Source organism: Enoplosus armatus, chromosome 6 (genome assembly GCF_043641665.1).
Source record: "Enoplosus armatus isolate fEnoArm2 chromosome 6, fEnoArm2.hap1, whole genome shotgun sequence".
Taxonomy (NCBI): Eukaryota; Metazoa; Chordata; class Actinopteri; order Centrarchiformes; family Enoplosidae; genus Enoplosus; species Enoplosus armatus.
Window position 1 is genome coordinate 14,726,236 of NC_092185.1, and position 144,179 is coordinate 14,870,414.

General features: G+C 40.8%; 5 protein-coding genes across 6 annotated transcripts in view; 2 read left to right on the forward strand and 3 right to left on the reverse strand.

The window, feature by feature from the left end:
* Positions 1-14,363, forward strand: part of LOC139286466 (PDZ domain-containing RING finger protein 4-like) — a 44,818-nt gene extending 30,455 nt beyond the window's left edge. The window contains exons 3-8 of the mRNA XM_070907269.1: positions 1-47; positions 6,785-6,883; positions 9,193-9,255; positions 10,852-10,953; positions 11,771-11,913; positions 12,890-14,363. The exon at positions 1-47 is cut by the window's left edge and continues 56 nt beyond it. Coding sequence (XP_070763370.1) covers positions 1-47; positions 6,785-6,883; positions 9,193-9,255; positions 10,852-10,953; positions 11,771-11,913; positions 12,890-14,363 — 1,928 coding nt within the window. The remainder of the gene's footprint in view (positions 48-6,784; positions 6,884-9,192; positions 9,256-10,851; positions 10,954-11,770; positions 11,914-12,889) is intronic.
* Positions 14,364-52,721: 38,358 nt separating this feature from the next.
* LOC139286585 (glucoside xylosyltransferase 1-like) lies at positions 52,722-61,610 on the reverse strand. The gene is made up of 8 exons (XM_070907444.1): positions 61,393-61,610; positions 60,659-60,751; positions 59,641-59,824; positions 58,921-59,052; positions 58,575-58,826; positions 57,769-57,892; positions 57,396-57,568; positions 52,722-53,878 (listed from the first exon to the last, which is right to left on the reverse strand). The coding sequence occupies exons 1-8, from the start codon at positions 61,608-61,610 to the stop codon at positions 53,741-53,743; spliced, it is 1,314 nt and encodes a 437-aa protein (XP_070763545.1). The 3' UTR covers positions 52,722-53,740.
* Positions 61,611-62,625: 1,015 nt separating this feature from the next.
* Positions 62,626-65,225, reverse strand: LOC139286662 (YY1-associated factor 2-like). Of its 2 annotated transcripts, XM_070907549.1 has the most exons (4): positions 65,116-65,225; positions 64,680-64,805; positions 63,647-63,799; positions 62,626-63,493 (listed from the first exon to the last, which is right to left on the reverse strand). In XM_070907549.1, the coding sequence occupies exons 1-4, from the start codon at positions 65,139-65,141 to the stop codon at positions 63,253-63,255; spliced, it is 546 nt and encodes a 181-aa protein (XP_070763650.1). In that variant the 5' UTR covers positions 65,142-65,225; the 3' UTR covers positions 62,626-63,252. The 2 variants fall into 2 exon arrangements, with proteins under 2 accessions (XP_070763650.1, XP_070763651.1); XM_070907550.1 differs by lacking the exon at positions 64,680-64,805 and having other exon boundaries at positions 65,116-65,141.
* Positions 65,226-66,366: 1,141 nt separating this feature from the next.
* LOC139286468 (periphilin-1) lies at positions 66,367-83,917 on the forward strand. Its single transcript, XM_070907271.1, has 10 exons — positions 66,367-66,495; positions 66,814-66,876; positions 67,593-67,666; positions 68,010-68,240; positions 68,688-68,749; positions 71,747-71,809; positions 72,377-72,546; positions 75,701-75,777; positions 76,802-76,936; positions 82,994-83,917. Coding segments are annotated over exons 2-10 (1,035 nt in total). The 5' UTR covers positions 66,367-66,495; positions 66,814-66,875; the 3' UTR covers positions 83,216-83,917.
* A 77-nt stretch (positions 83,918-83,994) lies between these two features.
* On the reverse strand, positions 83,995-109,216 carry prickle1a (prickle homolog 1a). The gene is made up of 8 exons (XM_070907270.1): positions 109,101-109,216; positions 90,867-91,070; positions 88,893-89,006; positions 87,921-88,058; positions 87,007-87,210; positions 86,593-86,779; positions 85,626-86,495; positions 83,995-85,508 (listed from the first exon to the last, which is right to left on the reverse strand). The coding sequence occupies exons 2-8, from the start codon at positions 91,053-91,055 to the stop codon at positions 84,643-84,645; spliced, it is 2,568 nt and encodes an 855-aa protein (XP_070763371.1). The 5' UTR covers positions 91,056-91,070; positions 109,101-109,216; the 3' UTR covers positions 83,995-84,642.
* Between the last annotated feature and the right edge of the window lie 34,963 nt (positions 109,217-144,179).

A 144,179-nucleotide genomic window follows, 5' to 3' on the forward strand; every position in this document is an offset into this window, starting at 1 on the left:
CCCCTGTTCCAGCTGATGGAGAGAGGACAGAGGAGTTTGAGTATGAGGTAGGCATTGCACTTGACATCACTGCTTATTAGAGCCTGACGGATTAATTGGCATGGCTTATGTTATTGTCTAATTTAAACTTATCGCTGATATATATTTGTACATACGTTGGCAGATAAGTAACAAGAAACTGCAGTACAGAAACATGGGTATTCCAAAACTATTCCTTTAAATAACCAAATTTAAAGGCAAGCATACCCACACAGTATTTTACTCCATGAATGATAACGATGTAAGGTTACCTAAACAGGCGCAGCAAAACTAAGGCCCTAAGAAGAGAGTCACGGAGGTGTAAATCAACTAAGGCTGCAACGATTAATCAATTCATTGATTGAAAGAAAATGAATTGCTAACCATTTTGATAATCGATTAATGGTTTCAGTCATTTTCAAGCTTCTTAAATGTAATGTCATTTATAATAGTAAATGAAGAGTCTTTGGGTTTTGGACTGTTGGTTTGACAAAAGAAGTAATTTAAAGACGTCACTTTGGTCTCTGGGAAATTGTGATGAGGATTTTTTTATAATTTCTTGACATTTTATAGGCTAATCGATTAATCGATCGGTAGTTGCAGCCCTAAAATCAACTGCAGTTCGTACACGTCCACACAGTCCAGAGAAGAGGTCTAACCAGGTAACATAAATGAAAACATCTGTGTGAATGGACAGATCCTTATCAAAGGTTCATGTTATGTGTTTAGGTTAAAAAATGCATATCGGACCATATATTGTAATCAGATTCTTTAAACTCTCAGTTATCGACGTGGATATTGGCTTCAGAAGCTCAGTACCAGTAGAGCTTTATGGCCAACAAACCAGTTAAGTGCTAAAGTGCTGAAAGTGCTGAAAATTTAGCACAGAGTTGCACCCATATGTACAAACACACATCTGACCTCTCCAACACATAGACTCACATTCCCTCAACACTTCATATTTAATGATGCTTAACAATTGGCGGAAGGGCGCGAACACTAATTGACTCCACAGGCAGATCCCAGGGGGACAGTAGTGACAGATGATCAGCCACATTGCAGACAGCTTTAAAAATCCCCTGCTTCCATTGGCAATGATGACATGCCTCCATGTTTTAGCTTGCTTTTTCTACATGGCAAAAAGTTGAAAACCTCCAACAGTGACGGTGTTATCTGAGATTTGCTAATTGTTTTCACAACTCTGGAAGAAAAACTCTGACTCTGAGCTCGATCAAACCCAATTAAAGTGAGGTGTGTGTTTGTGTGGCGGGTGTGAGTAAGAAAAAAAAAAAGATGGAAACACATTTCTTTGCTTCTGCATCCTTACTGGAGTGTAAGTAACAGGCGCAGTTGGATAGGTGATGTTTCTAAGGCTGTTGATCTCTGACACATTCATACAGATGCACTGATTCGACTGTGACGGGAAGAGATAAACAGACTCTTTCTCCACTCTGCGCTTTGGTCCAATATTCTTTATTTCCGAGTCATTGAGGTGCGAGCATATTGAGCATATTGCCAGCGAGGGCTCTGGCTGGTCTGATGTATGATGATTGCTCACCCCTACCTCCTCTTATTTTTTTCATTTGAATTTGTCCTGAATGCTTCCACCCACTGAGCTTGAGCTGTTTCTACGCATCCTAAATAGATCTGTGCGCCCGCTTGGATCGCAGAGGCCCCAGTGTCAAATCGGAGCAAATATAATATATTAAAGCCTCTCTTTATGCCTCATTGCTATTAACAAATTCTATTACACTGTGTATGCTTTGTAGCCTGCACCATTTTTTTTATTTCATGCATGGGGAGCTAGATACGGTGCTAATGCAGCTCCACTTACTGTATGTCAACTGAAAACGCTGTGAGGGGGATGTAGGCGAAAGCTGAAAAGCCACTTTCAGAGTCGACCTGATCCCTCACTCCCTGCTGAAGGAGAGGAAAGAGAAGGCAGGAAAGACATTTCTTTAAATTACCTTTTGTTAGATGAAAAAGCACAGTGGGGGAGAGCAGTTTGCCATCACATCACAGAGAAACCATCTAAATCTAATTCACCTTTCTAATACACCAGGACATTGATGTTTCTGTTGGGGTAATCAACATGCGAGTGTCCCGGAGTACAGTGGTTGAAGAGGTGGAGAGGTGCCAGATGCCAAGGAAGTACACATTCTTAGTGTACTTTATGTTTCAAAGCTGGTTAATGGGAAAACACTGAATTTTCATTTTCCTGGCCTTAGTACTTAATAGATATGTGGCCACAGATACACCACACACTGCTCGTCCCCATCCGATCCAAAGACTGTGTTCAGTGAAACATCAAGACATCAAAAGACTGTTTTTACACCTGTAGAGATATTTTCATCCACCTTAGAGCCTACATCATTGATAATCAGTGTGTTTCCATCCACCTAAAGCTCACCCTCAGCTCTACAGGGCGTTTTAGTCTTTCAACTCATTGTTTTGGTTTTACAGCCCGCAGCTGTAGAGGGCATTCAGACGAAAAACAGCCCTGCTTTAAAACCAAGAAGGCCGGTTGAGTAACACCAAAACACTGTTTATTATGCTGAGAGAGGATTTTTTTACGAGGTAAACAGTAGAAATACAGCGTTCACGTAACACTGTAGTTGTAAGGAATCTGATCTTGCTCGTATTTGATTGGCTTTGCTGGATGATTTTGCGTTGCATTGCGGCAAAAGTTGAGCCAGGTGCAGGACGACCCTGCACTTTTTTGCCAGAGCCCGATGTGTTTGCACCCCTGCTGTGTCTTCAGACTGCCAACCACGTCAGGCAACTGTTATCAGTGAAACAGGTTTGATAAACCCACTGTATGCTCAAGCCCCAAACAGCAGACAAAGTTAGCAACTAGCTGGTGTACAGTCATGAATGTGTAACCAGGTTACTGATTTGTTTTCTGTGGCAAAATGATTTCTGTAAATGAGAGAAGGTATCTGTAATTGGAGTAAAAGATTTGAGAAACCCATATAATACAGCTTGTTTTTTTTTGTCATAAACATAAATGGGTTAAGTGGGTTTTTACAAGAGCATATATCCATGACAGACAGCAGACAGGGACAGTATCAATGGCCTATCTCTGTAGCGAGATGAAAGGAAGCTCCAAATTTGCATCTAAAGTAATTAGATACAAGTGAAAAACAGACCCTGAAATAAAGAATAGCAGCTTCTGCACATCTATAAAGGTCAATTTCCACAGTTGAACAATCGACTACCTGTGAAAGTCAGACACATTCTCAAATTGAGAAATCTGATTACTGACCGGTTTTACAGCAACCAAGTTATTACAGTTCATGTCCAATTTCCTACTATATTCCCAGTAACCTTTAATTCTGAATATGTACTAGGAATAGGAACTGATAGTCGAATTTCACCATAACGTTCTCCACTGCATGTCCCTCCCTCCACTATGTCTCCCTCTCAGTTCATGTACTATCTCAAAAACCTTCAGGGAACGAGGATTTGAGTGAAAATATATACAGTATACTATACTGTAGCTCAGCTAATTTAATTGGTCATTCTGTAGGAAAGGCGAGGGAGAATTTCTCTGCCACCCCTATGGTTAAAAGTGAACAAATCCTGGACTCAGTACAGGAGCCTATAATGTCTCTGTCCTCTCACCTCTCACAAATTCTGCCTTACAGCTAGAATTTCACACAGAAACATCATACATTTCCTAGCATCCCTTGATGTGTATGTGGCCACAACACTATGTTAGTAACCATTCCTTCTATTAGTTTCGGAAACTTCTGAAGACGCAAAGCACTTCAAGCCCAGAGATAGTCTTTTCTCTCTTCCTGCCAGTGGTAGCCATCAATGCATTTATGACTGCTTTTTCAATTACTGGTAATCAAAGGCGCGATTATTATGACAGCACCCAATGTGCTTTGATGGTGGGCGGCAATCTTCCCCATAATCACGCCATCGCAGTCATTAATTTACTGTCAGCCCTCGTCCCTGTGCCACGCCGCAATCCCCTGCCTGAGAGAGGCAGAGAGCTCGCCTGGAAAATGGAGGGGGAAAAAAATCAAAAGGCAAGGAGAGATTGGAGAATGCTTGTTTGATGGAGAGGAGAGATAACCTCCTTTTACTGAGGCATCTGAGTGTGAGTGGATGTTTTTGTCTACACAATATTGTCTTAAAAACAAGAGAGCAAAAGAGCATCTGGTAAAGAAAAAAGGGTCCCATACGTTGTATGTGTGATGTACATAGTTAAACACACACACACACTGGTTTGATGTTTCATCCAACATGCAGTAATTGTAGCAATCTATTTTCTCTGATCATTTAGCCACGGGTCTCCTGCACTATATCTAGCCATTAATTAGTCAGAAGTAACTTAAGGCTTGTTTCACAGAGCCAGATAGGGATGATGTAGTACCTGCTCACACCTCTGCTTTGCCTCAGTCTCAGCAATTAATTTGTGTGGTTTATTTTTAGACACGTCTCCGAGACATTGCCAGTGATTTCAATATTTCCCACAGATATCCCACACCTTCTCACATCATATTAGCATGCAAGATGTGCACTGTTGCCGTAGCTCCCATTACCTCCATGACTGCTTCGTTGCATCAGGAGATGTGCCGCTTTAATAATATCACTACCTACAATAATGGTGGAAGCTCATTAGTAACATTTTTAATATAGCTAATGACTGATTTTTGCAGCTCACTTTGTTCAGGTAGTCGGTACCAAAAGCTTCTTCCCTCTTTCACATTGTATCCTTACATATCAGCCGGGATTTGAAGTTGTCGTCGCTTCTGAGACAGTCAATTAAAGATCTGAGCTCCCCGTCAGGTGGAGGCTGTCGAGAAAGATAAAACGACAAAGCTCGGATGATGTCGTTTTTCTTCTGCTCTTTTTCTCTGTGTCTGTGTGTGCTCTGCTGAGTACACTTATGTGTGTAAGCATAGGGATTGTACAGGGATGCAGGAATTACTTTTTTGTTTTTGTGTTTGAGCGTGTATGTGTGTGTGTGTGGGAGTGTGTGTAGCCCAGCAGCAGCAGACCCCCGACCCTCTGTCAATGTGTGAGAAAAGCAGAGGTAAGAGAAGTGTAGGAAGAAATCAGTGACAGGGGAGAAAGAGAAAATGGGAATTGAGCCTAAAGATGTGTTTGTGTGTGTGTGTGAGGAAGTGGGGGGTCATAAACCGCTTAGGAGGGGTAGCCAGAGGCACCAGGTGGCAGCTCTCTGGCAGCGGTATTGGCCTTTTCCCCTCATCTCATCCCACCTTGGTCAGACTTCACCCCCCCGCCACGTCTGACACATGTAACCAGCCAACCCACACTTGTCACAGAGGAAATGAATCTCTCTGTTTCTGTGCGAGTCCCCTCTGAGCCCCACCAGAGCCCCCACCAGAGCCTCGTTTCTCTCTGCCCCCTCCATCCTCCTCTCCACTCAACCATCTCACTCCTGCTGCTGAGAGTTGGTGTGTTTCTGCTCTAATGAAGACTTTGGGAGGAGAGGCCATTTCACACTTGATTCCCTCCAACACCCTTGATATGTTTCAGCATTTGGAGATGGAGAACAGGCTTGTGCTGTTTGGTGTTTGGCGGCACCTCTGTTGTGGGAAACAGAGTACAAAGTGCGAGCAAAGTGGCTTATGTACATTAACTGTCTGCAAGCTTGGGAGAAATTGGAAGTTTGGTTCCATATTCACAACACACTTTAGATATTATATGACGGGGGAGGGGGGGACTGTGCCACTCACTCAAGTTCTAGCTGTGGTTAATCAAATCTCACTTTCTGTGTGTTTGTATTTATGAACTTGACGCCAGGGTACTTTGCTTCCAAGAGTTCCAAGAGGCTCGTGGGAAATTTGACGACCACTGATTTGTAAGTCAATAGTTTGTTGATCTCTCCCCAAGGGAAGATGAGGAATATTTTAGTGCTGCAGCAGATATGTATATCTGGTAGCATTAGCATAATTATAGTTTATTTATAGTTTAATATTCTATAACTTGGCAATGGCTTGAAAGAAAAACACTTGAGGTCCTCTGACATTTATCAAAGCCCCACCGATCAAACTCTGCAAGCTGAGAATGTCTTTCATGATCAAACACTTTCAGACTCAAAAACCTCAGACGAGAGCTGGCAATCCAGACTCAATAACAAGTAAGAGTTTTGCGTTGAAACTTGAAGAATATTGTTATTTGATCTTCAGTGGAGCAGAAACTTGGTGTTTGTGTAGCCATTGTTATGCATCAAGATTTTAGTTTTACGGTAGGTGTACAGATTTTCTTTGGAGTCAGCAGACCAGTTTCTATTTCTTCTTTAAAGGTTACAGAATATTTCTTACTCTTCTGGAGCTTTCAGTCGTATCACTCGATCTTTCTCAGCAGATGGAGTTTGTGCAGTAGTCGTGGATGTAAATTTATTTTCTGAGCACTTCAAGGTCCCCAGAGGATCCCTCCCAATAAGTTTGGTGATTCCCTGACCTTTCCACCATGAGGTGACATTGAGTGAAATGTCTCGGCAACTATTGGATGGATTGCCATTGAATTTCATCCAGACATTCATTCACCCTTCAGTACCAATGGAACTAATGACATCCCCATCAGCCTCAGTTGTACTTTGTTTAGAGCTTATTAGCAAATGTTGGCATGCTTACACTCTAAATGAAGATGTTGAACATGGTAATCTTTATACCTGCTAGCACTGTCATTGTTAACATGCAGACGATAGCATTTAGCTCAAAGCAACGTTGGTTGGCTGTAAACTCTTGTTTTTACACTTTCTGTATTTTCCCTCTTGTCTGCACAGGAAGTGGAATTGTGTCGACTCAACAGCCAAGAGAAGTTGGGGCTAACTCTGTGCTACAGAACAGATGAAGAGGAGGATGTGGCCATCTATGTTAGTGAGGTGAGTAGGTAGCTTTCCCTTCAAGATGATAGACTTAAATGACTTGATTTGAAAGGGTTTATTTCCGTCATACAATACAATATAATATATCCTTAATATAATGTATCTTGCATCTTCCATCTTGGTTTGCCACGAGGAAGCACTAACTTTTCACCGTGAAGTTTTTCCATTCGGGAAGTCTCTTAACACAGAATTGGAACTCTTTTATCTTTCCCCGCTCTGCTTTGCACCTGGAGGTACTGTAAGAAAACATGCAACATACAGATATCCACCTCCTGCTAGCTTTTTTTGCCAGCCGCCACAGTTAGGACTGCTAGCTGTTTGAAAAATGAAAATATTAATACTCTTGGGGCAAAAGCTATATGCATATTCTACAGATTCTTTGTATTTCAGTTCTTTGAAGTTTCACATTTACATATCATACACTGTTGTAGAAGCAGACAATCAATATGGCCAGATCTGAGTGCCTCAGTAAAATGCCTAAACAACTGAGGAAGCCAGATTTCCAAGACTAAATCAATTGTGACATTTAATATTCATCTTTCAATTTATGATTTACTTTAGTATTCATGTGAGCAAAGCAGGTTTCTCTATTGGGTATAGTAATTTTAAAATTGAACCCCTTCATCAGCCACAAGTGACATTATTGAACAGTTTGGCAATGCTCTAACTGCATGATTACACTGTCAGTTACCAACATGAAATGAGTGCCAAGACAGGAAAAAACTACAAAAAAACAACCAAAAACAACACTTTCAGGTCTTGTCTATGTTGTTTATTTCAGTACAGCTGACATCACATGTTAGCAAAAAGACTTGTTGGAAGCATAGAAAATACTGTTCTCCATTCTGCTCAACTTTCTCTCCAATTCGTTTGAAGTTGACTCGGACCCTGCAAGGTGTTCGCATTTGGAGCTGAGCGGAATATAAATCACTGTGGTCTGTGGCTCCTGGCAGCATCTTTAAGTGTTGCTTTGCAAAAAAAAAAGTAGAGCTAAAAGGTGTGCTGCATTTAGATGAGGTGGCTGAATGTCACTGTATACAGGATGAGTTAGAGGAGGCGTTACATGCTCTGATCTTGCATAAGTAGTGAGAACACATCAACGTGAAATTAAGAACAATGCAAGGTCATTTTAAAACGAGCTCAATTTCCCAACTTTGTACCGCATGATGAATGGCCACATTGTTTTTTAATTTGTGTTATTTAAATGTATTTCCATTTGTTTCCATTGTGTCTCACAGTACATTGGTTAAATAATTCAGAAGAACAAGAGCAGTACAATTTCTATAGTCTACCGGTCCATCCATTTTCTACACCTGTTTAATTCTATTCAGGGGCACAGGAGGCTGGAGTCTATCCCAGCATGCATAGGGTCCATCCTGGACAGGTCGCCAGTCTATGGCAGGGCCACAGATGCACTTGTTCACACTATTGTGAAATAAAGGGTTTTCAATGGAACGGTTTTCTTCCACCTCTTATTTTATGTTTCCCAGATCCATTTTCTTCCCACCGTCAACAAACAAAAAGCAAACTCCACATAGAAAGGACCAAAGCTGAGAGTCAAACCCAAGACCTTCTTGCTATGTGGCAAAACTGTAACACAACCATTCCACCACTGAAAATGATATCTTCAACAATTAATAGATTTCAGTTTTCAATTGTAGGTTATTCAGGGTTTGGGTGCTCTCCTCATAACTGCAGAAAGATTACCTTCAATTTGCTCTGTTCCCTCCAGTCCTACCCCCATTCCTATCTAGTGACCTCCCTCCCAGTTTAATGAGTGCTCCTCTGTGTAGGAGTGGCCTATCATGAAGATGGAGTGCCACAGCACCTCACCATCTCCAGAGATCCCCCCTGATAGGAGAGAGTGAAACGAATGGCCCCAGACACCGATTGATTGGCCGATGAAAGAGTGTCCTGCCCCCTTGTTCACTGGCATTAGTTACAGGCGGAGCAGGTGCATCATGCATTGAGGTTGAGTTACAGGCTGTAAATGCTATATGCAGAGGCTTGTGCTATATAAACCTGCCAGGATATAACAACTGAGGCGGGTACAATTGAGGACTTAAATGATAAAGGTGATAACTCAGTTTGTTGCGGCTTTTGCTCAGGGCTAAACTGATTTTGAAAACTGACCAGGCAGCTGCAGGAAAGCCATTTAACATCTAAGGTCTTCCCATGGCAGCAGCCTATTGTGTGTTGCTCACATTGTTGATAATAGTCTAGACATGTCTAGGCACTCCTTGACTGTCTTGAATGAAGATTGAAAGTGTTTTAGAGGCATTGTTTTGTTCCCTCTACCTTCACAGATCAGTCCAAACAGCATCGCTGCCAGAGATGGACGCATCCGAGAGGGGGATCGAATTTTACAGGTACAGTAGGACACTCTCTCTCACCGGCTCCCTGTACACAAACTCTCATTAGATTCAACATAAAAACCTGCTTTTATTTTGTCGCATTCAACCACTGTCTCCCAGCATGAGAGCCCATTCATTTTTAATGGCAGCACATTAAAGGGGGAACTGCCCCCCTGGCTGTTTTAGTTACAGACTCAGCACCAACAGGGGTTTTTAAGAGTTCTGGTTCAGGATGGCGCTGTGCCGCAGCTCACTGTTTCCTGTGGGATAGCTGAAAGGCTATGACTGTTATTAGCCCCTAGCTTCATCTTCAGGCTTGGGATTCAGAGGAATTCTGCGACCAACATGAAGAGGCAGTTGTTAGGGCTGAGGGTGGATAGTGTTGCCTCTGTGGGTAATTGTTGATTTTGTGTAGGTGAGTCAGAGCCTCTAAGTTCAATGGTAACTTGATTTATTTTGGCCACTTGAGGGCAGCGAAACAATCTTAAAACAACATTATATTATTACCTTATTAAATTGTTCAGGCAAACAATGGCCTTTTTATGCACATTCAGTAGACACAGCAATATAAGCTTTGATTTTAAGCAGCTTCCTAGCCACTTGATGAATGTGAGTCCAATATTCCCCTTCCTTTTAAGTCTTTTTTGGTCAATATCAGGCTGGTTGCTAATTTTGTCTGCAGTTTATTGTCCACTGCAAATAGTTCTGTACTGCTGCTGGGAACTCGCTGAGAGCAAAGTTTGCAGGCCCAGAAAACCAAAACAACAAGCTAAAAGAGACTCAAAATCTCGGGAGAGATGGGGGAACAGCAGAGTTGGGTGATAATACTCTGTAGATTCCATGAGATTACACATAGTCATTGGTACATTGTTAATTTGAAAAATATTAATAAGCGCACAGGAAGAGGTAATTTTTTATGCCACAAATGGCAATGGAAATGTTATTTTAACACATTTTGACACAGATGAACTGAGAGGCACACAGTAGTATTCTATGCAGAAAAAATATTCTAATAAGTAACATAGTGCATTCTGAGAGTGGAAATGGGGGAAAAAGTCAAGGGAGGAATAAATTGTCCGCGAAAGCAATTATTAGATGCGGGGGGGCGGATGCATAAGCACTGTTGGTCTAATTGTCTACTGGTGTCTACTACCATGTGTTGTGTGACTGATTTAAGCTGGGGGGGGGGGGGGCAGACCAGTACTCTGGCACTATTATCCACCAGTGACAGGGCCATTACTCTGCCTGCAAAAAGATGGACGCCCCCTGTCAGTGGCCAGTTAATTGTACAGCTAGATGTATGTACGCTGCCGGATACTTTGGTGAACACAACAGCTCCGTCGGCCCACGGCCACTGTCCCATTCATAATCACTGCTGGGTCCTGCCTCATATTAGGGAGCAGCTCAGAGTGTTTACAATTTCCCCGGGAAAGAAGACATTATTGTGCGGTGCCACTTTTATTGTGGTACTTTGTTTTTGTTACAGGCTTTTGTATTGAGAGGCCTCAGTGTATGTATTTGCCTGTGTTCAAATGTTTGCATTTGTGAATACAATACATGTTTGCTTGCTTGTGTCTGAGTGTGGTAATCATGTTTGTTTGTCATCTTCAGATTAATGGCCAAGATGTACAAGACAGAGAGGAAGCTATGGCTGCGCTCTCCAATGACGAGAGTAGGAACGTCGTGCTGCTGGTTGCCAGACCTGAGATGCAGGTTAGAAATGACCACACACTTACACACTGTATCTTTCAGCCACTGCCTAAAACACCTACCATTGCCTAACATGGGTAAAGGAAGTATGCTATTCACAAATTGCAGCCCTGAAGGTCTGTCATTTACAGTATATTTGCTCAGAGTAAACCTTAGCAGTCTGGGGTAGCCAACCCTCCCCCTCCCCATGGCCACAACCACTTCTAGTGGAAGCCACCACTGAGACACCTCATCATGTTTTATTTTTATGTAGCGCCACTGTAATTGACTTCCAACGGTAAGCCATAAAAGCTAATGGCATGCTAATGTGGAGTGAGTTCAGGCCCAAGGCCGATGGCGAATAAGTGAAAGGACTCTGCCGCAGTGCAGATGAGCCAGGAGCAATAGTAGACTGTGTAATTAAATGTGTCTCTCAGTAGTAAATCTGAAGTCTTCAGATATGGATCCCATTTGATTCACATCGAGCAGACAAACAGATGATGTATGGTGTGGAGCGAGTAGGTCAAAGGTGGCACTCTTATGTCCATTAAATTGTATTAGCTTGATTTTAAGATTAGAATGCATGTTTTAAAGATGAGGGGAGGCATTTTGTTGGTTAAGAAATAGGGAACTGCATGTCAGTCAAACACTGGTGTTTTTTTTTTCCAGGAATCCCATTTGGAACACCCAACTATTTGTTTTTATACTCTGTCGCCACAAGCTTTAGGCCTTGACAAATAACACTCACCCCTTTCTCTCTCTCTCTCTCTCTCTCTCTCTCTCTCTCTCTCTCCCTCTCTCTCTCTCTCTCCATATGCTTCCCTTCTTCATTCACCCTTAGCTGGAGGAGGCCTGGCTGGATGATGAGCACAGTGAGTTCCTGGAGCAGCTGAAGATGGAAATGTTGGAAGAGCAGCGGAGAGAGGAGATGGAATTGGCTGCCTTACAGGAGGAGGAGCAGGAGAATGAACAGGTCAGACAGCAGCAAAACATAAGCTTTGTGTAACTGGATTAGCAAATCAATGACAAAGCTTTGTTATATGGATTTAAGAAACTCTGGAAAGCCTGTTTCTTTTTATTTGCTCTGTTCAATAAGAATAAAGCCCCTAAAAACTAGTGAACCAAAAAGCAATAGATTTAAGTTAACCTTCCCCCTGATTGACAGACTGCAGTACCCTAGGTGTTATGAACATCACACTGACCAATAATTGCTTTGATTGTATTAGGTCATTATTCACAGTCAATATTAACCAGATCAGGCTGGTGGCAAAGATAGAATCAAACTCTTGATTGACTTTCTTAGCAAAACAGTGAAAACAAACATTGCCCTTTGAAATATGAATAGAAAATAATGATTCTGAATATTTATGGAAGGGGAGCGTTGAACCATTTTATATTCCAAACATTAGTAATCATAATTTAAAATTCTGTTTTGTTTGGAGGATAGCATGCTACAAAAATCCATATAAATGGAACTTCAAAGACATGGCAGGGAGGAAACAATCCCTGAAGTAACAGAGCTGTATAACAGAGTTACGCACAACAGCACATGTAATCCTTCAGGAGAATGCAGAATAGGGTTGCACTTCCTGAACTCTTAACAAAAAGTCACCAGAACTACAGTATTTGTTTTCTGTCCTCATTCCACAAAAAGGAAGGTAAAATAGAAAACACCAGCGTACCTTTCAAAGCTCATTACCATATGTAACATTTGTAAATATTTTTAATCACTTAAAACATATTTGCATCTCACAAATAAGTTTTAAACATATTTACATTAACATAAACATTACAAGTTTCCAGTAAGTGCCATGGAAAAGTACAGATAAAAATAATCCTTATGTGGATCATTAAAAGAAAGTGTATTACAAGTTTGCATGTTTCATAAGTCCTATCAACCATTCTATCCATAAAGGCTTCAGGCTTCAGGCTGGTTTTGTTCATCTTATTCATTTCAGAGAGCAGAAGACGACAAGCCCACCTGCTCCACTCTCCCTCATCATAAGGACAGTGTACTGAGTATAAAAGACAGAATGGAGAGCTCAGAGCATAATGTCCTGGCACACATCCAGAGACGTCTGTCCCAGTGCCTGAGAGACAGTCGGGACACACATCATACTGCAGGCTCCACGCGGCTGGAGGACAAAGAGGATGAGGACGATGATGATACGGAGGGTGATCGTTTCCAGCAGCTCTTGGAGCTGAAGTGTCAGATACGTAACAGCGGTGAGTACGACCTGTTCTACAGCCGCCGCAGCACCATTGAGTGCAGCATGGGTGAGCAGGGCGGTGTAGAGCATGAGCTGCGAATGCTCAACGAGGAGCTGCGCAGCATCGAGCTTGAATGTCAGAACATCATGCAAGCTCATAACCTTCGTAAAGGCCAGCAGTCTCCCTCCACGGGCCACTCTGCACCCTCAACCAAAAACCAAAACGTCCATCGGGGTGAGCCCACAACGGGTAAGCTGGCCGACATTAATGAGAGGCTGGAGAAATCGGACAAGGACAGCTCCAGTGCCTATAACACAGCAGAGAGTTCACGGAGCACCCCTCTGGCAATGGACCGCTCCCCGGAGCACTCACTCCAGAGGAGGATGGTTAGTCTCACCAACCAGAGGAACCTTAGCAGTGGCCTTGCCACTGGCCCCTCTCTTAGCCCAAGCCCAATCCCACCATGCCGTGCTCCAGTACCAGGCAAAAGCAGCAGCCATGGCCACAGTAATCCTTCTGAGTCGAACCAGACACCTCAGGCTGAGGAGGAGAGCGGCGGGAAATTAAAGCCACATGCTTCCCAGATTCCTTACTTCTCTCCATCGTACAGTTCCCAGCAGAGGCAGGTCAACATCCCAGCTCATGCCCGCCACTACCAGAGCTACATGCAGCTGATCCAGCAGCGCTCAGCTGTAGAGTACGCTCAGAGCCAGCTCAGCCTCCTCAGTGTCTGCAAAGAGCCTCAGAGGCCCATTAATGAGCCCAACATGGAGTGGAAGGTCAAGATCCGCAGCGACGGCACGCGCTACATCACCAAGAGGCCTGTGAGAGACAAGATCCTGAGGGAGCGAGCCCTCAAGATTAAAGAAGAGCGTAGTGGGGGAATGACCACAGATGATGATGCAATGAGTGAAATGAAGATGGGGAGGTACTGGAGTAAAGAGGAAAGGAAGCAGCACCTGGTCAGAGCAAAAGAGCAGAGGAAAAGACGAGAGTTCATGCAGCGGAGTCGGCTGGAAAGCTTGAAGGAAAACCCTCAGAGCAGCAGCGAGGGTCGCAAGGAAGTCAGCATTATAGAGCTCAGCCACAAGAAGATGATGAAGAAACGCAACAAGAAGATCCTGGACAACTGGATGACCATCCAGGAGCTGATGACTCATGGTACTAAGGCCCCTGAGGAAGCCAAGGTGCACAACGCCTTCCTATCGGTCACTACTGTATAAAAAACAAAAAACACACATTCTACCCCATGCGGTATAATATACTTGCCTCGTTCAATGTGGCGTTTTTATGAGGACAATAGGAATATTTTTCACACTTTGTAACCCAAAAAGCATTTTGTAAAGAATTTATCAGTGGTGTCATGGCATTTTCTTCATGTTTTTCAGTATTGTTTTTCACATCACTCTGTGGGAAAGACATTTTTTCTACGAAATTATGACTATATAATTATTTTATTACTTCGCTCTAAACATGTTTATCTTTTCAATTCTATTTTCATATTTATGTTGTAACCATATAACTCAAAATAGTTGTATGAGCATCTTCAGAAAAGTCAAGTATTTTCATTTGTGTATTATGTACACTTGCAACACACAATGAATCAGTGGGTCTCCTGCCTTTCACTAACTTTTTTTATTGTGCTTTAATAAACTTATCTACTTATCCTTTAAAACTGAAATCAATAACTCCCTCAGTGTTGTCGAGAGGTAATTGAAATTGTGTTTCAGACTATTATGCATAGACTTGGACTAGAAGTCCAAACTAGTCGCAAAGTCTGATAGTCAACATACAGGTATCATAAAAAATATTATAGCTTAAATATGTTTTTAAGCTAGGTACAAAATCTAAAATTTCAGCTTTAAAAGGGACATAAATATCACACATTCCAATCACAGTACTGTATAACTACAGCAAGAATGTCTTCAATCCCTAAAATGTAATGAATTTGAAATAAATCCAATGACCTGAAGGGAAAAAATCCCCTTAAAACTCATGAAGTCTCTAAATGTCATATCTTTTTTTTGAGGGGGGGGGGGGGGGTCTGGTCAAGAAATAACTTTTGCTAATATCATTTTTATCATCAGCAATTTTATAAAAGCATCTTTTAAAAGTTCAATACCTCATGTTACAGTGAAACTCTTCATGTGTTGATTCTGTAATTTGTGAACTTGAGCCACTTTTCTTACAAAAGCTACAAACACTTAGGAAGCTGCTACACTGACAGGTTTAGAGATGTTTTTGGTGTCCCAGTCCAAAATGTTCTGACTCACTGCCAGTGCTGCAGCTTGGTTTGTATGGTTTGCAACTTTGGGTAAAAATATTTTGTATTCAGTTTTATTTTTGCTTAATATTTTTTTCTACATATTCAACAACAGATGGACCTGCTCATAGATTTTACATACCAGTATTTTTACATCATTTTTACTCTTCACATACACCTTTACTCAGCCTTAACAGCCAAAACTGAATCAATGATGTGTTTGTGTGGCAAACTGATTTCATACTCGAACAAACTGTCTCTGGATATCTCTGTGCAACAGAGAGGTGTTATTCAGCCTTATTCATACATTGTATAATTTGAGTTTTTAGTAACTGAAAAAATTCATAGATATTGTATAGTTGTTACTAAATTATGTTTGCAGTCACATTAACTTGTGTTAGGATGATTGCCACTGAGCAGGACTCAGAACACAGCATATTAGATCATTGAAAAACTAAACTGGTGAAATGAATGGGTTGCAATTTATCAACAGACTTTATAGTTCAGTTACATGTACAGTATACTCATTCCAAATGCCTCATTTTTAACTGAAATATTGTAAATTTGAAATTTTAAAATCAATCCCTGTATTTGTTTTGAGTCAATGTCAATGGTCTAATTTCGAGTAATGCGTAGTTGGCACATTTGTAGCCGGGTAAAATGTGTGATAATGGTGAGCTTTGCAAAAGAAAAGATAATAAATTATTGTTTTTTGGTAAAACAATGCACTGGATCATGTTTTTTTTATTCAGACATTTGTGGAAGAACCGAAATCTGATGCTACTTTGAATTTGGTGCCAGGTGCTTAAACTGTGTAGTAAAAGTCTTAGCTGGTGAAAACAGATGAACCTTGAACATAAAACTTACATGATATTAAGGCTGTAATTAAATAAAGTTATTTTAAGTTTAAGTCTTAGTTGCTATACAAAATTTGTTTTTACTCTTCTGTGAATGTGGTTGGTGTGAACAGTGTGAAAGTGAGCAACAGCAACAATCTGTGCTGTTCTTTTAGTTCTTCTGTGATGATACTGAGAGAAAATGGATAAAGAAAAGAGGCAGAGGCCGTTGGAAAATTTTGACCAGTCTAGTCCGTGAAACAGAATTACTTGTTCACTGAACACACGCTCACCCCCTATATCTCCTCAGGAGTGACACACTTTTTTTCTGCCCACTGTGGATATGTTAAGTGATTAAACAGAAGGAGATTTCAATTAAAATCACCTTCCACTTGGATGGCTTTGTGTTCATTAAAATGTACCAACCACTTAATCATTGCTATGGTCTTGTCATATGCAGGGGAGAGCTACTGGGATACTCAGGTACTCAGGTCTCAGTATTATCTAAAGTTGTCAGTGTGCTGTAGCTGAAATTGGAGTGTCACGGATACACTACTGCCTGAAGACTGTTCTGTATTTCTGTGTTTCCATTTAACTGAAAACTTGTTCTATTTTAAGAAACTGGTAAAATATAAAAAAACAACTCTTACATTATTATACACGCTTTCTTTTGAGTAGAAATTGTTCTTGGTTACCCCGTAGGCATTATGTCTATGTTTTTGTTGCCAAGCACTCTGTCTTTTATTTTCACTGTTTGGAAATATGAAAATATTAAAAGACTGACAAAAGAAACCAAACACTTAATGTGTGCAAACTGTCAAGTGAAGAACTCCATCCAACTCCTTGCAAGACAAAAAGGCCATTGTTCAGACTGTGTATTACTATGAAAGCCCTTCCTATTGGCATACTCTACTTAATTTACATACAGTGCTGTTTTACAATGCCAAGGTATCACATTTAGTGTGAGTCTGAGGTTGTACTCCATGGTCAATGACTCCCATTTCCATTATAGTCTGTGGCACTTAAAAGCATCTCCATTCATACAGCGGCCAAACATTAACATCCAAGTCGGTATTGAAAAGTAGACTCCTGCCATCACCAGAGCAAATTTGCTGTTCCCTCATTTGTTAATTTTCTCAGTCTGTATAGACAGAGACCATTAAAATGCCAATGAAAAGCCACAGAAGAAGAAGTGGGGCGAGTTGCACCAACTGACGCCAGAAGTAGAGTGCTCGCTAGCTAATTAAGTTCATCCCTGAGCCCCTCAAAGACCCAGTCAGGTGTAATTAAAATGGAGCCTGTGACAGCCATGGCATTTGTCAGAGCTACCCAGCAGTTCAAATACCAGTACTGACAGAAATGTCAAACAGATAGCAGTGGCTCATCTCCTCTTCAGCGCTACACACACACACACACACACACACACAAATACACCCCCCCCCCCCCCCACACACACACACACACACAGCCTTTGTCTGTGTTATGAATGTTTACTGATAACCTTTAGGATTCCCTGAACAGCAAAAACTACAAATTCTCTATCATTATTCATCCAGGGAGGCCCATATATATTGACATACAGATCCACTTGACACCCGATGGTGCAATCTACTTCATAGTGCCTCCTCTCCCTCCTAATCTGAGAGGCTTGTAACAAACTGGTAATTGCCTCGGATCATGCGTCTCTCGATGTCACTTTAGAAATTGATGGTAGCTTTGATCTTTGATATCATAACTGCTGTGTTGTGGTAATTGGCCCTATCATGCCAGATGTAGCAGTGTGTATGCGGATGGTATGGCCAGACTGCTACTGTTGAGCCAGCTGTTCTGAATTTATATGCCTTAATCAAGCAGAAGACAATAGTGAGTCCGCTGAAAGAGGATTATAGTGCGTGGAATCACTTAACACCTCCTCTGAAATTCTTAATACTGACAATGTGTATTCTAAATAAAATTGGAAGAAATGTTTAATGAACTCCATATTCTTTTCTCTCCATATTAACATAACCTGGTGAAGAGTCTATAGCCATGCTAGCTGCTCTGTAAGGCTGGCACAGCTGTGCTTTGAGCCAAATGCTAACATCAGCATGCTAACATGTTCAAAATGACAATACTAAAACATGCTGATGTGTTAGCATGCTAACATTTGCTAATTAGCACAACAAAACAGCTAAAAAGTACAGCTAAGGATGATGGGGAATGTCATTCGTTTTGCAGGTATTTGGTAAAAAAAAACCACCAAAGTATTGGACAAATTAAAACGTTGACCTGATGATGGCGCTAGATGAAAAGTCAGGTTTTCAATTGATCCTGACTGTCAATCTAACACATCATAACCAGAAATGTCAACCTCTTGGTGACGCTAGAGGAAAAGTCAGGAGATCACCAAAGTCACAAGTCACAATTTCAGTCTGGACCAAAGTGTGGGACCAACCAACTTAACATCAGGCCGACATTGTCATCTATACGGCAATGACGCTAGCATGGCTAAAAAGGACAATCCATACCAGTATTTTTACATCAGGACACAATAAAACGCTCAATGGTGATGTTTTTGATCAGATATTCTGTCTTTACATTTACCTTGAACTTGATTCTGATTGATGCCTACATCAGTTGGTCAAACAGTTTGTGGGCCTCAGCGAAAACTGTACTTTCAGTTGTGATGAAATAAACAAGTTTGTTTCACATTCAGTTCACTCTTCATTTCCAGCATCACAACACCATGCAGAAACCCTGGTTTAAAGCCAGGTGTTTACAGCCAACTGTGAATATAATAGGAACGTTACACAAGTTAATAGTTTGAAGGATTAGTTGAAAAGTCTAATCTTCTGTTGTCTCACTATTTGCTTCATCACAGCTCTGTGTATTCAAACTCTCTGCTGGATATGTTTGTGTGTCATTATTGGCAGAGATCTTTTATTGCTTCAGTGAACCATTTGGACTTTTTTTTCCCTTTCCCACCCCCTGTTTTATGTGTCATTTGTTGTTTCATTTTCACCCCAACCAAGTGCATTAGGGGACCTATTAAGCAAAAATGTGTGAATATTTCAGAGCATAATTAGAGCTCTAATTACAATTCATTATTCATAAAATGGGTGAACCAAACTGCAATGCATACTGCAAAGGTCTCAAACATGTACTATTTGGATTGCAATTACAATATGTATAATACTCCCTAAAACATACTGTAATACTATAGCCCTAAACAGAGATATGCTGGTATATTATTTATAGACACATAATGCAGATTTTAAGAGCTAGGTAATAACCGCTGGTGGAAACATAATCTCTCTGCAACATTCAACTCACACTATTACTCAAATTATACAACAGGTTAACTCCAGTGTTTTCAAACAACCAAACAAAAATATAGCAAGGCTTCAAACTACTTTCATTTCACTAACTCATCTTTAACCAGGGATCAACGCAAGTCCTCAAATGCCTATCAGAGTTCTTAGATAGTAGTATTTAGTCAAAACCCAAATTCAGATACTCCAAAACATAAAAAAATTAGAAAAATCCTGCATGAATTACGCCTCCCCAGCCTTGAAGTAGTAAACTGAAAGTCTCTCACCCTGGTGTTTTCACTAACCTCCAAGGTGAAAATGATTGACATGTGTGGTCAACCATGCAAACTCTATGCTGTATACAAATGTAACACTTGGCCCTTTGTACATCCATCGTCTCTATGTATCCCATTAACATTCTTATAAAGTTTCTGTTTTTCTTATTCATGAGCTGTGGGTCAGAGTCCGTATCCAATAGAAATTACTAATATGATTCTGAGTCTGTGATTGCCTCGCTGAGCTTGAGAATTAATAAATAATGTCAGGCAGTCAGTGCATAGGGTCTGTTTCACATGTATTGCACAATGTAAACATTGATCCCCACCCCCTTCCCATGTTATTTCAGTGTCAGCATAGTTGCAGAGAAGAGGACTCTTTCATTAGTCATGGTGAGCTCATCAGTTACTGTTTCATATTCATGTGTATTACACTATGTAGTCCTGTCATGAATGAATTTCATAACTGGACCTGTCTTCACATTGATTTAATTGGTTCCTAGTGCGCTTCCTAATGAAATCGGAGCTTGTAGAGTATGAAGTGAACTTATATCTCTGCACTTCTGCCATTATAAGAGTTGATACAGTGCAGCGTCAAGCGGTAGGAGATTTCGCTTGCTCAGTTGCATTCTGGGTAGCGGGACACTCTGAGTAATGAGAATCTTGCCAGGAGGCCCTGCTGGCCAGAGCTCAGCTCTTCACTGCTTCTAGGCTTTGCCACAGGCGAGTCTCACTGGGCGCGATCCACAGTGCATCTGCAGTGAGCGAGCCAGTGAGTAATGACCTCAGTGTGATGTAGACGGTGCCTCTTTTGGATCATCCACATATTGCAAATTAGTCAGCTTTTGTTGCATTGACTAACTTTACACATTTACAACTTCCCAGATGGCAGTGAGAGGAAACTGTTTTAAGATTTAAATCTACACCAATCACATAACATGACATCAGTTTTTGCACACTGATTTTTACCAACCCAACCGGTGTGTGATTCTTTTTTTTTAAACAAAGGACAGGGTTAATTTCACTGACACATTTACAAGGAGTGGTGTGCTCTTCTCCACACTAGCCCCACTTTGTGATTAAGGCTAAGTGAGTTCATTTTTTACAGAGAGAAGAAATCAAACCCACTGCAGCTTGATTTGAATGTTTTTATGATTAAGAATGAATTTTGTCTTCAGGAAAGGCTATTATTGTCCATTATTATATATTATTGTACCTGTTTACAAATGTGAAAAGTGATAGCCTGATATGATTTTCTAATGTGGAAATGGTAATGACCCCATCTCACGTGGTGCTTAGTTTGGAGATCAACTGGGAAAATGGCACACATCAGAGCCTTTTCTTAATTAACCACTTAAATCATTCTTAACTTCACTCATTCATACATGCACCTTTCTCCTCCATTATGATGTGCATTTACTATTTTATCATATAAAATCCTAAAGTGTCATTGACGACTACACAAGAAAAAGCTGGTGTCAACTCCTGTAGATGATGATCTGCATTGCCTTTGAAGTAAACTGAACAAGGTGTGCTGCTGTCCACAGGAGGCTGGTGAACAACAGAGGGATTAAGTGAATGCAAAAGGGAGGCTGATGCAGTTGACTGCACAGCAGAGTCTTTCTCACAGTGACTGACCTTGAGGCTGGAGTGCACCATTATACTTTATTACAGTAGGTTACAGACGTCTGTGCAGGCTTAATGATTCATGGCTACTGATTTCATAGAGCTTTGCAGACCATTTGACAGTGCTGAATTTTTTAATGAAAAAAGACTACGACGGAGGAGTGGCTATAGCCACTGAGGATAACTGCTTTTGTTTCAAATGGCCTTTGGTGTCAAAAAGTTAAGTTAGATGTGACTTCATTTAGTCAGCTGAGAAACACCACCACCTTACAATGGCACACACACACACACACACACACACACACACACACACACACACACACACACACACACACACACACACACACTCACTGACAGAATGGGTCAGAATCCCATATCACAGCATGATATAACTATATCGCTGCCCTCTCTTGGCCCTGTCTTTACTTTCTTCTCTCCATTAGTAGAAAGAAAAGTCGATACTATTAAGATACCCCTCCTACATTTAAGAGAAGGTCACATTTTGAGGGGATGTGGAGCTACATATACATCACAGATAGGCTGCTGCTGAAATGCTGCCATTAGTTTAAATACCAACCCTTGCAGTCTCACTAATAGCGCAGATTCAAAAAGTGGAGCAGTAGAATATTCACTGAAAGCCACATACACCACAAAATGTGCCGACGCTCCCAATGGCAAACAGGCTATACATCACTGTCACCTCGATCCTCCTTTTTTTGAATATCCTATCTGCATGGCACACTGGTTGTAGAGGATTTGTCACTGGGTGGCTACAGTATGCATGGACTCCAACAGCTAGATGAGTTAGATGTGACTTTGCCGATAATTCTGTGTATCTGTTAAACTAGGTTAAGGGAGACACAAGTCATACATTTGATTTAGATCATTATATTATGTTACAATGAAAAATGAGGTAACACGCGTGAGAGATTCCAAGTTTTGTTTGTGCATGAATAATATGCTTTTTGGGATTTCAATCTTTTTTTGGATGCAATATGTAAATTGAATCGTCGGATGTTCATATATGCTGCTGCAGTGTTTCTGTTTTTGCTCAGAGAATAATAATCTAGGATACCCTTGAGCTCAAAACTCCTCGGGTGTGCCCTCTGCTCTTTAGGCACCTGGGGATATGAGCACAGAGAGAACAAAGACATCTCATAAAGTATGTAAAGTTATGAGCATCACTGTTGTGCTGCAGTGCAATCAATTAAAGTTGCTTCTGGAGGGCAGTATTAGTCATGTTTTAAGGAGATTGGTGTACACAGCCATTACAGAGCAGGTATTTTCATTATATTAAGTGCATGTGCATGTGTGAGGACAGCATTTTTAGGAAACAGGAATATTTCGCATATAGAAGTACTGAGAGTACATGTTGTTGCAAAGACAGTTTTCTAATTAAATGAGTGACTACACACAATGATGTGTGACCATATAGGGAGAGTGCTGAAGTAGAGATGTCTGTCTACAATGCAGAGTTGCCTTTTCTTTTCAGTATCAGGGCAACGTATCAGGGCATTAGTGGATGCTGTGTTCAATTAAATAAAAATTGAAGCCGTCAAGATTTATTGAAGAGTCTGCCAGCTTGACCTAACTTACATTTGTAACTACATTAGCAAGCTGAGTTACCCAAATGTTTAGTTAATGTTAGTCCTGCCCCACCATCTCCATCAGGTTATTTTCTCTAATGTTTTTATTCAAAATAAACAGACATTTAAATAAAAATTCTGATAATGTGTGGACAAATAGGTGAATAGGAGCAGGAACATTGCAAGGCAGCCAAGCTGTCTTCAAATATTGTATCTGCTGATACTGCATGATTTGATAATTGAGAATGAGAACATCATCATTGTATTTATTCAATGGCTACATAAAGTTTAATGTATCTCGAGGAATGATTTAAAACATCTAGTGACGGTAACTATTTTAAGATATCCTGAATGATGTAAGCAGTCCTGTCGCAAGACATTTCAATGAAATGCAACATCACATTTAATCTTTATAGGCACTGAAGTGATTAAGTCCAGCCAAAGAAGAGGTACTATCAATTTTATCAGAAAAAAAGAGAGAAGCATTTTGGATTTTTTCTCGAAAGTTTAACTCTGGGGGGCATGAATGAGGACTTTACAGTGGCGTAGGTATCTCATTGCTGAGAGAATAGAGCCTGGAATGTACTATTGATTCTGTTAAATGGACATTTGTGTTAAGGCTGTTTCTTGTATACTGCCAGCATTTGTTTTTAAATATGAACATCTGTATCAATGAAACTGGAAATGTCAAGCCGCACTACAGTACATCAGTTTAACCTCTGTTATTGTCACCATCTTCAATGGTTGTCACATTTGAAAGCTCATAAAAAATATCTTAGAAATCAGTAATCAGGCAGAATTATTGTATCATTTCCTTTTTTGAAGACCTCATTCTTGGATTCTAGGAAAATTAGCAGTTGTGCTCAACATGATTGTCCTATTCTGTAGATTAAATTAGATTAGATTCCTTTAGCTTTGATCTCCTTTCACCAGGTTTCTCATTCAAAACAAGTTCCTCACCACCTCTCCACTAACTCACTTTGATTTATATCAGACCATAGGAAATAATTTTCTTTTGGCAGACAAATCAGTAACCAGTAAGAGATAAATGGCTACCAGTAGAGACTGAGTTGGCAAGTGACATTTAAGGCACAGGCATGGGCCATTATCAAATCTGATCCGATACTTCTTGGTTAGACTGCTTTTGGTCTTTCATGGTGGTGCTCAACTTAAAGAATACTATAAAGGTCTTATGTTTAAAAGTGTGTTCAGATAACACGAACACACATAGACGCAGGTAAATTTTAGGCAGTACAACCTGAGGTGAGGACGGGTCTTTGCAAGTTCAAAATTGGTTTAATTCAAGGTGTTAGTGGCATTATTTCAAAAATGTATACAGTTATGTATTAAAAGTGTAATACAATGAACACAACAAGAGGGCATTCACAAAAACAGCCGCATTTTCTCTTCCTGTTTTCAACATCATGAGATGATTCCTGTCCCACCTTTAGAAATGTACCCATAGTCACAGTCCCAACCTACTTTAAGGGTTATCAGTTCTTTATGTATTCTGTTTGTGTGCTCTTTTTTAAAAGATGAATCATACTCTCTTTCTGTTCATATTATAAGCACAATGTATGACTACTACTGTACTGGGTTCTAAAATCTGAGCACTTTGTTGTTTAAAGCAAAATACAGCAATTTTGTTTTATTTTTTGCCAAGCACCACTCAACATTGGAAAGTGGGTGTACCATCACAGACTTTATGGTACAGATTGGCTTTGTTAGCTGTCCTATTATTATTAAAAAAGCATACTGTATTGTAGTGTGCATATGAATGGTAGCCCTCTCTAATATTCTCTCTTATTCTATTGCATAGTGCATTGCTCCTCGCTCACACATGCTCACCTCATATTACTATGAAAAAGGTCTTGTAGGCATATTGTAAATTAGATTCCATTCAACAGTGGAAGCTGAATAGCTTGGCTAATATTTCTTTTGATGATCAGAAAGGACCTGAGCCATTCATGTGTGGTCATATTGTTGGACTAATGCATTGCATTAATTCTATCAATGATCAACAGGGCTCAATATTTCTTTCAAATATGAATATCCTGTTTAATTTCCTATCTTTGGTGGTTTTTGATGAGACTCAGTGCACACAAAGAATTTCAGCACATAAAGGTATTGTTAAAGATTTTAGTAAGATAAACATATTGACGTTGATATAACAAATTTAAGAAATATGAAATGAATAAATAAGATATTAAATGAATATAAGATATAATAAATGTACAGATGTTTGCAGTATATAAATCTACAATTAAAAGAATGTAGGCTATGCAAGGTGCATTACTGGTTTTCCATGTTTGATGTTTAACTTAAATGCAGGTACAGGACATTTTTGTAAATGTGCTGATGACGATTTAAAGATGTACCATAATAGGTGCATAATGGGCCATCATCAGAGCAGAGGCATAATTTTGATCCATCACAAAAGGTAATAAAATAGTATGATAGTTTGGGGTACAAACAGTCCTCTCTCACGTGGACATTATCTTTGCAAGAAAAGCACAGGTGTTTCTAATAACATTAATAATGGCTTGATTGCATTACATTCAGCAGTGAGGCAGAATGCACATTAGGAGGTTCCTTAGCAATGGAACTCCTAAATGGAATGTAGCCATTGTTACTGGTAACGAGGTGTAACGGTACACAAAATTCATGATTCAGTTTTGGGGTCAAGGTTTGGTTTTCGGGAGAAGGAAAAATATATTTTTAGAAAATAATATTTTTGTCATTTATTTTGAAAAATGTAAGCATTCAACAGTGGCTCATTGTCATAATTCTTACAGTAAGAGTTAAGGCACTCAAATACTGGCATATTGTCAATGAAAATAAATAAATAACAAAAATGAATTAATTAATACAATTGTCAGTAATGTTCCATCATAAGATTCTGACTCTGACTTCCGATCGCATATCCGCAGTGATAAACACTCCTGTAGCATTAGTTATTACTTTGACACGAATCTGCAGTGAGTCCTGATCCACGCAAATATGATAGATCTGTGCTGTACTCATCGAGAAGCTTTTTGTCCTATTTAAGTAACACTAGCTCCAGGCTCTGCAGCTGAGGCGACCTCTCGCTCTCTTTACCTACAGTTAATACGGATAAACTGTCCGGTAACCAATAGTTATCCTACACCTTCCAACCAATCAGAATCCAGAATTTTAAGTGGCCATGAGAATTACCCCTCACTTCCATTTTTGTTATGCAATAATTTTACTGTTCTCTATAATTACTTAAATACTTACAGAGTAATTTATTTCTATATGCCTCTCAATCACAAAATTGTTATCTTTTGTTACTTATAATTGTCACTTATTCCCTGACCTCTTGTCTTCTTCCTTTGTACTGTAGGTGCTGTTATGCATTTTATTGGAACCCTTATCTATGAGTAAGTCACAAGGTAATCTATGAGCTGTAATCTACAAACATAAAGTTGTCAAATATACACTAGAGTTTATGATAGACTAACAGCCTTATCAGTGAAACCTTGTGATGTGAAAATCTGAAACAAAACGATGTAGATATGCACATCTCAGGCTATTCCCAAAGGGGCGAGTGGATGTAATGAAAGCAATATGTTGATAAACAGGTGTGATAAGGCCTATGCAGCATACATTAATAAGACATTATTCGGCTTCTACAGACAGGCATTAGTAGACAACTTGACGTCCACCTGTGTCTTTTAAGAGAATGATGGAAATTGTTACATCTCATGCTCCATTCACTCTAATGCTGGCTATTAATCTCCTGCAGGCCTTCAAACTATTGCTATCTTGCATACACAAAAAAGGTCAAATTGGAAACATGTACACTAATGCAAATTTTATTTTCTTTGTATTATACAAATTCAGAGATTCTTAATCTCAGACAGAATGCTTAACCAATGTTAAGAACCGAGCTTTTTCCTTTTGTTGATTGTGAAGTCAGAGGTGATAACAGAGGCAATTCTGTTGGTTAGGATATACTAAAGGGAAGCTATCAAACAACACATTTCCTGTTAAAGGGAAGCTATCAAACAACACATTTCCTGTTAATCATTGGAGCTTCTTGTACAGTGCAGTAATGCTTCAAACTCTGGCATATCACATCTACAGTATGCTGCTGCATTGCTGTATGCATTATGGGATTCATAGTGTGGTGAAATAAAATGCATTTAGCAAATAAAAACCAATGAATTCTATCTTCCATAACAACAACCTTGTAACAACAGGAACATGGTGGGTGATGAACATTTCTTGCAAAGCTGAATGACCTTCGGCTACACTGAGATGGAGCCTGACATAACTGTGTATCACCACCCGTCACAAGCTATTTACATTTGGCTTCATGCTCAAATGCCAGGGATGCTATGCGACCATAACGGCTTACATTTCACCAGGCCCTGTCACAGGGAATTGCCACATCTGCGAAAGAGGCAATTATTTTTCTATGTTGACTGTTTAGCCAGTTATGCGGATACAGAATGTCAAAGACACATCCTGTCCCCTAAGGTGGGTAAAAACAAACATGTTACCCCCAGCTCTTCCATGACACCTTTTGGGCTTTGCTTAAACAAATGCATTGTCTGTTTTAGAGATAAAACTGGTCTGAGATGTCTATCAGCAGTGACTTCTCAGCCTTCTATTTTTTTGGGGGGGGGGGGGGGGGGGTAGAGAGTAGAAGCTGATGCGTCTGTCAGAGCTAAATGAGGGGGAAAAAACTTGCAAATTAAATTCACCTGTCAATCCACATCTGTTTGATCCTGTCTCACTGTCAGTCTACATCAAGATTCCTCACCACAACATTATTTGAAGACTATGAAAAGGGGCACGCCAACGTGTTGGTCTGCTTTCAGCCGGCTGTAAATGGCAAAGAAAGATTTATTTCCTTTTTTTGAAAGGATACAAAATTTGCGATTGCCACCAAACGGTTCTCTGAATTGTATGATAGCTTATTATAAACATAGTGCAATGTCTTTAATGGCATACAAGTCATTCCTGAACTCCAGCTGCCCCCTCCCATGTCTTCCAGGCTCCTCAGATGTTGCTGCCTTGCCTTGCTTGCTTCGTTTGGCAAACCTAGTGTCCCATTTGATTCAGATTTTGGCAGTGAGGTTTACAAAAACAATATAATTCTTTGTATCCTACATTAATAATTATTTCATACTCTCTCCCTTCACGGCACAGTCACAATCTCCCTCATTATATAGTGAGAATGACAACCGGCACGTACTTTCAATACACGGGCACCCCAGTTTTGTCGATATAAAGTCAACCACGTCGTGAGTAGCGAGATCCCTCCTTGCGGTCTTTGATGGAAGGCCATAAAATATTAATTTCACAACAGCTGTCTGGGGCTCTCCGTTATTTGACGTGGGCTGTCAGCCTTCTAATAATCTTCCTGGGTTTTGTCTCATTTGTGTGTCCCCATCGAGGTGCCTGTAATCTCCTTCATTATTAATCTCAGAGCAGAAATGTCATGCCGGCAGCCTCGGCGAACACTCGGCATCATTTAATTCTTGTTTACCAGCCTTCCTCTTTTGCCCCAGTGAAGCCGCCTGCTACTGCCACAGCCGCATGCTTTCCCCTGAAGAATAGTCTTTTCATTCTGTCAGGAGACAGAGAATTTGCATTGAGATCTATAGTCTTCTTCCTGCCACACGCCCCTCTTATCATTCCCCTAATGGATCACAACAGCCATTGTGCCTCGCATCTGTGTGTGTGTGTGAGCGTGTGTGTGGGCTTGTGTGTGGCAACTGTTTCTGTGAAGATACCTTCAGAGCCCCTTGAGGAAATTTTCTAAGCTGATTTTACCCTCTTGTTGCATGTCCTACTTCCTGCCCTGCCCCCCCACCCCTTTCCAGATCCCCAGACTCCCGCAGCTTTAATGTGACATCACAGGGTTGTGTACCTGGCCGGGACCCCCAGTTGGAGTGAATACAGATGGAGCTTGGCTGTTAGTCTGTGGTTTTTGTGTGATTTATCTGGGTATTCTAGGCTGAGCAAAACAGGAGCAGAAGGTGACTGGTGGAGATATAAGGTTTAAACAAGGAATGATACAGTGTGCTGCTGGATTTGAGCCTAAAATTGACACATTTGATTGAAGTTTTAGCCTCCATTAAAAGAAAATTCATATATTTCCACATATCTTACGTTTTATTACCACTTGGATGTTGATGTAGTTGTCAGTCATATTTAAAGGTACACTAATCAATATTAACAATGGCTCAAATGGCTATGTGTAATGTGAAAGGGGTTGGGAAACAGACAAAGTGACAAACCTGCAGAGAATTTTGACCCGACCCTTAATTTTCAATCAGCTCTATGAAGCATTTCAGCTCATCGTTTTGGTTTTACAATCTGCAACTTTGTTTTGCTGCACTCTCACTACTCTCAATGACCTGAGCTGTTTTTAGTGAAAACTCCCACTGTATGCTACCTGACCAGCACCAAGCAGCAGTTTGACAACAACAGTTAGTGACTAACTAGTAAACATAGTAAAGCGTCTTTACTACAGAGCCAAATATTATTCTCAGGAGATTGATACAAGGAGAGTGAATATTGGACTTACATTTTGTTAGGAGGCCACAAACACTGCTTCAAATGAATGCTAATGTTGCTACGTGTCTGCTGGATGTGTAAATAGGTAATTGTTTGCCAACACATTTGCCATATTAACTTTATATGATGACAATATGTCAATGTTGTGTTTACAGCTTGTCCCACTCCCAGTGCAAGTGGTATAAAAAAAATACTGCTATTAAACAGTGAATACACTACGATAATGCAACATTTCAGTAACTGAACTTTGTTAACCAAAAATCTAATACCACATTACTTTTGTTTCTCTTTGCTCAATTGAAGTGTACAGTGCATCCGGAAAGTATTCACAGCGCTTCACTTTTTCCACATTTTGTTATGTTGCAGCCTTATACCAAAATGGATTAAATTCATTTTTTTCCTCAAAATTCTACACACAACACCCCATAATGACAACGTGAAAAAAGTTTTTGAGATTTTTGCAAATTTATTAAAAATAAAAAACCTGAGAAATCACATGTACATAAGTATTCACAGCCTTTGCTCAATACTTTGTTGATGCACCTTTGGCAGCAATTACAGCCTCAAGTCTTTTTGAATATGATGCCACAAGCTTGGCACACCTATCTTTGGGCAGTTTCACCCATTCCTCTTTGCAGCACCTCTCAAGCTCCATCAGGTTGGATGGGAAGCGTCGGTGCACAGCCATTTTCAGATCTCTCCAGAGATGTTCAATCGGATTCAAGTCTGGGCTCTGGCTGGGCCACTCAAGGACATTCACAGAGTTGTCCTGAAGCCACTCCTTTGATATCTTGGCTGTGTGCTTAGGGTCGTTGTCCTGCTGAAAGATAAACCGTCGCCCCAGTCTGAGGTCAAGAGCGCTCTGGAGCAGGTTTTCATCCAGGATGTCTCTGTACTTTGCTGCATTCATCTTTCCCTCTATCCTGACTAGTCTCCCAGTTCCTGCTGCTGAAAAACATCCCCACAGCATGATGCTGCCACCACCATGCTTCACTGTAGGGATGGTATTGGCCTGGTGATGAGCGGTGCCTGGTTTCCTCCAAACGTGACGCCTGGCATTCACACCAAAGAGTTCAATCTTTGTCTCATCAGACCAGAGAATTTTGTTTCTCATGGTCTGAGAGTCCTTCAGGTGCCTTTTGGCAAACTCCAGGCAGGCTGCTATGTGCCTTTTACTAAGGAGTGGCTTCCGTCTGGCCACTCTACCATACAGGCCTGATTGGTGGATTGCTGCAGAGATGGTTGTCCTTCTGGAAGGTTCTCCTCTCTCCACAGAGGAACTCTGGAGCTCTGACAGAGTGACCATCGGGTTCTTGGTCACCTCCCTGACTAAGGCCCTTCTCCCCCGATTACTCAGTTTAGATGGCCGGCCAGCTCTAGGAAGAGTCCTGGTGGTTCCGAACTTCTTCCACTTACGGATGATGGAGGCCACTGTGCTCATTGGGACCTTCAAAGCAGCAGAAATTTTTCTGTAACCTTCCCCAGATTTGTGCCTCGAGACAATCCTGTCTCGGAGGTCTACAGACAATTCCTTTGACTTCATGCTTGGTTTGTGCTCTGACATGCACTGTCAACTGTGGGACCTTATATAGACAGGTGTGTGCCTTTCCAAATCATGTCCAATCAACTGAATTTACCACAGGTGGACTCCAATTAAGCTGCAGAAACATCTCAAGGATGATCAGTGGAAACAGGATGCACCTGAGCTCAATTTTGAGCTTCATGGCAAAGGCTGTGAATACTTATGTACATGTGATTTCTTAGTTTTTTATTTTTAATAAATTTGCAAAAATTTCAAAAAAACTTTTTTCACATTGTCATTATGGGGTGTTGTGTGTAGAATTTTGAGGAAAAAAATTAATTTAATCCATTTTGGAATAAGGGTGTAACATAACAAAATGTGGAAAAAGTGAAGCGCCGTGAATACTTTCCGGATGCACTGTATTAGATAAATGGCCACTGCAATCTACAATATATGTAGCTCATTGTGTTTTTCTTCTTCTTTTCAAGATTGTCTCACAGCCTATAGGCCCATGCATTTTCTAACTACAACAGCTACCTACAGTTTCAAAGATCTATTCATTTATTTATCTTTCTTATGTGCGCACACCATCACCGCTAGAAATAATTAACTGTTATCATGCTTCTCCACAACCACAAACATTAGCTCTTATTGACCACAATTAGCTCGTTTCCTTGTTTGTCACCATTCGGCTGCAGAGAAAACTACTGCCTCATTCTGCCCATCAAAATCCAATTACGTGCTAGCTGTAGCTGTATGTTTTGCCTAAAATCGGCTTTAGAATGGCAACACAGGTGGTATGAACCCAGATTTAGGACTGACCAGCAAGGCTGTCTGGAGGTCCTGGAGGGGCTGAAATCTGAGGTTGAGCATGTCTCTGAGAGTACATATATATGTACCACAGAGGCCTTGGCAGTTCAGTGGGTCTGTATATTAGCACTCACCAGCTGTTCTTTCGTATATGCCAACTCCTCTTTTGTTTGCTGACAGGCTCATTGGCAGCTGCATGTGGGATGAGGAAAGGCACCTGTCAGAATTATACAGGGGGCCTCAGCAGCTCCACAAACAACCTCACAACAGATGGAGAATGCTGGAAAATGTGGCCTGTGTGTATCGAATCTCTTATTTTGAAATGTATTCTGCACACACAGCATCGGCACATGCCACATGGATCTGGGAAATTAAGTTTGCACGGTGGGTCAAAGTGATCATGGACATGAGGTTGATCTTTACAGTCAAGTATTTGTTTTTACTCACACACTCACACAATCAGTATACTGATTCTACTGTGAGACGTTCAAGAATCTCCCCCACATTACTTTGTTTTAATAGCGTGCCTATAGCACTGGACACGTTCAACAAAAAATCTACTTGTCTTTTCTGTCTGAGCATAAAAGTGTGATGCCACTCTTGCCCAAACAAATACACTCCTGTCATCCTGTATCCCTGAAACGTTGTGATATGAGCAGAAAAAGTGACAGAAATGTCTTCCCAACATGAAATGAAACATTATGATTATAAAATAACACGGTTCAACATTCAGTATAAAAAAGGGGCTTCATTTCCTGTATCCTTCCAAGAAGATTAAGTGAAGCTGGTATCGTTTTTATTTATTTAACCATGATTAGTTCCTGTAAGTCATGCACAACACATCAGGGGACCATCAACTGACCCAAACAATCTCTGGTCATGTTTGACACCTCAATATTTAATTAGGAAATATTAAATTCTTCTGGTGTCTACACTGCTGCACACTGTTGCTCACACAAACACACTGCGGTTACTGTTTACGAAGCTTACACACCTACTCCCATATACAGCTGCTTGTGGCTGTGTTCATCTCTCCCTCCGCCAACAGCAGCCTCCAGCCTCCTCCTGTCTGGTTTCTTATTAACTACAATATTGCGGCATCTCGTCTGCAGTATGTATATTCCATATCTCAATGATATGTGACTGCAGGGTTCTGTTCAGATCTCTGGGGAATTCAATCTCAGTCTGCACTGTCAATCTTTGAATGCTGCTTGGCTTAATGGTTGGAGCAATACAGAGAACAGCACCTGTTCCATGAAATGAAACTATTAGCATTCATACTACTGGTTTAATTTTGACAGGGGCGTTCTTGACTGACAATTACTTTTAATTTGGTTTAGCATTGTAAAATCTGTCAAATATGCACATCAGATTTGAAATTTGAATCAACCAAAACTGGTAATTTGTGCACTCAAATTTATAATTTGTTGAAACAAATGATTAACACATGCCCACAATTTGATAGCATGTTTTTGAAGCATGATCTTGATTTATACACCACATTTCAAACTGTTTTCAACCACTTGTCAATAGCTGATTTTTCCTCATTGCATTAATTAATTTTGTTTATAATTCGCCTGCTATCTTGTTGAATAAATGCATAATTAAATCAGGCTTTTGAAAAGGTATAATGGATTGAGATTTGTTAATCAAGCATTACTTGAGGTAAAAAGCTCAGGGGAGGAGTCATTAAGGCATCGCCTGCTGACGAGGCTTGTGATGTAAAGTGCTACTGTCAATACAAAACAGTACACAAGAATAATCAGCACTCCTATCAATATGTACTTGAGTGATGTTACAGACTTTGCACAGACTTTACAGAGCTCTCCAACAACACCCCTCAGAGAGAAGATGGGTGAGATGGTACAAACTCTATATATTATCTTATGTGAAAATACAATAAAATATACAAATACAATGGTGTAGGGCGCCAGGCGTACAGAGGAGAAGCTGTCTGGGATGCATTAGCTATATACACTACATTCAGCTTTCAATATTGCATGCTTTTAACGAACACAGCAGCGTTGTAGCTGCTGAGAAAAAGTACCCATGGAAATGTTTTCACAAAATAACAGGCAGACTTATATTATCCAGTCTCTATTACTGAGTTCCTTTTTAGATATTGAAAAGAATGTTCTTTTATGTGTATTAACAGTATATTTTGTTGCTCTTCCATGTGCACCTCATAGCTCGGTGAGGGCATCTATACACATTTGGGCTTCTTTTGGGTTTTACAGATAAATATGGCTTGCATGGAGCATCGATAATGAACTTTTCATAGATGCTTGCTCCTCGTGTTCTTATTCAGTCTCGGTGAGAATGATACAGAGAAACTACCATGTGGGTATGCCTTATTACAACACCATTAACCCATTAGCAAGCCTCTGAACTGGGTTTGTTGACTGTGGATGAAAGAAAAATATTAAGGCCCCCATGAATAACTCACTCAAAAAACGCCACTATTTTAACTGACTGCAAGACAGCCGAATGATACCCTTTACACAAGGAATAAATGGGGGAATGAAGAAATGCTGCAAATAATGAATGTACTGAAATTGTCTGGAATAATGAGCCTTTTGATGGGGGTATACGCTATCATTTATTGTCAGCCGTGGCCCTCAGACACAGACACTATTCACAGATATCATCATTTCATTCATCCTGTCTATTCAGACCCACGAGGCGAAAAGAGCAGGGAACACGTGTATGAAGTAGAATATGCAGGAGCACCATTGTCTGTAAAAAGCGAATCTTTTCCAAATGCATTCTCTGTCAAATTACTCCGATATCAGAATGTAATGTGACAGATAGGCAGTGCAATAAAGCTCGGACAATAACCAAGTCACATCTGACATCCAGGTAGGCGTGCTTAAGTAAATATGGTAATATGGTTTATGATGATAATTGGAGACTCGTAACAACAAACTCTCGCTGCTTTTGATATCAGTGTGCATTGAAAGAGCAATGCATCAGATAAAATGAGCAGAGCCGAGCGTTGAGTGCTAGTCCTTCCAAAGGTAGCGCTGATGATTCCACTGTGAGCCTCACAGATGGTCTGCTCCTCTCCATCCCTGTGAAGCCTAAAGAAATACGAGCAGTTAATGAAAATGAATGACCAGGTCCCTGTGACTTGATTGCCAGAGCTGCTTTCATCAATACATTTAATAAAAGGAGTCACACCTCCTAGAGGGGCAGAATGGACCTGAGATATAGAAACGAGAAAATAGTTTTTATCTTATCTGCAGCACTTTAGTCTACTCCTGTTTTCAGACACGGTGAAGCAGTTTATATAGACCAAAGAAGCATGATTAGTCATACGGGACTGGAGTAAAGCAGCTCAATATGAATTACAGGGTGGGTTGAGTCATAAAGTTTGAAAATGCTTCAAATTTCACAATTTTACCTTTGCAATTTCCTGCCTCACCAAATGCAATCTCTCAACTGCAGTAAAAACATGGCAATTATGTAGGCTATAAATTGTTTTTTTTTTTTTTTTATTTATATCCAGTAACAGACCTTAATAAATATTCATTTGATTAATTTAAGAAAATGCTATGTGTCTATTACCCCACTGGCAAAATATTTTAATCAATTCATTTAGGCCTTGGATCTGCCAAACATAAGCTTGAGTGTTTACAACCGGAGGGTCTGCCAGCAGAGAAGCCTTCTTCCATGGACTTCTACAGGGATGTTACTTAGGCTGAAACATAGAGGTTGGATTAGCTCTTTCCGTGACAAGCTTTAGTATGGAAGCACAATCTAAATGCAAATTGCTAGCTGATTCTGTTATACCTCTGTCCTTGGGCATTATGAGGTGAACTTAATAGGTTAAAGGTTGTTTTATTGCCGAGGGGAGTAATTGGAGTCCTACCTGTTGTTCTGATGTGTCAGCCAAGTCAGCAGCAGGCATCTAAACCATCACGGACCCCTTCTTATGTGGTCTAACTCAGTGGTCCCCAACCCCCGGGCCGCGGACCGGTACCGGTCCGTGGATCAATTGGTACCGGGCCGCACAAGAAATAATTAATTATTTCCGTTTTATTTATTATCTGAGTCTGAACGATCTTTTATTTTGAAAAATGACCGGATTCTCTCGGTTACATCTCGGTCACTTGAGCGCTAAAATTTAACCCACAAGCTAGCAAAATGAGTAAGAAACAGACGTCTTTGGAAAGTTTCTTTGCGAAGGGGAAAAGGCCCAGTGAAGAGACAGAAGAAGAGGCTACGACTTGCATACGAGTACACAGTGGATTCACGTTTATTATTATATTTACAATATAAACAATCTACGTACTATCTGATATAATTAAGTCTTTTTGGGCAGAATAATGTCAGGACCTTTTTTCCACAATAATATGTTTTAAAGGTCATTAAATGCACACATGGCCTTGGACAGCCTTGTTACTTCATGCCATTTAGTGGACATTGTTATATTTTGGATATATGACATATACTGTTAGGACATATAATTATTGTAAGACTGGCCTGAAATCCGTAACTCTAGCAGCACGAATGCAATGCTCTGCCAATGAGGATATACACGCCCTCATTACCTTAAATACTGACACAACTGTCAAACTGTCAACAACAAAACAACAACTGCATTTTTGTCGATCAAATTCGATTCAAGAGGTAAACTTCACATCATTATTTCTGCACTCAGTGAAAATATGAACTACAGACTATGACATTTTTCGGTCTTAATTTTAAATAAATAAAGGAAATGCAGTGTCTTTTAGTGTAAAATGCCAGACATTTTTATAGTTGATGTCAAAACATGGAAAGGTGTACAATCAATAATCATCATCTACTGAAACTCAAAAGTTGGCCATAGCTCTTCCATGAAGTTGGTTATATCTCGAACAGTTTTTATTATTGTTCCAAACAGGAGGTTTATACAATGAGGGCACTTACACTCAGTTGCCAGTTTATTAGGTACACCTAGCTAAAACTAATGCTGTCCAATACAACAGTCTTTATACAGAGAAGCATTTCTATTATTTATCCTTCCCTTGTCAAAAAAATAGAAACAGCTGTTAGTATAAAGCAATACAATTCAACATTACCAAAAACTGCATCCAGTTTCAACCAAAACTGAACATTACAACCTTCATGAAGGTAGAATTAGTATCAGGACTGTTGTGTTAGACTGCATTCATTTTAGCTAGTTTGGACCTAATAAACTGAATGTGCATGTGTGCACCTCTCTAGATGTCTGGCTAACATTTCCTCTATATGCCCCCTTTTAAACTGGAAACAACTGAAATCAATAATGTCTGAGACCTCATCACAGCTGGCCCAGAAACAAATCCAGAATAAGCAACAAGTCTTTGGTGACCAGAGGACAAAAAGTTGAGTCAGTGATAAATTAGATGAAGTAAAAAAAAAAATGTTATGAGGAGAAGTAAATGGGAGTTAATTTAAGTGCCTGTCGAGATGAAAGAGTGGTCTCTTTCTGCAAGTGCTTCACTCTAAATTTGTGGCCATTCAGGGGACATTGAAAAGCTGCTTTGGGGAGTTGCTGAGGACAGAAAACGCTGGATAAATGTTACACCTGGATGAAAGAAACAGATGACTTGCTGCTGAGATGAATTGCTATGTGAAGCGGTGGGAGTGGGACTCTGAGCCTCAGATGCTCATTTGTTCAAAGGACTTACTGTCAAAAGGAAACACCCAAAACCTGTTTGTGATTATTGCATATTCATGTTTGACCATCTGTCTGTCCATTATCCACAGTTTCCCTTCATTTTCTGGTAAAATAGCTCCATTGAGTCTCATCTGCGCATGTCTGCTGTTGGTTAAGGTACTTGTCACGACTCATTCAAGTTAATTACCTTTCCAATCAATATGAGGCTTTAACCTTTTGACATCTATGTTGTTGTGATTTAATTTAAGTTTAACTCTGGGGAATGTAAACTTATCTGAGGAAGAGGGTAATTACTGTTCTCAAAATGGAGAAAATGGATTTCCTCTCCTGCTGAAATGTTTTGCCTAATTAATCCACAACATAGGCAAAATGCTAAATATTCAGTAATGATTGTAGTCTATTTGCTGAAGAAAAATGTATCAACCAGCCACTAAACAAAACATTTTCATTTGTCACCTTCTCAGAAACTGACAAAATGACACAAATAGCTCAGCCATCTTCCTCACAGTTCAAGATTAATCTTAATGATGTCAGCTCATCTTAGACAAAACATTGGAGGCATCTTGATTAAAATGTATGTTTGCTTGTCTTCTGAGTTTTCCAATTTTCTATTATGACAGAAACCCAAGAGCAAATGAATATTAATCCCAGTTAATCTCCACAGATCGAAAGAAGTTAACTTTTCGGAGAAGTGGCTCAGGTATTCAAAACATAAGTTCAACAGCATCTCAATTGGTAATTGGAGTTTAGAAAGCTTGGTGACTCGTCTTCTGATCAGTTCCTCTTCCCCAACTCCTCTCAGAATAATTATTCTGACTTCATGTGCACATGTATATTATGAGGTGACTTACTGAAGTGTTTATTCTATTAAAATGAAGGACTAATGTTAAAAATATAATGTTAAAAAAAATGGTATTGGTACATGCTGACAAAGGAAAGAGTTTCCAAAAAAACAAAACGTGAGAAAAAATAAAATAAGAATTGAAAAATTCAGCAGGTAACAATTGCTGCGTTCTTGTACACAAGGAAGTCTTATAGAAGTAAAAAAAAAAATTGAGTACAAGTGATCGGCAGGGGGCAGGATTTTTTGATTATTTTATGAAAAGACTAAAATAAAAGTGAACATTTGGCAGTGGTGGCCCGTGTAAACCACTTTGGGCCAGCTGTTCTTTTAGAGCGGCCAGTTAAATTAACTCAAAGGCACATATCATAGATACATGACTTACACACTTATTTTAATGCAGTTTCTTAGCCTGCAAAAATATATACTGTATGTTACCACAAAGCTGATACTCTGATACAAAAGACTGAACACTAACAACACTCAGAGATCTAACAGTTTATGTTGACATCAAACAGTATCAATGCATGTATCAAATACATGACTTACACACTCTTACCTATATGCTGGGCATACAAAGGATAGCCTTTGACACTTTTCTAGTTAGTCAAACTAATGACTCACTATGCAGCACAGCTTAAAAACAAAACTAGAATGAAGACCTTCTCACAAGCATCTAGCACAGCTCCTGAACAGGCTCATTCACTAACATAATGCCACACAGTCAACAGCTGACTGAACAACCAATTAATGCAGAATTGGACAAACTCCAAATTATTCAAAGCAGACTCTGTCCCTGCAACTGTGTCCATGTAAGTTAGACAGTATGCCATAACACAGCAGTCTCAGTGGCATACAAGATATAAAACATATGACTTCCATAACATCAACGTGAGTGCAGCAAGGACAGCAAGGACAGACAGGACAGACAGGACAGACGGGCAAGGAGAGACATTTTCTGTAACTATCAGGAAAGAAACCAGCCAGCAAAGAGACATACATATATACAGACATATCTAGGCTGTATCTGTCTCACATTATTTGACGTTGAGGCCCGTTTTCTTTTCTTCTGAGAATCAATGTCTTGTCAAACCCCTCTGCACTTGTTGCTGATGGTTATTTTGTTTGTTTCTTGGCAGAACTCCTCTTCTTCTCTCCTCATCTCTGCTGGCTAACTAGCCTTAGTCAAAAACGCCTTAGCTGATATCATTAGCAACATTAGAAAACAACCTAGCTAACTCTCGGTTTTTACATTTAAATTATGTAACTTGTGTTGTTTCTATTGGTTTGTTGTGAGGCCAGAATATGATTAGTTCTACAATTCACTGTCCATTCACAATTTCGTCGGGGCATCACAGTGATCATATCTGATTGTATGATTCTTGCCATTTTAATCTGAGGAACTAACTACACCTGTCTCTCCCTTGGTAGACGTTGCTAAAGGTGCAATGACATTTTCATTTCGTTACAACCCAGAGGGGCGCTGTTTCACTCACTGGAGGAAAAATGGGGAAGATAATCTCTACTATTGGATAGTTTAAGTTTTTATAATTAAAGTCATTGCTTTGCCATCACAATTTACAGGATATGACTCTGGAGGTTTAAACAGGCAACCAGACAATCAGCCACTGGCCAATCAGAAGAAGGTTAATGAAATGCGGGTGTTTTTAATCAACTCATCAAGTAGTTGGAAGGTTCCATGAGTTCATCAGCTACAGCTGAGTGTGGCCAAAAGGATGTGTGAATAATTATATAAATTATATATGTAAAGTACATTCACATATTTATATATACTCAGTGGACACTTTCTTAGGTACACCCACAATCTAATGCATGCAAGATTGCATTATACTCAGAGGTGTTTCTAATATTCTGCCCACCTCATGTGTGTAAATCAAAAAATTTGAAACACTTCTCAATATAATGTGGTCCAGTACAACTCCGCCACTGGTCTTCACTGAGCCAAGAGTAGGTTGTGCCAAAACATACTCTCCCCTTAATGGGACTAAATCCTCACAATAAAAAGGCCAAAGGAAAGCTTTTTTTCTTTGGAAGATGTAGCCGACTCTGCTTTTTAAATTTAAATTAATATATGTACCCGGGAAAGGAAAGAAAAATGTGTCTCTGCAAACTGAATTGTCATCAATCAACAAAGTATTTCATAAAATAAAAATAGTTTTGTTACATTTAGCAGTCTTCACTGTGTGGTCTTGGAGAAATCAATCAATCAGATTTTGAAATGAAGTAATATGTTTCTGTTAATTGGCCATTTGCTCATAAAATTTGACATGTGCTAGTAAATATTTTACTACCGCAAGTGATCATTAAGACACCACATGAGAAGCAAAATTAATATTTCAGAAGTCAATTTTAAATTGGATTCAAGTCTGGTTATAAAAGTATCATTCGTTCAGTAGCTTTCTTTGTCCTCTATTTAGAATGTGGTCTGTAGGATTTAGGATCCAGTAGCTCAGTTAGCTGCAGTATTCAGTGCCAAGGGAATTTAAAGTCAGTGTTGTGTGTTAAATGTTGTAGAGAACGCTGCTGTATGAAGAGGTCCCACCTTGAAAACACTACTGTATCCCTTTTTTCAGGAGAGTCGTTTGCTCGCGGCTTCATTGTTTTATGCACATTCTCCCCAGATATCCCACACAGCCATTAAATGGTTCTGTCTTTAATATGTCAGTTTTGTCTCCTGTTGAGATTTTTTAAAATTCATTCACCACGCTTCTATCCCCATCGGAGCATGACTGAGAGAGAGCAACACTGAGAGTACAAAAGAAGTACAAAAGGTTTTCTGGCTTGGAGGCATTTGTACAGAGATAACTATTTCCTATCTCTACTTTGGATGTTTGTAGCACTTGCTGAATACATCTACAAGAGGAAAAAAAGGCATTTTATAGAGCAAGTCAGAAGTTTAGCACTTGACTTTGCTTTCTGCTGCAAGGCACTATTTTTATTGATTAACAGTGGGCTAAATAGATGGGGAGGAGAAAATTGTTGTTGAAACCTTGTACATCTCAGTTATATATGTAACTGAGATGCACTATAGTGGATTTCACTGTGAAATGCCATGCATGTGTCTGTTACTGGCACTGCACACTCCCACAGGTATTAATTCAATTCAATTCAATTCAATTTTATTTATATAGCGCCAAATCACAACAAAGTCATCTCATGACACTTTACAAAATAGAGCAGGTCTAGACCAACTCTTTATAATGTTATTACAGAGACCCAACAGTTCCCACCATGAGCAAGCACTTTGGCGACAGTGGCAAGGAAAAACTTCCTTTTAAGAGGCAGAAACCTCAAGCAGAACCAGACTCTAGGTGGGCGGTCATCTGCTTTGACCGGTTGGGTTTTAGGGAGAGAGAGAGAGAGAGAGAGAGAGAGAGAGAGAGACAGAGACAGAGAGATAGACATAGAGACACAGATAGACAGACAGACAGACACAGACAGACAGATAGGTAGGCAAAGATGTATGGCAGCACTAACAGTAGAAATAGCTGTAATATTAGCTGAGATTAATAATAGGAGCTTTAATAGTGACAGAACTACGACTAAACATAATAACTGTAGTGATGAGAGTCAGGCAGGCCCATGGCGGCAGCAGCACCCAGGCGTACCAGGACCACGATCCACAGCGACCTACGAGTCGACAAAGCACAAAGAAACTCCGGGGAAGGAATAAAGTTAGTAACATGCATTGGACTGTAAGTGTGCTTGTCTGCCAATTTGTGCCCTTTGATGGATGGGTGACCTGTCAAAGGTGTTTCCCCATCTTCCACTCAATGCATTTTGGTCTGGTGATATTTTATATTTTTCTTATTGCCACAAAACCCATGAAAAAAGCAAAATCAACAATGAATTGATCATTCATAAATATTGTCTGTGTAGCCAAAAGCTGATATACAGTAGCTTATTCCACTGTGCCATAGAGCTCCATTGTTGTCCAAAGTAAACAATACTTAATAATACTCAATAAAAAGTAAGACAGAAAAGTAAAACTAGATCAGGTTTGTGCTGTGTAACGTCAACACATAAATTATATTCCTGTTCATGTCATTCATGTAACAACAGTGAGATGAAGCAGCTACTCAAAGTTTGCTGTATTGCATTATTGCAATAAGGCATTACTGTTGTTATTATTGCCTTAATATTATAATCACATACTTGAATATGCATAAATGTGGCCAATGACTTCACACAGTTGGGAAATAACCTTCTACCTTTCTGCTCCTTCCATCTGATGACTTGCACTGTGACCACAATGATGCACTGAAAAAGATTGGCTGTGCTACCCAAGGCGCTGTCGTTCCACAATAATAGAGGAGGATTTCTATTCAACAACTATGCATGTTGTTGTCACAGACTGCAAGAGTGGCCAGAAACAAAACAGAGAGAGAGATAGTGTTTGTTATTTGTATTCACTGTATAATGGAGGAGTATGTGGGAAAAACAGGAGATGCCTCTGATGGGAGGATTTCTCCTGGGACACCGACACCTGAATAATAATGACGCAGCCTGACAATTGAGAAGAGGGGGGTGGTTTCTGTAAACCAGCCCTGTCACAACAGAGACAAAAAAACAATGGTATTTTAAGTAAAAGGGATTATAGCTTTTAGTCATTGTGGCAAGATTGGTACATTCCCAGAAGGCAACATGGGTAGAGTCGAGGTCTCTTACAATCTGTGGATCCTCTTTTCCTCCACAACAAAATGGCACAAAGTGAGTGGACAGAGGGCCACAGCTGGACGTATTTACTCAAGAGAACGCAGTTTTATGTCAAGAGAAACTACCGCTTATCATTTTCAGTTAATTCCATAAACCATAAAATCTATATCAAACTCAATTTGCTCATGATTATATCTCCTCTCTTTATGTAGAATTGTGTTCTCAAGCTTGTCATTTGTGGTTTCATGAATAATGCAAGTGCAAGTAAGAAATGTATGTCACACAAGGTTTAACATAATGATAAAGCCTCCACTGTTGATTATCTTCCAACTCTGTCTATCGCTGGCTTCACTTCAGCTGCATGTTCTCTGCATTTCACACCTTTAGCCCAGCTGATAGAAAGAATAATCGTATTATATCAGCTGAATGATTGCTCTTAACTTGTGTGGAGCACCACTGCAGCCATCACGTGGAGTCAGGGAAATATCACAAAGTGCTGTGGAAGATTAAATTGGTCAGTGCTCTTTGTGGGCACGCCATATAAATGCCAGACCATATAATTATGATTAGGAAAAGGCATCTCAAAATGTTGATTGAATTAGGAATTTGGATTGAACTCTGAATAGCTTGAGATGAATGTGGGATGATTTAGACCTGTAGCTGTTGCTGAGGAGGGCACATGCTGATTTTAATGTGATCAAAACCATGAGGATGTTGTGTAGGTAGTCCTGCCGAGTTGTTATATTTCCCATCTCCTTGTATTTACACATTTTCTAATGAAATTAAAGGAAAGTGCAGTGGCATGAAAGGTTGTGCAAAGTGGTAGCATGAAGCCAAATGCTGCTTTCATGACTTTGTGCTCAGGTGCTCAAAAGTGCTGTTCATTAGAAAGCAGAGCAGCAGACTGCAGCAGAAAGCATTACAAACAAAACCCACCGCTGTATTATGACACATAATCAGTGAGAGTGCCATCATTTCATAATGCATGACAAGCCCGTCTAGGCTGACACCCAGAAGGTGATGTCTACATCTTTAATCTGAATTTCAATGAATTTGCATTTGATTTATAAAGGCCCAGTCAGGGTTCCTCTTATAATTAAAACTAGAGAATGAGAACTATTTTTCACCTGCGAGTCATATCCATAACTGGTTTGTTAGGAGAATTATCATGTGGCTAAACAAGGATCTTGTCCAGGTTCTCAAACAATATTTACAAGCCAGGGAGATCAGTTGTTTACTTCTCATCTCAATGCAAACAACAGCCGCTCGTGCTCATAACACTGAATGTAGCTACATTTCTGTGTGCACTCTAATCAGCGTTACACAAATGAGCCACCGCACAATGGTATCACTACAACAGCTGTGCAAAACACACCCTAAAAACAACTTACCTTGTTAAATTTCCTACGGGGCCAAAACTGAAAAAGCTATGTGAAGAAACATATTTTGCTTGTTCTCCCGGAAACAGGCGACTTTCTTCCTGACAACACAATATTATCTAAGACATTATGCAGCACATGAGAAGCCAAGTGGAAATCAGTAAAAGCCTCTCAGCCCGTATGAGAATAAAAAAATGGTTTTGAGGTTTTCACCTTAAATCTCAGAGATAAACTAAGGTCACATTGCAATTTCAATCCATCTGCAGCCTGCTCAGGAGAATAATTAGACGGGAGGGATCATAAGAAAGGTCTTGCCAATAGAATTGGTTTTGCTGCCACAGAGCCATCAGTGCCACCACTATGAGACAGCACCTGTCAACAGGTTCCTCCCTTTTTGTCCAGACTTCTGTGTTTTCTGAACAATGCTAGCTTTTTGATTTTCTTTAGCAGAAATGACCCAGCTTCACCTGTTTCTCTTCTGAGTGCTCTTGGTGAAACTCTGAATCCCAGTGATTTGGTGTCTTCTCATATTACAGATTGGCAGTGAGACTGGTGAGCTGCATTTACAGTATAAACCACATTTCATGTTCAGTTCCAATGTACATTAAACAGAGAATCCAGAAATCAAAAATAAAATACAGAAGAGGGGCTGGTGCTGCTCTTTCACTTCATCCTGTCGGCCTGGAATCAAACCCTTATTTATGATTGACAGATAATAATTCAAACATTTTAATCAGAATCAGAATCAGAATCAGAAATACTTTATTGATCCCCGGGGGGAAATTGTACAGTACCGGTGCTCCCATTCAAGAGTAGAAAGTAGCATAATTTAGAACTAAGAGTATGTACAAAATATAAAAATAAGAAATAGAAAATACAAAATATACACATTTACAATATTTAAGTGAAATGAGGTAAAAATATATACAATAACAATGTATATGTATGTATGTGTTGCACTAAAGTGTGTGACTATATATGTATTGCACTTATCAAAAATCAACATTTCTAATAATGACGTTTTGTTTTGTATTTATTGGTATATTTCTTGTTGGGAGACTGGCTTGGTGGAATAACCACAGTGCCACACACAACCTTGGAAAATTTGGATTATATATTTAGTGAATGAGGCTGCTTTTTGGTCCTGCGGTTCTTTGGCCGCTTAGTCTGATGTCTATGAGCATATGTGTGACTTATTCTAACAGTACATGAGTTGGTGTTTAAACACCTTAATATGTATTCTCAGTCACAACAATGGCATGAAGGATTATTACATCAGCGTTTGTGTGTTGGTAAGATAATCATTTGAGAAGCTTCCTGGATTATCCTCCAATGTCACACAGTAGACCTCGGTGATCTGCAAACAGGATTAAAACTTAATCTTCTTATTAAATTGTCATTTACGTGTTATATAAAGTTGCAACCCTTCTGCAAAATAAATCCAGACTTTATTAGAAATGTCAAATGTTACCTCCATTCTGCACACATGTGTTTATATTGCTTCATCCCATATGTCTAGAATGAGGCCATGCACAAATAACTGATCAATCGTTGGTTAAATAGTGACTTGTCATTTTAAACAATCTCTCAGCTGACATTATAATTTCAAGTAACACTTTGAGACTTGTACATTTTACATTATATGCAACAAGGATGTTACTGCAAAAGTAATTAATTTAGAAAACTCAAGAGCAATGATTGAAAATGTTTCACTTAATGTGGCAATTTAGAATTGACTCCACATCACAGACCTTCAATTGATTTCTCTTGACCACCTTTATAGGTAGAATATTGAGTGAATGGAACATTGAATGGCTGCCGGGTAAAGGTAAAAGGAAATCCATGCAAGCAGGAGGGAGATAATGAAATAAAGTGAAGTCAGACCCTGAAGGCACATGCCAGTGACTTGCTCTGGGTCCCATGATAATAAAGATGTAACCCCTTTAATTGAAATCTCGTTATTCTCTACAGTCATGATGGACATCGTTTTAAATAAAGGCAGTGTTCCCTCTCTTCCTGTTAATTTCGCTCCATTTTAAACTCTTTCAGAACAAGATGGTGGACTAACAAATTCTCATACCGATAGTCATGAATCCGTGAGATGAAGCAAGTTGGCATTGAGTCCTAAGAGATGGTTGATCTCTGACCTGTGATTCTGAAATTATGGCAGCTGTGGAAAGTACATTTACTAGTACAAGTACAAATTTGTGCTTTTAACCTTTTTGTAGTGAGACAGATTTCCCCTCTTCTAAATATTATCCAATATTTCACAGTGGTTTGTCTTTTTTTGTCGTTTACTTTTTCTTCTTCCCTACTCCAGTAATCATCTCATGACCCCTCAGATTTATCTTGTGACCCTTTGGAAGGGTCCTTGGTTGGAAACCACTGGACTAAACTACCCAACAGTATATACAGTAGGCTAGATAAAACTAGCTCCACCTCGACCAACTACAACAGTAAAATCCTACTTATGTGTTGTTGCTTTATAATTAACAGTTTAATAATGTCATATATAATAATGGATCAGTCAGGGGGCATTTTTCTGCAGAACCAGTGTTTTTTACTTTTAATACTTTTATTAGTACCACTTAGTACATTTTTTGTGATAATACTTTTACTTATGTGGAATTTTGAAGGAATGACTTTTACTTGTTTTTACATTGTTGTACTGGTACATTTACTTGAGTAAAATATCTAAGTAGTTATTCTTCCACTGGATTATAAATTATGATAATCTGGTATTGGCTGTTTGGCACATGGAGGACACAAGGTAGCTCACTTTACAAGATGACATCTGCTTCAGTCAGAATGACATTTTCTTGAGAAATATTCCATCAAATCTTCATGTAATCTACATTCACCTACTATCAGTCATATCACTGAAAATTAGGCCCTTCATTCCTTCAAGCATGCATAAATAATGATAATGACTTACAGGAGCTTTGATGAGGAACCATCTCTGTGTTTTGGTGGTCAAAGTGCCCTTGAAAATAACAAGGTGGTCTGAAAAATGGCTTTCTTGGAGCAGTTTGTGCTGTATTCCTTAGTTCAAACAGTACAGCTCATTATGCATTTTGCAGCTTGGTAACCTTAAATTGCGTTGTTGCTGTAATGTGTCTGATTAATCTATTTCAGTGTTAGAAATGCCTTAGAGTGCAAGAAATAGAATGCTAAATTAGTTTGAGATTAGGTTTTTATAATAGGTTTCACATGAGGGGCATGTCTACGTTTTTCCAGAAACCACAGCTCATTTAACACTTCCATCACAGCCAACAGTTCATGAGGTGGAGAGAGATTTGTGGTAAATTGTGGAGTTTGCGGAACAGCCCATTTAGCTCCGGGGATTTCCTTTGAATGTACTTTCAACTCCAAATGAGAAACACTTCTCCAGTCTAAAACCAAGCTTGTAAATCCACCCATTAAAAGATTTGTTTGCACTGACTTAGCCGCATTTTGCAGAAGTTCTCATTTGATCATGAATGTTTTTCAAGGTACACAGGTCCTGTCCTTTTCCGTGTCAGAGATAAATGTTGTGGCAAATCCATCATGTGTCGTCGGCTGTCAGACTCCGGGAACAACAATTAAAGGTTCCACACACAGGTCGAGCTGCTCCAATAGTCAATGAAGCAACCTCTGTGTGTGGGCCTAGAGACGATAGATTCATTAGGAAATGCCAGTGAAGGAGGGATGCATGTGGAAGACAATTAAATGACCTACAGTGTATGAGGTTGAGGACTCAAGGGACTGAAAAGATGAAGGGAAAAGTGATAAGAAAAACAAGAGTATTGAACAAAGTTTGCTCAGTTCACTGTAATTATTAAGCAATTAAAACAATTTGGGTCAAAACACAAAGAGACAGACACTCAAATTGAAAGTCACTGTGGTGAGAGAAAGTCATATAGCCTACGGGAGGTCCAGGACAACTTCAGTAAACAAATGTGAGCTAGCTCCAGGTCTTTGGCATGTCTCCCAAAAAGTCAACAGTCATACACACAGACATAACCATACATTCATTTGCATGCAAACAGACAACACAAACACATTCTTGGCATTTGGCCAAGTCACAGACAATTTATGACCACTGATGCTGCTGTCATGCTAGTGCATGAAAGTGGATGCCCGTAATAGTCCATGCAGTCAGTCAGTTACCATGAATCATGTGCTCGGCCCATTAATGCTGCTTGTCAGTGGTGTCTACAATGCAATCAAGAAAGTGTGGAGTATTGAATCATGGGGCACATTGTTCACTAACAATACTTGGCATGGCATTGATTTCAACCAATAGTCTTTAAGCCCTCAGGCACCGGGATGTGGCTCATTGATGAGACACTTTATCTGGGGGAAAAAAAGGTCAGTTGAAGTGATTGATGCCCTCTTTTATGAGTGGTAATACAGATGGTATTACTTGTGCATTTTGAATGCTCAATCTCAATGACATTTGCTCCAACTGGGCCATAAAAAGCCAATATGAGAGTGAGACAAGGATGAGAGTAATAACATCCTTATTTTTGTGTGTTTGAATGTTATGCATCTATAAAACATGCCATGCTATCTTGTATGTGATGGCAGCGGAGGCAAGAGCCCTTGGGGTCAATGTGAAAAAAAGCTCTTTGAGCTGTTGTTTATAGCTGTGTGAGGAGAGGAGCCGCCGCCCCTGGGGAGCCGGGGTATGGATTATTTGTTGAAACATTGATCCACACAGTGTAGCTGTAAGGCAAGGTGTCATTAATCTAGCTCACCGTCTGTTCGTTGTGGAATACATTCAACTAATGTGCTAGAATGGGATTTGAATTGCGAGTTTAGAAAAGTAGATCTACGAATAACCTTTTTTAATCAGTCGGTCCAAAGCTTATATGGTCCAGACTGAAATATCTCAATGACTATTGGATGGAATACCATAAACTTTTGTAGACATTAATGGTTACCATGTTTGGAGATGAATGGCTTGACAACTATTGGATGGAGTGCCCTGAAATTTAGTACAGACATTCATATTCCCCTCAAGATGAATTGTAATCACTCTGGTGATCCTCTGAATTTTCATCAAATCAAATTTTGAATTTGTCCAAAACTAATGACATTTCCATCAGTCTCAGGTGTACTTTTGGTTGAGTACTAATTAGCAAATGCTTGCATGCTTACAAGCCAAACTAACACAAAAACATAAGACCTGCTAAACATCAGCATGTTAGCATTGTCATTTTGAGTATGGTGTGGCTGTAGACTGTTAATCTTGTTCCAACAAAGTTTGACTGAAATTAGGAAGAATCTAAATTTACGGTACTGTCTATTAATAAAGTGACAAGATGATATCCATACTTTCTGACTACAGGCACAGGAATGGTTGGAATGATTTCATTTTCATATGCATATTTCTCATCCTGTTCTGCTTACAGTGGCAAATTCACTTCTCAGCATGATACTGAATGATCCATGCATAGCTAATGCTCAACGGTAAATTACGTTAATTGTTTTAAACCCTGACATATCAGCACAATTATACCTGTCTCAGCAGTGCTGGCAAATGTATTATTGATCAAAATGTTCACTAGTTAAAGGATATCCTTCTGCAGCAGGAGAGGTGGGGAGCAGAGAGAAAGATGCACAAGGGGAAACAGATTTTCTACCTGGTCCATTCAACTATGATAAACTTCTTTCCTCTCATCCCCGCTCTGGGTTGTCAGTTTGTTCAGTTTATCAAACTGACAATAGACATGACTCACTGTCAGGTTCATGTCTGGACCAACTGGAGTCTCATCCTCACTCAGAAGTGCTGTCTTGCAAAATGAGCACATTGAGGATCAGCCTTTCTATAGATGTACACTTGATGAGTGAAACTTATGTTGTCATGTAACATATTGAGTAATATGTTTTATCTATAAAAGCCTCAACAGCCCTTTTATTCAATCTTACTTGTCTTCCTGGCAGCCCTGAAAACACATTGAACAACAGTGAATCAACTCACAGCTCTAATAGGGCTTTTAAGCCTCTTTTAGCTCATTGTTTTGGTTTTAAGGCATGCACAGCAACTGAAGCTTTGGCAAAAGTTCAGTAACAAACATCTTTTCTCTCATGTTTTGCCTTTATTACCCTACACATTTCTGCTTTTTCTTCCCACTGTAATCTCCTCTGTCACTTCCGCTTTCTCACACTGCCAAAGTCCCTTTTATTCACAAATTCTGACATCAGCTTATCTGACCTATGATCCTTTTGTCTACTTTCCTTGAGCCAATCAGTCCATGGCTGCTGTTCTTCAAATATAATCTTGCCATCCTGTCATTCAGACCCACTACAAATCACGAAAATTTGCACGAGGATTTTTAAAGGGTAATAACAATGTGTCAAGGGACAATGAGAAAACAATGTGACACATGAAAGGTGTCACTCGTAGTGATGAACCTACAGAGAATTGTCACCTGAATCTGCAGCTCCCCTCAGCTTTATCAGCTTCATAGTGAGTTTCAGCTCATTGTTTAGCTGTCCGGCCTGATTTTACTGGGTTCACTCTCACCAAGTGGTCAAAACGATGACATGCTGCAGGTTTAAATACCAGCTGTGCACAATTTAGCATATAATCAGCCTCTTGTGGAAAACGGCGTGTATGAATGGTCTGCACACACATTTTCAGTGGACATTCTACTAAATTCTAGTTTGTGCGTGGGAAATGGAGTATGCATCATTTCTGTGAGTACACATCATTTTTACATCTGGTCCCAGATGTAATGGACACTGAAAAACAGATCCTGTCATCCTGAAACTCTAAATGTCCTCTGCACATAACTGTTGATGCTGTGCGCTCCACTCTCTCCTCAAGTAAAGAGGATGTTGATGACTTTGCACTGCCTAATATTGCATAATCCTTACTTTGTGACTTTTGCTCTGTGTTGGGCCATTTGCCTCTGACTGTTTTAATTTATGCCTGGGCTTTAAATCTCTATTGAACATTACGGAGGCCAAGTGGTGCAAGCAATAACATGAATAATCCATTGGCAGTTCCTGTTAGACCCAAAGAGAATGAGACCTCAATCACCATCATACTCAGGGGGAGTGAGACCAGGCAGTAGCAGCATTAGCCTTTCCTCCTAAAAACCGAATGTGCTTTGCATATTGAAGTTGTAAACATCTATCTTACTAAGGGTTGTGCTTCCAGGTATTCAATAATATCATAGAACATTTCTCTACAAATGTATAATCACTTCATGGGAGAAACAAATTGGCCTCTAGTGTTTTTGTGTGTAGGGCTTTTGTATATACACACAGCAAACCAAATACACACTTGCTTATAACCCCTTAAGGACACTGTTGTAAGTGGGAGTAGAAAAAGTAGTACTTGGAGGTTCTCTATTTAAAAAGGTAAAACACAGCTAACTTAAATAGCCTGTAGCATATCATCCAACCCTGAGTAGGAGTAACTGCCCTAAGGTTTGGAGTGATCTACCAGTTAGACCATAACTTTTCCTAATGAAATCAACAAAACCCTAAACTCTGTTATTGCTCATTAGCTTACTGCAATACAACCATTAATTGCCTAATATGCAAATCTTTTAGAATCACTGCTGCTCTGGGTTTCTACTGGCTTCACACTATAACATTGAGCTTTAGTTGTAACTTGTGAAACCCTCACTCACTGCACACACTTTGTAATTTCTCTGCAAGAAAAATGGGTATATCTAACAGCTTCTTAGAATAGAAATCATTTTAAATTCATCATGCAGATCTATTGCCCATTCCAGGCACGTCTGTCAATCTGCCTGTGAAATGAAGAGCCAGGGGCTACTGACCCAGACACATCAGCTCCTTTTTGGCCATCTAACAACACTTTCTGAAGTCTTCACACTCGCACATTAATTTCCTATTTTCAGCTTGCTGCTGCCTTCCAGGACATGGCTCATGCTCGGTCTTTGTGTGGAGTGAGTGGGCAACAAGTACAGTTTATGCAAAGTGGTTATGATGGTTGATGCAAAAGACTTAATAAGAATACAAAATAAAATGTAAGAAACTGAGAACTGAGCATTCCACATTAAAACTTGGAATTTCAGTCAAATAATTTCATTACACCAGAATTAATTTGCGTTATTATGAAGGCAATACCTTCAGGGGTTCTCGTAATATAAAGTATTTGCAGCACAAAATACCGTATATTTACTTTTAAAGCTACAAAAGGAAATTCCAAACCATATTGCACACTTCAGAGCTGTGTCACATTTAAAATACGGACTTTTTCAATTCAACCTTATCGCAAGCACACTCCATACTGCACCATTAGAAATGCTTTTTAATAAAATATTTATTTCCTGTTCATTTGATATACATTTGAATGTCTATGCTGGGTTTTCAGCAAAAACATTAAACTCAGATATGATTTTGTGTTATTACAAGCCTCAATTTCTCAAATCAAAGTGCAAATTGTTGATTAACTGGGAGCAGATTTCATGACACTAGCTGGCTCTCTCTGACATTGTTCCAGTCATAGAAAAATATGTTGATAGTTGTAAAGTTACTGGAATTACTACAATGCTACTACAATGTACAGTAAACAATGGTTTGAAAACTCCCATACCAGAATATATGAAATGATAGCCCCAAATGTTTAGGGTTGACACCAAAAGTGCTTCCAGTCACAGACATCCAACAATAATAAATACTGATCAGATTCTATAAGTTGAGAATCTGTATGAATTTGTTTCGTTCAATAAAAAACATGAAGAAAATTCTGTGTAACTAACAAGTACCTGAAAATAACAACAACCCCATGACATACTGCAGTGACAAAAACATTTATGCAAAATTATATTAAAACAACTCTAATAAAATACTCTCAATAAGAACAGCATATTTAAGTACCCTACTGCGTGACTATTTCCACCGAAGACCTTAGACAACAAAGTGGTTGTAGGTTCTTTCCCAAAATAAAAATAATACAACCTGATTGTCTGGAATACAGTAAGTGTCCTAGTCAGCTATGAAGTTCAAAATCTCTCCAGGTAAAAGTGGATTCAGTGCATTTTCCACCATGGTGAGAAAGCATTTGTGACCCGGTTGTGTGTTCATTGGACAGATATGGACAAACATTGACTTCACTTTAAGATAAAGAACATAACCTGTTCCACAGATTATTCTTCCCCATTTCCAGTCTTGATATGCAGTTTGTAAACAGATGATGGTTCAGTCTGTTTGTCATCCAGCTCATTGTCTCCACAGGAGTGCTTCTCTACTTCCAGAGAGAAATTAGACACTAATCATGGAATGATACTATGAGTGCTGTCCTGATCATCTCTTCTCTGCGTGGCATCTTCTTAAACAGACATGATGCTCTGTTTTAACTTCTTCGTAAACAGGTGACTGGCTCTTCCACAGTAGGTATTTGTGGTGGTCTGTAGCGACTCTTCCAGCGGCCGGAGCAGTGAGGTCTCCATGTTCTCGCCAAACCGGTACTGTGATGAAGAATGTGCAGTTATTATATTTCTGATTTCAGAATAAAGATCAGATTTTATTACAGCTTTGTACATCCACGGTTATGTGTACTTTCATCTCAGCTCTTGTCCTGCTACTGACATTACTCAAGAAAGACTCAAAAGAAATCAAGGAGAAGTGTGTGTTTTTACACCTGTTGCCTTCTGTGACAGTCACGAGGAGACAATAAGAACTGCATTCAAATAACACGGATTAAGTGCCACATTTATCACTGTCAGTTCAAGACAATAACATTCTGCATTTGATTCATATCTGTCAATTCAGAGTGTGTTTGGATGATGAATATCTATAACCACAACTATGCAAGAATGGGCTCGGTAAGGCGTGACAGTATTGGTGAAAGCTACAGCTGCATCATTCCAGATATGCTTCATTATTGGATGCTTTTGAGTCACCAAGTGAACAGATAGAATGACAACTTCCAGCTCTTCAGTCAGTTAATATTAGCAGCCATGTTTTTTTTGGTCAAGTACCATATGTAAATAAGCCATATATGTATTGCGGACCTTTTGGTTTTATATTGAGGTCCACCATTCTTTTACCACTCTAGTAAATAAGAAGAAATCACTATTTTACAGCATCTCATTTGACTCCACTTTGGCTAGGCATTAGGTTACTCAAAGCACACTTTCTTTATTATCTCTCATATACTGGAGCAGGCAATAAAGCACCATTAACAGCCTCCTATCGATTTTTATGGATGCTGCTGGTGCGTTGTCCACACAGCCATCATGATGTCTCAAACTAACATCAGCACTAAAAATTTTACAACTCTTCTGTGGGCTTGGCTGGGTAATAGTGCCCTTTATTGCAAGCTCCTCTGCTGGCTGGGAGAGCCTGCCTTGGGAGCCAGGCTGACTAAGGAGCTCTTGGTGGGATGGAAATGAGAGTTTCCTCAAGAATTGCCTGCTCCAGACTTCAGGATGCTGTCCTCAAAGGACTGAGTGGGAACAAAGTGGGAGGGGGCCTGAGGAGCTGGAACAATAGGAAGCGCTGATAAAAGCTCCAACAAAATATAGTTTATAACAACAAAGGATCTTCAGTAAGACCACGCTCTTTTTTAATAAGCTAATTGTACTACAAAGACCTGTATCTTACATTTATCTACTTAATGCAAGACACGTATTACGCTTACTAATGACGAACCGCAGCACTCCTCCACCTCCTGAAATCAGGTAGAGTCTGGTACGTGCTGTCTTGAATGCTGTATGTGAGCTTGTGCTGTCGAGGAGACTGATGGAGGCATGAGGGCCGAGTGCCCCATAATGAAGCCTGCTCGTTTACCTAATGGCTGAGAACATTGCCCGCACTGATAGTGGCCAGGCTGGGCCCTGTGGCGGTAATGGATGGAGACCAGCTAATGAAGCTTCCCCTGCTCCCCCGATTGCTGCCTGCATGTTGACCGGTGTGCTGAAATCAACAAGAGCAGATCGAAGGCGAGCCGCCAGCGCAGCAGTGAGAGGGCTCTCCGGCTGACTAGCTTGCCCACTGATGACGGATGTGTTGTGGACTTTTAAGCTCTAAAAGCTGAAACGCATTTATAGTAAATCTGACAGATGTCATACTTTTTTAATCCAAGCTCTGTATTCATTTTCAAGTGCCTGCGATGCACTGGCAGTGTTCTGTAGTGTGTCATATCAACTTAAGGGTGCTACAATTCTGATAATATTTTGATTTTACTGAAGACATAAAGAGACAGACAGACCTCACCAGCTGTTCCATCCAAGTGAAAGCAGGCCTACGCACAAACCCAAGAGGAGGATATTAAAGGATGAGGGTGGTCTATATTCTATATTTGTCTTATTGTCAACAATTCCAATGAAAAGACCAAAACAATGAATTGCTCCCACTAACAAATATTCTCTGTGTGTCCCAATTTTGATATAGCTTATTTCTCTGTGCCACAGATGTCCATTGTTGTCCAAAAACTATTAAAAGCACATCAATGAGCCACACAGTTGCATTGGCTGACACATTTCTTCGTTTACGATGACCACGGGCACTGTAGTTTATTTTGAGTCAGTCCCACATACACCGTCCTGCTACCGTAACTAGAGCATCAAGTCGGCAGCAGAAAATAGTCCAACAAATACACTATTCACTCCTGTTCCAGTAATATTTGCTAAAAACTACACTGCCTAGGTGTCTTAGGAAATTCATTAGTCTTTTTAAAAATTGAATGTATTTATTCATGACCTGTTAAAAATTTATGTCGGAAGGAATGGACTTGTGGCAGGGAGCCACAGACTGGCTGGAGAAGTTAAAAAGCATTGAGAGACGGACAAGCACATTGTTGGTTTCGGTCTTTTCATGGGATTTGAGGACAATAACAACAACAGCCTTATCCTTTAAAGGCAGAATGAGTAGGATATGTCGGTTGCGGTTTGTAAACACAACATTCAAAGTTGCCCACCCCCCCTCGCTGGCTTGTAGCTTCTTCTTGGATGCGAGCTTGCGATCTGGCACCTGGTCGCTACGCTGTTATTTGCCGAGGGCTACACACCCACTGCCCAAAAGGCAAATGCCCAGACATGTCCTGAATACAGCAAGGGGCATGGTCTCTGCAGATACAGACACCGCCACACACCTAGTGGGTCATAAGTGATGATTGAGAGGGATTGTTTTTGTATCCATTGTTTTTTCAGGAAAATCCTACTCATTCTGCCTTTAAGTAGGCATGTATGTTTTCTTTTAATTGTAACTGTGTTATGATGGAAAGTTATATTCAGTAATGGGCAGAATAAGCCTACAAAGTCCGTTTCTTTCAGTTATTTTTGTCAAAAGATTCTTGGTCAGGGTGGCATTGATGGTTAAAAATAATCTAAAGTTGGCCTACCAATAATGATACTGATATTTTGACATCCCACAATTAGTAATGTACCCACATGAAATGTTAGAATGAATGCCTTAGATTACAAAAGGTGCATCAACTCTGCAACTTCATGAATCTTAGCCTTTTAGCTGACAACATCTCAAGCAACTGTTCTGGTGGAAACAGGGTGGAGCTGATTTGTCTGGTTTGGGAGAGGTAAGACAGGATGACGGAAATGTTTAACAGGCTATTGATTAAGCACTGGTGGACGGAAGCATCCATAAGAAAAAAGCAATGGCCTGGAGTGCCTATTGATAATGTAATGACTTGTAAATGTTTCTCCAAATAGTCTGGTCTACCTACACAGCTGCCCTCTAAAGAAACAGAGGCACCAGAAAGGAAATCTATAAAAATGATTACTCCTCACAGGAATAAACAAAGCCTTTCAAACATTACTTCCCCTTATATTAAGTGTTCCAGTTGGCTGTGTCTGGAATACTCCTCAAAAAAGTTTGGAAGAATAAATACACTCAATTATATTCGGAAGCCTTTTGCAAGACATGGCGATTGTTAGCAAATAAGAACCCTTGACGACAGGCAAGTTCTTTAATTTTACCGTAGGGGCTCTGAAAAACCACAGATTTCTGGTTAGAGAGGCTGTCTACCTTTTGGATGGCTGTGTAGACAGCTCGAAACGCTGGCTGCTTGTCATCATGGTAAACTCCCCTGTTACCATGGAGAATGAAGACACCTTCTTGTTCAGCCTGTTGACAGTTGCTGCCATAGATACAGTGGTCTGGACGGTAGTTCCACTGGCAGGGGAACACATATATGCTTTCTGTAACACAAACAGAAACATGATTGGGTTGATAAGGTTTATAAATAACTAGGTTTATTCAACAAGTCACAAACCCTCAAATATTTGTTTATTTGATGATAAATGTCCAAAACAACAAATGCCTTTATGAAGCCTTGTTTGTGTCCTGAACTAACATCATTAATTACTAAAAATTATTTTTCGTATGTGGTTGCACAAACCTGGGTTATGGTGAAATATGATATTAAGTAGGTCCTGGTCACCCCAGGTGATATTGAGTTTATACTTCTGGAGAAGGGGCATCAGAATTTCCTCCCACTTCAGTGCAACTGTTGTCATGTCATTCTAGAGGGAAAAATACAGTAATCAAGAGAGCATCCATATCATTTTGCATCAGGAAACCATAAACCTACAATTGTGAAAAATGAATCCCCTTGTCAACATTTCACATCAAAACTGTTTTCTCTCGATTGAGTACGCTCATTGTGACGGTTTAGAAAGGAATTACAAGAGTGACCTCAGCTGGTCGGGCTTGGTGGTACAGCTACTCCTAAAGCATCCTTCAGTATACTATTTGTGTGTGTCTAAATGTCACACATCTCTAGATGTTTCGATCATTAACTAAATGTAAAAGTGTTGATGTTTAATAAGACTTGATAATGTTATATTACTCCATAAATAAGGATTATTCTGTACAGCAAATATCCACAACTGACACAGCCTACAGACATGGCCCACATCAAATGTGTAGTTATGGTTGCATCAACACTGAGCCAAAGTTTTCTCATAAACATTCAGGTGGAATTATGAAATGAAATTTCAGTCCTGGACTTAATAAAATGCCTTTCTTAGTACTCCTTGCCTTCATACAGTAGGTGAGCACTTCCATATTCTGTATTTTAATGTCATATTGGCCATCATCATACACAGGTATATTAAATTTAGTACAAACTTTGAGTACATGCAACAGCTGAAAGTGGTTAACATAGTGCAAAAAACTACACAAGTATATATGCCTGCACATTACCTTAAAAAATGTTTCCCTGAGGCGCGTCATGTTCATGAGCATGACCCCTGAGTTGATGCCTGTCTTGCCAAAGTAAGGGTGGCGGGCAAAACGGTTATACCAGCCGATGCGTGGCTCCTCGTGTTCTGGTGCCATGGCAGCTAAGTGGCTCGAATTGAACTGAGAAAGGAGGGCCCAGATGTCCTCTACTGGCTGCAGAAAAATTATATCTGTGTCCACATAGAGCAAAGAATCCACCTCCTTTAGGATCAGCTGGAAAACAGACCACAAAAAATAACTTATGAGCACATTTTGCAAATGTGTAATTGTTACAAATTGTATGCATGAAGGATGACTCTAGACTCACTGGCAGGAAGAGCCTCTGAGAGGCACAAGGTTTGAAGAGCTTCTTCCACTCCTTCGCATTCTCCTTGGGAAAAGTTATGGGGTAGATGGTGAAGTTAAACTTGGCATGAACTGTCCTGGGCCAGGAGTCCAGCTTTAAGAAAAAGAAGCACAAACAAAAATTGTACCTCAACAATATCCACATGTAAGATTTAAAGTCAAGCTGTTGAAAATGATGCTCCTCAGCCTTTGGGCCAAAAATGACAACAACTGTGTAAAAAGAAGGCTTTACTGTAAAAACATTCATGCATTCAGACTGTTTCTCAAACGTGCCTTTCGCAATTCTGCAATGGTCGAAATAATGCCTTCTTAATGTGATTCTGCATACGCCAGTTGACAATGGCATAAAAATAGTAGAATAGAGAATGGCATAGTCTTCACACTGACTCAGTGAGTTACATTAATGCACATTGCACATATTCTTTATACTGTGAAATTTGCAAATTCCTGCACAAACTGTATAGATCTTTCATATAAAAATACATGTATATATATATATATATATATAGTACATATTTTAAAATATATATTTTATTGTCAATTATACACACACACACACACACACATATACACATATATATATATATGAGAAAGATATTTATATGCTTTACTTATGTTTTACAACCAGAAAATTAATACACAAGTAGATGAAAGTTCTGGTGTTGTTGGGGAATACACTTACAGCACTTTTGAAGCTGTCATGTAGATCATCCTCAGCAAAGATGTAAAAGTGCAAAGGCTTTTTGCTGAAGAGAACAGCAGACTTCAACATGGTGAGCGTCTCCTCTAGCCTGGAGCCACAGGCCACCACAGCCAGGTGACTTCTCTCATCACTAAGTTCCTTGACAGCAGAGCCTGACCTCCTTCTAAGAGCCAAGACAAAGTCAAATGAATCAGTAATCGAGCCCAGCTTTTATTCTTACAACAGTATGGATACACTGAGAAGTGCAGGGGAAAACAAAGTAGTGAAGATAACAGCAGGCTCTGTTGACTGGTACTCAGCCCTGTAGGGTTGGAACTGTTATTGAGTTTAATGAAAGGATGTACAACAGGACTGTCACTCATGCTTTGTGCTGCCCCCAAGCGCTCTTTGTAAACTTATACTTTCAAGTTGTGAAATCATTAATGTAACTTGTCACACATTTCAAAAACCACTTTTCAATCATATCTCTGTATACAAATCATAGTATGGCAAACATACATAAACAATTATAATTGACAAAGTTCTGTCCATTTTGTACAAGGCTCTAGTTATCACTCAAATTTGCATCTGATGATGTCAGCATAGGTTTAACAGCAGCAAGACAAACTCAAATAAGTCCCACTACCTCTATTATCATTCTCTCTGCCAACACGTAGACTTTGAAAGAAAAACTAAAGCTACTACTCTGCCTATTACTGCATTACTGTGTGTAGGATTAGAGATGATTACAAAAAAAAAAGTCTGTTGAAGATACTGGCATGTCTAATGGTGTACGTGTGAATATCAATCTATGATGAGTAAAATAAAGATTTAAAGTTAAAACGCAATGTAGCTAGCACAGCCTTTGGGTAATGATCATGATATGGCTTTACAGACTAGGTACACTGTGAGTGCAGCAATATGTCCCGCATTTCACTATTGACCAAGCAAGTAGGTGAAAGTTGTAAGTTGTAAGAACATTGGTATTTTTTATGGCGATCCACAAAATCAGTCATACCTAAGAGATGATTCCAATAAGCAGTTCACTCCACAAACATCAGCAGGCAGTCTCCAATATGGATTCCAGTAAGAAATTGACAGTGATTTACACCTGACAGAATAAAAACATGATCTTTTGGATCCTAAACGTTAAATTCATCTCTTGGACATCAGAACTACGCTATATGTTTTGGGATTAGATCTATCCTGTCCTGAACTGCCTCCTATAGTTAGTTGATTAACAGGTGGCCGTCCTATACCTCCAGCCAAAGGCTAGCTAATGAGTTAGCGTTAGCAGTAACGTTTATGGTTAATCAATTATCTAGCTAGCCAACAGGTTGTAGCTAATAGATGTGTACAATATAGCTTAAGCAAATAACATAACGTTATATAGCGTGGATGCAAAACAGCAATATAAAAACTCTGAATATATTTTCAATGCATCAAGCTAAGGTAAAATTACGAGCCGGGTAACATTAGCTAACATAAACTAGGTTTTAACCTAGGACTTAACTGAGCTAACGTTAGCGTTATGTGCCGTTGACGTTAGCTTGTTAACGTTAGCTGTAGCAAGTCAACCAACGTTTCAACGGCAACATTATAACGTTATAGCATATTATTTTGGTCCAACAGCCACGCTCACTTTATAGCTATTGCAAATGTATCAAGAGCTAACTACTAGCATTAAATTACTAATATGCTCAGTTGTGAAATGAAATTAACGCAAGGTGACAGCTTAGCTAGCTAAGCTACCTGTCAAACCCTTCTTCACGGTCTCGAAGGCCTGACACTCCTGGCCTTTTCCTGAGACGGTGCCCGGTGTCATGACTGCTCCTCTCCGGTATCCCCTGTTCTTTCAGGTTCCATGCGTCGTTGTCCTCCAAGGTGGAGGCTAGTTGATTGAAGACATACAACACTGAGAAGAAAGTGAAAACCATGCACAGGAGAAATGCGTGAAGATAGCATCGCATTTTGCGTTACCAGTTTTAAGCGCTAACGGAACATTTTTGTTGATCTTTGCTGATGTACTGCCAGCTAACTAATCTCTCTCATAAATCAAGTCAGAAAGTAAGCCGAAGAGCACAGTTGGTGTTTACAGTTTTCCGCCCCACCCACTTCTCTTCCACGCGTTTCTTCTTTTGATCAACCATCTGTCAATGCAGTGTGCGTGTACAGTTGACACTACATTTTAAGATTTGTAAACTGCAGCCAGGTATCTACCAACTCCTCCAAAGCTCGGTGTTAAAGTACATACAGTATATCATTCATAATGTGTCACACAGGATGGGAAATTTGACGGTGGGAACACACAGTCAAACATTCTGATAGAAGGTAAAGAAATGACTCACAGTCCCAGTTTCTTGGCATGTGGTAGTTAAAACATGATGATTGTGGAAGTGGTCTGAATACTGAACAAAACAAATGACTCCATTTTAAGTAGTGGTGGAAGAATTCAGTGAAAGCACTATCACAATGGAGAGACATCCTGCCACAAGCAAAAAGTACAATGTTACCCTGTGAAATGCAGTGAGGTAGAAGTATAAAGTAGCAGGTGGAAGCAAAGTACCTCAAAGTTGTACTTATGTACAGTATGTGAGTAAATATAATTAGTTACTTTCCACCACTGCTTTGACGGCCTTCCTCTCAAGACACAATTTGTAGAGATTTTACTTTAAGTGTAAGCAACATGGTGAAGGGTAATAACGCACACATACAGTACGCTTAAGTGTTACTTGGACTGGTCAATTACCAAGTCCATTGCCTTTATGGAACATATCAGTCATGATGTTAACAAAAACACAATCCCATAACTATGGAAATGCTTCAGCAAAATTATTGAAGAAACTAGTTTTGTTCCAATAAAGCAACTTTTAAGAGATCCATGTGTCTTACAAACAAAACAAAAGCATATCCAAGTATCTACAACTTATTTTATTTAACATTATTTTACAATATAAACCATTCTATAGATTAAATCATGCTTAACTCTACCAAGTGAAGGAGAAGCATACTTAGAATAATTATTCAATATTTTTACTCAAATGTTAGACAGTAAAACAATTAATGGCATCCAATGGCATAAAATCAGAGCTGGATGAGGCCAGTAACCAACAGTGTTATCATGACTGATAAAGTGGAAATAATGCTAAAAATAAATGTTATCATGAACATAGGATGCCATTAAGTGCAAATAATGATAAAATTCAAGGATAAACTACAATTCTGAGATGACTTCTTCATATTTTCTTCCATAATGCATTATTTATTCTGTGCAGCAAAGGACCAGCCGAGTGTGATGCTGAAGTAACACTGCTGTGTTAAATCACAAGTCACAGTTCCACCGACATCAGGGATTTAATGCTACTGTTCCTCTTTTCAGTTCATCATGATAGATCTCGCTGCAACAGTTCTTTGAGCATACAGCATATGTCCTGACTCCTGAATTCTTTATCATCACGGGAAGGCAGTGAAAAATACCCCGAATGGAGGTGAATGCTATCATATTGGCATTTATAGTATTATTAGAAAACGTGCATGTTGAAGATTAATCTCTGGTTGAGGCTGTTGAGAGTGCAGAAGAAGGGGCTGTGCTGCTGACTGGGAGTGGGAAGGTTAGTGAGCCTCTCCATTGACCGGCGAGCCTTCCCCGTGGGGCGAGGAGCATCTGGAGACCCCTCGTTCAGTGTTATCAGAGCTTGAGCCACTTTGACTGTGTTGGTCTGCTGAGGCAGCACTTGTTGAAGTGGATATGGGTTTGGCTTTCTCCTTAAAGTCTGTGATTATTACAGTCAAGTCTCCAACGGTGACCTCTAGATGCTGGGCGCTGCTCCTGTCTATGTTTTTTAACCTGGGCCTGGTGAAGAGACAAACAAACAGAAACAGGATTTGAAAACTGCTCGGAGGATACTAAATAATTCAGCAGTGGCAAAGCCCAGCAACAAGATAAAAACACCACTGAATACAATGAGCTACTCTTCTATTTCCTGTGAAAACATAAATTCATTACCTCATCTTTTTATGACTTTTCTTTTTCAGTGTTGGCTCTTTATCACTCTTGTCTTTCTCAGATTTTTCTTTCTTCTCCTTTTTGGGGTGTGTGGGTGGTGCAAACTGCTGATTTACTTGCTGTGCAACCAGCTGAGAAACAGGCCGTGGTTTTCTGAAAGAGACACAAAAAAAGGTTATTGGCCTTATAGTTACATTTATATCACTGAAGCTGTAAGTAGGGCAGGCATGTGGCTTGCACTGCTGAACTGTGCAGCTATTTAATATGACCAACGAGCAGGGGCCTTTCAACACATAATTTAAAATGGAAATTCTTGGCTGAATCCTAAATCTCCAAAACTCCCATATGTACATTGAACATCCCCCATCTCTTTGATTAGAAGCGCATAAGGAAGGGATCTCTTCACAGCCAGTATGAACAAGAGAAATGATTACAGCAAGCAAACCTGTTTCAGTGTTCATTTGGGCACCGACTATTACTTTTAAGACAGGCATTGATTGAAAATTGAACTATGGGTCTGACAGGTATTTAGGTATGTGCAAAGATGTCCTCTCCATTCTATCACAGCACAACAAATAGGGCAACAACCGTCAATTTTGACCAGACACCAAAAATAAATAATAAAAATGATATACATCTTATTTTATCTTATTTATTCAGTAAACTATTGAGGTGTATTTAGGTAACATTTTCCACCCTTATTAAAGTTCTAAGTTTTCAAAGCTGAGTTCTCAAGTTATTTTTTGTTTCCCAGGACATGACCTCAGTGTCCTCAGTGGTAGATAAGTCCATGGCCACAAACTACTCCAAAATGTTAATACAGTTGAATCAACAACTGTCTAAAAACGTTTTCAACAAAAACTTAACATTAAACCCTTCATGACGACAGGGTTTATGGCAGGGCTATTGTAATAGATAGGTGTGCTTAATAACCCTGCATCTGAGTGTACTTATTTTAAAATCGTGCAATTACCATTAAAATAGTTCTGCAGCGTATTGATCGTTAAACCTTAACAGCCTGAGATATTCTTACCGAGTTGACGTCCCCTTCCTGACATCGCACATCAGGCACTTGAACGCCTCAGCGCTGTTCCTGAACGTGCAGACACTACAGTCCCAGTAACCATCGTCGGCGGAGGGCTTGGATTGCCGCTTTGGCCTTCAGACAAAAACAAAACAAAAACACTGTGATAACGGCGCATTTTCTATGAGCGCAATGATTTCAAAGAAAACCTGGTAGACAATGAATACCAGAACAGGAAAGACACGACTCTAAAAGATCTTTTCAGCTCAGAAGTCAGTCATTGAGGAAAAGGGAGCTTTCAGTTTACACGGGCAGTTGCCCCATATTAAACCAACAGCCAGCCGCCATGAACACTTCAGTAAAGCAGCTCCATCCATTGACCGAGCTTTCTGTTCTCAAATGGCCCGATAAAGTCTCCATTCAAAGATACCCGCGACAGTTTTACCTTGTGGGGCTCTTCTTGTCTCCCATTTGAATAAACTTCGACTGACTGGAGTTCAAAAGGATCAATGTTACAGGTGAAAAAACGCATTTAGCAGCTACTCAGCTGTCGTGGAAACTCCTGTGTCGAAGGACGGTCACGTGACACGGGATCACCCAATCACTTTTAATGTAATCACAACACAGACGGCAGTAAATGTGACACAACGCTGATGAAAGGCGCTTTGTAATTTTTTATAGCATGGTGTGAGTGAGTGCGCACGAAGACAGGTTTTAATGAGGAATGGAGAAGTGAAAATGTACACAAATGCTGTAACTATATGTAGAATGTGATTTGGCGCAGAGTTGACACATTCATAGGCAGTTGTGGTCTGTTTTATTATTATATTCTATTTTATTTTGAAGTGGTAGGTGTACCTTTGTGTTTACATTTTATAAGGTAAGATAAAGCTAACCTCATTGATCCTACATAGGGAAACTAAACAGTCACAACTGAAAACATACAATAAGTACAATGACAGATGCATAGTATGGATAAATAAATAACTACAATATGAAGTATGAAAACAAATAAAAAGGTACTATATACATCAAATTACGCCGTGTATTGAGAAATCATCACAAACAATGTGAGAAAATAATGAAGTTGCAATAAATGATTAAAAACAGACGTTGTACTTTAATGAATGGTACTGGTGTGTCTTGTGTCTGCCGATTGCAAATGTTATTTTATAACATTTCAGAGGCAAACATTGTACTTTTAATTGTACTAAACTTATTTCAGATTAAGATGTTACAAAGACAACCTATGATGATTTTAGAAACTACAATACATTATTACTGAGTACATTTCACAACAGTATATCAATCAGTTAGAATTAACTCTACAGTGACAAGGTACATTATTAAAATGCTGCAACAACATTAATTACAACACTACACTACTATCATAATATAGAAATATAACACTGACAAGGGCTTCTGCTATCTAAATTAGTACTTTTACCTTTTATACTTCAATTTCAATACTTTTACCTTTAATTTAGCATTCTAACGTTAAGGTATTGCTTCTTTTATTGAAGTAAAAGATCTTCCACTGCTGGCCAATATCAGAAAGTTTGGACATTCCCATCAGTCGCCACCAGAGGGTGACAGTGCATTATGTTCTGAAAATATGTTGTTCAGCGAAGAAGAGCAGACAGGAAAATGAGCGCACAGCACTGGTGGTGTTGCAGCTAGGATTGTTTTGGTTTCACTTGCACATGTACACGAAGAGAAAAGTCTGGACGGCGGTGTAACTTGGATTTAAGTATAAGTGTCCTTTAGCGATTGGAGAAATATGTAAAACGCACTGTGTGGCCAGGAGTATTCAAATCATTATTTGGTGAGAGAGTTTCTTACGATTTCCTCTTGTGATGTGACGCTAATTAGCCAGGTTTGCTAACAACATTGCTAACACCATGGAGCTTTCTCATTCTGTCACAATAACTTCATACATTTCAGCAAAACTCAAAAGTCGCTTATTGCCATTTGACAGCTGTGTTATGTGACGTCCCATTGCTCTGACTTATCCGGACTGTTCACGTTCCCCATCATTAAAATAATTGGACTCTTGGTGTTTGGGCATGTGTCCAAAGTGGTCTGGGGTAAATATGCCTATGCTGAGTCAGATAAACAAGGCTATACTCTTTTCTTCTTATAGGTTCGTCATTCTCTACTGAGACATCTTAAGCATACCATACAGGGCATCACAATCCTAACAACAGTAAGTGAAAACAACAGCAATCATGTCAATGTCTGAGTGAATTAGAAAACTGTTCGTCATTTATTGTAGAGCCTACTTCAAGTGATGTCTGTCCCAAGTACATGTCTTTTGAGCATTGCCAGAACGCCACTGACAGAAGTGACTTTTGTGGGTTGGCTTTACAAGCTCGAAGACAGCTGGAAGGATGGTCAGCCAAGAGCTTCTACCTCACATCCCCTGTCAAAATCTCATGCAAGGTGTCCACAGCCTGGCAACAGAGCAAGGCCTGTCTTTGTTTCTCATGTGTGGAAGTGTCATGGTCGAAACTCCAATCTGAGAGATTGCGGCTTGTCAGACTTCACCAGGCTGGAGAGGAAATATAGCACTTTGCATCAAGGCATTCCTGCACTGGATGATACACTGACTGTCCAGTTTTTTTCTGGCTCAGCTAGTTACTAAGGGAGTAGAAAGCCAAGACCCCTCCTGATCAGGGATAAAGATGCTGCACCCATGTACCACAGTATTATTTATTAAGTATTTGGCCTTTGTTTTGACTGCTTATAGAACAGTGTTGTGGGGCCCCACTAAACACATCTATTCAATCCTCTTCCAGTTCATATCCAATCCTTAAAGTTAAGACTTTGTTACTTGTTATGCACAATATAAACGTTACTTCATAGCTGTACTTTGAACTCTGACCTACACACAAACACACTCCTTTCTTTGTTTTTTTGTAGTGGCATATCGACGTGGTCGAAAATCCATTAGAGAGGCATATGAAGAACGCTTCTCAGGAATGGATGCAAGAGAGGTAAGGGAATATGTTGTTTTGCATGGCCAAAATATATTAGTTTGACTAAGTCCCCTTGGTAATTAATTGGAAAACTGGTTAGTTACCAGTCTCTGTTATCATGACGCTGTTTCTTAAGTTGCAGTCTTGTGATTGGCTTCTTATGACCATGGTAGGTATTTATGGTAGTGTTGAGTATTTATTCACTATTTCTTCTTTTGTAAGTTACTGTTTAGAGGGAATTTGGGAGATTCCATTGACATTGAACTCTAACACTTTGAACAGCATATTATTTACTCTGTCGAGTTATTCTTAATTCGAGGCTAACAGATTGAAATGTAAATTTGGTATTGTGTAATTTCAGGTGACAGTCCATCGAGTTGTCAACATTGTTGATAAGAGGAGCCCTGTGCCTCGGCCAGGGGCGGAATTTGACAGAGGCTTTAATGATGACCAGTGGTATGGTGGTCCTCGAAATTACCCAGATGCAAGAGATTGTCACGGGGAAGGAAGTTATCCACCCAACGATCGTCGATACTATGATGAAAGTCCCAACGTTGGAAATTTTCGCAGAAATTCGTCACCCACACGAAATGTAAGACAAGCTTGGTGTGCATATTTTATAAACTGAAATCTTTTTTGTGTTAAAGGTTTGAAAACTAGTGTAAAACAATTATAGGACTAAGTATGACAGAATGTTGTTTATTTGGGTTGTTGTCAGCCTTTTTGTAGTTCCCAACAACATCAACAATAAAAGCCATCCTCACTTGCAGAATTAAAGGGGCCCTGTGGACTTTTCTTAAAAACAAACAAAGGACATTCAGTGTCACCAAAAGTCATTGTTTCTTTGGAGGTCTAACAAACGTGTCAAGTGCATTTCTCATGAAACAATCGCTTTAAATTTTTTTAATCCTGCATCGTTAACCTCCAGTTGACAAGTTAACTTCTTCACTGTCATAGAACAACACCTCCATTGGCTACTAGAGGTCCAAAACAGGCAGGGAACCTTTAAGGTTTGTTGTAATTGTGTTTCTGTTTTCAGGAGGGTCCGCACTCCCACCAGAGTTATAGGAGAGATGATTTAAGGCATCAGTTAGGCTCCAGGTAATTTATATTGATTCTTCTATTCATTCATTTTTGTTTGTCACATGCTGATGATGTCAGATTGTCAGTTTTGTCACCGAATTACTTGTATAATACTAAGTGACCACTAGGTGGAGGCAGAGTTCAGTCTTTTTAAAGGTGGATACTATAAGCTTGATGGAGATTTAATGACCCTCATGGTTTGTGGCTTTCTTTGCATGTAATATCATTGAGGAAAAAATGGATTAACCAAGCTACTAAGTGTAAAATCACTTAAAATTTCTTTTTAAATTCTTTATTCCTACATTCCACCCTACAGTTAAGAATATAGCATCTATTATTACAAATTTCTGCTTTGGCAAATGCCTTAGCAGAAAAGATTAGCTTTGGAAAATATATTTAGGAAGCATATTTTTATTACCTGTGACCACAGTTCTCTTAAGCTCAAGAGCTTAACCCCACAAAGAGAAGCTAAGTCCAGCAGTTATAACTCATACATCAACACACACTCTTCTCGCCCTGTCTAATTCAACATACCAACAGTTTACGGGCCCAGGCTCTCCTTTCCAGGAGTCATACCAGGCAAGAGAGGGGGACAAAGGGCACTAGTGTCTACTCACTCAGCCAAACAACCCCACCCCCACTCCCACCTCTTACCCCACCCTGAGAGGAAAAACAGCTGGACCACTCCCTCTCCAGTCAAATACCTACACACATCTTAGATATTCGCAGCAGCATATGTCTTCTCTCTTCTGCATTAAGTTGCAAGTTCTCTATTTGTTGTGATAATGCTACATATCAAGTTAGGTTCATATTGGTCAAATAAAGTGTGTGAAGACATGCTTACTATTGAAAAGCATACTACATACCTAAACTGAAAATTTGTACTCATATAATAGACCCTAGGTGCTGCTTTTTCTGGATACTTATGTGATCAACACATGTTAAGTGTTTGTAACTCTGCATTTGAAGTTCATAGCCGTCAATTTCAGTTTATCATAATGCTTTAGGTGCTTGCAGAGAAAATGGAAGTGACACTTCGTGTTGAACGTTTCAGGCTCTAGTTGAACCAGTTTTCATCCTAAAGAACGTTAAAAGAAATGATATGTGCGCTATGACCGTACTGTTTGTATTAGAACAATTTCTGTGTAAAAATACATTCTACATTTCAATCTGAAGGTAATATGAGACTCTATAACAGTTAATCAACTCAAATGAGTATTTTCCAAAGTTGCTTTTTAGTTCCAAATTCCCTCTTTGTGTTATTCTGCCTCCCTCGCAGGAAACGGAAAGAAGGAATTCTGTAGTAAAGGACTGTAACTTTTGAAAATGTCCACGTGATGTGACTAAGTCAGGAATTTAATCCCCATCACATACATTGGAAACACATTAGGAAGGGGTCTTTCAAAGGCCAGTTCTAACAGGAGGTATGATTACAACGACCAAAAACTGTATAACTACAGATTTTTGGTTTAGGGAAAGTTTATCATTCAGCCTCTCCTGTCAAGAGGCAGCTGAAGCAGCTTTCTTGCACAAGGTGCTACAGTGGCTATTTTGACAAGGTGGTAGATATAAAAGGACTCTCTCAATCCTAGCACAAGACAGAATCTCGAGGCACACCGGGCTCTGTAAGCCCAAGCAAGGCTCACACTCATGGGGAGTAACGGCGGCTATGCGTGTAACTTCTTATTGTACAACTATAAATCTGGCTTAAGGGGTGTGGGATAAAGTTCTGCAGTGGCGTCTTGCTGACACTCTTGCGTCACTTTTCATTATTATGAAATTATGAAATGAGTTAACGGCCTGCTCCAAGTTAATGGCCACAGTCAAAAGCTACCATGCTAAATGAAGCTTGGTCTTCTTAAATCCATCCAGTTAATTGAAGTATTGTTATTTCTAACAAGCCAGGTGTGTTTTTGCTTTGTGTAAGAAAGTAAAGGGAAGATGCAAATATTATTAGTTTGTTTTGTTTCTTGGGACCCACGGTTATTTTTAGGCTTCATGACTTACCAAATTATTGCAGTGTTGGTAATTTCTTAGTGTAGTGACCGTCAGTATCAAGAGTATACTGCATACAGAATATCTCTGCTTCTGCATTAAGGCAGCAAGGGGTTTTTAAATGTGTGGAATTTCTGAGTGAGTGTCTGTCTGGTAAATGCTTGATTTACTCTTTAGAAATTCATTTTTTTCCAAAATTAAGTACACAACATTTTTTTCCTATCTGCAGCCTTTTGATGTTAGTTTTGTACTGCCTGGATGGCAATTCAGTGTTTGGCAAATGGCAGGCCGAGTCTCGGCTACTTCAAACAGACCAGGAGTCGTAAAAGTTTGAGGCCTTGTTAGACCTGCTCTGTGTTTGAGATTGAGTTCAGGCAGAGGTCATGACAACCAGGTGCCTTTAGGTCATTTATACCTCCGGGCCTGAAGGTTGTTGTTCGGACAAAAGCTTTGAGTCTGGAAAATCATAAAAACGTGGTACAATGAACAATGAAGTTTCAGTATGTGTGCTAGGCCTATCACATGTTAGATAAATGCTCAGGAATTGGCCATTACATTACATGGTTGAATAACAAGTTTAGTGACAGTGCTTTGGCTTAGTCGTAATCATGGCTCTGCCTACAATTGAAGACAGATAGTAGAGTAGAGAAAGAAGACCAAAATAACTGTCAGCCAACTGTTGCATGTGCCAAAGTGGAAGATTGCCTCCGCTCCACAAATTGATCAGGGTGCCACAGAGCCCCACTGAGTCTGAATTTAATTCTTTGTGGTTTTGTCTTCTATCTATTCTGTTTCCATTACCCATCTGAAGGCGTTTGCTGATGAATAGCCTTCTTCTTCTCAAACAAGTAATGATGCAAATTCGGCATTTTGAATTTACACTTAACATATTCTTGATTTGTTAATCATATTCTGCCTGGACCTTTCTTTACCAAACAGTTGTTTCCAGGTTGCAGAGCAACTTCACCAGTCATTGAGTTGCCTGTGTTTTTTTGACTCTGTATTTTTCATATTTTTCAGGAACTGTGGCAGAGCTGGTCCCTATATCCGCAACAGAGGTCGAGGGTTAGGCCCTCCTCTAAGGTCAGTGCCTGTCAGAAATGCATCCATATGGTTTTCTAGCGCACATCTAACAAACTGCCAACTCTGTGAGCAGGTAGGGCTTGACATCCATTGCCTAGTTTTTGATTTAAATAGTGGGCTTCCAATCAAAGACAAGACAAAATCAAGTGTGTTGACCAGAGGCTATTGTGTTAATTGACATTCAGACACACATAATATCCAATTGTTTTGAGAGAAAGCAGCATCCAATGTGCCAGTTTTTCACAAAAGGACATATTATATTTGTCAAAACGGCAAATGGTATTTTTCTTTGAAAATCTCACTCTAAAAAGGCTCGAAAGCTATGCTTATTTTTCAGCTGAAGCTTCCTCCGTGGAATTCATTCTAAAGGTCTCTGCAGACATACAATAATTACATTTTAAGAAAATAATAGAGAGTCCCATGGCTAGTATTATAGACATTATTTTTGTTTTGTCAACAATATTCACAACACTATTTTGCTGCACAGAACCTCTATATTTTTGAACTTCATACTTTGGGAGGATTCAGTGGACTACTGAACTTCTTGATTGTTTCTTACTTTCATAGAGAAGACCACGATGACTACAGGAGCTCTCCACCTGTAGTAAGCAAACGGGGCCGCTCTCCTGGAAGGAGGGAAGCCCAACCACCACCCCGCTCTGGATCAAACACCAGCAACAGGAGCTTCTCCCCCGACAGGGACAAAAGCTACACCTACCAGCCGGCCCAGAAAAAGCGTAAATATGAAGTCTTCTGTGGATCTCGAACAGCTCAAGTTTACAGATTTGAAAAAGCCACAGTTACAATCTTGCATTGCGATCAGCTGAAAGGAATGGAAGGAAGTGCTACCAGACAAGCAATGTTTTATTAATTACATATGGCACTGAGCTGTTATAAAGGAAATATATTAGTTCATGGAGACAAGCTTTCTCGCAAAACACATTGTCGTACATATCTCCCACCAGCTCATGAATATCAATAATGAAACTGTGGTATAATAGCATTAATACACTTTTATATATCTCAGATATTTTAGCAATTATTACAGCATCTTAATCTGTGCTTTTTTTATTTAATGCAAGTAAGGCGTAAGTAAATATATTTTGGAACACTCTGAAAGAGGTAAAGAAAAGGTCAAACTTGTTTTCATTTCCAAATCCATTATGCACTTTAAGGCTCTGTCCCCCACCTGCTTTTAAATCTGTTGCAAAGAACTAGTAGTAATGGACGTACCTGTCTGACCTGCTGCCCAAGTGGATTGTATGAAGTCCAATAACAGAGCACCACTCTGAACTTCCTGACATTCTGTGATTGGCCACAGAGGGCAAAACCTGAAGGAGGATAGATAATGGGAGTGCTACAATGGAGTTTACAGTGAATTCACCCCTATCTAATACAATGTCTGTCCTTGCAGATGTCATACGCTCTGTAATGACAACAATAGAGAACATTTTCCCATTTTACGGAGGCATACGTATAATTAAAATGTCTGAAGGTATTAAGCCATTCCAGGTGAAGCATCTGTTTTCAGAGGTGGTGTGTAATGTGAGGGGTCACAGTGTGCTGAAACACGTTAAGATGTTAATTACACTAACACCACACACACTTTTAGAGGCTGGGAAAAAGGATACCCTTGGTTTATTGGGGTGGTTTGGCTTTGGATTGAAAACTTGACCTTTTCTCCAGTGAGAAAGTAGTTCATGCGTTGGCTTAACGATGTCTTCAAAATCACTTTGGGTCTGTCATTTTACATGCTTGCTTTTGTGCCTTAACAGGCTTAAGAACTTTAATTAGCAATGCAGAGCTAACGAAATTTATGGATTCACATTTTACAAAATCTTGTTTTAAAGTGATCTGACATAAGCAATATTATTAGTCTGAGGCGAAGGAGTGTGGACAGTAATTGCAGCAGTGCTTTGATTTTTAAGATGTATAAACATATTAATGTGTTGCAAGCTTCATGTTGTCGCACTCTTTGAAGATGCAATAAAACTGTGAGAAAACAGTTGTACCTCCCACCTCCACTGCCATCTGGGATATTAATTAGGCCAGCACAGCAAAGTACACAAAAATAGGGTTTTGGTGATAGGGTATGTATACTAGGCTTTGTCATGCACACAGAAGATGTGCACAGCGTCATTTTACAAAATCTTAGTCAATGGTGACTGTTATTGGCAAGGAACACAGGGGCCGCTGCCACGTGGGCCCACCACCGGGTGTAGGGTTCTGATGAACTGGCAGTAACGGACCAGTTGAAGGCCTTTGGGGCCTTGGTGGACTGAACCGAAAATATGAAAACTGGCTCTAACAATGTGTAATGTCATCTAGAGAGGGTTTCAAAGTAGATATAGGGCCTCTGGAACCAGACACGTGGATAGGGGCTGGACTCACACCTTTTCTAATATATAAAGAGTATGATCAAGATGGTTTACATGCACTAAAGTAACCAGGTTACTCCGAGACACCAGGTTACACAGGTAACCGGAGAACGTATTTACATGCTCTGTAGTAACATTGTTACTTAAAATCTGTAGTATAGATGCAGCACGTCAATAATCAGATGTCTCCACTACCCCTGATCTTATTTTAGAACTACTGCTTTCTTACAGACAAAGCGGAGCTTTCCCTCACAGCGTGAAATTAATTTGCGTAACTTTGGGTGTGAGGTGCCGTGGGGGGCTGGTGTGGTGATGATGAGCCCCCAGCGTGACCCCCCTAGAGTGAGTCACACCTATAGTACTGCATGTCACATAGAGTAAAGGGGTCAGTATGCTTCAAATGAAGTCCTTGTCAGATCATCAAACAGCATCTAGAACCACCACCCCCACACACACACCTTTCTGACATCATAATTGGAGTGGCTGAGTCCGACAATTTTTGTAATTTCGTTCTGAAACCGATAATCTTGAGAAGCACGCCTGCTTTATACAGCGCGTACAGGTGTCCGGAGGTGAGACCTACTCTGCACACAACCACTTCCATTACTTTTGTTGCGCACAAACAAATGGAACACTATGAACTCCTTTGAGGAGAGACTGCGCTGTTATCCCCATTTGAACAGTTATTGCATCAAGCCCCTCTGTACGATGGCACATGTCATATTAACTATTTAGTTTTCAGCATACTTCGGCCTTAACACTGTTGTATGTCTGTATGGTCCAAACTACAGTAGAGTATCCTAGTAGCCTTTTTGTCTCCGTGGGGTCCCGGAGTTTGCTCCACCTGGGGACTCCATAGTCCCGCTGAGGGATGGAGGTTTCACCTTGGCTCACTCTAATCACTATGGGAGATTCCTTCAGTAAAAACAAACAACTTGGCCATATTTGTTTTTTTCGAGACACATTGGAGCCGGCAGAGGACAATATTTCAATTTAGGCACAGCTGAACTCCTCGACCACTATTGTGTGGGAGGAACCAACAAGGGAGTATTTAAAAAAAACAATGATTTGTACTTTTAAGCTTCATAATGTCTTGGCTTCATGATGATAAATGATTGATTGTTTGATGTCTCACAGTACAATGTAATTGTTCCCCAGGGTATTTTTTAAGAAAAATGTTTTTATGGCATTTTGCAGTTATTAGACATCACAATGCAGAGAGCTAGGGAATGTGTGTAGAGAGGGGAATAAAATACAACAAAGGTCCCTATCCAGATTTGAACCGGGATGCTGTAGTTAATGTGGCATGCGTCCCAGACCACTGACCCACCAGGATGCTCCCCCAGGATTTTTTTAATGCAGAGAAAAATTTAATAAAGGAATGCTGTGGTCACTCAGATCAATCTCTTATATGGTCGACTGCCCTTAGTCAGAACTTTTCATTTAACATAATTATCTGCTTGTTTGCTCACTGTTCTTTCCATGTCCATCTGTCCCGATATTTTCTCCGTAGATAAGCCCAATGCGCTGATGAGCCACACTCCCAGCAGCTCTGCGGAGGGGTCTCCTCACAGCTCAGGCTCTTCAAAGGTAAAAGCAGCATTTGAGGGCAATCTCAACCACTACTTTACAAGAAACATGTTGCAGTGAGCAAAGTAAAATATAATACAGTAGCTTTTATTGCATTTGTACTGTTGCACTCAATGTAACAGCTTGAAAAAAATCTCAGTTAATGTGAGCTGTGCAGCGGTAAATATCACTTGCACTAATTTACTGCAGTTACATAAAATGATCGTCTTTACATTTCCTCCACACCTATGGTACAACATATTTACTCCCCAGTAAGACAAATGGAGTTTGTTGTAGAATTCTTGTGGTCTTATGGAATAATTTGACATGGACATTGAGCAAGGATATATTCTTTTGTGTATTGATGAAACACGTCCAACCTTCTCAATCCCAAGAACACATCACTTAGAAAAGGACAATAATAAATTCTGTAAATGCTGATTTAAAATAAAAATAAAACGAGGACATGAATTCACTACACCACCGCAGGTTTATATAATTGCAGTAATTGTTTTTATTGTAATGAACATAGCTCATGAATAAAACACTTTTCAGCAGCAAACTCTCAGTTCTTAGTGTCCTTGAATTCATCAGCAGCATTGCAGTCATGCTGTAATTTTGCCATATAAAAGGTAATATAGGCAGTACATTCTTTGTTGTTACTGAGCCAAAAACAGCCAAAACCACCAGTATAGTATTGCTCAGTATAAAATATTGTAGAAATTTTTTTTTTTTGATTTTTGGACAGTTGGGTTATGTTATCTTTAACTAAAGTATATACTAAGGTATAACTGACTGATCTATTTGTGTCATTGGGCCTTTACATTGATCTTTGGCAGTAAGGATCCTTTAATCAGTGAGATGTACTGTATATGGTACCTCATTTCTGTTTACTGTTGCATGCATAATGACACATGTACGAAAAAGAACAAGAACTCAACACCCGTAAGAGAGCAGAGTTGTCTCTATTTGAAACACTTTGAAATCAGAACCAGCTTCTAAACCTGGTGACCTCAGCTCTAACCCTTAACCTTTGGCCTGCCAGGAAAAAACTCCTGCATCTGTAGCGGAGACGGAGGAGGTGGTGGCTGCCAGCATGGAGCCAAAGCTGACACCAGAGGAGGACTTCAAGGCTTGCCGGTTGGAGGCCATTAAGGCTAAGGCTCTGGAAATTGAGAAGGTAGTAAGATTTGCATTCTCTTGACGCTTACTTGCTTATGCTATAATATAACTACTTGTCTCCATTGTATTTGCCAGATCATAACCTTTCTCCATTAGTATCCTTGGGTCTCTAATATATTGCAAAAAGCGTGACCAGGCATCAGCTATTACAGAGTTCTGAAATCTTATTTTCTTAAAACAAGTGGAAAAATCTGCCACTGAGGTGAGATTATTTTTCTGGTTTCCATGGCAAACTTTTAGCTTTAAATTACATTTTCTTTATAATAATCTGCTTAATCCTGTCTTGCTTCAGGTACAAACGGGTGTTTCAAAAAAGTCCTGAAACAAGAGAAACAGCAAAGGGGAACCTGTAGACTTGTCTTACCTCATTGGCATTTTCTAATCATGGCATTTATTTCATGTTCAGCCCTTGTATTCTAACATGAGGCTGACCCACGATTGACTCTTATACACCACACCTGACGACCCTTAATATCCCGAGTCAAGGTGGTTACACAAGACGTGGGCACAGGTCAGTGTGTCAGTTGTTGAGAAAAACTAAAGTGGGTCCATTCAGTATTACATAACACCCTACTTACTTACTCACTCACTTTGTATAAAATAGTCTATTTTGCACACTGCAGCTGGGACACCCCCAAAACTAAGTTTCCTGATGGGTTGACCCTATCATGTGGTTGCCCCACGTTACATGTGTGAGCTTTACCCTGTTCTCCAGGTGGGTCATGTATCCAGACAACACTGGCTTTATGATCTGGCTGAGTTTCAAGGGTTGATGTAAAAGGTGTATAAATGTGCCTTGGCTTGCTACACATAATATTTAAGAAACCCTGTGTTTGAGAAACATTTTTGGTGGCGAGAAGGAGGATAAGTCAGCAGAAAAGTCCTTAGCACCTCAGGTTGTGATGCCTCTTGTGGCCTGCTATTTGGAGTACACTTTTTTCCCTCCCCTTCATCGCTCTGCACTACAGTACCACTTATCTGTTCCCGTTAAAGCAGGGCAGGAATTGCCCTGCAGGATGCAGGCGGCCCACCCACAGTGTGGTACGTCTCTTGGCATTAGCACACACATGCTTACCCTGCCATTTCCAACTGCTTCTACAGACGTGGTGAGAGGTAGAAACCTCTGCTGTGTCTTTACTGTAACATCTGCCCCAGGCTCAGTTAAACACACACTGATCTATCGCTGCTGTGGATTGCCAAACTGAGCAGATCAGGTAGTGGGCAGAGCTGGATCTCAGTTCTCTTTAAAGTGGTTTGAAGGAATGACTCCAATCCACGGCAGTTAGTGTAAAACAAGCGTGTCACATACACCAACATTTTTTTGCATTTCCTAAAGGGGCTATTTTTCTGAACAGCAAAGTCTTAATACTGCATATACAACCGTGTTAACATGGCGCCGGATCAGCCGGAAATGGATTCGTCACAGCAGCATAGCTCATTGTTTTTCGGCCAAGAGCTTGTTGTAATGCATACTTTCTGTGGGTGTTTCAGGGTTTTGAAAGAAATTAGAAACCTCAAGCAAATTCATTGACACAGTAAACATCCCAGCACATGACATTGCTTGTCATAAGATGTTTGAAAATGTTAAATAATTTCATTACAGGCAGGTAATGACTAGCATGCAGTTGCTTTGTAAACCATCATCACAATACCTCATTCTCTGTTTTTTTGTGATGCAACAGATGAGCAATTTATCATTCTTGGGACTGACCACAGAACAAATCTGAGCATGTAAAATAACAACACATGAACTCAGAAAACATCCCTTCAGAATTTAGCCTGGGAGTGATTTTCAGAGAAGTCCATTCATCATCTCAATCAGCACAAATGAAACATATCCATTTCAACTATTAGCCCCTCCATCCAGAGGTCCGGTTTGCAGCTTGAGTGATTAAAATGGCTCTTTTAATATCCCCTAATGTGTACCAGCCCTCAAGCCATTACCCTACTTCCCTTATTATGCAGGACCCCTGCCTGCATCAGTGCTCATTTGAACAGAGCCTCACTAAATGTCCACGTGAGTGCTTTATGTATAATCTCACTCAAACCCCCAACTTCCCAACCCCCAGCCGGTATCCCAACACACACTCCTGTCAGTATGTTCACAATTTGGACCTCCACAAACATCCGATTTGGGCAGAAGCCCACTTTTTAAGGCCCCTTCTTAAGGCCCCTAGTGTTGCTGTTTCTCTTGGGGCTCCACTACGTCCTGTGTGGCCCCTTAGTATCACGCTTAAAGATCAGCTCATGGCTCCCACTCCAGGGAGGCAACTTAGGCAGAACTTCCCTGCAACCTTTTCTCACAACATACACAGCACACTCAGGTCAAAAGCACCCTTCCTGTTTGTTCAAGTAACAAGGGAGCAGTTTTTACAAAAATAGCAGGCTGTTTGAAGTCACCCCTCCATTGTTCAGTACTGTAATAAACGTGTGAGTGATGCTCTTCATCTCACGCAAATGTATATGCGTAGTCATGTACATGCAAGCACATGATATCTCATGATCTTCTGAACTCCAGTAACATCAAGGGAAGTCTCTTAATTTGAGTTCAGAGTTCATTATAAGGCCACTTTTTCCAACCCTTTCCCCGTCCTATTTTGAAGCTTGTAAGTGTGTAAAACTGTGTAGATGATAACTGCATCTGTTAACTCCCTCGAGAGTTTATCAATTAACCCAGAGGAATGTCCATAGTCAGAAACAAGTCCGTTCTCAGTCTCAATATCAGGATAAGAACGTATAACTTTCTGGTTGGATGTTCATGCACACAGAAAAAGCTGAAGAAACATGCCAGATAACCAAAGAAAAGGTCCATTCTGAATTCCAGAATGTTGCAGTGGTGACTCGAGGACAAACGCTCGCTCCCGTCAGATGCTTGCTGAGGTGTGCGCATGCACACGCCACCAATGGAGAATCATGCAACCAATGCTTAACCAATCTTGGACTTTGTTATAATGGGATGAAAAGTGTAATCACTGTCAACAAAGGCTGTCACTTGGTAAAAGGTTAGGAAGGTTTTGTTTTGAAAGATGGCAAACAAAATCAACCCTAAGACCCCTGATTAGAGGGGTACTGGTTTGTGGGACATACACCACATGTTTGTGTCTCATTTAGCCCATGTTTCCTTTCATATCTTCAAACCCAGAACCAATTTTTGCCTCTCCTAAGTAATGCTCACTAAGTGAAAATGTTTATCAAAGGAGAAATCTGCCCTTAAGAAGTTAATCCACCTGAGATCTTGGTTGTGAAATGTTAAATAAAGGTGATATAAAAAAGGTTCAGAGTAGCCTGGGAAGGGACAGCTAACAGAAGGAGACCTGTGTTGTTGCATGAAGTTGACCCTGAGCTTAGCTGGCCACACGTGTCGTGCGTCTCTCACTTCCTTGTGGTTGGGGCTGAAGACTATCATTATGTGGGGCCTCGAATTCGCTTGACATGATCTGCAGACATTAAATCATCAGCCTGAGTCCAAACATCTCCCACAGTCTGGGATATTTCTGTTGGAGTTTACGTGACTGGCCTTCCTCTGTGTGTGTACAATGCATGTTGTGATAATAACCTGTATTGCTATAATATTCATAGTCATAATAGTTATTTTACCCTACCGTGACATTTGATAAGTGTTTCCCTGTAAGTGGAGCATACGGTGCTCCAAATTCATGTGCTGTGGCACAGAGTGTGGGTTAGGGATGCGGGAATGAACAGATAGGTGTGCATCAACTATCTGAACATGCTGTAGCTAGTTCAGCAGGGGAATTATCAGTGGGAGAGAGAGAGGGAAATGAAATTTAAAAAAAAGCCATGACTGCCATGAGAACTGACGTGATCTAGGAGCTGGAGGCATTGCAGTTTTTTGACATCATTGTAATTAAATGGAGACCCTTCATTTTCTTGTGTGTAATTTTATAATTTCACATAACCTTATTCAGCCTACTTCGGTCCTGGTCTGACACACACACACTAAATTGTGCACTTTTTTTCTCCCCAACAGGTACTCTCAATAGCCTCTATTTTAGCCTCCTCCTTTTGCTTGAAAACACAGTGAGCGGTTCCCATGTGGCAAATTGTTTCCAACCTTATTGTTCAAAGCTGAATGTCATATTATTTTTGTTTCTTTGACCTTTTCTGTGTGTTCAAAGCACCACCCAGCCGAGCCCCCTCCCAGATTTTGGTGGAAAAGATCAACTCGATACTGACTGTGGCAAATTTCTTGTTTCTTCAAATATTGCAGACTCACAGTCCTACATTGGAATATCTTTCCTTTCCCATTCCGAGCTACGGTCATTTACTTCACTAAATCATATATTGCAGACACTTTTCTTGCTCAAAACCTTCATGAAATTCTCATCAAATACAGTTAAGTCATGTGACAGTGATACAATGAATTTACAAAAGCTCTTGTGATCACTATACAAATTGATGGATACACGATCATGAGTTAGCCTAGATACACATTATGTAATGTGTATCTAGGCAAAGAAACAGCAGTTGTGGTTTTAAATTTCCCCATAACTGACAGAAACCTGGAATATAGCCGTTTAACCGGTTAACCTCACATTCTGCTCAGGACTGGACCCTGATTTAAGTTGACAGGCAGCATTTTTCTTTGGCTTGTGTTTTATTGCATTTAACAGACGGTTAATGTTTGATGAGATACTGTCAACTAATTTTGTTCTACAACTAAGGTCTGCACAGCCCACATTCCTAAAATGGTTATGCGGTCTGAACATGACACAGATATACAGTTCCTCTGCAACCGTTTGATTAAATCACTACCTTGAACAAGTAGGTCATATCTCCTGAGACTTCAGTAAAATGTATGCAAAGATTGACTGTTTTCCATTTGATGAAGTGATTACCTACAGCTGATTATGAAATATAAAGCTTTATTATCTGAACAAATATATATTATATAGAGAAGTTATGTTTTGGGGGGTAAATATGTCCTCTTTGGCCTCACATATTAGCCTGTCTTTGTAAAGAGACATGTATCTAATCTTTACTAGCAATTGGATTTGATTTCTTATTTGTAGTGGCCAAGAAAGTGGTTGTTTTAAGCCACAGAGAAGCCTTCTGTCTGCCCCAGTGACTCTAATTTGAGGGGAGAGGCGATGTGGGCTGTATTAACTCAACCCTGGAGGACCCTGATGTCCTAGAGTGCTCCTTGACAGGCTGGTGTAGCCCTAAACCTCAAGGTGGCTTTAGTGCAGGGCCCCACATTTAGCCTTTTCTCTCCAGGTGATAAAGATGTTGTGAGCTTGCACCTGGGACTCTAATAAAGAACTTAACAGCCGTTTTGGGTCAGCAGTAAAATCTGAGAGGGATGTGAGAGCTTGTTACAATGTGGTGTGAAGGAATGCTACAGCACCAGTAACATACTCTGACACCTCACGTCCCTTTTGTTATGGGCAGACATGCACTTGAATAGGCTCTGTTTCATGGAATACACCAATTTACCAGAACTGGGTTCATTAAATTCACAGTTAGGCATCAATTCAAGAGCTGGTCTGAAGAATTCAAAGAGCTGTCAGATAGAGTTGCTCGCTTATTTGTGAGGTCAGCTCAAATTTTTGCTCAATGGGCTGAGAAATTGTCAATAAGTTAACAAATTATAATAAATCCATTAAAATACTGTTTATTCTGTATGCATATAACTGTTTCACGTGCGTAAAATACCAACAAATTCAGTCACACTATAAGGTGTGTGGTGTTGTAACTTGACTTGCAAATTTGCGAAACAAATATGTACTTTTAGTCTGTTTATTTTGACGAGCAAAATATGTGCGTGTGCTCCATGTGCAGAAATTTGTAACACAACCTGCTAAGTTAGATTTAGCAGTAATAGATTTTATAGTTGTGACTTTTTTTGATTATGATCATATGGGAAACACAAAAGGATTATTTTCAGCTTCAAGTAAATTAAGTAACCCTTTAATTTATGTTGCCAAAATGACCTGTAAAAAAAGTTGGGCTCTGTTTTTCTATTGTATGTATTGTATTGCATTTCATTGTATCATAATGAGTATTGACATTGCTGACGTGATTGTTTCCTGTGCAGCATTACAGGCAGGACTGTGAGACATTTCGCACAGTGGTGAAGATGTTGGTGGCCAAGGAGCCCAGTTTGGATAATCTGCTGCAGGCACCACTGGATGTGAACCTGTTGGAGATCAAACAGCGCTGCCTAGATGACCTCAGACACTTTGTGAAGGAGATGGACCAAGTATTAGAGCAGCCGGACACCTCAGTGGAAGCCACAGGTCCCAAAACACTGAAGTGACAATATGTCTTAAAATCTTATTCTTGAAATAAGTAGAACTTTGTCTCAGTGGATTGGAGAATTTAACAAGTTTTTCACTTGTTTTATTTTGATTGTGATCTTTAATCAAAGTAACAGTGATTGATTTAAATAAAGTAGATTCGTATGTATTATTATCAAAAGATAGGATATCCGTAGCGGTGGCACTTTTCCACCTGCTGAAACGAAAGGATTTAAGACTCAATGCTAGGTTAAATAATTTTTAAAATGGATATGTTGTTACAGTGAAATACCTATACTCATAGTATTATGAGTGAAATACACAAAATACAGTTTCTATGAAAGCCTGATTGATATTTGTGTGTGTTTTTACCATGAACCATGTTGTGGAAAATCTCAAATTGTATTACGTTCAGTCGATTACAGAAGCCATTTTAAATTGATAAAGGTTAAATGTCTGATCATTCAACCACCTCGAGACTTGTTATTGTCTAATAATGAAACTGTCTTACCACAAACTTTTACTCAGTCTTTAGTGATATGTAGTGTATTGTTTTTCCAGTATCCGTATTTTGCAACAGTATTCTCTCACCAGTATTGAACAGAAATGACTATTATATATTTATATGTAGATCATGCATTTTTGCTTTACTTTGAGTTGAAATCGAACAGCTGTGAATATATTCTTTTAGATTTTCAGTTAAACGTTTGTAAATAAAAGTTGAGGCCTTGAATTAAGTGACGTCTCCTTTTGTTTTTTATTCACGTTAAATACTTTTGTTAAAAAAAAACAACACAAATCATGATATATATATTTTTATTACAATTATCATCTATCTTAGCCTTATATTCCAGTTTGTACATTTATACAGATTACAATGATTAGCTTACAATACAGTGACCCATAAATACACCACTCAACCAGGCCTTTTAATACACACAGTGTTTCTCGTAAGTTAATGTTGCACAAGCCTGGAAGAAAACACATTTGAAGAGCTTGGGCCAGAGTCAATTTGTCATTATATTTCTGACATCCTCATGAAAAAATGGCTCTGTACCAACTGCCTACAGTTCAATGTTGTTGCCATTTTGGTACAAAGCATGTCATGAGCTCAAGGGTATAAAAATAGCCATTTTGTTTTTTTAATTCTACAATATATACATTAATATCTTAACTGTTAAATAAACACAGTTTAGATGATGGTTTATAAATATGTATTACTCTAAAATACTTGTTACTTTACTGGCAGTAATGGCAGTACTGTAATGTGACACGTACACCTTCAGATTCAGAAAAAGGACTTGTGTCTTACACAAACATCTTGGTAAATTGAGTGCTGTGAAGCATTTAATATCAAGCAGACTGTTATTGCATTTTAAACAGTGGACATGAGGCAGAGGTGAGTGGCAAAGCATGACCCAAAGCTGAGGATAAGAGTAATGAAAGTCTATGAAATTATACAGTTTTTCCCCTTGTGCCCTCTCTTCTTTTTGGACTTAGTCCGTTGGCCATAAGGAGAAGAGGACATTCCTGCCACAGGGCTGGGCAAGTCTTCAGTGTAGTAGTGTCTGTGGGACCTAGGCTGAGGGATGGGCTGACCCAGGAAAAAGCCTTCTTCCTCAGAATCAGAGGAGGAAGAAGAGCATGTGGAGCACCAGTCATCATCATCCCCATACAGTCCCATAAATCTCCCCATGGCTGGGCCCTGTAGCCCGTAGTCTGACATGGCAGCAGGATTGGGGTGGCCGTGGAAGGCTTGGTGCCCCTTGGGGCTGAGGCCGTCCACTCTATGGTCCACTTTGTAGTACATTTGGGCCCTCTCCTTGGGCAGAAGGTTAAGAGCATTGTCAGAGCGAGACTTGCGACTGCGATGCCTCCTGTGGTGGTGATGGTGGCGGCCAGAGTGAAGTTCCTGGCCCTGCTCCTCAAAGTGGTACACTCTCCGGCGAGTCCGTTCACTCATAGGTGGCTGACGCACTGGGAGATCGCAATAATGTCCATTGTCCACCACGTCATCAGAGAATTTGACTTGCTGCTGCCTAGATTGTGAACGTGTCCTCCTGAGGGCAGGAACATGAGGTTTGGGTCTGTCCTCTGGCAGAGGCACCTCCTCTTCCTTTGTCACATTTTCCTCTACCTCCTCTTCCTGCTCAGATACAAGGCTCTTCAGGGAATTTGCACTTCTGTGTAACATAGAGGAGTTGAGGGTTCCCATATTACTGGTTTTCTCACATTCTTCTGTCTCTAATTCATGGAAGCCTTGCAGGGAATATACCAAAGGTCTATCTTTACCATCACCATCTACTGAGGCCCCTGGAGAGGAGAGAGAAAAATTGTAAAATGTTTGCACATAGACTCGAGGCTTTAAAAAACAACCATTGCCATCACATAATTTTCTATGATCTGATGTATCATGTCACTTCTACTCACCGGTAATATTGGAGAGTGCCAGTGAGTCCATAGAGTCTCGGACATTCTGATCTGTCTTCTTGAACTCGTCGGTGATACACTCCAAAGAGTCATTATACCATTGTTGCTCCTCTCCCTGGAAGCCTCCTCCAGCCCCATGATCCAGCTCCAACTCCTGAATCTTTCTGCTGCTCGCCGGGCCCGGGTGGCTACCGTAAGCTGAGTCCCCTAGCCCATCCTGTGACTGGGCCCAGTACATGTCAGACTGGTACTTCTTACTGGCAAGGCTCCCCCTTCCTCCTCCACCACCACTGCCAGCTTTTGAGGACTCCTGCTTCGACTTGGGATCCTTTTCGGTGATCCAGAAATCTGTGGGTCTGGACTCATTAGCTTGCTGGAAGACCCCATGTTCCCCAAACTTTAAGAGCAGCTGAGTCATGTAGTCCTCATGCTCAGCCCACTCCTCCTCCTGGTCGTCAGGTGCCTCGGCCTCCTCACCACGTCCCCTCCAGAAATGCTCATCAGATAAGTTCATGTGGGCAAGCTTGTTGGTCAGGGTGTCATCAGCGTTTCCATTGAAGCCGGGGAACTTATAATTGACAGAGGGTGAGAAGAGGAGCGACTGTCGGCATTGGTCGGCTGAGCGACTGCTCTTGCCCATGCGCACACTGCGGCGGGATTCACGTGAGCGTGCTGACTGGAAGGCAGAGTCGGAGGAGTCAGAGGCATGCACGTCTTCCCCGAGACTGCAGGCCTTGGAGCAGTAAATACGACCCTGATGTGGCAGGAAGGGGCAGCCCAGTAGAGAGCTCTTACACTGGGCACAGCTGAAGCAGCTCTCTGTGGCATGCCAGTGGAGCCCATCATAGGTCATCTGAGCATGATCAACACCTGGAAAAGTGGAATTGGTGAGATGGTCAGCAATGCTACTCAAAAGGCTAGATAATTGTGACAGTTGTTTCATTTTAATTTAAAATCATCATCTTACCAATATGTTCTCCACATGCCTCACAGTACTCTGCGTAGAGAGACTCAAAGCAGCCACAACAGTATGGTCTGCCGTCCTTCATGATATAGCGCTGGCCTCCCAGAATTGTCTCACATTCAAAACAGGAGAAGTGCTTCATGTGCCAATGGCGCCCCTCTGCCTCTGTGCACTCATCAGCAAAGATAATCTGTAGACATAGATGTACACTGGATGAGACAAAATTGCCATCTTTTGCCTTCCTGGCTGTCATCAGTCTATATATTCATGTTGGATTTGACAGTAGTGATATAAAATAAATGTTATTGCCATCCCAGAGGAATTTTGAAAGTAAACTCCAGAAACTAAACTCCAGACTCTGTATGTTTTTCCGTCACTATGCTGTTCTCTCTCAGTATTTCAGTCTTGTGGTTTTACCTCATCGCAGGCTGAGCAGCGTGGTTTGAGAAGCTCAGCGTGGTGCCTTCCACAGTGGATCTTTCCATCATGGTAGAAGTAGATCAAATCCACCAGCAGTTCGCTACATGTGGAGCAGGCAAAGCATGCAGGATGCCAGCTCAGCCCAGGGCCCGCCCTCGAGGTGAACACTGCCATTTCACCACCGTTGATGTTTTCACCACACTGCAATATGCAGACATTATCACACGGTTGATTATAACATCCTGTAATGACTAAAATTGCACTTTAGCTGTACTTCAAAAATATTCTGTGATAGGATAATCTGAATCCTGCATAGATAATTAAATCTGCATGGACATAGTTTTGGCAAGCCCAAATTAGCTGAAAACGAAACACAAAACTAGAACATCATATGGCTTCCAACCTTCATATCATATAATCATAGGACATGAAAAATCAACAACAGTGACTTTGGATAGGACGGGCAATTAAAAACAAGAGAACAAGAGAAAGCATGGATGTCTAATGCAGAGCTACATCAGAGTGTTTTGACAAAGTTTATGGGCATCATTTGGCTGCTCAACGATCATTGTAAATACTAAGTGAAACACTGTCACTCCAAACCAGTCAGCAGAGAAAACTCTTTAGTCTGCAAATCCAACTTGTGTTTAGGGATCTTTTAAATAGCATGACTGACACTGAGATCTTTATTTCAACTTTCCCTCTGGGTTTCAGCTAAAACAGGATCCAGATTAGCCAAATACCCATGGAGGAGACGTACAGAGGACAAGCAGCAAATCCTTTTTCAATACTTAAGACTTTTGGATTTTGAAAGAATATGGGATAGACTTAAAAACAACTTCATAGTACAACCACTCTCCCATTCCTCTTCATATTTACAGTTGTAAATAATACATGCAAAGGGAACGTACATGCTCACAAATGCTGTTCAGAAGATTGCGGGGCAGCAGTTTCACTGTGCCCCTACCCAGTGCTTCCTTCTTCCTCTGGACACTGAACATAAGTAGCTCCTTCTTCTCCTCCTCACTGAGGGACTGGCAGTAACGCACCTGGGAAGGAAAGTGATATGTATAGTGATAGGATTCCTTCTTTTAAAAGGTCTAATACTGAAAAATAAAACCTGCTGGGTTCAAGTGACCTTTCCATATTACACCCCTTGAAAGATCCAATTGCAAGACTATAAGCCACCAATAAAAGGTTATAAACTCAAGTATGAGAGAGGGCAGAGTGCATACTAGAGCATGCTGAGCATGCAACTCTTGACCTCAGCTTGCCCTTCCTACACCCCCTACATATCTCCACCCACAGTCCCTGATTGAGAACATAATTTTTACAACAGGCCTTTTTGATGTTTCCCAAAACCTTAACAAGAGGGAAAGCAGACATTTACACAAACAAGGCCTGTGTTTAGAGTGAAATCAAGAGGACGGGCAACAAAGGAAGAGAGACAGCCAAGTCGAACTGTGGTGCCACTGCGGTGGTGGCATCACATAAAGCCTCTTTCAACCAGCATCCCTCTCTCCCGCTGAGCAGTCCTCGTAAAAACCACTGCTATGACAGGAATCCTGCTGGTGGGGGCTACCGGCAAACATCATAAAATCATCAAGTCAAAAGTCACATTGTGCCCACACTACATGTCTACAAGATTGGGGAACAAAAATCCCCCAGTGTGATGTCAACGTGAATGCCAAGGGCTCACATTAGTGGGATGGCATGGAGATGGTGAGGCTGTTAACGCTGTGGGTTTAGCGGGCAGCAACAGATATGTCTACTCAAACAAAATGGAGTGTATCTTTTCTGCAGGAGTGGTGTAAATGAGAGGACCTGCTGGGATTCATTTTATGATACTTGCATTTATGCACATGTACACAAAATATTCTCACCTCATTATCATGCGGCGGAAGTTGGTAGAGGAGCTGCTTGATTCTAAACTTCTCTCCCGGACTGTTCACATAGGGGATCTTATCCTCAGGCAGACAGGAGAAATATAACTGGACCTGGAGAAATAATGGCATAGAGTAAGGAGATAAGGCATAAAAACACTGTCTGACACAAAGCCAATTTAGAGAGCCTCAAGACTAGGGAGTAGGTTTTGGTGACACTGCTGAAAAACATTTAATAAACTCTAAATATATTACTAATGATGAGGCAAAAAACATTTTCAGTTGAACTGAAAGGTTCAATGAATCCCCACACAAGACAAATGAAACCCGGTTCAAACTGAACATATAGCTGTTTTTTGGTTCATTGGATTGCAGCAATCTATTATTGTTATGATCTTGGACTGAACAGCCCATATTTATGAACACAAATTATTTCCCAAGGAACCAGAGAACCAACACATTAAGTTGTGATGAGACACATTCTGGGACAGCTCTGTATAAAATGTATGGAAGACTGACTTTGTGGAACCAAAGTGTTTGCTCGAGTTTTTCTTAACCCCCAGATCAGCTTTATTTCAAAACACATAGGATAAATGCTCTGATGATGGCACTGGAGGAATCATTTTCCTCATAATTATGTACTAAACAAGTCAAAACAGGTCAACAGGTCAAATCAGTTTGAGTTGTATTTTTTGTCATATGCTTGTCTCTATAGGGACAGGACAAAGCAGCCTGTCGCACTGGCACTTTGACCCTTCGGACTGACCACTGGAAACTAAACTTTATGAGGGAGGGGCTATTACAGCCAGCCAGATAAAGAGGTGGGATGTGCTTGTCTTGTGTGTTGGGGGGGCTTCCTGCAGCTTTGGCTGTCTGGGGGGGGGGTTCACAGCAATTTACCCTGACAATCAACCCAACGTTTGCCCCCCACCGTAAATTATGCACATTTTCATGCTTGCTATTACCCCTCATCCAGCTCCCTAAGGGCTGGGGAACAGTCAGCTATCACCCAGGCCTTATGTGTTTCTTCACTGTAATGATGACCCATAATACATGGCTCATTCAGTGCAATGGCTGCAGTAAAGGCATTACAGTTGGCCCATGCATTTCCAAAACAAAAGGCCCTGTATGTCTGCAATTTCAGATTCTCTGTTGCTGCGAACCCATCTCTTCGTGCCCATCTCCCCCTCATTGACTCCATGTGTGTTGTTTAACAAGGGAAGCGGGATGGAGAGACATGGAGAGGAGGGGAGAGACACAGCCAGAAAAGAGAGAGAGAGAGAAATGAAGGAAAAATGCAGCAGATTTTGGAAAAGTGCCACATCACACTGGCTGCCCTGCGGACACAACTAACAGCCCTGCCTGTGTCTGTGGAGGAGAAGGCTTGTTAAAAGACGGGCCCTTGATTCCTGATCCTGCCAGCAGCAGAAGGCTCAACCCACCAAGTCCTCCTCTTAACAGATCTCTGATAATCACAAACAGACTTTGCCATACCGCAGTTTGTAAATAAAAGCACACACATCCTGCCTGTAAGTGGCTGCCTGGTAGAGCTTGACAAGTCTGCCTCAAACAAAAGGGACCAAGCTGAAGTTTTATGAAATATGTTGTCTGTCCCATAGGTGCCATTATCCAGAGACTCTAGTTGGTATGTTATTCAGTAATGTGCTGAATAGCATTTATCTGGGCCAGGCAAATGGGCTAGAAGGGAGTTAAAATCAGGTCAGAGCTGTTTTTATTCTCTGTCAGGAGGCTACACCATTATTCATTTGGTGATTTGGGGAAATAATGATTTGTGAACCAATGAAAAAGGTACCACAATTAAAGAGAACAATATCATGCTCTAAGTTATCTTTGTAGTACAAGGCCAATTTTCAAACTAAACAGGCTTGTTTAAGCTGAGCTCAGAACGTCTTCATGAATTTCATGAACAGTAGCAATGAGAATAGTCAGAATCGTAAGTAATATTCTGCTCACCTGTTCAGGCCTAAGGCCAGGCGGTACCCAGGCGTACTCCTCCAGCGCACAGCCTGAGTCATCATCGGAGGTGGAGCTGCGTTGGAAGCCAGAGGTCAACTTACTGACTTTCTGCTCCATCATCAAGTCTCGCTGGCGTGCCCCACCCTGGAAGCCAACCGCCGACACTGCCGCACTCGCCAGGCTCATCAGACTCTCTTTTTACTAGACAGACAAAGCAAAAAATGGAAGGATGGTGGGGGAGGAAAGAAAGAGGAATTGGGGGTGAGGATAGGAAGAGGAGGGCGGATTGAAGTAGACAAGAAAACGAAACGTTGGTTAACAAGCCATTACATCAACCAATCCCCACATAATGCTATCCTCACCCCATCTAATCCAGTTCTCATGTCAATGCCATCCCACTGAATGTTAACCACCAGCTGAATCACACCATCACTGTCTCTTTCATGAGGCACACAGCCCCACTCAAAAGCCTATTATGGTATCTGCGCAAGCTTTTCTTGGTTCACTTCTGGTGATGAGTCTACTTCATAAAGACACTCATAAAGAGTACTATACCCTTTCACTGCCATTGTGGTGGCAGTTAAACATGTGCCCTCCTCATGTGGCTTTTGAGGATATAGAGACCATTAGGAAATTCCCAAAGCTTCATGAGGTGACGTTTGATCTCATTATAGTGGCAATAACAAGCAGTTAGCTATTCATAAATACAAAGTGAATTCATAGTTGCTTATACGTACGCCCAGTCTTAGGCAATGTTTCACAGACCTCACATTCCTCAACTATACTGTAATTCAGTTTGCCATCAACTTAAAAGCAAGAAAAACACCAGACACTGGCTGTTAAATCCTTAGGTTTCAACCTTATCTGTGGAGCTTGGGTCTGAACGTGTCATCATTCAGCCTGTTGAGGTGCTACGTCATACTATGTCCCTAGAGGGGTCACCACATGGGAGATGATGCTGGCTTGATCAGTTGAGCCTGAGGTCTGTATAAACACAGGCCTGGCCTTAAGACAGGGCCACCATGTGGGGAATGTCCACAAATCTGGTCTGTCCCTTCATCTCCCCTTTTTCTTTGGACATGTTTGTTTTCCAACCTGCTGCAGTGAGTGTCTGATCATCCTTTCATCTTTTAGATGAAAAGAACAATGCCAGACAGGTGAAGCAGTAGGCAGAGATGGATAGAGGGGGACGTGGATGGATGGGGTCAACTGATACTCGGTTGGACACTGAGGAGGAAAATACAGCGAGGAGATCAAAGACTGGCACAATTTGTTGACCTATGTGTGTGGTGGCCATAGTCACTAATGTTTTCCTACACATCCACACATTTGCAGACGTGACTGTACTGTAGTTGTTACAAAGAAGGAAACAAAATGGACCAGTGCATAGCTGGATAAAATACAAAAACAATCGTTGATTGATGTTATCTTTATTGTCTACCTTAACTTTAAAGCAAACAAACTGTATGTACATTTTTGCAGAACAGCAGCCATTCTGGCCACAAATGACAAATACAAGTTAATGGTAAATTCTAAAACATAGTTCAATGGTAGCACAAGAACAGAAGAATCGTCAAGTCAGCCAACTGATTCAGTAACATCTGTTAAATAGCAAACTTAAGATCGATATTGCTAACATTAGCCACAATGCTATTGGTAATACCAGACCAAGGAAGGCTTTAACTGCAAAATCCCTTAGTTTATTGAACTGAGTGCATGTTATTGTTGATGAATTAGACTAGAGTGACAAGAGTTCAAGTTTGTGAAGCAAATCAATTCAAAAACTTGTTAAGGCTAATTAAACAACTCCTATAAGCCTTTTTTATTTCCTGAGCTGTTGTAAGCTTTGCAGGACCACGCAGACACAGAGATGATGAATGTGTGTCCAGTTGTGGTCATTTCTCACAGGCCAAGGGCTCTAGCTGAGATCAAATGGGAGCCCAGCCAGTGTCCAGCAGCCTGGCCCTTACACCACCTCCCCCCAAGCCTTCACCCCCTACGGCCGGCAAGGGCACCAAGGGCCGCGGAGAGACAGCTGAGAAAACCAGACACACCTGAGTGCAGCCTTTGAACACCGGCATGACAGTAAAGGGGGGCCTGAAAATCCACGCTCTCTCCTGGAATGATATATATGCCTGGCTGCCCCTGGGAGTGTGCAGCTCTGATGCATTCATGAAGAGGGAATGCACACATTTATTCTGAAGCCAACATTGACACAGGCTACTCTAGGCAAAGCTGGTCTACACACACACACACACACACACACACACGTACAGCGACATAAACACCCTGTCAGAGTCAGCTGTATGCTCATGTGCCCTGCTTCTCGTTTAGTGACGACTCTCTCTGAGATAGTGACACACCAGACGCTCCTGTGGATGATTAACTGCTGCACACACGGTATGCCAGGCCAGGCAGCTACAGGCCATCAAGTCATCTTCCTCAAGGACAAGTCAGCCCCTGTGGCCTTGCCACTGCCAACCACTGGCATGCCCTCCTTGTTAAATGTGATGGATAGTGGTGGCAGTGGATTGGTAGGCTTTTTTTGGAATTTGAGACAGCATTGTACCTCAAAGTGTCAAGTCAGGCGGATTGGCTTATGACACGTCCCATTAAAATGCCTGATGGCCTGAACAATGGCGCCTTTGAGAAGGAATCCACTGAAGGCCTGTTCCATCAAGGACCTGTTTATCTCCCTTTAAGACTTTTTTTCTCCTGAGGATGTGGTGTGTTATCTCCTTATACATGACAGTTAAAGCCCTCAAACCCAGATAACCTGTCTTCAGATGAGAGAGGGAGGCAAGAAATAAGACACTCTTGTTCTATTCGCATCTATTGACTTGCAAATGAGACCAAAATAACCTGCAAAAATGTGGCCTTGTTTGAGAGCAGCTTGGGTTTCACGTGGGAGATAGCTAACTATAGGCAGGTTCAGTCAGGAGCCAAGAGACTCCGACTCCACAGCCTCACATTTCATCAGACGCAGACTCACTCATGCGCTACATTTGTTAGAAAGATGTTTGCTTTCACATGTTGGCCAAGTCTCTGCGAGGATGCATCACACAGCCAAACCTGACTCACAGGAATGTCAGGCTTGAACTTAAGCCAGGCTCGCGAAGAGGAATAAAGGATGTACACGGCTCGATGTTAGGCAAAGCCCCTTTCTCAAACAACATCTGCTTGCATGCTAATTTTTCCTTTAGATGTCATGCAGTTCATTTCCTCCCGACTTTGCCCAGAACGCTTCCTCAACTTTTTGAATGACAGAAGCACTGAGCCAACTAACTTAGCCATGCTTATACTGACTTGCCAAGTCACTGACTCATCACTTGTGCTGGCTTTTTAAGTTTTCTCCTAACAAGGGACCTATGGTTTGCGAGATTAGTTTTTACTCTCCCCCTCCTCACTAACCCCCCCACCCCCCCCCCACCCCCCACCCTGCCCTCCTCCCACACTAGCCAGACCCCTGCAGTCCTGAATGTTTAACAGCCCCTCACTCTTTTGTAAAGGTGCTTGTTAACATGGCTTTGGGAGCTGCAGGCCTGCATATCTGACTGATCTGCCCACAGAGGGCCAGAGGGCCAGAGGGTGGTGGGGGTGCTATCAGACTGGAGCTAAAATGGGGTGGCCTGACATGTATGAAAATGTTAATGTGTCTCGTTCCACAAAAGAGATGTAAGTCAAGGCAGGTGAAAGAAGGAAGCTGGAACACATGCTCGCTTTGAAAGGTTTTCAGTGAATGAAGAAGACTTCCCACAAGATATTTAGAATGAATGAAGAGGCCTGTGTTCTAGAAAAAAAGTGCACAATGACTCTGATAGTCTTGTTGCACAGAAAGCTTATAATCGAAAAAGTAAAAAACATGAGCTCAATGAACAAGTGGGTGCAAACTTGATTCTTTAAGGAACAAAATGACTACAGATTTGTATTCACCCTTAAGAAGGCACTACAGAGACTCTGCTTCATGTGTTAACTACAGTGTAATGTTATTTATCACTTTGTAGAATACAAACCTCTCAGAGGACCTCATACTGTGACTGACTAATAAATATATCCGTCAGTGACATTTTTAAAGAGTATTTAACAACATTTTCACCCAAAAGTCCCCCCAAGTCCAGACACTTGAGCATTGGATTAACAACCTTTGAGAGAGTGCACAGGAAAAATAAGCAACTTCTGGTCTGAATTACTGTCTATATTCCTCTAGGAAGTGGATGATGGACATGCACACAACCCAACACAGTGCTCTCTGTCAGTTTGGGCCAGCCCAACATGTTTAACTTGGCTCCTGCGAGCTCAGCAGTGCAGGAGCCTCTACTACTAGAGAAAAACAAGATTTTCTGTTCCTAGTCCCTGCTTACTTGAGCTTGAACTCAGACAAATCTGTTTTTATGTCAGAAAAGATATGTCTTAACTTCAGAAAAACATGCAGCATATTATTGCTCCCTGCTATCCCCGTATACACAAAATATCTTCAAATGACAGCCTGTCAACTGTTGGCACTTGATATGCTGTATCCCTTGTGAAAAAAAAAAAAGTGATCTAACAAGCAGCTCTGCTTATGCAGTGTTGAGGTGCTACATGGCTGGAGTTTGGTCAGCTTATCCTTTCATGGATGGGGGAGTGTTTTTCCAAGACCAAATGGATGGGAGTGACATCCCTGCAGAGATCTACACTATGGAGACCACCTGCATGCGCTGGCCAGACTGAACTAAGACTCAACACACACGTGCTGCTGTCACACAGCAGACATCAAACACATTTACATCCCAGTAAATTCAGTTTGCATTATAGCGGACCTAAAATCAACTCTTTGAACAACGGCACCCTTCACACCACCTCAATGGGGAAAAGTCCAAAGATCAGAGGAAGCACAGAGCTCCATCTATACATCTGATGTGCTCTATGTCTTGATGAATAATTAAACCACCCTCCCATTAAACTAAATAATCCAAGAGATTTCATGAACAAGTCTTAACTGTACAAAGCTGCATCAGAGTCAAAGAAGCTTGTTTCATCTGGCACCAAAAGACAGTTCAAGATGAGTTAAGATGCAATACTCCACTTGTTCAAGTAGTTTTTCCTTTCTGCCTCACAACAAACGAAAGCACATTCCTCTGAAAAACCAGATTACATCTTTAGTCATTTCCCTGCCGGTCTTACCTCAGTGTAGGTCAACTCTCCTGAGGTGAACAGGAAAAAGGATTTTATCGCCACTATATCCAGTCCTAGATTCTTCTCCAGCCTCTGGGCTCCATATCTATGCAAGATCCTCTGCAGTCAGCCTTCTCTATCAGAGCTGTCAGCACAGTAACAGCCCATATCAAAGCTAAGACTGTAAAAAGTCAGGGAGATGTCTGTCTGAGTGCATGGGAGAGAGTGTCTGAGAGGGGTGTGTGCGTGTGCGTGTACATGGAGGAGCTTAGCCAGATGGTCATCCCACCCTTGCCTCTCTCACCCACTCCTCCTCCTCCTCCTCCTCCTCCCAACCCAACCCTCTTAACCTCAGCCCGGCCCCTTAACCTCAGAGCAGCCAGTCACGGCAGGGTATGGAAGAGCGAGGCGTCTCTTCTCCGCTGACCCTCCCCATCGGACTTCAAACATATGCTTCCAAATGAGAACCACCGGTAGAGCTCCAGCTCACAGGAACTGCGCTTTAAAGTAGCACATCAGTGATGGCAGAGCTCGTTTTACCACACAGACCGCCCCATCTCCACAACAGCTTTCACATGACATTCTTCCTTCTCCATCCCTATCAACAGCTCAAAGATGTGGGGAAGGTGGTGAACGTTACAGTCAGGCTTTGGTTTATCTGGTGGTTTGTCTCTCTTCTACTGCGTGCTAAAATGTCACTAAGTTACAGAGAGCTGTTTGCTAACTACAGTTTTATGATTACAGAGTGATTGTTGGATTGAGGGAACAAAAGATGCTTTATTTATCCAGCTATGAAAAATTGCTTCCTACGACATCCGGGCTCAGCCTCACATAACCCTTCCCTCTGAGTGAACTGGATGTCAGCAAGTCTGAATGAGACCAGCTATCAGGCCTCTAACATATGAATCACAGAAGATCTCAACAAAGAAATGACTTTAACCACAAAGCTGTTATTATCAGCTTAACGTTGTCTGAGTGAGGGTTAAAAATGTCCAACATTGTTCAGCTCAACTTTGTTAAGTCATGCAAAATGCACAATGTAGCTCTATTCTGAACAAATTGTTGAACAAAAGAGTCATGAGGAGCCACCGAGTCATCAAAAAGCTACAGAGACTACATGATATTCAGGTCAGAGCTTTAACGATTAGTCCATTTATCAATTAGCCGAGTGACGGATAACACATTTACAACAGTTTTGATAATCATTGAATCATTTTAGTCATTTTTAAAGCACAAATAAATGATTCAGTTTCTCAAATGTGATATGCTGCTTTTGTTTGTTTTCTATGATAGTAAACTGAATATCTTTGTGTTTTGGACGGTTGTTCAGACAAAACAAGCAATTTGAATATGTCAACTTGGGCTCCGGAAACTTGTATTGGGCATTTTTAGTTACAGCCCTAATTCATTTGTGTTTATCTTCTCATCCAAAACATGAATAACCAGAATATTCTACGTCTATTGAAACCACACGAAAAAGATCAAGAGATTAATACTACATGGCTAGCATTGGCTAATATCCAAGCTCTATGTTTGCCTTCATCATGTACTGGTTGGACAGAAGCTAAAATTATTATTACTATTATTAATTATAGCCGTGTTCTATAAAACCCAAATGAACATATCCGCCCATCCAGTGAAACTCCCCGGGAGGAACGCAGTTGACCTCTGCCTCTCCTTCACCTCTGCAGGAATGTCAGAACGTGATTCTCTTCCTGTTGCCTCAGAAAACAAAAGTGTCAGCTCAGGTCAAACTCTGGACAGTTGCACTTTTTGCATCCTTTTTTGGTTGTTTGGTTGCAAAGCCAAAGTGTTACTTTCTCCCAAAAGGACATGTTTTATAGTGGACATAATTCTGTCTAAGAGAACTAAAAAGTTAATCCCTTTCAACACAAGGTTGTGCTGCGGAGGGTTAACATATTTTAAGACTGTAAAGCAAAGCAGTAGAACATTTTACTGGGAAGCAAGGGATCTATTAAACAGCTAGAATTGCTTTCTTTATTAACGTTTTAGAAGCTGTTTAATTTTGTGGAGATGACGTCAGGGTGTAATTCTGTGAACTCTAACACATGCGTGAAGCATTTACACTGTGGGGTTTTTAAGTGGGGCTGATTAAACAGGGTTCACAAAGGTCAATATGTGGCGGAGGCAGTGAAATTGATTGAAAAATGTATCTTCACATAGCAATACAAATGGAACTACAGTTCACTACAGATTATTTGATTTACATGAACAATTCTGCCAATTACTTGATCATTTATCCACAGCATATTCAGAGCTAGTCCACAGTCTTCTTCAATCAGATCACAGATCCTAGCTGTTGAACTTAGTACAGCAGAACATCACTGTCTACATGCTAACTGGTCAGAAAGCATGTTGTGTTTAATCAAAATGTCAGCCAAAGAAGATGGGAAAAAAACATGGTGGCCCGTTCCTTGTTTAGCTCACCTGTGCATGACTGACAGTCTGTCTGCTCACTCACACACCTCATATTCACACCATTACGTGTTAAAATATCACAGCGTGGGTGGTGAATAGCGACTGTCATTTCACTTTTAAATATGCAACTTAAACAGGTTTATGTTCCTTTTTGGTGATAAGAAAGTAAAGTCTAATCAAAAACAGAAAAACACTATTTAATAAATTGACGGTATTGTAGGTGTGTGTGGGTGTGTGGACAAAGCCATTGTAGCAGCCAAGGCCAGGGAGGAGAGGCACCCTCTCACAGCAAACCTCAGGCCTTTGTGCTGGTCAAAAAGACTCTGCACCCCGCTCCATTAGCAATTCTTAGAGGGGAGGGACGACACAGCATCCTGCCTCTGGGGGGGGGGGGGGGGGGGGCAGGGGGGGCATTCATGAAATGCAAAGCTAAGATGGTAAACTAATCTAGACAGAATTTGCAGGGCCTATTCAGCAATGCCAGTATGAGTAAATAGAATTGTGCCAGATTTCCCTAAATTGTAAAAATTATTTAACTTGTTTATTCAATGCAACATTTTTCCACATTTGAAGCTTAAGTTCAAGTTGCAGATTTTGAAGAAAGTTGAGTAACAGGTTTAAAAGTTCAAAGAAGCAATCATAGATATGTTTGAAGTTCAAATGTGGGGGCATCTCACACTGAAACTGCAAAAGAGAATCAGTGGCCTTTGACAATGAACTAAGGTGAGGGCAACTATTTAAAGGCATCTGTGGATTATCTTTAGTGTCTCAAACGGGAACCTGTACCAGAATAACATTCTGAGATTGTACAACTCTATAGTTAGAAGTAGCTGGCTGCACAGTTCAAGGTTCGCCTCAGATAGTTGAATAATATTAAGTTGGACATGTCACGCATCCCTGACCTTTGACCTTAGAGAGCACCAGATGACCCATAAATCTATGGCCCAGGGGCTTTACAGCCCATTCCTCTGTCATAGCCACAACGACCTGAACAGCACCTCACACCTGGTCTGCACCTTCTCACCGCTGTAAAAAAAAAAAAAAAAAAACACCCTCTGCTAGCGGCGAGGTAGTCCATGACCAGCATGCCCTGACAATGACAGGACAGGGATGATCATCAACAGAACCAACGCCCGACGATAAAAAGCTGCATTCTTCTCCGGTCCAAACACGTCCTTGAAGAAGGGGACCCATAAAACAAAGCGTGTAGTCAAAGCTGAATGCTGGATCTCACAGTAAGCATGTGACCTCATGTAATGCTTACTGTGAGATCTGTGAAACATTGTGTAGAGATGGACACCATCATGAATTAAAGCCTAAAGGAACCTGTTTAAACGAGACAAATTTGAGTCCCAAGACATGCCATAAATTGGGGTACCAAAGGGGGCAAAGGGAAGGTCAGTCTCTAACTTACCATCACTGATGACCATTGTTGAAAACAGCTCTCACTGGTGTGTGAGCTACCTTATAAAAAGTAGGCATTCTCAAGGTTTAAATGACTTGCCAACGGGTATTAGCAGGACACAGGCCCAACAAAAGCCTCAGTTATAAAGGCCAATAAAAGTATATCACTCTACTGTAACAACAATCCCTTTTACGCCTTGAAAGAGGGAGGGAAAGGTCAACTGGTGGAGCAGTCAGCGCATTGATATTGACTTAGCTAGATTGGCGCTGACAAACTCAGGTCAGACTGTGGGCTTGTTAGCCCTATAACCCTCACATAACCCCTTTTACTGTTTCACTCTGACACATTGGAGGCAGCTGAGGGCAAGGCTTAGATCTAAGCTTAGTTTCTGACAAGAGACATTTGTAAAAATTAAAAGAGAAATATCTGCTCACTTGGCACTTGACCTCAGCAGAGATCATGTGTTTCCCAAGAACGCTGAATAGGAATAATCAAAACGAAAAAAGGAAAGGATTGAAGATTTATTGGACTAAATTGGTAATGAGATATGGTTACATATGAACTTTTCAACTCTGACTGAAAATCAAATTTTCTGACTTACCAAACAGCAACAAAAAGGTCACAACACTTAAATCCATAACCAAGCTGTCTGTGATTAATTATTAAATTACAGTATGTAATGCTATTCTATAAAACCAACAACGTAATACTTGTTAAGTAGATGAAGTCATGTTTGAATGGCCCTGATTTCATAGAAGCAATCTATGAACATATTACTTATCTACCCATTTATTTCTGCTTTATTCAATTTGCTGTAACCCTGTTGTGTCATGTATGATGTAATACAACATGATGGTCCAGTTTCCATGGAGTAACCTGGAAGACATGACATAACACACCTCTGCTAGACACATCCCGGTGTCAGCACACTGGTTGTTTCTTCACTTTATCAAAAGTACACCGCTGTCTAACTGCTTTGCCAAACATTGCAGAGATGTACGATTGGGACAGCTCATATTTCACCCCCAATTTGACACCCTCTCACCTAGTTGTAAAAGCCGGACCTCATTGGGAACAATGGGAAGTGGAGCGACAGAGCTCGAGGGGCTGTTAAAGGGAGGAAGCCCCTTTATTTGAGGACACTATAACTCAACAAAAGCCTGTGGCTGTCTACACACAGAGCGGGCAGAGGATGAATGGGCTGCTCTTACACTACTCACTTGCACTGACAAAAGCACTGGATTAGCAAAGGGCAAAGCCTGTCATGTGTGGTCTCCATTGACAAACTGGGGAGAATATAGACATAAAATTACAAAACAGCCTTATTAACACCTTAAACCAATGAGTTCAACCGACAGGTCTCTGTTTTCACCATCACTTTTTATTTCTTCAATGACATTTTCCCCCATGACCCGGAAAACTGTCCAGTTTTCCATGACTTCATTTCCACACCCTGTGAAAAGGTTTGATTATTCCTGTTGAAACAGCACCCCGTCAAAGTCCAGGTTCAACACTTGTGACCTTTAAGACTACATTTTTAGCTTATGACCTCACACTTTTCAGAAAGTCTAACTCTCACCACTTAAAGCTCACCCCTCACACATCTGGGCTTTTCTCCTCAACTTTCCTCGAAGTTCAACCGTATATCCTTCATATGGCAAGAAAACGATTTCCTGTGTGTTTCCAGCCCCGGGCTCAGACGGACACATGAATGAGCCCGCCGTAACATAACAGGCCATAATCGGGTGTGACTGCCACGAGCAAGTCGTTGTAGGAGAAGATGCAGTTTTTTTCTTTTAAAGATAGAGAAAGTTGGCAATTCCCACACGTGGAAGCATTTTCCTGAGCCGCACGGCTTCAAAAGGCAAACCATGGAATCCAACAATACTCTGAAACAGTTAAGAGCCGCTCAGTCAGGATCCCACTAATGATTAACATTCCTGGAGAAACACTCCGTTACAGTCTTTTTAGAGCGTTCTAATTAAACACATGCTCCAGTGCCACAGCACAGAGGGAACTCTGACGACTGAGAGCGGGGATGCTTCTTTCCAGCTCTGCTTAATTGGACACAATTTAAGTCATTAAGGTGGTAGTAAAAACAGCAGAAAGAGCAAAGGAGAGGCCCAATGATCTCCCCTGTGAGGCTCCCTGTTGCTCTGATGTTGTTGACCCTTTCACCTCCTCATGTGACTCACATTCAAATGTACAGGAAAAAAAATTCCTTCATTATGAGATGTCCGACTGGAGATTTAGTCTTGTTTGACTTTGAGAATTTATTGATACTGGTTGTAATATGTAGGTGTAATGTGTTCACATTTCTCAAGAGGACAAAGAGGTTATACATGTTTGGAGGTCCTACATCTTGGGAGGCCAACTTATATCTGATTATCTATGCATCTGCTTGACACATTGAGTTGCCTTTCTCTGTGTTGATATATTGTCTATTGACGAGTTGCTGTGACATGATCTTTTTGCAGTCATAAATAAGTGATTAGGTGGGATTCCAGAATGGAAAAAGTTAAATGGTATGATAACTATTTGACTTCCTCCACTATTCAAGAAGTATGTTGGCTTCGATTGTTGTAAGACCAAGAATGGTCTGATGATTGAAACATTTTTGCACTTTTATAATGTGTGGTTCCTTTGTGATAGTACGTACAGTAGAGCATCCTAGTGGCTTAAGGCGCCAACCATGTAATCTCAACCTCCCCGATTTGATTCTCTTACATGCTGTTGCATGTCATTTCCTTTCTGCTCTCTACTATCCACTGTCTAATGAAAGCATAAAAAATGCCAAAAAAATACATAAAAAGAAGAATTTCTGTCATCAGAAGTCTGCAACAAGTAACAATAAACTTTATTAAAACAGCTACTCTAAACTAGAATGCATCCAATTTTTCAACAATCCTTGTACCAATTCCAATACCTCAATTCAGTGTATTTGCAGATACAGAGTGCTGATCCAATACCAGTTCTGTGTGTATTCAGGTCTAGTGAGATCTGAAGCCATCAGGAGGCCTAACTCAGTTTCGCAGATATACAGGCCAGACATAGGGTCATTAGTGCCTGGGGTGTGTGTGTGTGTGTGTGTGTGTGCAATGGAAAAAAGGACACAACTGGCTGCCTTATCACCCCCCATATTAAGGATACCAGTCCTCCTGGGCAGAGCTTATTCTTAGTATCCTCTCATGTAATACGCCTGTGTCTGTCAGCATCAGTGTGTTATTTTTGGAACTGCTAATACTGAGGTCACTAATGACACCAAACCATTTTCAGTCAGCATCATGGGCAAGCATTAAGGAACATGTGACAGAGTGGGCATACATGCTGTGTGGGTTTTAAAAACTAATAATCCTTTCCATGAAATCTGAGATGCCTTTTCTTCAAGTTCTCATCCCTTTTCAGCATCATAAAACATTCTCCCTGAATGGTCAAACGCGTGTGTTTGCCTGCGGACAGGACACACACACACACACACACACACACACACACACACACACACACACACAGATGTACACATCTGGTGAGCCACTGCTCTTGTTTTCTTTGGGAGCCCAGCCCCTAACAGGAAGACAGTGCGAGCATAGCAAACAAAAGCCCGGCTCTTTGAACTGGCCTCTCACTAGGAGCTGCCGTCAGGTTGTTGTGGCCAAACGAACTGTTTCTGTGTCAGCTCAGTGGGCCCATTGTGGGCCCCAGGCTGCTGCTCTGCAAGACATGTCCTCAGTTGGCCTTTGTCAATATTGACCCATCTGTATGTTATCCCACAACATCGACCTTCACTGTGATGTATGACTATTTCCAACTGATAGTTAACACATTTCCTCTGTGTGAAGAGATGAATTATATGAGATTACAAGGCAGCAAATACTAAAGATAAATCCAGCGATAGCAAACTTAATAATAGCTGTAAAAACTCACAGCAAGTGGAGGTTGGAGAATACATCGGACAGTAACTTAACTTCAGTGTCACAAACCAATTTAAGTAATACATTTAATCAAAAATAGCATTTGAATACAATGTTGCACAAATAAAAATGTACAGAAAAAGTAATGCTACTGCTTGACAGGTAGTTTTTCGAAATAAGACTTTCTGAATTTATTTGCATTATTGCATTATTTGTGTCCAGGGCTACACAGATAACCTACGTTTACTTCTCCTTACTATCTCTGGATCAAATGGATACATTACCTCGGTTTTAAATGGTAGTATTAGCTGATTCTGGGGCAATATGACTGGGGCAATATGACTATGCTGAAATGAACTGCATTGCTATGTTGGATGGACTTCCTCTCTTGGATGAATTTATTTTTGCTGTACTACTACTTTTTTGTGAAGCCTAACCTCACTTTCAAACACTAAGTCCTATATCATTTTGCCATAATTTAAATATTATCCAAGTGCACTGAAACATGCATAACCAGCAATGTAGATGGATTCATAGTTCGTCCAAACTTGGTGTCAAAAATCCCTTTTTTTAGAGATGTACTATTAATTATTAATTATTTATTGTCTTTGAATTAGCACATATGAAAAGCTCCCCCATTGAAAAATAAAGAAAAGAAGCAGCAGCAATTTAAATCTCTCCCCAGAGAGCAGAAAGGGGATAATGTATTGATATATGGCTTTGTGTTCCGCTTAATCTTCTTATGATGTATTTCAGGAGACACTTTAAATGAGTTATTATAATTAAATTCAGCACTGTGTGATTTGGGAATATGGCCAACCTCTTGTGTGCATAAATTTGTTTCTAAACCCGATTAATGGCATTGTAAAATATGACAGGATTAATGTTTTAATGAGTAAATGTTCTGAGAAGAATATCCTGGCAGACATCCAGCAACTGTCCCTACTGTCTGAAACTGCAACCTTTCTGAAAATTCTCTGGAAATACCTTTGTTGTCAGTCCAAAAAGTCCCTTACCCTGCAGAGTCCATTTTTAAACCCTGTTGACCTTTTCCATATCATCCATGCTCACTGACTCCACCCCTGTGACAATGCCAACAGGGCAGGAGGAACAAGAGCCACAGGAAGGGGGGGGGGTGTTTTGCATATTTCCAGCCGTGGGTCCGGAAAGCTTTAACTGAATCCCCTGTTGTGTCCCGGGGAAGTGAGCTGGGCTTTTTAATGACTATCTCAGGGTAATATGTTTTCTTTTGCTTCCAGCCCTTGATGCTGTGATTGCTTGGATGGATCCCTATAGATGTGGACAGAGGACAGAGGAGAAAACATGCCCTCCTGCAGGCAGCCATGTCTGTGTCAGGTTGGGTCAGACGAACTTTCCAAAAAGCCATCACCACCATCATCACCACGGTTGCTGACATTTGGCATCTCTACATCTGTTATTCCCCTTTATCAAAGACAGACATGTCGATAATAACCAGTTTTTTGGTGCTGCACCGTGGTTATTATGCAGTATTTATCACGAGCTGAGCATCATGCCTATACATGGTAGTGATAATGAAACATGTGTGTCGAGTATGACTTTCATCATCGTGGTGGTCTGATGGTTAGTCCCGCAATTATGCCGTGTGGTTACCAGAGATCTGCCGGGGCATTAAACTCCAGTGTGAGAGCCAAACCCGTTTCCCTCTAACATCATCCTGCAGCTCCTAATAAACAGAGTTGTGCCTGGAAGCGCTAAATCACTAGCTACCTTTAATCACTTTAGAATAATGCTTAGCATGTGGATCCAATGTGTGCCACTGCTGCAGGCAGATCCCACTGACTCTCATACATGATGCCGTTTGAAGGTTACAGGAGGGGGAACTTTACTGCATGGCTAACACAAAGTTATTATCTCTCCCGCAGACAGCAGCATCCACAGTGGTTATCCTAATCTCTACAACCACAGTGTAACAGTGCCCTAAATTTGACCATCCAGGCCACCGTCCATTCAGCCAGGCGCAGTGACCACAGTTTCAGGGACCACCGGCGTTTAAACAAGCCATACTTCATCCAGCCTGCTGCCAACCTACCACAAACAGTTTACAGTCAACGTGCTTTGCTCTCTGGAGTTTGTCTATGGCAACTCGACTCCATGCCACATCTCCCCGTCCACAGCCGTGAAAGACTGGCCTCCTCTGACAGCTCCTCACAACACACGGCCCTGTCCCGACTCTGCTTTTAGCCCTGCTGCGGTGAGCTGGACCACGTCTGGGGATAAAAGGCTGCCAGAGTGTTTGGCTTGCAGGCGATTTATACGGACGCGAGGGTGATTCATTCTAGCTTTGCACAAACAGGCCTCTGTGTACATTTCACTGGTACTGGGCTTTTAAATCAACAGTGGGAAACGTATACACACGGGCACCGGGACTCACATTCTGCTCCTTCACACTCAGCTGGGTGTCTGCCACACATGCATGCATTCTCCGACACCTACAGACAGTCACACACACACATAGGTGACCACTTTGTCTCTGTCCATCTGCTTCTCTCAGACAAACACACACACACACACACACACACACACACACACACACACACGACATGCCCCACTGTTTATGTCTGAGACTGGCTTCATGTCTGTGATTTGTCTCCACCTCTACCACTCTTGCTGTGCACTAATGCAATGGCAGACAAGTGTGGTAATGTTATAGCTAGCTTCTCTAGCTGAAAAGTGCATTATGAGGTGATCATACAAAAAACAGGCCTTTCTGCTGCCCAGTCCTGAATCCTCCAGTCTGCTACTAAAATAAACCATCAACATATTCCTCTTTTCAAGCACTCATAAACATCAAATTGGCCGAACTGATCAGAACTTTTTCCATTGCTGCGTCCAAGAAAATGCATGATAAGGCCAGCTATTTTATTTCCCTCTTGCGTTCACACACAAATCTAGAACAAATTGCTTTTAAAGTCTTTTGATTCTATTAATGGCACCTTTGATTCACTTCAAGGCTTTGGAAATGAGACGTGAACGAGCACCATGTGACATGTGGAGCTGCTCCCAAAACACCACTTGTAAATCACTTAGTCTATAAATAACTTCATATTCACAGAGACTTTCTCACCTGCAGCAGATCACTGAAAGTATAAGCTCAGCTCACATCTCCACCTAACACATGCCTCGCCTCCTAGATCATCTGAATATTAAATAACTGCAGCTGTGAAGTATGAGACCCAGACTTCAGCAGATATACAAAATGTTAATACAGTATATCCAATAACATTTACAGTACAATACATTTAAATCATTGATTAGAATTTGTATTTTTGCATTAGCTGCTAGGTCTCGGATGTAGGCCAACATGCCCTCATTTTGTATGTGTTGGTACTTACAATGACAGAGTTTAAATAAGTGAAATAATGCTTGTGTTGAACAGCTATAACATCTCCCACAAACCCTCAAAATAGTTAACTTAATTTGATTGGTTGTAAAAACAATGCTACTGATGAATTTGTGTGACTCCTGGGCAGTGAAGGCGTCAACCTCTATTCTAGCCACTAGGTGACACCACCACCTTGGTTCTGTGCTCTGTCCTCCTTGTCTCTCTGTCCACAACACTCACACTCACTCCGAGTATTTCTTTCTGTACTCTCTTACTTTACTGGCCACTGTCCCAAGGAAAAAAATATATCAGGATGTCTAATCTTGGGTGGAAGTGAGCATGTTTCAAAATACCTTCTGGTGCAAGTAACAGCAAGATTTTGACCTGGTGAGTTGCACTTTGAAGTGGCATCGCTGACTTTGTGCAGAACCAGCCGTTAATCTTCCTCCTTTGTGCTGTCAAGTGCTCAAAGGTATAATTTAATTTATTTAAGTCCATTTTCATCTGTGCGGTCCTGCAGTACCTCAAACCAAATCAAATTCCTCAGTCCATCCAATGTGTCCAAATAAAGACCATGGCACCTCCTCCTAGGTCTGTCCTCTCACCTAGCTGTCAGGCTTCAAGCTGAACTGTCCGGGATCAGCAGCGCTCTGTTTTTGTCAGCTGTGGCCATAGTGACAGATTTCAGGTCAGTCTTTTTGCGATCGGTCTGAGCCAAGGGGGTCTGTCATTCTGTCAGCCCCCCAAGAGGGCATGCATGGGACTTAATGGCTTATGGTGATGTTTACTCTGCTCCAATGAGAGCAAAATATTATCTTAGACAGCCTTGGTTAAATATAACAGTAACTGCTCTCCTGTGTCTTGTAGGTTTAGCACTCTCTATCACATCTGAGAATGGAAATGTTTGAAACTTGAGGATGTGTCATTGTTCTCCAAAGGAAACACTTTATGGCATGTTTAGCCCTGTGAGAGGTCCATAAGGAGTGATGAATTCACTCAAGCAGCTTGCAGGGTTCTTTTTATTTAAAGAACTGACTGCACTGCAGAAATGTTCACCTAAGTCTTTTAGGCTCACAGTTAGTTTTAAACCGTTTCCCAAGTTTGGATATTTCTGTTTTTTGTAGACTTGATTTGATTTTTATCTGGAAACAAGGCAGAATAGTGCAGGTCTCACTATCAGAGGGATGAAGCCTGACTCAAAACAAGTTGATTTCCACAATAAATAAACTGCCAGATGTGTTCACTTGCTTTAATAAAACATTTAAGTTTGAATCTTAGACCAAATACTTCGTCAGGATGGACGGCTCTCACCTTATCCATCATGGTTAGAACTGAAGAAAGTGAGAGTGACTTCTCATACTGTATGTGGCCGGGGTGTGTGACCACATTCTCCCTCACTCAACAGCCCTCCTGACAGCTACGGAGCCCTGCAGTGGCGGACCAGCAGCGGTCACGCAGCGCCGACCAGTTGTCACCAAAGTGACAGGCGACAGCTGAGTCCATACATCTGGAGGCCCCGGGGACTCCAACACTTCCACCCGCCCAACGTCTCTGAGCAAGTTTTTTCAGCGTCAGAGAAATGAGGTTACTCTGGCGACACGCGCAGGGAAACGTGTCCCTTTGGAGAGGTTGCTGCGTAAAAGTGCAAAGCCGCATCGGCGGATAAGGAGGTTAAAGCCAGTTTGATGACTTTCTGTGCTGACACAAGTAGCCAATGACTTATCAGAGTCTATAGAGTTAGTTGAACTCATGGAAGTTGTGTTGTTTTAACTATATATTGCTGAGAGTGTTGTTTGTTTTTCTTAATGAGCTGACTGCGCTGCAAAACCACATCATTGAGGTCAAAATGCCCCCCTTTACCACTGCATCATTTAGAGCACCGCAAGCAGTGGAATTATTTTCCTGAAATGACTGTCCAAAAAACAACTGTTAAAGCACACTAAATGACTTGGTCCACTCACCCACAAAGCTTTCAGTCGCAGTAAACCGAGTATCCAGAACCAATATTCCCGAAGTGAGAAAAGCGATTCACGCTGCGTCTCATTGGCATAAGATGAAAAGTCCAGAGAGGGTGCACCACTGTGCCGCAAAGCTGAACCCAGAGCTGTGCAAAGCGATAAGCTTCAACTCCACATAGGATACTGGCTGCATTGGAGAGAGGCTGGTCCGACTTCACCCACTGTCACCACAGCTCGGTCATTTCAGCGGCGCACGGTGCGCTGTGTTGCTCCTCTCGGCGGCCACAGTGAGATGACATTAGCGTTGCTCCCTGCCTATTGGCTTAAACAAGCAGCCCCCACCAATCCTGGAGAGACGGACCAGTGTGGAGCACAGTGGACAAATGCTCCTGTGAGTTTAACTCCTGCAGCTGCAGTGTGGAGTTTAAGAAGAGGTGTTTGTGTAATTTAAGTGCTTGAAAACTACTAAGTAAGTTAATCTTCCTCTGTTGCCTTTACCCATAGGCTGCCCTTACCTTTCTATGAACTTTTGTCTTTATCTAGGGTATATATGAACCAATAAAAAAACTTGTGAACTCTGTGAATTTCATGTTTCTCTGTTTCAAATATTAACCACTCCACTGATTCATGTTCATTAATTCAATAACAAATACTTTTGCTCCTCCTTCAGCACGTACAACCTGTCACCATGTGTAGAAATATGATCTTCTTTTTTTTTGCAAACCTATTTGTCCCTCTTGACATCAATATGAAATTTTCACAATGTGCTTTATGTTCTCCCACACCGACTGTGTAACACTACTCCTATGTACAGTGGGCCATGAAAGGTAAGTCTATATGCATGCACTGAAAAGAGGCTATTGCCTAGCTTTCTGTTGAATTAAAGACAAAATGTTCTGGGATGATCAAGAAGAGAATGGCCACCACCCATAAATCAATGCATGAGCATAATACAATAGTAAAGATTCAGGTCTGTATTCAAAGTCACACAAAAAGGTTGTATTCTGTATCTTTAATTTAGCTGTTTTTGTTCATTTTAGGGCGTCATCACAGTCCTGAGTGCTAAACACGATACATGTGGATTCTACACATCAATGGTACAACTCATGTGCTGACAACCTAATTACAGCTAAGATAAAAGTTTGGACTGGTGGACCTTTAAAGAGCTCTCTGACCTGCTGCGACCCAGATAAGACCTTTCCATGACATCAAGAGTGACACTGCACCCCCAAACAACTCGACCAAATCTGGATCATTTGTTGCATTTGAAATCAGGATCTGAAAATGTCTTTGGAACTCTGCCATCTCTACAACATGGATGGCTGAAACATGAAACATAAATATGGCAAATGAATCCATTTAATTGCGTGCCCTTTGACCTTTATGGCTCTCCCTCTCACTGGAACAGACGCCACATCTTTGGCTGACCTGGGTTACAACCCAGTCACCGTCACATAGATCTGACTGTGTGAATGCATCTTAAGTAAGAACAGGTTTAGCGAGCTCAAACCTGTCAGTCATTCTCCACACAGACTTGGCATTAAGCAATGGAACGCATTGCAGTGCCAGATCTTATGTGGACCAGATGGATATAAGCTACTATTTGGTATCACACTTCCCTGCAACCACTCGCTGTGTATCGTCTTTATCGGAGCTGCAGATATGAAGACAATTTATAGAATTCAAGCTAATCTAAATGAGGTATCCGATGAGCCGTACCTCATTAAACCCATCACTTCACCTCATATAGGCCAGTTAATCAGTCACAAAGGACTATTATTCAAAACTACACTGAAAATAAGTCTAAATAAGATAAAATATACCAAAAATGCAACCCTGTTACCATTATCGTTAATGCACAAGTTACAGCACAACCGAAAGGAGGACAGTTATAAACAAATGGGGTGTGTATGTCAGGTTCCTGTAACACAGCACTGAAGCAGATAGATACCATTTCAGACCACTGATTATTTAGAAGAGCCCTTTTGCCTAAGATCCGAACGTTCGACTGGCTAGACCTGAATGTTAAAACTGTTCTCGATCACTTATCTGTCCTCTCTTCAGAGCTTATCTCCAGCTTGTCTAATGAGATATTTATGGCGGGGTTGGAAAAAAACAAAACACTCATCTCTTACATGACTTTGGACCATAAAGATGCTCAGCATACTTTCCAGCGTATCGCTCGTTAATGTGGCATGTGACTTTTTCCGCATGATTTTAACAACATAGAACTTGATTCTGATTGATTGAGTATCAAATGTAACCCTGGTGTATCGATGGCCACCAGGGCATCAATTGGTCAACAAACCAATATATTTTTTTATTTTTTGAAATGACTATACACTTTTCTTTGTCTCTCTTTGCACTCTTCTGTCTCTGTCTTGCAGACTATCTGTCCTTCAGTGGAAGCTCTCTTCCATTAATTATTAAAAGAAAATCGCTATTGTGAACCTGGGTGTTTTTGACTGTGCAGAAACATTAATGGAGTATTTCTCAAAGTCAGGTCACTGACTTGGAGACCCAGTTTCACAAGCTTGTGGGAATTCTGCATCCAGCTTTAGTGAATCCCATTTGCATCTATATTTTATACTCAGGAAGTACAAATGCATCCAGTAGTAGTAAACAGTGGCATACATTCAAGAACACTAGAGTTTTTTCATATTTGGCCTGAAATTACAGTAATTAGGCTGTCGAAGATATACAAGTCTCTATTTAACACCTCAAGCCACCAACAGTAATGTAGTTATACCCTTGGTTGCCAGGTTGAGTGAGGATATTTGCTGGAGTGTTAGTGTGGTCTTAATCAAGTGGCTTGCTCTGCCTTTCATGTTTGCTCTACTTTTTATGCGTGGCTGCATGTTTGCTTGGGCCCAGGATGAGTGAATATGAAGCTGCAGTGCATGTGTGAACTAATTTTGCTGAGAGAGTCAGATTTTTTACTATGCAAATTATGACTTCCTGTAATCTACTCAGGTATTTGCATATTGGAGTATATGAGATGAAGAGATACAGATAAACCGTGTCTGGCCCAGAAACATATTCCATACACATATTTCCCTGTAACTCTGTTAGAGATATGTGGTAATTGCTTTGTTGCTTGTACATTACTCCCACAAAGAGAGAAAATAAATCCCCACATTGAGGTGCATTCAAACAATTTGGGAGAAGATTCTTTTTCTAAAGGGATCTTGTTTCTTTCAGTTTACACAGGAAATCTCTAGTCCAAACAAAGGCAGGAAAACAAACAAACAAGTGACTGGGGCAGAGGCTGATGGCTGAAGGCAAAGGCGGGACCAGTCAACAGAGCAGCTGGACCTCTTGACCAGTCACCTGGCTGCTGTCCATACTCAAACACTGGTGACCAATTAGGGACCGCTGGTCATCCCAGAGCCCCAAAAGGCCCAACTTTACTCAGTATGTTGACCCGATTTGTTGTTGGACAGCTTGTCACAGATTGACAAATGGGATTGACAAATGGGATCACATTACTAAAACAAACTACCAAAGCCCATTTCCCTGAAGGCAGTTAATGCATGAGCTGGAGATACAGCGAGTCAGTCAGAACCTGATTTGGTTTCCACTGTTTCTGCAGAATCCCACAAAGAAAGGCAGAAATAGACTCCAGGATATATATGAACTGCCACAATAACAACAGGCTATTGGCATTTTGTTTGGCTTGTTGATCAAGCATTCTGTGAATACCAGACTATTACAATTGATATGCTACACTTTAGCCTTTGTAGTCTCTAATTGGCTCTTGTTCAAGTTCTCCCAAAATAACTACAAACAGCCACTGAAACAAGAGAAGGCTTGTTTGCTGACTGCATGCTAATTATGGAATTGTAACAGGGTAGAAGTACAAACCAACTGCTCATTGAAGTGTCATGATATTTGCTGGCCTCCATCCCTGTATCTCTGTTGGGGTTAGCTAGTATTATCATTGTTTGTTAATGGTCTGCAGGCAGAGAAGGAACAAGAGAATCCTGTAACCATTTGGTAGATGCCTGCATTTTAAGCAAATTTGCATTGCCAGAGCACATGCATTTCACTGCAAATCCCTTACGCTAGAAATCTTTAAAGGAATAGTTAGCCAATTAACAGTCCAGCACATAACCCCCCGGAAACCAGCAACTTGACCTTTTAACACAGTTTTTAAACGGATTAAAGAAACAAGATATAACTCCTTAATTTATGAGCTTTGAAATGTTGGCAATTGGATTTTGTTGCCTTTATGTAGAGCCTTTTTATATAGAGCTGTTTCCCCTTGCTTCCAGTCTTTATGCTAAGCTAAGCTAAGCTAACTTTCTCCTTGCTCCAGCTTCATATGTACTGTAACATGGGAGTGAAATCAATATTCTCATCTAGCTCTTGAAAAGAAAGTGAATAAGTGTATTGTTTCAGCTAGGCTCTGCCTATTGAGGTTACATGAGAACACACATTCACATTGGGTTGGAGAGGCTCCTTTCAGCAGTTATTCAAAATTAATGTATTTTCCTGCTATTGTATCCACCATCTGCAGTCATACTTCTACTTCTTTCTTTATGAAAGAGCTGCATCCTTGAATTTTTTTCAAATAGAGGTTTCACTCTTTGATTTAGGTATATCCTGAAGGAAGTTTACATATGCAATAATCCTGCTCCCTGAAGCATATATTGTTTAATAGAGTACTATTTCCAGCTTAAGGCTTGGTATGACCAAATTATGATGAAATAACTGTTTAAATTACATACCAAAAAAGTAGTTCTAGTAAGGAGTTCTAGTACTACTAGGCACCTTTACAGATGTTTACCTCTCATACAACCATCCAAACTCTTAGGCCGAGTAGAGGCAGTGCTTCTGCATCTGCATAACATGACTTTGAGCCAATTTGTGGGGCTTTAAGTTGGGTAATTTCAGCAGGGAATGTACACGTGCAGGTGGAAAGTCTGAGGGATTCCACTAGTTGATGTACACAATGCTCTCCCAGCCCGAGGCATGCTGACTGAAGAAGGTTGGTAGGCCTCCAGGCAGGAAAACCAGGGAGCTGGGTGAAAGACAAACACAGAGAGGGTTCAGCCGAGCCATGCCACCAAAACAGATTTGAGTTCAAGGCATTATCTTCCCTCCTCTAACAGTTTGGTCTGCGTCTTTGTTCGTGTGGGCGAGCTTCCCTGCTGAATTTTTCACGCTCCTTTAAATGTTATGCCTCAAACATAAATTGTCAGAGGATCAGACCCTTATGTTAGCTCGTTTCCGTTGCTTTTTTTTCCATCTTTGTGTCCTCCCTCAGCCTCTCATTCTTATCCCAGACATTGCAATGCTCCTGCTATTAATTCCCCAGCAGTGGACTGAATCTCCTTTAGGCATGCTGCATTCCCCAGGCCGGTCGTCTGTCGCCTGTGAGATAGCGCAGAGCACACAACCTGCACTACTATTAAGATTCCTTATGTTACCCAGATAAGGGACATAAGAGGATCTCTGCTTTCTCTCTGCCTCTGCTTTCTCTATAATGTCTTCCTTCCTTCCTCCTGTCTTCAATACGGATTCCTGATGCTCCTGTATTTGGTCCATCTCTTTCCCTGTCTGAGTTTTCAGACCTTGTCCAATCAGAGCTAGCACACTGGCTCCAGTGTTCGGTTTCTGTATCACTGTCGGTAGCTCTTTGACACTCTGCTTTTTTGGCACCCCAGACTGCAACCAACACCTCCTGAGGGATCTCTCCCCCAGAAGTTATCCCCTTGTTAAAAGAACTTGGGACTAACATTATGCTTGAGGCAATGTTTCATGTATAGATATACCCACGGTGTGTGATTGCATGATTGCAACTCCAGGGCAGTAACTGATGAAGAAATTCACACCTTTATACACTCAACACAAGCTTGATAATTGCTGTGGTTGAGAGATGTTGCCTGGAGGCTATTTGTATAAAGTCTTGCCCTGCTGTATAAAATCCCTTTTCAGCATTATCCTGTCTTTCCTTGGCAATGCAAACCATTTGCAAAGGGCCGACCCAGTGGATAGTGTCTGTTTCCCTCATAACAGGGGCTGTACATCTTCAACTGCAATCCTGTGCAGCTTTCAGCGGCGCTAGGCTGTAATTTAATGTGTGCCTGTGGAATTCAGTGCCGGGTCATATTGCTTCAGTAAAATACCATCAACAGCTTTGTTCCGCAGCAAAAAAATACATTAACAAAACGAGGTCAACCGCACTTCTGGGCGACACTTTACATATAACACATTACTTTTTACAGACTTGTTAGAGGCTGAAAAAGGCCAGATAACCAGATTTACGGCCCTGGCTCTAGTATCAGCACTAGCAGGCATAGGTTTCTGCATTTTACTTCAACTTGTGGCACCGTGATGGTGGAATTTGCGCTGATGAAAGATGTCTTTCCATGCAAAGCTTTTTCATGTTCTTGTAGATCAGTATCCTGAGGATCATCAACCTGGGGCTGCGCCAGTACAACTCTGTCTGCACCTTTGCACGACTGACAGGCTGATGGAGGAATGTTTTTTTGGTGGGGTGGGGGTGGTCTTGGAAAGGTAGTCTGAAGGTAGCAGCCTCTCAGAGGAATCTGCCCCATTCCCGAAATTCCTTGTTAGGCAACCTGCTTCATCAGAACGTGTTTCAATTGGAGTTGCTTGTTTGTCCAGCAGGAGTTCTTCTGCAACTCTGGAAAACTTGGGGACCCTGCTCTGCACCCCTTTCCACAATCACTTCAACTCTTTCTCCCTCCCTTCATCCCTCCCACCCTTCTTCCAACCCTCTGTCCCATGGAAATGCGCTATTGACAGATCTTTATCACCAGCCCCATCCCTGCTCGGGCTCGCCGTTTGCCTTTGTTTTATTTCACCGACCAAACGCTGAGCCAGGATGAGGGATTTGTGTGCGCTTCCCTCTGCAACCCTAATGTGAAACTGGTGTATTTGTGGTCGTGACAATCCTTTTCCACTCTACGAATGTTGCTCTGGATGATAATAACATGGGTCCGTGCCTGGGGGACAAGGCAGTGTGGTCAGGGTCAGCCACAGATGGTTGTGCCTGTGGAGGATATAAACAGCGGAAATGTCAAAACAACCCTCGGACAAGTAAAAGCAGAGGGAGCGAAAGACTGAGAAAGTGAGACAGAAAGAGGGCAGAAAATATGCCAATGAGCAAGGTTTAAAGACAGATGGAAACAGGCATTACAAAGAAGAAGACTCAGCTAAATATAGACAACATGTAGAAGACATATAAAACTGCCTGCTTGTCCTTGATGTGATTGTGTGATTATATGGTGATGGTGAATGGAAAGTATGTTGAGCAGTATATAAAACACAAGGCTGAGGGCAGGAGGTGTCGCCTTTCATCCCCCTGGTCTGGGGACAAACAGGCTGGATGAGTCTCCAGAGAGGACCACTTCCACCCAGCCACTCAGGCCTCAGCCTCCAAAACTACACTACATTACCCACAAAGCACGGCCACCTAGGCTTCTAAAGGTTGGAAAGGACAATGAGAAAAAAAACGTGTTAATCCATCTCAGCTCTCTCTATTGGCAGCAACTACATGACACCATATGTGAAGCCAACTGCTGGTGATTTCTTTTTCCATCATTCCCAGTTTGTTAACATCTCTTCACTAATTTTCACATAGTTTCCCCTATGTGTAAATCGTTAACTAACATTATCTGAATTTCAAAATAGGCCCAAATAAGAATTTACAACCTACAACAACATTGTACTTTCCAGAGTAACTGCTGAGATCAAGCAGGGCAAGAAACAAGAGCAGTCAGCCGATCATGAAAATAAGGCATTAGTCAGTTTATCGAAACCACTTTATTTGGAGGTAAAACCAAAAGTGAGCACACCCAAAAATGTTGGTAATAATTCCTCATTGCACAGGAAAACCGTCTGCGTGGACATAAAATTGGTGTCAAATTCAACTAGGGAGGTCAGTCTGACTGCTTGTGTTTCTGGCTCTGTCTGACTTGTTGCCACGTTCCCAGATGTTATGTTTACTGATAGGAATGCAAGACAAATATTAAACCGAATTTGTTGTAGGTGTTTTTTTTCTTGTGTCATTATCTGCTTGACCTCAGGAGGTCACCTGTCAGGAAGACATATACACAGGGCGTTGTAGGCATTTGAACAAACAGCTGATGCTGCTGTTTTTCTGATAAGGATAGTCTCTTTTGCACGACTTCATGCCAGAGCCATAAAATCTAAAAAAAATGTGCATCTAAGTTGTCTGGTTCTTTCGTAACACTTGAGTTCCTTTCTCATATTTGATGGCAGTGAACACGATGTCCTTGATGTGCTTTTGCCAACTAAACACTGACGACCTGATGCGTGATTTGATGAAAGGAGCCCAGAATAGAGACTGATGACACATCCTATTGCACCACCTTTCTGTCTCTGTCTCTTTGGCTCGCTTTCTGTTTCTTATGCTTTCACACACACCCACACCCACACACACACAAACACACACAATGTCTCCTCATAAAGACAGTTTGCCTGTCAATCAATGCTTTCCTAATTAGACACACTGTATCTGTGAATGTCGCCTGGTTTCATTTGGGCGTCGATCTGCGTCTCTCACTTAGTTAGAATTTAATGAGCTGGGGACAATGAGAGAAAGCCGGACCATGTGCACGGCTCCTGTGCTACTCTTAATGACCAAGCTATTACTATTGTCACAGCACATCATTACCATTTCCGCTGTGTGATTTCTATTGTACACTCTGCTCATTAAAAAGTGTCACCAGAGAGATTTCACTTCTTTAGATCGAAACAAGCCAACTTGTGGCCTTTGAGGGACGGATCTGTCTAATTAGCCGAAAAGAGGACTTTCCCCGGAGATCAGCTTCTAAAAACACACACTTGACCTTTTGAAATTCGGAAAACAATCCAACACCTGTGCCAGGCAGTCAATCATTACCTTTTTATCCTGCATGTGTGTGTGTATGTGTGTGCTTTTATGTGTCAAGATCCCTGTAAGCATTTTAAGGCGTAGATGGAAGGTCTTGTTGTATTGTGCACACACAAACACACACCCACACACACACACACAGAGTCATGGGTCATGCTGGCCCATTAACAGCCAGTCTTCTGTGACGTTCAGAGACAAACACTATTATAATATTGGAGACTCATTTTCAAAAGCTGCCATGTGTGGTAAAATTAGATTAATGTTTCCTGGGGAAATGACATGTGGGTGATTGTGACTCAGGAAACAGTGATGGATTGTGACCGTCTGATGAAATGCATCAATCAAATGCTGGTTTTAGTTTTCCACACTGAATATTACTCATGAACTGCAGCCTGAACAAAATGGAGGCTGTTCAAATTAAAATTTTCTTTCTGAATCAAGTGAATTCAGAAAGTTGATTGTGATCGTCATGAAGATGACGTTTCACACTGCAGATGAATAATGTTTTTAATATTTTTCTTAGTATGGGTCCAACTTTGACAGTAAGTTTAAAATTAAGGTGTTTTAGCATTTACATGATAAGCTGAATTTGAGTCTTTTTGCATGGTCCTTTCTTTAGGCAACAATGCAAAATGAGGTTTGCACACCAATAAATGTCAGTAAAAATCAAATGGGGCATGAAGTGTTGGGTCACAAAAGTTTTAAGGAAACAAATTAAGTTGCGCAACACAACTGAACAGTAATTGGGATATGAAAACACAACGTTCCTTAACACTCAGTACTTTGAGCAGAAAGCTGATCTGAGAGTCAATGTGATATAAAACTGACTTCACAAACTGAATGACAAATCATTTCTTTTCTTGAAATATGATTTCATATTTCTTTCAGATTCAGTGCTCAGAAGAACAAAAGACAGCACTTCCAAAATCTTCAGTGCAAACCAACTTAATAGCTCAATGTGCATATCTCCCTCTTTAAGAACCTAATTGTATGCAGTCTATATTGGGCCTCATCTGCATAGCAGGGCATATAGAGGTCAGCCCTACTGTAGCTTTCCTGCATGGTGTTTATGGATGTGTAACATAAAACCCTGTATTGCTACTCACATATTCATACATTCAATTCACACCTTGATTTCAAGACTGTGATATGACTGCTCTGCTACACAATGGTGGCCAAAATATGTGTCCTCCAACAATTAACTAATATCATAGAAGCTTGCTAAATCTTTGTTTCTATATTACCACATTACACACTGCATTATTGTAGAATCAACCAACAGAAATCATTGACCTTGGGTTTTTTTTTAAACTTGTCATACAATAGAGGCAGCAGCCACTTGGAGATCAGTTATAGCAGTCTGAGGAGCTGTCAGTTGAACAAAAGGCATTGCCACTCTGGTGGTGTAGCATAACGTCTGTGTATACACCCCGTCAACTGCTCTCTTTCTCTTGTTCAAGTGCTTATCCATCAGTTTAACCCAACACTCCTTCACTGTCTCCTGCATAATCAGTGTGGTGTGGAGTGATACGAGCACCCAGGCGGGATCAGCCGGGAGCAACCGAGAGTGTCATCGCCCTCCTTTTCCTACTTCAGGCATGAGGCATTTGAGTCATTCTGCAATGGATCATGTGTGTAGTCACACAGACACACAGTGCAGCCACACACAAAACTACAGCTACACACTTTCAGGTCAGAGAGGTGACGCTTAGAGTGTCGGAGCTGTGTCCATCACTGCGGATATAGTCTGTCACCATCACAATGGGATGGGGTTTTCAAATATGCCTGTGAGAGAGAAAAATAAGAGCTCTTTAGTGCTCAGATGGAGGAAGCTTGTTTAAGTGTTCACATTTTCTGCAGGCACTTTTTGATGAAGACAAATTATCCTCTTTCAGCCTGCACTGAAACAGCAATTAAGTTGGACAATGGGGCCGATCAGGCCAGTATGAAGATATAAATGCAGGGTAAACTAGGAGCATAATTCATTGTCTGGGCATACTTATTGTTCTGGGTTATATTAGGCAATGGTTTATTCCAGAGAGTGAGCGCAGGCCAAGAGAGGATCACGCTGCAAAAAATATCCATCTTTGAAAAGGCACGTATTCTTAAAAAACATCTCTTAAAAATGTTCACCCACTTTTCACTTGCTTGAAGAGAAACACTATTTTTAGACTTGTTGTTAAACCAGCTTACTTATTTGGTTCTTTTCTAGTAAAGCAAAGCAGTTCGTCAACTGGACTTCCATCAGTTTACTGTGAGGCTGGAAGCTTTAAAGCTGCACTGATCAATGCATTTATCATAACAATGGGTCAAATGGCTATGTGTAATGTGAAATGAGTTGCTTATAGTGATAAATAAACATACAGAATTATCACCCAACTCTTCAGTTCTCTTTTACGTAGCATTTTAGTGTCTTTTAGCTAATTGTTTTGGTTTTACTACCCTGCATGCCCTACATGTTAGCCATAAGTCCTGCTTGTTTTGGAGTTCTGGCCCCAAGGGGACCTGAAAAGGCATTAATGCTACTTTAAGGTATTGTTAGCTTGTTCACTTTTTGCAGGTCAGTAGACAATTTCATACAAAACAGACACGAGCAGCTGAACTGCTGGTTGTACAAAATGTTCAGTAATTATGCAGCTTATGACAATCTAAGATCCTAAATCATTATGATAAAAAAACAACAAACTAAATAAAGAAGCGCAGTGATACTCATGTCTTTACAGTTGCTTAAATGTACAGAAAAGGTGACTCAAAGTTTGAGCTGATGTGAACGGCTATTCATGACTTCCCCTCAGGGCAGTTAAACTCTGCTGAACATTACAATAAGGCATCAGAGGAAAATGAGACTTGCTCCAGTCTGTTATTATGGTGATACCACAGTACAATGCCAGACAGATGTCACTGTGACTGAGACAAGCCATGATGAGTGGATTGAAGCGGTGTCATCAGTGACATACTTTAAGAGACATGAGTCACTCTGCAGACTGTTTCCTCACTGTTCTTTCTCATACTCAGCCATCTGACTGGCTCCTTTGCCCAAGCAGGAGATGTCAACAACATAGTTCTGGGCTGGCAGGGTAGAGGAGTGTGTGTATATGTGTGAAACAGAGAACAAAAGAGAAACGAAAGGAAAAGACCTGAATGTGTCTGGACTGAATGTGTTCACTCTCATTAGTAAAATCTTCCTAATGACTAGACTGTTAAATAAACGGTTGCAAATGAGACCGCCAGCGCCATACCATGAAGAAAAAAGTGATAATGTTTAGTCTAAGCAAATGTCCAAATCACCTAAAAAAGTAGCTGCTGCAAATGATCTTTTGGAAATTAGTCATAGAGTATTTCTATGAATTAATAAGGTGTCATTTTTTATTAGTTTATGATTAATCTGAAATTACCCCTGCTGTGTCAGTCCCTCCAAGATATCTCTGGTTGCCCATAATGCAATACAAAGCACATATCAAGTGTACAGTGTCATAAAGCCAAATTGGAAACACAAGAAGGTCTGACAGTCTGTGCAGATTTATGTTAGGTTCACGCTCTGAGGATTTACACCCTTTTGCCTGAGCACAAACCACAGCTGAAATAACCCAAAATGATCCAAACCCTCAAGCAGTCACTACCACTTCAAGTGGTGCAAGAAAGTAGCTTGAATTATATGGAACATTCTCTTTTTATGTGCTGAAACGGTATGAAGAAGAAGAGAAAAGGAAAGGAAAATGGTGTCATCCTATAGGATATAATAATAAAGCAGAATAACTAATTATTCTACTATCAAGACACAACCAATAGTACAGCGGCTGGACCAGTGATGTTCGATTCAATCTGATCTTTGTCAGAGCCCGTGGCCTGTCCACCAGCTGTGTCCAAACAACCCACACCCTCTGTCTGTGTCTGGGAGCTTTGACTGGAGCTTGTGGATGTGGGATGGGGGGGAGGTGAGGGTGTGAGTCAGCTGAGGGTGTACCAAAAGCTCTCTCCCTCCACGCTACAGTAACTTCTGCTTTTGACATGTGGAGGCCCTGGGCCCATCCATCCTCCCCCTGACAGCTCAGCTGCTCATACAAGCAAGGGGAAGGTAGACAGATTTGGTGTAGGCTTGCTGTTTTAAAGTCATAATCTGTGACATTTTTTCATTTATGGAAATGTCTGTTTTCTCTCTGCCAGATCATATAACACTGTGATTCAGTAGTGATTCTCATACCCAGCCAATAAAACACTTACATATTTGCTGCTGTAAACACCTCATAGTCCTCTGGTACATTGTGGTTCAGGAATTGGACGTTTTACACTTTCAGCGGCAGTAAAACTGGGTTTGTTTGGAATAAATAAAGAAAAAAAAATAAAAGAAATAAAATGCAGGAAGATGTTATCACAGTACTCACCCCAATAATTGTTAAGTCAGAAATACTAGAGCAGTGACAACTAATCAGCAAAAGTTAGCAGAAAAAAGGACTTCATTTGTAGGTAGAAGAAACTCATGAGACTCTTTGGTCACTGTTTGGCTGTCTTTTCAAAGTTAAATAAGATATGCATGTTGAGCAAAAAGAGGAGAGCAATGATAAAAACCATCTTCAGGGGGCAAGCTTTCTCGTCAAAGTTTCATTCCCCATCACCCAGATCCTCCCGCAAAAAGGGGCCAGGGGAGAGACTGTACGAAAAACCTGGATGAAATAAGAGAGATGCTGCAGTGCAGATGGCGTATCTTAATAGATGTGAGCTCAGCGAGCTGTGATAAGGGACTATGTCTACTTTGAGCAGGGAAGAACAAGCAATCCCCGCTCAGGGGGCTGTGCAGCATCTGCAGTCAGACATTAATAGATGACTACGAGTACTATGTTGACAAATTGAATGCCACCAATGAGTAATGGCAAGAGACTTGTAAAAGAGAGATTGTCACAGGAAACTACGGACTCAATTGTTCCCAAATGCACTGGTGCATGTGCACAATAATAGAGAAGTCATGTACCAAAATTACTTCTACTTTGCAGTTTACTTATTTGAAAAAGGAGATGCCATTTTGGTGCTGCAGGTTTAAAAATTATTTCATTAAAAAAAATCTGTCAAAAATGACACTATAGCTATAGGATTTTGTGCTGGCTTTGGCTTCCTATTTAGCGGCATCGATCCTCTCATCTAACTCTCTGCAGTAAAGCAAATGAGCATATTTTCCAAAATGTCAAACTATTCCTCTAATAATGTCATTACTACCAGCATTGTCTTTTCCCAAACAACTGGATACGCACATGCCTTTGGACTATGGGCAGATATTTTGATTTTGCACAGGACCATGTAGTATAGACTCTCTCAGGTCATACAATAGCTAAACTTACATGGTGGCTATGCCCCACTATAGTGTTTGACAGTTATCTTTCAACGTATGTGTAAACTATGTAAACACAGAAACCTGTGGCTGTAAATGGGCAAAATGTAGTCCAAATCCAATCTCTCCTCACACTGGGATCTGGGTACACTGTGTTAATAACTGCAAGAAGAAGTGCAGGACCACGCACATTTTGCCTAACTGTGCAAAGACCATAATAAACTTTCAGAAGGCTGCGTGCTGAGAATAGTTCTGTGTTTCCCGACACCTTTCCCCCTGACGGGCGATGTTGCAGCTAAAAACATAGTGAGGGATTGAGTCATATGGTTTCACTTTGAGGAATATACTTTCCTACATGCTCTCTGAAAAGCTCATGTTTCCATTTTCGTAGGTGTGGTCTTCTATTTAGGTCACAACAGAACTCAGAGGAGAGGAATTCCCTGTGTATCCATGTGAGGGAGGGTTTTTAATGAACTGCTCAGTGATTGAAATGGGGCAAGTCAGCTTACTTTTAAATGAAGGCACCACTGTTACTGCTTCATTTTGGGAACAAGAGGTACATAAGCGAGTTCTTTATGCTCAAAAGACACTGCACTAACATGTCTGATCAAGAATGTGATGATATTCATAGTGAGAAATCAAAAGGAAATCTGTGTTTCAGAGCCATGATTATCCACATATAGGAAATAAATTGAAACATGCACCCTCTACTCTTCATTAGGTTATCATAAGCTGCACACCAGGTAGTTTTCGCACAAAAAATGCACATGTGGAGGTCAAGGGTGGAGGATCCATGAGTTAAGGCCAGCCAGTGTGCTTGCAGTCCAGCCAGAGCTCCCACTCATACCCCAGGACAGCTTTCTGTGATGAATAAAGAGGATGCTTTATGGCCTCTGGTACTGCTGGGTTTTGGCCAGTCATGCACCACAGCACTGTAGCTTATCCCAGACAGCCATTATCAAAAAGAAATTTGAAAGGCCCACAGAGAGCAAGCGGTCTCATTAAATGAAAAGTTGGTTTGTGAGTGAGTTTGTTACATGCCACATGTCAATTTACTTTGAGTCTCTGGCATTTAACAGTAGCTTGTAGCAGATAGCCTCTTGTCTGGTCCTCAGAGTGTAAAATATAGGAGAAAAGAGGAAAGGGAGTGATTTCATGACTTCATCCGGTAGAAATGAAGGATATTCCAGTTCCTAGTGTGTCATCATCAGAGCATCACCTTGCTGGAATGCCTTCCAAACCACTAAACTATCAGCAGATGTTAAACATGTTGGAAAAATGTTTAAACCAATCTTTTAGCTTCTCGCAAGACATTTCAAATACTTTAATCCTAAACGTTGGTGTAAATGCTCACCTGACTGGATACAGTCATTGGTGGAAGAAGCATTAAGATCTTTTTTTGAGTAAAAGTATCAATACCACAATGAAAAAAAATACGAGTAAGAATCCTGCATTCAAAATCGTACTTAAGCAGCACAATGTACTTAAAGTGCTTAAAGTTTAAGTATTCATTAAGCATTAGTTGGCCCCATTTAGATTGTTATATTTATGATATATATATTATTGGAGTATTATTACTCATTCATGAACATCTAAGCATTTTAATGTCAAGGTAGAGCTAATCTTAACAAATGTATATACTGTTGGGCAGGTTAATCTATATCAATGCACCATTTCTAAACTGATTTTAGACATGAAACCTTGATCTGAAAAATATCTAGTAACTATAGCTATATAGTCAGATAAATGTAGTCGGGTAAAAAGTACACTATTTCCATTTCCATTATTAAATGTAAATAGAAGTATAAAGTATCATAAAGTCGAAATACTCAAGTTGTATTTGGAACAGCACTTGTACTTAGTTAATTCCACTGCTGGATACTGTCTAGTTTGATAATTAGCCAATTAGCTTGAAAAGCTGGTGTCACATTTTGCCCCCCATACCATTCGACTAGTTTTGAGCAACATTAGCAGTTTTTTGGAGTGTTTGTGCATGAGCAGGCACTTTTCTGCATGTATGCATGTGCTTCTGTTCGTTTGAGCCGGGAGTGCGGATTAGGTCTGGTCTCTGGCTCTCGTCAGCACATGCCGGACACGGCGCTCTGAGGCCCTGCATTCATTCCATGTTGTTTTCATTCCCCCACCTTCGCTAGGTGCACAAAAAATGTTTTCTCAAGTCTTCGCATTCCAGCAAAAAAAAAGTGCTAGCATTTACTTTTACACACACCTGGATTGTGGCCTTTCATTTGATACCCAACTTTTTCCAATTATGCAGCACAGTCAAAAGAAATATGAACCATTTCTTCTCCTAAACCAAATCGTTTTGGCACAGAGGGCAAGCAAACAAACAGTAGGTGAAGTTTTATAAAACACATATTTCCTAATCCTTCATTTATCAGAGAAATCTACATTTATTTTAGCCATTAGTGCTGCTGAAAATAGCTGTATGAACATGATTTTTTCACTCACAGAGGGGCCCTATCACTCTGTTAGCACTGTAAACTGGAGCAGGAAATATCAAGGCCTGTAATTACAGTCAGATACAGAAGGTAAGGAAGTGAACTAACATTCCTGATCAGAGCGCTACCCGAATGGAAGACACACGAGACTTCCTCCAGTACACATTCATTTATTAGCTTTTCATTAGGCAACTCGCCCTCGGTTTGATCCTTCCCCAAATAAAGCTACACAGATTTTCCAAGAAGCAGTTTTAGGGTTTCTGCTCCTTAGTAGACAACCAGGAGTCAGGATTTAAACCTCTGCTTTCAGTGTAAAGCTAACAAGAACACTTGCCACCACACGATGACCAACCACTCTATAAACACACACATCAGGGCTTCATCAAGCCTGGCATTACATTGTTATTCCACAGTGATACTAATGACTTTTGCTTTGATCCAGATGACATCCTCTGAGTCTGGCCAGCAGTTCTGCAGATGGTTTAAGCTGAACGTGTTGTGTCATCTCACAGCCCTCTTACCGGAATCAGACTTGGCTGAACACCCTCTGCCCTCAGCAAACTGTACCACCATATTACTAACCATCTACAATCACACTTACACTTGAGATGATTCTAAATTTGGATTTAATCAGGCCACATTGATTGTGGGACATTTCTATCATACATCGGTCTCTTTTGTTTGTGATTAGATATACAGTGTTTCTGGAATGCATCCAGACAGAATTTAGATCATGAGTCATATTACATTTATTTGGGTTTTAATATTAAACATTATGAGCAACACTGTGGGTTTAGTCAGTTGATGTTGAAGCTTAATCAGCCTTACTCTTTGGGACTGCGTTTATTTTGGCCCTCAGCTTTTCTCCCTTTGTAGTGCCACCATCAGGTCAAACATTATATTTGATAAACAGCATCAGCATGCTAGTATTGTCATTGTGAGCAAGTTAGCATGCTGACATTAGCATTTAGCTAAAAATGCTGCTGTGCCTAAGTACAGCCTCACAGAGCCAGAGCGGCTGTAGACTCTTAGTCTTCGTATGTTATACACTCCTGGACGTGCAATCTCCGTCACCCCTGGTGTGATCTTGGTAGATCATTTTTAAAAGTTTGTATGATATTTCCTAATTTACATTACTTGCATCATCAGTGACAATAAGATTGTTTTTATTAAAAACCTTAAATTACTTATTAAGCATTTGTCAAACATTGATTATGCTAAGTTATAAAAGGTAAACAATTGATTTAACTTTAACTTTAACTTAACTTTAATCTATTTGAATCTACTTCATAGGATTGAAATGAAAAGGTTGCATCAAATCCTTTACAAGTAAAGCAGTTTAATCATTATTTCTCACCACAAACACGAGAAAAGTCATAAACGTCTCAGTGTGTGACTCTGTTGTCATGTGTTTGTGATAAACGAGCATATTTACTAAATGATTTGCGCGATTGCTGCTGTGATAAAGAGGTAAATTCCTCTGCATATCTCATTGCCAGGAGCAAGACTGTGTGTCTGGCAGTAGGGTAGTTGCCCCTATGACACCCCGGATCACACAGACGACCTCATACCAGAGAGATGCGCTGTACTGACGAGGAGCTGAGATTCTAGCACCACACAGACAGCTCTGAACAGGGCAGGCTTTCATAACAACGGTGGCTGTTCCGTTTCCCCTCACTGATGGTGTGATTTGTGGATGAGTTGAACAAGTCTCCACTGTACCAGCAGCAGGTTACCGGAGGCCATGATCTGCCATAGCTTAAAATTACACTGCATACATCTTCTCCCCTCTGCTTTTCAATATTCTCCCCAAGCCTGGGCACTCTCCCACAGAACACTGAGAAGTCCAGTTTGGAGAGCTAAAATACATTCCCTTCTTGCAGGATGTTGATAGGATTCACAGCTCAGTTTCCAGCGGATATGTGCTGGCATAGTTTTTGCTGGAGTTTCGGCCTTAAGCAGGAAGCCCCGGGGTGCTTTGTTGTGGTGGGAAGCAGCGCTGCTATCCCAACAGAGATCTCTGTCGCATGGATTTCGGACAGCAGGAAAGCCAACAAGAGGGCTTTCACATGAAATCTCCTGAACTGGTTGTTACTGTACCATCGAACTTCCCCTATACCTTAATCAGCGGAAACAGATCCTATCTTTCCTTATCGTTGGGTAACTTAACCCATATTTATTTAATTCCATCAGTTGACTTGCAGAGGCAACAGTGACTCACATTATTACATCATGTGAGCAGATACAGAGAGATACATAGTGCATAATGTAACTCATAAAAGCTGAAACTTTCCCACACACCAAGATAAAGCGCCAGGCACCACAATGCATCCAAAAACTATGTTAAAGTTTGGGCCTGACTAAAAGGAAAATACCAATAGCAAGCTCAGAAAGACAAGCTACTTCTCCCTTTAACAAGAATATATTTGAAACACTCACTTGGCTTCGTAAGTTGGACAAACTGCTAAAAACAAGCTGAAGGCAAAAGCACTCAGAATGAAGGGGAAAATGATTACAACCGCACAGACATTTGGCTCGGACGTGATGGGTTGTTTACTGCCAAGAACAGCAACTCAGCCGAGGAAACAAGATCATTCTGACACTCTCCAAACGACTCCCCGGCTCTTGTGGAACAAGTTATTTACTGACCAAGTTTAATTAAGAAAAAAAATTGATTTGAAGTTTTATGTGGTTGTAACTTGGATGAACACAGTGCAGCACTCACATAACATAAGTCACTGGAAGGAAGGCTTCCTTGGAGTTGTGCTTTGGCTCCCACAAGATATTCTCCCATAAAATATGAACCCTCTACAGCTTTGTCAATAAGTGTCTGCTCTTGACAGGATAATATCTAAAGCACAGACATGAGTTTGAGATGTTGCATTAGGGCTCAGATAAAAATCATAATGCCGGAGTCGGCTCGCTTTTCAGCCAGCAACACTCCCTGTGCAGACACAAGAGAAAAGGTTGACCTCCTATTAGATCATTTCAAAGTCTCAGCAGTGTTACTGCATTGAGGCCTTTGTAGTCTTGATAGGCCCAGAAGCTGGAACCCTTGGCCCTTGAGGCGTTTTGCCTGGTTCCCAACCACTCGTGGAGGATCTGCTCTTAGAGCCACAAGGTTCACCACTCAGTGAACTCAGTGCCTAGGGGTCAAGGGTCAAGAGCCCAGGGCCAGGCCACAGCCTCCGTAGCTGACAGTTATGCTCAAAGATCATACTCGACAGGCTGATTTGTGAGGTTTGCATAGAGCATGGGCGGGATTGTCAAACAAAGCTGTTTATGGTCTAAGTGTTTACTTGTGTCCTGCCCCTGGAACATTATTTACAGCCCATTATTCTAAAACTACAACACACAGGATATTTAACAGCAATGACAGTAGGCTTCGAGTAACTAAGTCACAGCAAAGGTCCTCATAGCACGACAAAGAGAGCTTCTTGAATTCACAGTGGCATTTAACTCCAGCCCATAAAAGGATTGCATACAGTATAGCAAAGCTTTTAAACTCCAAACTAGCTATGGTGAAAAGCTAATTATCTTTTAAAGAGGGACAGCAACAACAAAGTGGCCCATTGCAAATCTTGTCAAGGCTTTTTGAAGAGCGCTCTCATAACGCCTGCTGACCCCGAGGTAGAGTAAACATTCCATTTGGCCTTCATGACTTGCCAGTAATTACCCAGACTGCCCCAGGGCCTTTGCTCGCTGCCTGGCTGGCTAACCGGCTGGCTGGCTGATTTTACTAGCTAACAGACATACAAAGAAACATGCATGCATTTCCTAACAGGTTTACCCCATATTAACGAATCTAAGTGCATTCACAAGGGGCTTGTAAACTCACCTTCTTAAAAGTCAGACTCAAAGCAGAGGGGTTCTCTCTAATGGAAAGCAGCTTATAGGTGTTTTAATGGATATGTTCAGCTTTTTCCAGTCTGGTCAACTATCCACAATGTTGTTGCATAAGAAATGCAACCTACGCTGATGTATCAGCTCAGTGCATTGCAGCATTGGTTGTTGGAGCTCCTGTGCCTCCTTGCATACATTCATTAAGGTGTGTTGACTGCTGAAGGCTGCTCTCAGTTGCAGTAGTTGTTACTGTCTGCCAGCCTTGATGCTGGATTGACGCACTGACGGCTGTTTCTGCCAGTGTGCTCACACACTTTCATGCACACACACACACGCACACACACACACACACACAGGTCTGATTGTCCCCTGTCCGGCTCCACTCCCTCATTATCTGTATAACTGCATGTCTGAGACCTTTAGCTCAGCGGCCAAGCCAAGTCTCCACAATGCAGACAAACATCCCAGCCATGATAATTCACCTTTGGGACATGAATACGTTTGTCTGCCTTCACTGATTTGGTTAAGATGTCGACCCTGTTCTGTGGAAAACTTACATTAACGAATCTCATATGGAGTACTGGTAATCAAGAATGTCGATTCAATACAATACTTTATTGGCATGACCGTAATTAAGTAAGGTTTTGCTAAAACATGTTGTGCCAGATTTACAATAATAATCATTCAGATTTTTTAAGACTCTCTCTCTCTTCCTCACACACACACACACACACACACACACACACACACACACACACATAAACACACGTATACACTCTTCTTTGCCTCGAGTTACATCTTCTACATGTCTGTGTGAGCAAGATTATGACTCCCCTTGAGCAGGTGATTCACAGTGGGGGTTTGAAACAAAGGTTGAATGAACCTGGAGTGACAATGCAGAAAAAGTCTGGGTGGCCAAATTAAAATGCACTGATGAATAACAGTTTTTGGAAGAAAATGGATGTACAAAACAAAAAGATTGAATTTGATTAATCTGCAAATCTAATGTCAGTGAATTAATGTAATGACAATTACTGCAACACAAAATTTTGCAAAGGGTAAATGAAAAAATGAAGAACCTATGAAGAAAAAGAAAACATGAAGGAATAATAAAAAAAACCTTTAAATTAAATGCAACTTTAGACCTCATCATAATAACAACAACATCCCTCTCACACTCTTCAGCCAATCAGAGTGACCCGATATTCAGCCTAAATGGTAAATGGACGCGTTGTTGGCTTGATGGATGTGCTTTCCCTGAGAGCCAGCACTCGTCTCAACATAAAACCATACATCATTTTTAATTGGCTGGGGTAGACTGGAACTTGTGATAATTAAAATGTAAAGTCCTGGCAAATGAGCTGCTACTGCAGCAAAGCCCCACAATCCTGTTACCTTAAGTTCCATTAGTGGTTTACTAATAAACTAAGCATGTGTGAGCCTTTGAGCATGTTACTGGAACTGGAAAAATGTCTGGCTGATAAAAAAAAAAGAGAAAGAGAAAAAAGAAAACAAAAATCAATAGCAGCTGTAGTGGAAAACAAAGCCATTCAAGTTTAATTCCTTGTATGTTGTGTGTTTGTTTAAAAATTTGAAAATCAGCTTAAAAACTCTAAAAAATTTAGAATTTCATGGCACAAAGCCATGTTACCATGTGTTGCAGCAAGTGGTTTAAAGGGACTATGAGAAACTGGTGAGCTGAATGCAGGTACTGTTCACGCAAGGCCCTCTCTGAATACATGTTTACTCAACCAGTCACATGTCCAAATCTAAGCAGGAGAAAAAAGTCATATTACCGTTTTCCAGACAGATTAACCCTAAGATTCAGGTTAACAGCCCTCCAGCGCAGGAAATTCCTGTTTCACATGCTATGAGGGACTCTGTCATTTCTGCATTAGCCACGATATGAATTTTGACCGCTGCAAATGTAATCTATAAATTTGAGGGACATATGAAATGAAATCACTAACTTAAGTCTTATAGATGGAGGAGTTTCTATGGACATTTACCATTTCATATGTAGTTGAAATACTGAACCACACACATACATTTACAACCTTTTTAATGGGATGGCAATGAAAAAATGTATAGATACAGAAAAAACTTCACAGCCTATTTGAAGATTAAACATAACTTTGTGTAAATTGTATCCACTTTCTGGTACAAAAACTGAGAGAACATTCAAAGAATTAAATAGGTTTGCAGTGATTGGTTGTGCCATATGAGTGTTTGACAATAAAAGATATTCCTGGAGCTTGTGAAGAAAGTATGATAGGGTGGATTTTCCATGCTTGTGTGCACCCAGAGTCTGTGTAAATAAAGGAAAAGGGCTGGTAGGGCTCTCTCTCTCGAGGCTTTGCTCTCCCTGCTCCGACCTTATAAGGAGGCTTGCTGATCAACAGAGCAGTCGCTGGGACATTTGATCCACAGAGACAAATGGAGAGCACTTGCACTGGAAACAGTGGGCAAGTGGTCTGGGGGAGGGGGAGCTATCATGGTTAACCATCCTGAAGATATCGCAGACATTTCTTAAAGCGCTTTCCAGTAAGTTTAGTCTAAATGTGCGGATGGGTGACGGCATCTTGAAGAAAACATTTTTATTATATAGATCAATGAAGATATCAGTAATTTCAATGTTAATGTGAAAAGAAAGTTCAATGAAAATATAAATGAAAACCTCTAATCTTTCTCAGCTGACTGTAACATGCAGGATCAGCTTACTCTGCCCCACAGGCAGCAGTTGCTGATTCACTGACGGCTGAAAGCTGCTGGGATGAGAAGGTGCTGCCAATCTCACGAGACCTCAAGATGAAAGGGATGAACATGTTCATTCCCAAGAGCTGTTGACAGCAGAGCGGACTTCCAGGTCAGGATGGGTAAGGATCATCCACGGGGTCCAGACCTTTGTGGTAACCATCAGGAAAACAGCTGGTCCTGGGCTCACCTTCCACCCATCCTCTGTCACTCATCCTGCTTAGCAAGAGCTGAGTCAGCTACATGAAATAGACACTCCCCTTACCGCCAACCCCAATCCCAGACAGTTTACTGTTATCTCAAGCTTACACCATCAATGGGAGCTTTGACAGTCTTAGATGATTGTAGGGTGACTGTGAAAGACTACGTGAAGGATTTCTCAGGACATCTGTTTGTGAGAAATCCTCCTGTTGGTGGTATTTTCTTGGCCGTATGTTGAACCTGAGAGAGTGACAGTGAGAAGTCTGATCATGCAGGCGCATGCGGGGTCTCAGGTGGCACAATGGATGTGAAACAGTGAGAAAAGTCAAGCAAGACGTGTAGGAGGTAAGGGAAGGGAAGACCACCAATTGCACAGCAGTGAAGCGAAACATTACACATTAGCTCTGTTGGTTCACTGATCGGCCTAACGCTGAAGCTGCCCAATTGAGGGATTCAGCTTCGTGACCCAGCACCCTTATCAGTGAGTGCGTGTTTTGATCACTGATCACTCAGTGGAGCCCCTGCAGGTTCCACATCATATAAGCCAAAGGGGGTGAATACCTGTGATGCAGAAACGCTGTTAAGACGTGGTGTTAAGTGAGTGACAGTCCTGTGGTGCAGCTGTGTGGCTGGCAGGGCTGGGATGCAGAAGCAGGTGTGAGGACCAGACCACCTACAGTCCGAGCTGAGAGGACGCATTGTTGAATGTTCCCCTTTCAGTCCCTCATAAACAGCGCAGGTGTACCAACACATATCAGTCAGCTCCAATGTGAATCACGTGAATTTGTCCCGTCTCCCTCGCCCCTGTCTCGCTCTTTCTGTTTTTACATATCTCTATTTAACCATCAGTAACTGTCTTGTTGCCAGAATTCTAATTATTAATGAGGCCCTAAAATAGCCTCCAGGTACAGTATACAGTATCTGTACAGAGCAGTACCTTTTTGGCTTGTGACCCCTCATGCTGCGTTCACGTCATATTGTTCAGACCATAACTATGTGCAGCTGAGTGGAAAAAAACATTCCCATCACCTTGCAGTTGGAGATATTGGGATTTCTGTGCCTCTTGTTTGTATCTGGTTTCATTTGTTAAGGAATGGCTACAAATACACAGCAAAATAACCTAATTTGGTCTATTAATCTGGTGTGTGATTGTGTGATTATGTTTCTCTCAAACATGTTTTCTGTTTAAGATTAGCAGTATAAGTGTAATTTCTCAGAGGCAGGATTGGCCAGTAAGATCTAATGGGCATTCGAATAAAAAAAAACAATGAACAACAATTCATCACCACATCATTTTGCCTTGTAAGTTTTAGACTTATTCATAGATCAGAAAACCATTTGATGTTTTTTTTTTCCAGTGTGAAGTCCTGTTCTGCCCTGAAGTTGTGATTTACACAGCAAGAGGCCCTTCAGTAAACAGAGGGAGCAGACGCACTGCTCAAGGGCTCCTCATTCATCTCGTCATCCCAAGGACACTGACAGCTGGCCTTCGTGACGGGACAATGAGTCCAAGAGGAGCTCCAGCAGGGAGATGCTGGCCAAGGGCCCTTTCTGCTCCAGAATGAGACTCTCTCTGGAGGGGTTAAAGTCTTAATCCTCCCCTATTCTCTATGGCATAAGGATTAGCCAGACAAAGTTAATACGCACACCTTCAGGTTAGGGACTAGAGGAAGATCCCTGCTCTGTGGCGACTAAGCCTGTCCGCTGTTTGCACACAACATGCGGCCTTCACTGCTACCATTGGCTGTAGCCGGTACAAGAGGCCATTTTGACCACCCCCATTTTAAAGCCCTTTATGTAGAAGGAACAGATTGTTTGACTTGTCCCTCAGCACTTTATGCGTATGCATTTTGTCACCACTTAACCCCAGAGCTAGGTCATGATTGAGATAGAATTTGCATTCATTCACCATGAAAATATTGTTAGAGTTATGTAAACACGCGCATAAGTAGAGCGATTTCACAGCTCACAACGCTGACCCTCAAAAGGGGGTTTTGTTTGCCGCTGCTCAGCAGTATATAAATATTCAATTGCCTGTTAGCCACGGCTGCTGCTAATCCTCAGCCGAAGTCGCTGCCAAGTTGGAACATATTTGAGGGCAGCTGGATAATAAATCATAAGAACTCAAACACAGAAATATACCAAAGAGCTTGCTGTTTACGCCTTTTGTTCCGGAGCGATGATGGTTGTGACAGCAGGCTCGTGAGATGGGACAAAACCCACCAAGAACTTCAGGCTGTACTATGGACTGTCCATGCTCTGAAGCAAGCAAGATGAAAGAAGTGCACCACTCATGGCACAACAAAGTAAATTTGCTGAACAATGTTTTAAGTTGAAAAACATTGTTTAAAACATCAAGTATTTCTATAATGAGTGGTTCAGTTCATCACCATGATTGCCTGGTGCTGGCATCAGTGCTGCATTGTCTATACAAATGTGAAAGTAGTAACAGTAACTTATTTATATGTCCACAGTGGTCGTACAGAGCTGTACATCTGAAGATTTTTAATAAAAGGCTCTTATCAGAGAATTGGAAAATTATTAACATTTTCAAACACTAAAAAGGAAAATTGTGTGCTGGCTGCTCTTACTTTTACTTTTTACAGTACAATAATTCACTCAAACTGTTTATTGGCTTAAGCAAGTGGATACTGGTATGTTGTGTAAGTGAAAACAGGTGTCCAGTGCTGTGGCTGGTATGGAGACATGCACTGTCCACAGTATGTCTGTATCTATACATGTGGTGCATTTATCTATCTATGTCTATCTCTGTAACTATGTATCTCTTTCATTGCTGACACTGCTGTTCACATTCTCTTTACTTAAAACAATTTTCAAAACTTTTATTTATTAAGATCCACAATCAAAATGTATGTTTACAATAGCCAAATCTGGTTTATGGGACAAAGATAGACCACATATTCCACAGAGGAACACTGTGGCGACACTCAGAATATTGTGGCATATTTGAGTGACATTCAGAGTCGTAAATTGGCGCCTGCTCTCACACCACCGCTGTCAATCATGTCGGATGGCCAGTGAGTGAGCATGTGTTTGCTGAAGCTCCGTCTGCCAAAATAACATGTTTACACTGTAGAAAGGAAAATCAATTGGGCTTCTACAGAAAACAGACGTGTGTGATTTGTGATTGTGGAGAGTTTTTACTGGGTTAGATAATATAATGTGGGGAAGATATAGTTTCAAACATTCATATTTATAAATGGAAAGGTTTGGGTGAATGTGAATGTTGCCTATCAGCACTGCTTTATTCATACAGTTACAAATGTTTACATCTGGGAGTTTCTTAGTACAATCCAGTTCTCCTCTGTCGTCCAATAAGCAGCTCTGCTGAGGCAGTTGAAGATTTGTGGAGGGCACGCAACAGTATGGACAGAGAAGGGAGAGTTACACTGTTGTACATGTGTAACTCACACACTTCACTGCATTGTAAACTAGTAGCCACAACCAAGTATGGAGCAAGGAAGTGATCTAAAAAAGGAGTTCACAGATTTAGCATTGTAATACTGTTGGACTCAAAAACTTAAAAAAAGTTTTTTATTCCATGCATTCGTCTTCCTTGTCAAAAACCTGGTGCCTACCTGATTACCCCAATGCAACTTGACCACCAACAGTTCAGTCAGACCTATAGGTGTGTGATGCTAGCAGCGGCTATTATATGCATAGTTACTTACTTGTTGTCATTAGACAGTATTTCTGAGTCATTAAACATCTTTACCCCATGATCTATAAAAGGCATTAGTGCTGAGTTGTGAATCCTGGGAGAGTCCATCTATATACCTTTACATTACCGTACCCCCCCCCCCCCCTCTCCAGGTATCAGTGGAATCTATGGAATGACTAAACTGCTTGTTGAAGTTCTTATGAGATCATGCCTTGATCTATGTGTAATCCCACTCAGATAAGATGAGTCCTACCATATCTCAGGTGACATAAAGAATAGCTCCATTCATCTTGTCAATGAGAGGGATTCAGTGTAAATCTGAGAGTCCCTCTGTTGACCAGAGCATCCATCATTGGCCATTAGGACATGAGTAGCAAACCAACAGCACCAACATGGCTCAGATTCAGGTGGGCTGTTGATCGAGCTGAGCAAATTCCAGTGTTCTGTCTGTCTAAAGGCGCAACTCGGGATATCAATAAAGAAGCCCGAGCTTTGGAGGGCTGCTTTAATCCACAGTGAAACCAGAGCGGCCTCTGTCACCGAGCCTTGTTTATTACTGAGGGGATTAAGGTATTGCTAGGTTAAGAACAACTTTGATCACGACTGCTGGCTCCTGGAACGCATAAAGGCTTGAGCATAAGCCAAGGCAACAATTACCAGCCGACAGAGGGTCATTAGACAGAGGGCTGCTGCCCACGTTCCAGACACCCCCCACCCCCCAACCCCGACCAACAAGGACCTTTGATAACATCAAACCCACCTCCATTCCTCCAAGCTTTGCCACAATCACGCCAAGCAAGGCTGCCTAATGCAAAGTACAACTCTGCCAGACTCCACTGAGATCCAGCATTCCCCACAACTAAAGAAGAAAGGAGTGGCCCAACAGGAAGTGTCCAGGGTGGGCCAAAGTGGGCGGCTCCGAGCCTCCGGGTGGTTAGGTCCATGGAGAGCTGCTCAGATCTGGTTCAAATGTGATGCTATCTCTCTGCTGTGCTTTGCTTGATTTTCTTTGCGTTTATTGATTCACCCAGGGGACAGTCAATTCACCTAATATAGGTGCAGATTGAGTACTGTTGTTTTAGTTTTCTTACAGCTTTACTGTAAATGTAATATTGATTGTCATCCCCTTAGAAACCCAGTATGATTCTCCAATTGAAATCTAATTGCACTGTTTTACTGAATCGCCTTATTGCTGTAAATAGAAAATAACATCCCAAGAGTTGGAAATGATAAGGATATGAGCTCTGTTCCTCTATAAAGTTAGATGAACAGTAGGTAGTCGGTAAGTTGAATTCAATGTAACTATGCAGAAATTATATAATTCAAATAAAAACATTTGGTCAATGTGTCTTGCCACAATACCTATTGTCAGATTTCACCCATTGATAGCACCACCATAACACTATTATTTTGTTGATGCTCAGGATGTGCTTTAATTATTTACAGTCTTTCCTTCAATTTATGATATAGCGCAAGGATGAAAGGAATGCCTTGTCTCGTCTTGAATAGGAGACTATTGCTGTGTCATTGTTTATGTTCTTTTATTCACTGTGATTGTGGGGATCATGGCATGCAGGAGTTTTTCAGAGGAGACGACTTTGCTAGGTGTGTGTTACTGAAAAAGGAGGAGATTACTGAGTCTTATAATATAATGTTGTCTTCACTAGCAATCTCCGTTGGCATTAGAAACTTGTGGGCGAAAACACCAGCAGCTAAAGCTGACCAATCACAGCTTGCCGTCTCTATGTAACTTACATAGCCTCAACATGTACTTATAGGTTAGTAGTTAGAGGTATGCGTTAGCTACAATGTAACCTATAGCAGGTATTTGCGTAGGCTCCACAGCTACACTGTAAACCCTACTATAAATCCAGTTTAAGACCTTCTTGTCTGTGGTTATAAATAGTGAATTAAGATAATTTAAGATAGTTTATTAGTTATGCTAAACAAATGCATGCATATCCATCTTCCGTGTCCAAAGCTCCTTGAAGTGATGTATCCTAAAATATTATTTAGAAAGAACATAGCCACAGATAACAGAAATTACAGTAAAAGCATTGACTTCTTTGCCGTGAAGATGATTGAAATTGTTTGGTCTGTGTGGATTACTGAGCGCTCTGCCTTGTGCTTGTGCAGATTTTAAGGAATGTTCCTGAATCTCTCAAAAATGTATTTCTTAATAAATATACCCAGTATTTATCCCCCCTTCATTCCTGAAAGATTTGACCACACATATACCATTTTAAACACTATTATATGGATGGTAAATTCTGTGTTTTAGACTTTTGCAAAGAAATGATCACTTCTAGACTTTGTTCTTAAGCTTCCACATCTCTTATACGTTCTCATTAATGTCTAAATGGAGGTGAACAGATCAAATACTTTATCTGAACACATATCTGTGCAGATGAAAGCCAACAGCTGTGGCAGTGTTGCAGATTAGCTTCTCTCCAGTGGTACCTTGGCCTTGCATATTTGTGACCTAACTGTTTTGCTTTGCTGTAAGCTACAGTTACACACATGATGGGTCAGAGGCAATTCTGAGCCTTGTTGAGGAAAAAGAATCAAAGACAACTTCGATCTAAGTTTACTCTCTGGTTGTCTGAAGTCGTAATATGTGTGTGACAGTTTAAGTGAAGAGCATGAAATCAACAGGCTGACCTTTGACCCGTCTGGTCCTTTCTGCCCTCTTGAACCCGGCCCTGATGCAAGCTAAGGTTACTCACCAAATGTCTGCAAGGTCAGAGCAGGGTCAATGTACCTGTAAACAGGGAAGTGGAAAGGATCGCAGGGCCATGCTTCGGGTTGAGAGCCTGATAACATTTGACTTTTATTAGAGTGGTGAGGGTCTGTTACACTGGCTCTCAGTCTTAATTCACTGGGTCAGGACAGTGAAAACCAAGGTAAACTCTGCTATCTGTTTTAATGTTTTTAGCTTCAAGATTAGTTTGAACAAAAGTTGAGTGGACTGGATCTTAAACTGCCACCAGCTGTGTTGAGTTCAAGACATCCTGCCAATTTTGCTTGCTAATCAACCGGCTTACAGAGCATGCTTCTTCTGTTAAATATGCTTGTGTAAGATATGTAGTCTTTCATAAATCTTTGAGTCGCCCCAACAAAACTCCAACTCAGCAGAGTTTGTCAGTGAATAAGCAGCGTTGACACAATCAACAACACTGCCTTTGGGTCTGATTATGCCTCAAAATTATTCAGTCCCGACAGTGTTTTCCCTCACTCTGGAGTTATTGCTTTCAGCTGTTCGAGCAACATTGATCCCCATACTAAGCGCTTATATTGTGCACATCAACAGGAAACAAATTGGCAGCGAGCAGATCCACAGTGTTAAACTCACAAAGACCGTGAGATGACTGGCAGGAAATATGTAAATAATAGCTCTATTTTTTACCCAGGTCTCCCACAGAAGCCACAAAAGCTGACAGTTTGACATAATTGGAGGTAAATAAAGAAAGTGTTTCGTAATAGCAAGTCATCAGCAACTGCATGAGTAGTAAACATCTTGCAATAGTTGTCATGTCTGGGGAAAAATAGGGGATTTTAGGTACCATAGATTGAGGCGTCAGTGTGCTTCAGACAAAGTTCTTGTTGGACTTTTGAACAGTCTGTGAAACCCCATCCTCCCACACCTTTTCCTCAGAATTGAGGTGTGTGTTAATCCTTTTTACTCTTCCAAAATCAATCCAACAAGCATCCCCACATGGAATTGCAGTGTGAACGACAATATAAAAAAAAATGCTTTTTAAGAAGTACTTTGCTGGTGTCCAGACCAGAAAATACTTGAGACTTGTTAACAACGCCCCTTTCATTTAAAAGTGAAAGCAGACATTTGAAGAAATGGGGTCAAACATTTGTGAATTATTTTTTACCTATTATGCAAGCAGTAATTTGCAAATATCACCAACAACCACAAAGAGAAGAGGCTGTAGAGGCATTAACTTGCAGCATAGTGTCCGACAACAGTTTGCAAGCCTTTACAAACATGCCAAATTTGATTGCATTTGGAGTATCCTGAGAGTTGTAATCTTTGACACTGTCCAAAGAAAAACACCAATTTACTTTCAATCACTTTAGGCTGATTTTGGAACCATAGGCGATATTTTGTCTGGGCCTTCGGGAATGTTATCACAAACACAGCAGGCTGAGAGTTTATAAGACCTCTGCTATCCCCAGATTATACTTGAACTCTATGTTACCTGTGGTTGGTAAGCTATACTTGGCGGCCATGGCTGACACTGAGATAGGTCATATGACGCACATTGCTGGCCTTCATTTCATTATTATTCCAGATTAGAGGGATTTCATTCATTTTCTGTAATTTATTAGTTTTGTCTATAAATGGCAGATAAAGTTCCCATCCAGAATTTCATGTGAGATTCATGGAAGTGCTCATGTGACCTGAATCCAAAATCTCCAAAATAAACTGAAGATATTTTGGGGAATGTCTGCAGCTTCAATAAAATAATTCATTTTATTCTGGGCGGTGAAGTTTCTAAATAATGCTTTTTTAAACAAGGGATTTCTCTTTTTCATACTCTCCTCCATCTCTATCACTCTCTTTTGGCAGACGTGCAAAGTAAAGTGTAGCATATCATTTGATCCGCAATGGTTCCAAGGCCTCTGCACCCATGGCATGTTCAGGCTTTACAGCGAGCCCTCACTCTTATCGGAGACAACGCTGCATTCCACTGCGGGGCAGATGGAGTCACATTTTTCAACTCTCCAATCGACAAGATTTACTATTGCGCCCACTATCTCTATGATTTGTGGGTACAACCCACTTTCTCCCATTTACCTCTGCTCCCTCTGCCACAACACAAGGCTGAAATATGTTGAGGAATATGCTTGGTGTTTACTTCTGCAATTCCCTACCAGTGAAAACTTTATCTGTATTAATCTGTCTCTTTTAGAGTATCCTAACAGGGTCGATGGATTGATACAGAAAATCTAGCTTCCTCAGCAAGAAGCAGATTTATGTATGGATCAGTACATACTTCATATCTTAACTGTTTATATTACAAAATAAATGTGTTAGATTAACTACAGCTTCTAATTGTAATAAAACATCAGCACATATTTTTCACATATCTTTTAAACATTTTAAGCATGAAACAACAGACTGGTATTCAATTCAATGTCAATGTTCTACCTGGTAGTCTGATCATAGTCATTCATTGTTAAAATGACCCTGGATCAGATCAGTAAGGGGCCTTTATTGTTGCAGACAGTTTTTTGTACTCTGCTCATTGGGGTGATTATGAAGAGCACAGAAGGTGTCAGGTGTCTGTCGTGGGGATTTGGGGGATCTTGCATTGGAATTGAATACTGTCTCTGTAGTGGTGCAGCAACAGCTTAATTTTGTTTAAATTAAATTGAGTGTTTAAATATACTTTAGTAATTGGATTGTAGTCAGGGTAAAGGCCTGGTCACACCAGCAGCTAAAACTGTTAAATTTCGCAGCAAAAATCAATTAATTCCAATGGAATCACTGCAATTAGTGGATTTGCTCACAGAGGCAGAGTAAATCTGAGCAAATTTCTCATGTTGAGCTCAACTTTGGTGACCTTTGAGGGAAATGAAGAGCCAGAGAGCCCAAATTGTGAGCATCATCGCATACTAGCTGTGTTGTACCATCCACTTTTATTTAATCCTCCTCTGCTGGAGTATAAACTGCTCCACAAAAGGTGTTTGTGAACCTATTTGTTTTATTAACTGAGTTAACAAGCTTGCTAACTGGCATTTAGAAGGTAGCAGTTAAGACATGTGGATGAATTTCACTGCAAACCTTTCTGGTGTGACCAGGTCTTAAGGCCATCCTTCGATTATTGTATGAGTCTTAAAACAAATGCTGACTTCTTACTTGAATTAAGGTCTTTAATTGGAGTAAGCATAAGTCAATTATCAGAGCTGGGTTCTCGTCTGTCTGTCAAGTCAAACCCTTGTCATATGTAGCCTGGTTTCTTTGGGTGTTTTGATTCAGCATGTGTCACAAAGATCACAGGCTTGAACATTTGCATCCATTTTGAAGTGTATTTTTTAGATTGCAATATATTTGCAGAGACTATATGGAGCGGTTGATCATAAGAGCAAAGAAGTCCATCTACCAGTGCCACCTTAATTCCTAATTTATACAAATGGTTTGTTCATTTACTGTTAGAGACAAATGGGAAATCCTACTTTTCTTTTTTTCTGTTGGGCCAAGGACCAACAGACTATCCTCTTTCAAGCCATTTATGTAGCCAACTGGCTCTTCGTCTGTCTTTTAACTTTACCCACCACCAAAAACACAGAAGCTTCAGTATTCAAGGAATGTTTGGCAAGATTGATACTACAGCCTGATTACAACCCATGAATTAAGGAGCACAAGGATTACAAGGAACTGACAAAATGGCCTTCTTCCTGCATTAAATTAAATCCCCCTTTCTGTCTCTCTTTGTATCCACAGACAGCCACGTCTGTGCTGCCAGGGGCAGGGCACCATACCAGGGCGCTGTAAGCTGTTTAACCTACATGAAAGTGAATAGAGAGGATGACCCTTTCTCTCTGGTCACCATATCCTTCTCAAAAATCATTTGAAGTTAAGCTCTGTGTTCAATGAATCTCTGGTCCGCAAAGATAAGACATACTCTACAGGAGGCCTTTTGACGGCCTCTTCTCTTTGTGGGTTTGGTGATTAAAAAATGTATGAAATATAACTGCATTTAAAGCCAGATAGCTTTTCTGAGAATATACACCATCTAAGACAAGATGCATTTTTGTGAAGTTTGTGTGCACATTTTGGCAAGAGTATGTGGGGGAAGAAGATTGTCTTTTGCTCCCAATGTTAGACAAACTTAACCTCAGCATTTAATTATCCTGAAATAAGTTTGGATCCATAGTTCTGGGAATACTTCAGTTTTTATGCAGTCATTTGGAAAAGTAATTTGGATTTTCTGGAGCTTTTTAAATGACTCATTGTGGAAAATAATAATAATGTGTTATTGAGTCTAAGGGAGTTTTCTCTACTATGACCATTCAAAATTTATATATTTTGATATAGTTTATATCCTGGGGGAAAAGGTTGAAGGTAAAAGCTTGGTATAACCTTCACACATGCAGTCACGTCCTTTAAAAGCTGTCTGTTTTTTTTCTCCTTCATATTAGATTACATGGAAAATTCTAAATCTTCCGCTGTCAGTTTGCCAAAACAAAAACCAAGGAAGCCCGGATGTCTTTCAGCAGTAAGATTGAGAGGGCTGGATGATGTTGAACCTGATAGTCTAATCTCTGGAAAGGCTCCATCCTTGTTGTCCTCACATTAAAGACATGAGCAGACACTGGCCAAACACTTCAAAGCACTGGGAGAACAACAATCACTTTCAGAATTACTGGTTTCCTTTTCGGCTTATCCCCTTTGCTGAAGAATTTCTTGAATATAAATAGCTGTTTGCGTGGATTTGATTTGTTCGGACCACACCCTACTATCGCTCAAGACAAACTGTCTAGTAGCACTTGCCAAAATCCCTGCAACCTTATCACCGAACCAAGAACATAGCCTTTCTATTGCTCTGTCAGATTCAGCTGACAGACATAACCGACAGCTTTATCTCTTGGATGTGAGTAGGTTTTTGATCTCTTGATCTTTTCTCACATTTTAACCCACATCAAAGGCTTGAAGCTATTCAAAGAAGGTGGAGAATATGGCATCCTGTTTTCATGTGAGCTAATCCAAGCCAGGAGGAAGCACAAGAGAGGACTGAAGACTGATGGATGGCCTGACACACAGACGTAGCTTGTGGCATTGCCAGACCTGGAGTACTGTGCAACCTGTATACTCCAGCACTGCATTCAGACTCTTTGTTTAAGAATCTGTCACTATGCTATATCTCAGCCACTTCTGTGTTTGTCTTATACCAAGAGTGCACTTTTGTTGATTTGTGCA

What these genes read in the sequence shown, in the direction of transcription:
- LOC139286585 (XM_070907444.1), bottom strand. Translation starts at nt 61,610, where the DNA reads ATGCGATGCTATCTTCACGCATTTCTCCTGTGCATGGTTTTCACTTTC. An exon ending in ATGACAGCTTCAAAAGTGCT is followed by an intron (nt 59,053 to 59,640) that starts GTAAGTGTATTC and finishes TTTTTCTTAAAG; the next exon opens with CTGGACTCCTGGCCCAGGAC. An exon ending in CTCAGAGGCTCTTCCTGCCA is followed by an intron (nt 58,827 to 58,920) that starts GTGAGTCTAGAG and finishes TCTGTTTTCCAG; the next exon opens with CTGATCCTAAAGGAGGTGGA.
- LOC139286662 (XM_070907549.1), bottom strand. Translation starts at nt 65,141, where the DNA reads ATGGGAGACAAGAAGAGCCCCACAAG. An exon ending in GACAAGAAGAGCCCCACAAG is followed by an intron (nt 64,806 to 65,115) that starts GTAAAACTGTCG and finishes TTTTGTCTGAAG; the next exon opens with GCCAAAGCGGCAATCCAAGC. An exon ending in AGGAAGGGGACGTCAACTCG is followed by an intron (nt 63,800 to 64,679) that starts GTAAGAATATCT and finishes TGTCTCTTTCAG; the next exon opens with AAAACCACGGCCTGTTTCTC.
- LOC139286468 (XM_070907271.1), top strand. An exon ending in ATTCGTCACCCACACGAAAT is followed by an intron (nt 68,241 to 68,687) that starts GTAAGACAAGCT and finishes TTCTGTTTTCAG; the next exon opens with GAGGGTCCGCACTCCCACCA. An exon ending in CCAGCCGGCCCAGAAAAAGC is followed by an intron (nt 72,547 to 75,700) that starts GTAAATATGAAG and finishes TTTTCTCCGTAG; the next exon opens with ATAAGCCCAATGCGCTGATG.
- prickle1a (XM_070907270.1), bottom strand. Translation starts at nt 91,055, where the DNA reads ATGAGCCTGGCGAGTGCGGCAGTGTCGGCGGTTGGCTTCCAGGGTGGG. An exon ending in CTGGCCTTAGGCCTGAACAG is followed by an intron (nt 89,007 to 90,866) that starts GTGAGCAGAATA and finishes TTATTTCTCCAG; the next exon opens with GTCCAGTTATATTTCTCCTG. An exon ending in GCTGCTCAGCCTGCGATGAG is followed by an intron (nt 86,780 to 87,006) that starts GTAAAACCACAA and finishes CTATGTCTACAG; the next exon opens with ATTATCTTTGCTGATGAGTG.